Raw genomic sequence first — 121,896 nt, 5'->3', positions numbered from 1 at the left:
GGTTTTCCTGCATCTGAAAAAGCAAATGCGCCACTTGCTACTGCGGCAAGACATCATCAAAGGATTTGTGGCAACGGCCTGAGTAACTTACCTTGCTGCGATGTGCAAACTGAAAATGGTCCCGACCATGCCCCCTCCCGGGTTGAGTACCCAGAAATAGAATCTTCCCTACACGGTTACTGTGTGCAGAACATCCCATCTTGTCCATCCACCCCACTCCTCCGGAGCGGTCCTCAACTTACTGATGGGCACTTCAGCAAGATTGACATCTGACCTACTGCGGTGGAAAGCCAGCCTTTAGGTGCTTTTACTTTCTAATCTAATATTTCATTGAGTCGTGTCTATACTTGAATGTAATTATTGCATGGGGCCCCCAAACACTAACCGGAGACGAGTGTCTTTGAATCGCAAACACGTTTTTCTCACTGAATCTGCAAAAGAAGTGAGTTTGAAATCTGATTAAAAAGTTATTATACTTACCGTAGCCGCCTGATAGCGACTCTCGGGGGTGGTCTCTGATTCTGCTTGGTTGGCCTCTTGTGTTTGTCTCTCTCTGGGAATCTTGGGCTTTCCCTGTTGAGTGCCTCATGTAGATCGCGCAGCACTGGACTGTTGTGTGATCAAACTCTTTCGAACACGTTTTCTGTGTGTTTTCTTATATACGCGTCTACCTAGTTGATGTTTAAGTCCAGGTCCCGGTAGATGTATCTATTTGGTATGTATCTTGGAGCGTTTACGACGGCTCGCACGCAATCGTTCATGAACGTCTGGATACTGTGTCTGTTTGTTGCTCTGTTTGTTGCTACGCACTGGCTTCTGGCAGTGCAGGCATACAGGATGATTGGAAATAGTACGGTCTTGGTTAGCAGCAGTTTTACGGGGGGCCCATGTTGCTTCTGCGACTTATGATCGGATGTAGGTTTTGTCGGGCTGAAAATGGTCCTGGTGCTTTTGCTCTTATAATGGGACTAGGTGTCGGACGTTCGACTGCTATTGTACCTAATTGGTCCGACCCTTCTTCAATTTTTGGGAGAATCTTTGTGTTATGAAGAGACGATACTCATGTCTTGTTGATAATCAAGCTGTCTTCCTCATGGTTGTTTATGTTTTTCTATGGTCGTTCTGAATACCCTCGCACAGTAACTTCTGGTTCCATTAAGAGCTTTTGTGCGTTCGAAAGTGATGTCATGTCTGCCCTCGTATTCTGCGAGTTCGTCAACTGCTGATTTATCTGTTAGGCCATAGCGGCTATTCTCTATCGATTTTGTGGTCTTGTAAATGACCCTAACTCCATGTTTTTCGAAGATCCTTTCAATTCGGTCCTTCACACCACTTATATGGTGCAGGAAACTTTTTCCATTGGCCGTTCGCTCCAATGTCACCGTGCAAGAATTCAAATGTTCCAGAAAACTGGCTAATTCCTATTCCCCGCACGCGCTTAACATAAGGATAATTTCAACCGTGAGGAAAAAAGCTTGAACTTCAACAAGACCGGCACTTCAGAACACCCAATAATTGAAAAAGAGTCGGACCAATCAGGTGCAGAAGCAGTCGGTCGTCCGACACTCAAGTACAAACGCACCAGGGCCGTTTTTAGTTTGCGCATCGGAGCAAGGTAGATAACTTCGACCGTTGTCACATCGCCTTTGATAGTATCTGCGCAGTAGTAGACCTGCGGACCACGGCCAATAATCCCGAAACATAGGACAATTTCCTATTGTTCTGTTCTATTGCTTTTTACTACCACCTCTGATTCTAATCTTCAACTTCACTTTCAAAGGCATCTAAAAACTTATTGTCACGTATCAGTCTCAAATGTTAGCAGGTTAGCAAATGTTTGCGCTCGAATGATGATTCACCGAAACCAAAGGCGAAAATGCCTTGCACGGTTGAATCTTAGGTATCGTCAGGTGTAGCTGACGTGCGAGATTCACAAGATTCTTTACAGAGACCCGATTACTGAAATTGGGTCGCTCAAACGACCTGAGGATGAACTGGAAATACTTTTACCCATTCTCATGAAATTATATAGAGCTAGTCTGGCGTGGAAATATATCTACACCCTAGATCGGTACGACCAATAAGCCTTACTCCTTCCTGTTGAAAAAACTTGAGGGAATACTGGACGAACACAATAGGAAGATGGCTTTATATGCAATCCTCCTGAATAATCACCAGTATGCATATCAAATCGTGGGCAATTTCTCGTATCCTAAATTTCACTAAATAAATTTTTATGTGGTAATATTTGCTTACCCATAACATTTATTTGATTCCTCATACTTCCAGTAACCCTACATTCTCTTGTTTTCATTCTGTCAAATGCACCATAGTCCCTCAAATTTCTTTCTAATCGTCTAAACATTTGGATGTTCGCAATACGACGATTCGGGTATAGCTCAACATACATATTCCTTGCCAAAAGAGGATTTCTATTTGATTTTGCATAACTAAGTAGCATATCCGCCCTTTCATCATTTGAATACAGCTTTGATATGTTCATGAACATCTAACAGTTCTCAACAGATATCAACAACGCATTCATTTTTCCTGTTACAGAAACCAAGCAAAGCCTACGCGTGTAAGACGGTAAATGAATTGAGATGCTATTTGATCATACCAGATTATACAACAACCGAATTTCGACCAAAAACTGATATTTTCATGACTTCCAGGATTGGGAATTATAAAAATAATAAGAATTTTAATTGATTAGGGAGAAATAAGCCTCGAAAGAAGGATTACGGCCATAAAAAAATTCCAAAACGAAAAAGTACGAATTTTCATTGTGTTAGGGTAACTACCTGTCGAATTTTTTGAATTGTCTGAATTATATTTTGAGGAAATCGAAACAAAAGAAGTAACGACAGGATCACAATTCAAAATTGTTGAATTGTTGTTGAATTGTTGAATTGTTGACAGCAATAATTATGCAGTGCTTCGGTTTTGTTGTTATGGAAACGCCGACAATGGGCTACTTGGATATTGCACGCGAATCGTCGTCATAGCGTTGTCAACATGGAGAACATGTCATATCAATCTGACATGTAACAATTTATGACTGACTTGGGTTATCGTGATAACAGTGGGAAATTATTTCTCACTGTAACGGCGGATATTTCTCACTGCGTGAGAAATCTTTCGTTTTTTACGTATGAAAGCGATGAGAGAAGTGGCACATTGTATAGCATCCGCAGAAAAAAAAATTGTGTGAATTTTATTTGAGAAAAACACTTCGTTAACACATTTTTTTTAATTTTACCACCTTCTTCACTGTTCTGGAAGTGGTGGCATATTTCCCAGTAATTAATGTTTTCGCCCAATTGAGCCTCCACCGATCTGTTCAAAGTGTATGATCAACTTCAAATATCCCTCTATGATTCAGTGGAACATTATAGTACATTTTCACGTGTACACATATTAGAGATAGCTTTTCCCACTCGTATTGCATTGCTGTCTTCATTTTCAAAAATTTTCGAAAAATCCTATCTCAACAGACTTGTATCCTTCTGTAAAAAGTATAACCTACTCGCTAAGAGCCAATATGGATTCCAATCTGGTTTATCCACCCAATATGCTACTCTTTCTCTGGTCAATCATGTTTTATCCAAATTCGAAAATAACGAAAAATCGATCAGTATTCTATTTGATTTGTCACGTGATACCATCAACCATCAACTTCTCCTCGATAAACTTTATGATACTGAAATTCGCGGACAAAGTCTAAAATTGATTAAGACTTATCTGACTGACAGATCACAATCTGTTAAGGTTAGGCTCAAATCTGGAATATATCATTCTGAAAATCGTGACATATTAACAGGTGTTCCTCAAGGTAGTGTCGTGGGTCCTACTCTCTTTCTCTTATTTGTCAACGACATCTCCAATATTAATCAACAACATTGTACTGTACAGTTTACTGATGATACGTCATTCCTATTGAGTTCTTCTTCTTGTGAAGGGTTATCTGACCAGGCTGATATTGCAGTTGCTAATATGCTTATTTACTGCGCCAGAAACGGTCTCGTACTAAATAGCAATTAATCTAATGTTTTCTCGCTTAGAGAAATGGACTGCAGTATATTGGTTAGAGTTAATACTAAATCTATTGTGCAGGAAAAATCAGTCAAATTCTTAGGGTTGAACATTGACTCCCGATTATCCTGGAATGATCATATTGACTCTATTTCTATAAAATTATCCAAGCAGTGTTTTGTTATTTGGAATCTCAGAAATTCTGTCCCCATAAATATTTTATTAAGCTACTACTATGCCTATGTTCACTCAAGTCTAAATTATTGCTTAATCTGCTACGGTAACAGCAGCAAATTCAATGATCTGTTGATTGCTCAAAAAAAGATACTAAGAACCATGTGTTTTAAAAAATTTGGTGATTCTTGTAAGCAGTTATTTACTGAGTCACAAATTTTAACTGTGATATCCATGTATATTTTAAATTGTGTCACTTACATTAAGAATCATTACCATGATTTTCAGCAAAGGAATACTATCCGCATAGCTGCTGGTTACACTCTCAGACTGTAACCAGCAGCTATGTGATGGTGGCCATGTTGATCCGAAACGTTTTATCGAATATTTATTATTACATCGTCATAGTATACTTCGACTACAATAATATTTTCCTTTTCCATTTTTTGATATTCTCCTAAATAACAATTGCATTCGAAAAAAACCAAAAATAACATTTTTGGTTTTCCCTGTATGACTCGAGAAGGGCGAGAGTCCTCGTTAATTTTAGTCGACCATTTTATTGCTTTCGATGACAGTTACCTTTTTTCCCATTTAATAGTCTTAGTATCTGTTACGGTTTAGAATATAGCAATGTTACCACATGATAAAAGACGCCCTGTATACTTATCGATAGAGAATTTTGTACTCTATCTATTGATGCTATTTATTTTTTCCATATTTGAATTTTTTGCTTCTTTTCAGGTTATGATGTTAGACGATTTTTGGCCAATTTTTTTCTACGAATTCAAATTGATCGAAAGCGCTACCGAAACTGCCCGAAAAATCAACCAGGCATTTGGCAATGATACTGTTAATGAACGCACTGTTTTACATTGGTTTTTCGAAATTTCGTTCATAAGAAATTTTAGCCTCGAAAATGAGGCCCGAAGTGGCCGGCCCACAGTAATCCAGATCGACGATTTGAGGACTCTGGTGGAGACTGAGCCATCACAAACGATGTGTGGGATGGCGGAAGAACTGGGAGTCAACTCAACAATTAATAACGTTTCGAGGTTTTTTGCGCAACCAAAATGATCGTATTTGGATCGGATCATCACGTGTGATGAAAAGTGAATCCTCTACGACAACAGGAAATGTTCAGCACAGTGGTTGGATACCGATGAGCCACCCAGGCGCTTCCTAAATGACAAAAACTACCAAAAAATTCTTGGTTACTGTATAGTGGTATCAACCTGTCTAGGAACCTATGCGACAATATTTCAAGCGAAAATTTACGCCATTGAATTGTGTGCGGAGAGATTGAAAGAATCCAACCTCATACACAAGTCAATAAAAATATTCTCGGACACTCAAGCGGCGTTGGAAGCTCTTGTCACCTATAGAGCAACGTCGAAATTGGTAGCAAATTGCCAAAAACAACTCTCCTCGATAGGAAGACTCAACAGATTTTCTCTGATCTGGATTCCTGGCAATACTGCAGGGTGCTGCAAGCAGCTTCATTGGACCAGAACGTGTCATTGGCTTCACTTCAGGCTTTTCCAAACAAAAATTGAACACCTGGATGGCAAGAAGATTTATGGACTTCTGGCAGAATCTTCCAGGATTGGCTCACTCCAAAGCGTTTATTCACCTTTCGAAGCTTGATACTAAACAGTTGCTGGACTACAGTAGGGATGAATTAAGATGTCTAACAGGCCTGCCTTCTTGCAGGCCACTGTCATTTCAATCATCATATGCTGTTTGGAAAATGATGAAACAGCAGAGCACATACTTTGTGCCTGCCCCGCTGGGGACCAAATCAGGTTTTTAGAGTTCGGCAGAGCTGTACTCTTACCATCTGACCTGAAAGACCACTCACCAGACAAACTAATCGGCTTCGGTTTATTTGGTCGAGTAGGAATGGGTGTGAGCCACAATAAACCCTCGCGGGTTCCGGTTAAGGATCGAATAGACCCACTCACTTTGGACCTAACCTAACCTACTGTATGGTGGTCAGCGGCTGGTGTGATTCATTTTAACTTTCTGCAAACTATCACAGCAGCGTCCTAGCTTGAGGAAATCGACGAAATGTTCCGAAAATTGCGTCAGCAGCAGTCGGCTCTGGTCAACAGAAGAGGTCGAATCCAGCTCCACGGCAACGCCCGTACGCACGTTTCACAAATCACGTCCGAAAATTAAATGAATTGAGCGTCGAATTTCTACTTCACTCGCCAATTCACGCTCCAATTGTACAGATATCAAACGAAAAAAATTTGTCGTCGTTCGATGGTATTTCTGAATCATCCATTACTTTTTCATTCTTTTCCTCTCTCAATTAATCTTATCCCACACTCTCTCTGTAAGGATTCCATGAAATCCCAGAGATATATAAAAATTTACCGTTCATCAGTTACCAGTCAGTGATGCTTCAAACGGTGGGTTTATTGTGTCTCGCAATTTTATCTCATGGAAATCTTTTCCAAATACAAGACATTATCAAAGTTCGAAACGGAATTGAAAAAAGCTTGATGTATATCAATGAAAAATATAAAGAGGTTAACGTAGATTGTCTATTCGGTGTTGTTCTTACCCAAGGTGAGATTTTTTAATGTTTTTTGTATAGATAAATGAATGGCTACAAGCTTAGTTAGTTGTTTTTCTTTTATTCAATATTCAGAAAGTTTGACGTAATATTTTTTTCAAATTTATGACAGTTGAGTTTTAATTCTTCAATTTATTCATGAAGTTATTTTAGGCTTCAAATTCATATCTTTAGATTTCATCTTTAAATAATTTTGTAAATGATACTGTCATCGTTAAATAACTGGAACAGTGGCTACATATTTACCTCCCTTCTCTAAAGCGAATTGAATTCTTGATTGAGGCAAATTGTGACAGATTTATATTTGGTATTTCTATCTGAAACAGTCTTTTAATAATCTATTTTATAGAATATCCACATATATCAGTTATGATTCAAAAGAAGTCGCAAACATTATTTTAAATATGACGATAGACGATTCCTATATATATTATGCTATAATATTAAAATCACTTTCACTTTACTATTCATTTTCTTACTGATAAAAATAAAATTATCTGAAATAACAATTCGTTCAGGCCAGTCCCAAATTACCTACAATGTGGTTCAATGGACTAACACCTATCAGAAAACGACTACTCGCCTGGCTAATATCACGAAGGGCGTTGGGTTATATCCAACAGGCGTAAGTGCATATTCCTGCATATGCTGTTGGCAATATAACTGCGCAATCGATTTTCAATTATTGGAATACACTTGCAGACCGGTTTCGGGCTGTTCGGTCCCTCGTCAGCGATAATTGAAAATCGAATTTCTTCAGAGTATCATTTCTCGAACTAGGCTGAAGCGAACGACAAACAACGGGTTTGTCATCGTCCCATCTGCCTGTGAATGGGACAACCATTGCATATTCGAAATTTACTCAATTACTCGTATAAGGAAGAAAATTTCACAAATTGAGTGGGCATACTTGGAGACTGGCTTTAAATCAAATTATCTAAAAGAACAATTCATTCAGGCCAGTCTCAAATACCTACACTGTGGGTTAATGGACTGACACATATCAGAAAACAACGTCTCCCCTGGCTGATACCACGAAGGGCGTTGGATTATATCCGGCAGGTGTCAGTGCACGATTCTTCACTGAAATTATTCCTGCATATGCTGTTGTCGCAATCGATTTTCAATTAATATATATATAACACACTTGCAGGCCGGTTTCGAGCTGAATATTACTGGAGTTTTTTCCCAACAACAAAACCGTTATTTAACACCAAGTGATCATCTTCAAGAAGAAAATCAAACTGCTGTTTGGCCACTTGTTAGTGCAAGGTAGTGCCTATCATCACAAGCAGATGGGGCGATGAAAAACATGTTGTTTGTCGTTCGTTCCAGCTTAGTTCGAAGAATGAAACTCTAAAGGAAGTAGATTTTTAATTACCGGAAATCATCGACTTTATGTTGATGATAAGCCAATGCATGGGGTCTTCTTCAATAACATTGGAGACCTTGGCTTATCAAAGCGTCTAATTGGTAGAGTATACGCATGCTATCGGTATGAAATTCGGGATAGACACATGTATAATGGTTCATATCAAAAGAGGACGATGCGGGAACTACGGAGAGAATGTGCAGCTCGTAGATGGAAGCATTCCACACCATTTTGATGTCGGAGAGACGTTCACTTACATGGAAGTAGAACAACGCCACTCACAAGAGGTAACAGCAGTGAAGGACTCTCTTCGCGGCAAGTATCAGCACAAACTTCGAGAAATCTGGTCATCGAAACTGTCGAGGAAGAACAAAGTTGCTGCAACAAATATACTTGCCGTTCCAATCTTACTTTACTCGTTTGGAATAGTGAAGTTGATTCGTGAGTTGCGGTATCAACTCGACGTAAAGACCCAAAAAATGATGCATCTCTATAGGAGTTTGCATCCCAAATCGACCATTCCACAGTTGTACTTCACCCGATAACAGAGAGGCCGTGGAATTTTGAGTTTGGAGTGTCTATATGACAGAATGGTACTGGATATAGCCTGTAAAGTCGTCAGAAGTTCGGATCCCCTGAGAGAGCAGGAATTGGAGCATTTCTCTTTAGGGCAGCTGTCCGAGCAACTGATAAACTCGGTTTAGTTTTCGACACTGAACAAGGTGACCACAACTCCGTCACCGACTTGGAACCCGTTCAGCGAAAAGCTCATATAAAAGCCACAGAGATCACCTCACTTCTGCGGAAACACAAAGATAAGCCAATGCATGGGGCCTTCTTCAATAATATTGGAGACCTAGGCTTATCAAAGCGCCTGATTTTCGCTTTCCTCAGGTCGAGTGGGCTGAAGTCGGAAACTGAGGGGTTTATCATGGCTTGTCAGGATGGTGTCTTCAACACCGTAGTCTACCGCAGTCGCGTGATGGGTAAAGATGTTCCTGACATAAGGTGCAGGGCCTGCCGCGAGGCGCCCAAGATTCTAATGCACTTGCTATCAGCATGTCCAGCATATACGGTCTTGGCCTATATCCATCGACATAACGCGGCCCTAAGAGTGCTATATTACCATCTGCGGCACTCTTACGGTATTGACGAGAAACTGGTGTTGTCCTACGCTCCGGGGGATATTGAATCCTTGTGGGGAACGAGAAGTGCTGAGTTTATTGGAACTATTCGTTCCCCGCCCTCAGGCTCATACAAGCTAATAAGCTTGATGTAGTTTTTCTCGACCACCAGAGCAAGACGATATTTGTCGTGGAGTTTTCAGCTCCTGGCGAGACGAATATCGTTCAAAAAGAGGAGGAAAAACGGATAAAATATCGGACTTTTCTCTTCAAACTCCGCAGACTCTATCCAGTCCACTCTGTCGAAATGGATGTTCTGATTATTGAAGTCCTAGGTGGAATGATGCCTTCTCTACTCTCGAATCTTAAAATCATACCGGCCTGCCGCAGTAAGGTAGAAATCTTAGCCGGATAGATGCAGAAGGCTGTCATTCTTGGTTCACTGCGCTTGCTCGGGGCACATGATTCTCGGATACAATGTCATGTAGGAGAATTTTCAATTCAGCAAAGTTTTTTTGAATACTCCTTATGTTTTCTTGTATAAATTCAAAAAAGAAAATCAAAAAATCGAAATAATTGTTTAATTTAAAATTATAATGTTTCATTCATTTGTAGGATTTCTCTACATTCAATGTTGTTATCTAGTGTGTAAGTTTTGCCTACATTTTTCTCATTTTTGGATATATCGATCCATATCTATCAACTTTTAAAAAACTTGTATTTTTTTTTGTACGTTAAAATATAAACTATGCTAAATTGACTGAATAAAACTATGGATGTATTTGTTAGTATGTAATCCTAAAATGTTTTAGAATATAAGGTATCAAAATTTACTTGGTCAAAATTGAAAGGGATGTCATCTTCTTTTTGTGGAGCCCAGATGGATTTGCTCATGATGTTGGCCGAGGTGTTATATTCTTCTCTAGAGTGTTTTTTATTTCAATTTTATTTCTATTCCTCATGTCAATTGCTCGGTTACTTTTGTTGTCTGAGTCGTTTACTAGATGTTTCTTTTCCATAAATGCTGTTTCGTTATTTTTTATTTTTTCAGCAGATGGTGTATTACCGGATTTTGTTATGCTATCTGAAGAGTTCAAAGTTTCTGATTACCCTACCGAATAAACTCTGTTGCAAACAAAAGGTTTGTTTTCTTTTATATATTTTTTTTGGTTCTAGTTTTTCTGTCGTTAGGAAGAAACTCACCTAGTATTTTACTGCTCTCTGTAGGTCTGTTCGATCGTTGGCATTTCTGATATTGAAACCTTTGAGTTTGAAACAGTTTTGAAGTATAATTTACTTTGTTCGATATGATACGAGTTCCTAATGAATATGAATCGTTTATATCTGTGACATTCACTTCTAAGTTTAATAGTCGATTGATTTCTTTACAGAAAAATCATGATTTTTTTTACTGACTACTTAAACCTATCCAGGTTTTCTATTTGCCCGTCAAGTTGTCGATTTTCAGCTTCTGATTTGATGATTTTGCATTTCAGGTTTTCTACTTTCAGGAAAATACGTACTTCAGTGGTTTCGATTGAACACTTCAGTTTCTTTTTACTTTTTATTATTTCGTCGAAATATTTTTCAAGGTTGGGATTTCTCCGTTACCTATTTTCTTACTATTGGTATATGTATGAATAGAGTAAGCTCATATTCTACATGGGATTTTAATTTCAAATGATTTTTCTCTCGCAAAATAAGTCGTCTTTTTTGAGTTTTCACTTGCCTTTGCTGCGGCAATCCATTCCATTGGTACATTAATACGAGTAGGTATAGGTAGATACATTAATATAACGTCACATATGTTATCTCCTATCTCTGAATCGAATTGAAATCTTGATTAAAATAAATTGTAATAGATTCATAATGGGTATTTCTATATAAATGTTGTTTCAGTTAGATTGAATAAAGAAGAAAGTAATTCAAAACATGATACAACAAAAATTAATTGGCGCTCCTGGGCGACTTCATTGATTCATGCATTTCTTTAATGTACCCCCTCCCCTTTTATTTTTTGAACAGATCAACTGAAAAAATTGAAATTTGAAGTGAAATTGATAGATGAAACTTTTAAGATGGCGACTGGGCGCCATCTGGGAAAAAAATTGAATGGAAAGCGGGATCTTGTGACACATCATTTTGGAGCTCCTGACGAATAATTTACAACCCTAGAATATGAAGTCAATATCTTCACCTACTACAAAATAGCGGAAAATTTAATAATTTCCTGAAGACAAACACATTAATATCGATATTTCTAGAAATATTCCTTTCTATCTGCCATGTGGCAATTCCAACAACCCGATAAGGTTTGTTGAGTTATATTTTTGTTTATAAAAACGACAAAAAATGTCAGTACGAAAATTAACGTCATTGTTCAGTTAAAATATTCTCATTCAGTTTTCGGTTTAACTAGTAGAAAGGTATCACGTCAACAATCTCCAAAATAGTCAACTCTCGTCCATTGGAAGAAAAAATTGAAACGATTTTTATGTACGGTGCGACGCGTAACTTCTCTGTATCTGTAGAGTAGGGAGGGTGAGTGTGAGCCCACGCACTTAGGCCACATGTGACCCATTGTACATCCCGAGGAGTTGTCCTCCTAGATCATCGTCCATCCTGTCCTTTCCAGGAAGGTGGACATGTCGCTGGGAGACATCTCCTTTTTATCGGCAGGTGTAGGCCAAGACTCGCCGAACACACACTCTCTTATTGACGATAACTCCGGGCACTCGCACAGGACATGCCTGACAGTCTCATCTTCCTGTTCACACATCCTGCATAGAGGTGTGTCCACTAGACCCATATTATGTAGGTGTTTCCTTAGCTGGCAGTGGCCAGTCAGAAATCCTACTGTAAGGCGTAGATTCTTCCTGGTCATCGCCAGATATTTCTTTGGCGCCAGCTTCCCAGGGTCGCCCAAGGTGATCCTGGCAAGGTTACATCCTTTGATTTCATCCCATCTCTTTGAAGATTGAGCATGGGTGTAACATTTGACTAGTTCCGCAATTGTCGAAGTCATCAGGCCGTGGGTGCCACTTAGTCCAGCCGCTTCCTTGGCTAAAGAGTCGGCAATGCGATTACCTTTACTCCTGTCGTGCCCTTTAACCCACCTCAGGATAATGTTATTATCTACCGAGGCTTTGGCTAAATCTTGGTGCCACTCTAGTGCTAGCCCTGAAGTAACACGCTGTCTGTTCAAGGCTAATAGTGTTTGTCTGCTATCAGTGCAGATTGTTATGTTTTTGCCAAAAATTAGGGTTTATTAAACACAAACCTGGGTTCAATTGCAGTGTAGATCCAGGCGACTACACGGGGTGAAAGACCCCATGCGCGTCCCACTGTCCTCCGACATTGCTCATAAGCCACGTATGCTCTTTTTGCTCTACTCTGTAGAGCAGGATAGTACCAAGGTATTTCACCTCTTCAGAGAAGTTTAGTTTACTTTTGAAGATTTCGGGAGGTTTTAAGTCCAGAGAAGGGGTGATAAGACCCCTCCCTGTGGACATCCCCTCATGACCAGTCCTTTTACTGTGATGTCTTCTACATTAATACTTATTGCTCTGCTAGAGAGCATCTGGAGTATCTATTCTCCTACTACCAGGGGTACATTCCTGGAGTGTAGTTGCTGGGTAATTGTTGGAAAGGTTGTTTTATCAAACGCTCCCTCGATATCTATGAATATACCCAGGGTGGATTCTTTGTTGTCCAATGATCTCTCGATTCTGCCAACCACATGGTGAAGGGCCGAATCAGTAGACCTTCCCGAAGTATATGCATGCTGATTTGGATGAAGTGAGTTGTTAACAAGTACTTCATCTCTTATATACCGCTCACATAGACTCTCCATGGTCTTTAAGAAAAACGATGTGAGACTAATTGTTCGGAATGCTTTTGGTAGGGTGTAGTCCATCCTACCTGGTTTGGGTATAAATACTACTATTACTTCTCTCCACTTACTGGGAATATACCTCAGAGCTAGAGAGGCTCTGAATATTCCAACCAGGTGTGGCATAAGAGTGTCCAGTCCCTACTGAAGTAGGGTTTGGACGAAGGACCACGAAGTTTTTGGAAGCGCAGCTTCTTCAACCTTCTTGGGGTTCCCTCCGTGGAGGTACTCGCGTGAGGGCGCTTTCCTGCAGTGGCAGCCGGTTCCTTGCCTTTTTCCAAGGCGGAGCTCTTGGCGCCCTCCGCAAGAGGTGCCCTTGTTGTTGAGGATGGAGTGGTAGAAGGGGAGGGTGCACTTATAGTTGCTGCCACTTCTGCCTCTTTCGCTCTCTTTCTCCTCTTGGCCTCGGCGCCGCTGATACGCTTACGGCTTGGCCTTTGCGTTACGTCGTGAGGTGGTCTGCTATGTCCAGCCTCTCTCTGAGAGGTAGCTTGGGGTGAGCATTTCTGTTCATCCCCAGCCCCCACCCTAAATTGAGGTGAGCATTGCTTTCCAGCCTGGGGATTAGTTGGTTTTTTATTTTTTTTTCTTTTGTGTCCATGCATGTTCCCACGAGTAGCAAGGGAAGGGTTGGTCACCTCTGGCAAAGCCCCGCATTCACAACTACCGGTAATGTACATATCAAAAATCCCCCGGGTCATTCGTCCATTCCGGAAGAACAGCAAGTGCAAAAGTGCATCCTACCTATCTCAACAATATTCGTTTTAGTGACGAATATACATTTTTTTCAAACGGAAATGTTCACAAACAAAACTGCCGCTTTTGGAGTGACACCAACCCTTACTTTTTCAGGAAAAAATATACTCAATATCTAGAAAAAATTAACGTTTGGGCAGGAATATTGGGAAACAATATTGTAGGACCTCTATTTATTGATCAAAATTTAACAGAGGAACTGTATTTGAATAGGCTGGAAACTACTGTTGACCCTCTCATCACTGAAATTGTCGAAGCGAATCTTAATGAAGTCATAATGTATTCCAACAAGTTGGAGCTCCACCACATTACTCCAGACAAGTAAGAAACTATTTGGACACTACTTTTCCCGGTCGTTGGATTGGCCGTCGATGTCCTACACAATGGCCAGCCCACTCGGCTGATTCTGCACCTTTGGATTTTTTTATGGGGTTATTTGAAGCAAAATGTACGAAACTGAACCTGATTCAATATTGGATATACGGCAGAGAATAATAAATATTTGTAGAGTTATTGACGTTACTATGTTCGAAAATGTTCGGCGTGAAATATCGGATAGGATGTTCATATGTCAAGAAATTCAAGGAAACCATTTCGAGCATCTTCTGAACTGACCTCAAGCTCCTTACCTCATAGTATGTAGTTGAAGGTCAATGCATTCAGGCAATTATTAAAAGTTCCGCCATTTTGTAGTAGTTGTTGTTTCATTACAAACTCAGATTTGAATACTCTGAATGGCGTAGATGAAAACTATAGACTTTCATTTAGTATTTTGAAGTCAACTCCTATATATTTCAATAACACTAACAATTAATCCACATTTCTTTGACAATAAGATTAAGAGTGTAGTCTTTCTCAGCCGACGTCAATATTTTGATTGGTTTCCGTGTTTTGCAGTAGTTTTCTTTGGTTATAATCTCCGAATGTTTCAACTACAACTGCGGCAGTCATCTTCAGTGGCGTGGTAGAAGTACTCTTCTTGATGTGTCAACTGAAACTGAAGCTTTCATTTCTGCCGTGTTATTTATGATGGTGATCCAAATCGCGCGGGAATTATGCGCGAACGTGCCATTAGTGAAAGTGCGCGGAAAATCAGCACTATAAATGATATGACAGAAATGAGAGTTTCAGTGTCAGTCGACAAATCAAGAAAAGTACTTCGACCACACCACTGAAGGTGACTGGGGAAGTTGCAGTTGAAACATTTGGAGATTATAACCAAAGAAGACCACGGCATAACCCGGAAGCCAATTAAAACAAAATGTTCAAAGCTTTCGCGGCTGAGGATTTTATCTTGAGTTAATATCTTCGATTACTGTATATTACGGCTACGCAAGGCGTATTTATGCTAAATCCTCGGGTAGTTTGGTATGCTAATAACTATACCAAGCTTTGGTAAATTTCGTAAAGCGTGTTTATGTTTATTCAGGTAGTCTGATGTGATGATACCTATACCTGGATTTGGTAAATTGTCAATAATGTCACTAACCCTATTCTACCCGACGTCATGCTGTTTGCTATTCTTGAATTCCAAATTCGATTGAGGTTCACAGCTTCTTCTTTTCTGTTGAAAATGATCTAAAAATGTACGGATAATTTCAACAGAAAATAAGGAGCTGTGAACCTCAATCGAATATGGAATCCAAGAATAGGAGTTCAAGGAATCTCAATAGGAATCCCAAGGAGTTCAAGAATAGCAAGCAGCATGATCCAGTACTAAATTTATGAGACGATAGTTATTTATTTATTTGTAATTCAATACTCTACAGGACATAGCCCAATTACAGGGCAGAAAACAACAGAGTATAATAAATACATCACAAACAGGTGACTATAAAGACTACACATTTTATATTTACAATAGGTGACAAAACAATTATTTTAGGAAGTGGAATTTTATATCTGACAGTTTGCAACTAAATATATCTAAATTATCGCTAACAGAGTTTGTTACTTTACACATGTTATGGATCGGAGAATTCTCCAGAACATTTGTGCGAGATGTTTTTATATAGAAAGTACTCGGGTGTCTGGAACAGATTCTAGGAATGCAAATATTAAACTTTTCCAGTAATGTTGGTCAGTCAACTATGCTTTTGATAACTTTATAGGTTAGTACAACACTATAATATTCACGCCTTTTTTCGAGATTGGAAAAGTTATGCTTTTGTAGCAATTGGGTTGTTCCTATTGGAGGATAAATGCCATCAGTTTTTGGGCTTACCAGTTTTAAAAATTGTCGTTGAATTGCTTCTATTCTATCAATATGATATTGATAAAAGGGGCTCCACACAACTGACACTTATTCTAACTTTGATCTAATGAAAGCATAGAATAGAGTTTTTAAGATCGAAGTTTCTTTGAAATCACTATTGTTACGTGCAATTAGTCCGTACAAACGACAGGAGGAGTTTACAACATTATCGATATACCTATTAAATGATAGTGTAGTGTCAAATGTGACGCCAAGATCAGTAAATGTTTCTGGTCTCACAAGGAAAACGTTTTCTATTGAATAATCAAAGATCCAGATATTCGTTTTTGAACTGTAGGACATGACCTTACATTTATCCGGATTTAGCGACAAGTTATTTCGATAACACCTTTATACAACCCGTCCTAAGTTTGCTGAAAGGTTTACACAATCATCTATGTTCTCAACGAGGCAGTATAGTTTTAGATCATCAGCATACAAAAGGAAATATACATGTATAACATCTGCAATATCGTTAATGAAGATATTGAAGAGCAGCGATCCCAGATTTGACACTTGTGGAACACCGGAAGAAGCACTATATTCGGTAGATTTGAAACCATTGAGCTGAACATATTGTTTTTCATCCCGTAGATATGACTGAAATGGTGCAATTGAGGAAGGAGATAATCCAAAGGCTACTAGTTTGTTTAGTAGAATGCCATGGTCAAGCCTATCGAAGGTCTCAGAAAAATATATGTAAATAACATCAGTTTGGGCCCTATTGTCAATAGATTCAGCAATATGTTGGATTACAGTCAGAAGGTTGGTGACCGTTGAAATATTTTGTCTTCATCCACAATAAACTCTAAATATAGTTTCACATCATGTTTTCATTGTATTGGCCTTGATAACGTTGGTCGAAGCTCATAATGTCCTGGTGAAAACGTTCTCCTTGCACTTCTGAATACGCTCTCATATTGTTTTGGAATTCATCTAAATGCGCATGCACCATATGTACTTCTGAAGACATCCTGCAGCCCATGGCCTCAAAATTTTTTAGCATATTTTCAACTAGCTTTTTGTAGTTTAAGCCTCTGTTATTTCCTAAAACTCCAGAAACGACTGCTTTGAAACTGTTCCAACTCGCTTTTCATGGTCGAAAATCTGTCTGATTTGCGGATCAATAAAAACCCCAGCTTTAACCTTTGCTTCTGATAACTTCAGAAACAAAAATCTCAAGTATTCAAAAGCTTTTGAGGTTTGATCCAGTTTTTTAACAAATTGATTCATCAACCCTAGCTTAATATGCAGAGGTGACATTAACACTTTTTTCGCTTCAACAATTGCCTCAAAATTTACGTTTTCTTTCCCGACACAAAGTTCTGTTCTTACAAGCCATGACCATTGAGTATAATGCTTAGTAACCGCTCTGCTATCCCATAAGCACAAATAACACGGATATTTTGTATATCCGCTTTGAGGTCCCATCAAAAATTCCACCGTTTTAAAATCTCCAATCAGCTGCCAGTTATACTTTACACATTCAAGCAAAATTTTAACACTTTCATAATTTTCTTTAAGATGTACTGAGTGAGCAATTGGAACAGATGGGAATTCATTTCTGTTGTGTAATAAAACAGCTTATAAGCTTTTTGTCATTTCAAAAACAAAGTCCATCTTCTTTTGTGAAAAATGTTGAGAATGTTTCATGCTTTGTCCGTTGATCCGTGATATTAACATCATTGAGCAAATTCCACTGTTTTAAGCGAGAGCCTAAAAGCTCCGCTTTACTTTTTGGCAAATTTAAATCTCTAGTCAAATCATTAAAATCTTCTGCAGTGATGAAATGATGTTTTGGTTGTTCTGGTGTCGGTAAAAACACCTTATCGGAATTACTTTTATGAGAACTAAGGGATGAGCTACTTTTCTGTGATAATTTTTTTGGTGGCTCAGGTACTGGTCGTGTCAGATCGTGTGCGACTGGTGTAGAAGAAGATTCAAGATCTGGATATTCGATAGGTTTTGCATTTTTACCTCTACGCTTTTGCTCGGATCCACAAGGCAAAAGTAGCAGTCGTTAACGTGGTCTTTTGGTTCTCGCCAGATTCTTAGTATTGCAAATTTCAGAGACCTTTTCTCACCCCGATACCAACCTAAAATATGGAAATATGGACAAAATATGTCTATAATATTCAATTCACCATTTAATTAAAATTTTCTTACCTTCCAAACAACTTTTGCAATAACTACAAGCAATATGTGGAGCCTATGTTTTGTATTGGTTCCGTACCGGACAGTCAAAATATGCCTCGTAGGCTTCTCAGAAAACGTAAGATGTATTTAATTCGTATTTAACATCTCGAACTTTAATAAATTGCCACATATATAATAAAATGCATCAGCATCATATTTACACTTTCTCGACGACATTTTAAGTTATTCTAGAGTTGTATAAACTACCTGATCGTTTGTTTGAAGGTGGTTGACAATGTTTCGTGGTGTATTTCATAAGTTCGGACTTCCATTGTCTAATATAATATAAACTGATTTGAAATCCCTGAGAAAAAAATTAGGATTAACCGAAAATAACAATTTTATTGAACAAAAACTGTGATTACAAAGAAATAACATACAAGCAACAAAAAAAAAACATTTTTTGTTAATAATATTTTTTAATTTTTCAGCTTTTATTAATATTTCAATTTTTATTTTTTTTGGTTGTTGCTTGTATGTTATTTCTTTGTAATTTATTTATTTATTTATTTGATCCATACAAACTTGTTAAGTTTTATTACATGGATTCCTATTATTAACAATATATACAATGTAAATTCAACTTAAAAAAGAAATATATTTTTATTACGAACCTACTATAAGAACTGTTAGTGTACAGATTTAGGTAGATTTAATTTTCACGAAGATATATTCAGTATTGTGTTACGGAATTTGGAATATGGTAAAGACCAATCAATATCCGTTATTTCATTGAATTGATTAGCTAATATCAACATGGTTGCGAGAGGTGATCTAGTGCTAGATATTGACACAGAAATATTGAACATAATTGTATGTCGAGTACGGCGTGAAGGGACATGACATGGAATCAAGTGTAGGATTTCGGGGGAATTATTTATATATGAATATCAGGGCTGACAAATTGCGTCTTTGTTCTAATGATAATATTTTGAATTCGCTCCTTAGCCGTGATGTTCGTATTAAATTGTAATCGGGCCATTTATGATATTTTTTAAAATAGAGATATCGAAGAAATTTGTTTTGAACCTTTTCAATTTCTTTTAAAGTAGTTTTGTATTCTCCTGTCCAAATTATTGAAGCAAACTCCAGTTTTGGTCTAACTATAGTATAGTAGAGTAATTTAATTGTATTTATATTATTAAATTCACGCGTTTGTCTCATTAAATATCCCAACATACGATTTGCAGATTTTACTAATACCATTATATGCTTTGTGAAGGAAAAAGTACTATTATAAGTAATGCCTAAGTCTTTCACCTCGGTTTTTTCACCCAGGACCTCTTCATCCATATGATATTCAAATTTGATCACATCTTTCAAACGGGATATTGTTAACGTATAACATTTTTTTATATTGAAAAATAACTTATTAGTATAACTCCAATTCACAATGTTGTTGATGTCTTTTTGCAATGTTTACAGTGTTATTAACAATTACAGTGTTTGTTTAATAACATTGTTATTTTCGGCTAATCCTTTTTTTTCAGGGATTTCAAATGAATTTATGTTATATTAGACAATGGAAGTCCGAACTGATGAAATACCTGATTATTGTTCATCACTCTAGTGCCATATATCAGCACTGTGTGAACGTTAAAACCCCACTCTGATCGCGCGGTATTTTTAAATGTATTAAAAGTTATTAAAATTTATAAAAAATTCAGAAATGACTATTATTATTACAACTATTACATAAACAAACTTTATACCAAAAAATCGCTATTTTCTTTTCGTTTTTGTTCATAATTCAGCAGAAAATCATAAAATAAACTTTAGGATAAGGAACGAAAATTATTTTGTAGAGTCGTGTTATCTATAATCATAGTTCACAGAGGAAAGATGAATAGATATTCAATTGGCCGAATAGAAATCCGTAATATCTGAGAAGATTTGGGGGTATTTGTTCGTTTTCTTCGAAATACTTGATAATCGACACACGTATACGACATTTCATGGGATACAAGTATCAGAACATTAGTTTTCATTATTGGATTTCGCCTTCCTTGAATTCCGAATCAAGCATGCCGTAAAACTGAATGACATTTACGAAATGAATTGTCTCACTATGAATTTCATTTTATAATATGTGACGGAATAGGATCATGAAAATCCATAAGTATTCAACAAACACTTCATTATGAGATTTTCATCAAACAGTGTTACAAAAATGCAACGAGTGTTTTGATAGACAATAGTTTCTTCAGGCGTTCTTCACTGCGTTCTGCATCAATGGTATCTCTACGACCACGTTTGAAGTAAGCAAACCAACGATTATTTGTTGTTTCTGTTGTTTCAAGCCATTGGTTGGAAAATGTAATCGATCCACTCATAACACAGTCCTTAGAACGCCAAGTTGATGAAGAAGACAACCCGCTCTTGCATGAACAAAATTTACATTTTCAACAGTATGGCGCACCGCCACACCACGCATTGCATGTCCGACAGTGGCTCGATCAACGGTATCCTGACAAATGGATTGACAGATGAGGCGCTCTGAAATATTTGGTGAGATCTCCGGATTTATCGCCATTGGATTTTTTTCTCTGAGGTTATTTGAAGACAATGGTATATAAAACTGCCCCGCAGGACATTCAGGATCTAAGACACAGGATTACTGACACATGCAGACAAGTTAATAACGAAACATTTACAAAAGTCCGACAAAAATTCGAGAATAGATTGTACTTTTACTTATCTAACAATGGTGAACATTTTGAACACATAATAAAGTAAGGTTCACTTATTCAGTTGCAATATTTATTATAAATAATTTTCTTTTTGCCCTATTTTACGAGAACGGATCAACCAATTTCAGTTTTCTAAACGAGGTTGAGTGAGGATTTTTGAGATTTTTAAAATGATATGTTACAAGATAGGGAGTGCCATTTGAAATTAATTAGTGGGGGTAGCTAGGGGTAAGGGGGTAAAACCTAAAATACCACTGGCACTGGTTTTAAACTTTCCCCCCGATATCTAAATTGACGTGTTTTTTGCCTACAACAAATTCTCTCTGCTAAACGAAGTACTAGGGGTGAGAAGTTTTGAAATGAAGGCACTGTAAATTATTCAGTTGCTGCACATTATAGGTAATTCTTTTTAAATTCAACTGCAGCGATTTTCAATTAACTCAAATGTAAGTCATTGAATTGAACACAAAAAGCACCTCTCTCTGGCCCTATCTGCTCATATATCTGTTGAAACATTGGCTCACCTGCGGAGAAGATTCGCGCATAAGAAATTCTGCTAGCACGAATTCAAGTATTCTGTCCCGAGCTGGAATCTGCTGCTCCCCATACAGTTTAGCCTCAAAAATACTAGCCAGATGGCGACGGGTACTTGTTGGTTTTTTCTTCAACTATCATCTATTGAGAATATTGCATAACATATTTTACCTTTAATCTCATTTTCAGCCGTCGTTCAAGATGTTTACCAGAATGGAAGTCATTTAATGGATGAAAGTTCTCAAAATATAATCAGAAGGTCGTCAAACATTTTGAACAAGACTATTCCTTTGGTTCGAAATGAAGAGCTTTGGGGTACGTATGCAAAAAATATGTAATTGAAATTTTTCATGCTTCCAAAAGTTTTATTCTTGATGATTTTTCAAATGGTCTAAATTGAACCTATATTATTTTACTTTATAAGAATCGCACGTTGAAAGGTAAGACCTCTTTGATGATCCACAAGTTTCGTAATCTGAGTGTTGTCGTTCGACGGGTTAAGATGATTAACGGAAAAATACATTCCAAATACACACACCCACATTAGCAGGGCTCTTCCATAACATTTTAGAGTTTGCATCAACTGAAATAATTTCTTAAAAACTTCTCCTCATCGGTCTAGCTCAGATCATGCGAATATAACATCAAAACTATTCAATGCTATACCAACCTGAGTTTTCAACGTTTATGTAGTCTCAGCTACATCTTGTTAATAGAATGTGAAGGCAAGAGAACTATCAAACTGATTACGAATCTTTGTTGACATAATCACGATGTTTCAGCTAGATCGCACTTTCCATATTCATGTGCTTTGCTTGGTAGCTGATCTTGAAACTTAATCAAATTATTATTGTATGGCCCTATTTGATTCGACAAGACGCTACTGAGACTGTGTGAAGAAGTACCGTAGGGAATTTCTTTCAAACTTTCTCGACAAAACTTCGCGTTTATTCAGCTCTACCTGTAACAGATAATTTACCCAGCGATGATCGTGTGAAATGTTTCTGGATGGACATTTACGAGTATAAGTGTTAGCATTCAACCTAGAGGACTTCTAGAGCCTCTTCCAGTGAAATAGTAAACATGGTCTGATTTTGTGAAAAACACTAACGAATACCTACCACCAACTAGTCACTTTTCAATTTACAGATCGAGAAATTGGTGTAAAAATGTTTACGTTCTTTTTGTGTGAATGTGTAAATACTTTCGGTAATAGAAGCATACTTTTTTCATGGAGTGAAAAATTACTTCGAGACATTTGATTCATTTCATGAGCACAACATGCTTAAATACCTTGCTGATACAACTTTGGAAATCTTCTCTATAATATCTAGTTCGGGACAGGTCCGTATCTAGTCCAGGAGATGTATTTCATATTGACTACTTCAGTCACTCTCTTTTCAAGAATTTTTGGAGGTTTATTTTTTTCAAATTTTTTATTGTAGGTCATTATTTTTATAGTTTACAAATACAATTTTATTACCCTCAGTGTGAGGATGGATGCACCTAAGTGACTAAAGTACCTACTTGTGTTACGCTCATGGTATTAAATTATATGTCTTTAACTATCTTATATCTCTATCTATATACATACATTTCAATTAATTGATTTACAGAATTGAATATTGGGAATGATGAAGAGCTTGCTGAACATCGTTTATGTTTAGACGAATAAATCGAGAAGTTCCGATTTATGGAGATTGAAATTGTTTCTTATGCTAACTGGCAGAACATTGAATAATTTTGGACCATGATAGAGAATCCATCTCTGTGTGTGACTTTTATTAAATGCTGCTATGAATGAACTAATAAAGAATCTTGTTTGTTTTTCACTGTTTGTGGATTGAAGTGTAAATTTGTTTGTGTACACCCAAGTTAAATATTGGTGAATATAGAGTTCTCTCGTTTTCAGTGATTGCGTTTCCATATACAGATATTCCGTAGAGTACAGCTTAGGTTTTTCGAATAAAGTTTTCAAGATTGTATTTTGAGATATTATGAGAATATTGAGGTAATTGGTAAAATTACCACCCCAGGCAGCAATACAATATCTTATTACAGACTCTGCTAGATACTGGTATATGGTGATCAAATTTTTGTACTCCAGAATATTTCTCAATTTTCAGAATTTTTTAGTTAAAAGTCTGACCCTTTTTACAATGTGGTCATCCCATCTCATATGCCGATCCATAATAACTCCCAGATACTTAATCACTTTTGTTCTTTCTCTAACAGCACAATGGCAGTTAGTTGTATTAGTACAGTTTCTGTCATGTATATGAATTATGTTATTTCCAGGTCGATTGTTCTGCAATAGGGTGAATGTAATGAATATAGATTTTTTCACATTCAGACTAAGAAGGTTGTGATTAAGCCATATCTGGATATCTTTCAGTCCCTTTTCTGATTTTTCGAATGCCTCATTCGAACTACTACCTGTGAATATGAGTACTGTGCCGTTCGAATATTATATGAGATGACCCCCAAAATTGCTGATAGAACAGACACTATTTATGTAAACAAGAAAAATTATGGGACCTAAAACTGTTCCCTGTGGTACAACTGTTTTAACTTCCAGTGCTTTACTCAGGCTATTATCAACTTTGACCTTTTGTGCTCTATGTCATAGGTAGTATAATAATAATAATAATAATAAACGTCTTTATTGTATTAAATGACATATGATATACAAATGAAATGAAAGTGTTGGCGAAGTCTAGCTCAGAGCTATTCTACTCAACCAACAGGGGTTTGAACCCCGATTTGAAAAAGAAAGTTCACAAGTTAGGTAAACGATAATTTTAGTAAATGGCTGTACTTAGTGGATTATAAAAATATTTGAGTGGCACAGTAAACATATATAAGTTATACAGGTAAATCACCATCACATATACATTATTGAAAACTTACTAGCCTGAATAGTTGCAGTCAATTAAAAGGTAGAATGTAAATTATCAGAATTTGCTATATTACATCATCGTGTGAGTAATACATAGTTCTTCAATTTAAATTTGAATTTATTTATGTTATATAACTTGAATTGGTCAGGAAGAAGATTGTACATTCGAATGGCGTTAAAAATAAAAGATCGTTGAAATATCGCAGTTTTGTGCTGGGGCATGGTCAGGGCAGATCTGTTTCTGACATTTTTTGAATGTATTCTAGAACGTGGAATGAATTTATGCAATAGAGCTGGTGAGTTGGACTTGTTTAGGAGTCCATGTGTGAATGAACCCAAGTGGAGTTGCCGTCGATTCTCCATGTTCAGCCAGTTGCACTCTTTGAGTTTATGGGAGATGGAGTCATATTTTCGTATTCCATAAATTAGTCTGCAACAACTATTCTGCATTTTTTGTATCCGATTACTATCATCTTTAGTTGAACAACATATTTTATGTTGAGCCACGTATACCATACCTATGTACTTTTTTTAATAGCATGCCATGATCAACAGTTTTGAATGCCTTAGCTAGGTCTAGAAATATCGCAGAACATTTTTCAGATCTATTCAAGGCTTCAATCATTTTTGTACAAAATCTAGCACTGCTTTTTCGCTATTGGAGTTGCGAATGAAACCTAACTGTATGTCAGTATTTTTTTGCATTGAGGTGATTTATAAGTCTACTTTTTAAGGATTGTTCAAATATTTTAGCAAAATTGTCGATAACTGATATTGCTATATAGTTTCCAATGTGATCAGATATCTGAAATTGGACAAAATTTTAAAAATAATTTTTTTCTCTTTGGTGACCTGTTCAACAAAGTATTGTAATTTGATTGGGATATTGAGTTGGTTTTGACAAATAATAGTTTTCTTTGCAATACTGCCACGGTCTACTCTGTAAAGTTCTTTCAATTAATTTCTATCTTCGAATCTTTTACATATATTTTCATTATCCGAATTCTTTAGTCAACTTACAATGTTGGATCTCATTCGTATAAATTTTAAACCTTCCTCAACAATCATTGAAGATAGTATTTCCTCCAAGAAAAGTATTGAGTCGAATAATGGAGAAGAATATATATCAGTAAATCCTTTGATCACCTGCTAGAATAAGAATAGAGCGGTCTTATGCGACGTTTAGCAATACCGCATATCCCAGAACAGAATGGAATATCATAGAAGAGAACAGATATCTCTGCACGTTGTCTTCTCGTGCAGTATGGCCTATCACCATCATTTAGGTCTCAACCAGTAAATATGGTGAATTAAATACAGGAACTTCGTTCGAAAAGAAACCTTTAAAAAAGTCTTATGAAGTGTAATATTTATCATTTTGTGATGCCTTTTTAAATTTCTTGAACAATTTGCTTTGCTGTAGCATGCTCACTTGAAAAATTGTATACAAGAGCAAACCTCCCAAATCTTTTCGTTTCCCATGATATTGGCTCTTTGGGAAATCTATGAGAATAAATCAAGAGAATATGACCAAAAAACTGAATTGTCGAAAAAACTAATTCGAAATTGAAATGAATGGATCAAATGATAAAACTAAAGAAACATAAAAGATAGGGAATTACGGAATGAGAAATAAAAACAGTGGTTTTATCATTTCTCATGGTTATACTCGGTTATCAGACAAGGATGAAATAGAAGAATTGTTCGTAACACATTTTTCAAATGGAACAGTGATTGCCTTATCAAACCACTTCGGCCAAAACATATCCCTGAAATGAGTTATCCAATTGAATCTCCAAACAACATGGAACACAAGTAACTATGACGTTGAAGGAGATAAAAAATAAAGTATCCACTTGTTTTGATGAAATATCACTTATTACAATTGAAAATATAGTTTCCTCAATCATAAATCTCTAACTTTTCTTGTGAATCATTCAGGGTAGTTTTCCAGGAAAGCTGAAAAATGACTGTTTTTTCACTGCTTACTTGTCAAATTGATCGAAAAGATAGCTGCGAATAGAATCATGACTCAGAAAGAAACAACATAATCTTCAGCCATCAGCATAGTTTTCTAAGGAATAGATCAATTGAATCAGCTTCTTACCGTATATTGTACTCATACACGAATATGTACTTTCACTATTTTTTCACCAATTGATGGCATTCGATATGGTTAATGTTGAGTCACTTTTTGCAGAAAATAACAACTGAGGTATTCCATGTGAAATTATAAATTGAATAAGATCTTATACGACCGAGAGAAATATGATCATTTCATATGATAACTTATTGTCTGTTTCCCAGGCTGTGAAACTTAGTATGCTGCAGGGCTCAGTTATCGGACCCCTATTTTTTCTGATATATGCGATTGATTTACCTCAATAGGTATTGAACGGTCATGTCACAATGTTTTCTGATGATACCACTATAGCCATATCTGACCATATCTGGTGGTAGGTAGGCAGGTAGGTAGGTAGCTCTATAGTGAGTGGGTCTCTTCGACTCTCCACCGCAACCTATAAGGGTTTATTGTAACTCACACCTATTCACACTCGGCCAAATAAACCCAGCTTCTTAACGAAGCCGATTAGTTTGTATGGTGAGTGGTCTTTCAGGTCAAATGGTGAGAGTGCGGATCTGCCGAACTCAAAGAACCTGATTTGGTCCCCAGAGGGGCAGGCACAAAGTATATGCTCTGCTGTTTCATCATTTTTTTGAGCAGAGGCGGACACACACTGTATTCCAACAGTCCAAGTATCTGCATGTGATGATTCAAATGACAGTGACCTGTAAGAAGGCCTGTTAGACATCATAGTTCATTCCTACTGTAGTCCAACAACTGTTTGGAATCAAGCTTCGAAGGGTAAATAAACACCTTGGAGTGAGCCAATCCTGGAAGATTCTGCCAGAAGTCATTGGCGATGCCAATGACAGGTTCTGGTCCAATGAAGTCGCTTGCAGAATCTGTTAAGTTTTCCTATCGAGGAGGGTCGTTTATGGAAGTTTGCTACCAATTTAGACGTTGCTCGGTAGGATCCAAGAGCTTCCAACGCCGCTTGACTGTCCGCTTTTATTGACTTGTGAGTGAGGTTGGATTTATCCAACCTCAGTGGCCGAAGTGTTTTATCAAACCACTTCGGCCAAAACATATCCCTGAAATGGGTTATCCAGTTGAATCTCCAAACAACATGGAACACGAAGTAACTATGACGTTAAAGGGGATAGAAAATAAACTATCTACTTGTTTTGATGAAATATCACTCATTAGGATCAAAAATATATTTCCCTCAATCATAAATCCCTTATCCTTCTTGTGAATCATTCAGGATAGTTTTACAGAGAAGTTGAAAAAAGCCTGTTTTATATATGTTTTATAAGTTGAATAAGATCTTATATGACCGAGAGAAATATGATAATTTCATGTGATAACTTATTATCTGTTTCCCAGGCTATAAAACTTGGTATGCTGCAGGGCTCAGTTATCGGACCCCCACTTTTTCTGATATATGTGAATCATTTACCTCAATAGGTATTGAACGGTCATGTCACCATGTTTTCTGATGATACCACTATATCCATATCTGACCATATCTGGTGGACTTTAATACTTGGTGTCAAAAGAAGACATTATTTATGAATCCTTCAAAATTAGTGATTGTGAAATTTCATAAAAAATACCTACCAGAGGACTTAGTCAAAGTTGATGATATTTGGGTGTTTGCAGAGGCAAACTTTCTAGGCACCTATTCAAATGCCAATTTGAACGGGGAAAGACAAATAAATTATATTTGTGCCAATTTGAATAAATCTAATTTCACCATGCGACGGATGAAATCCAGACTTATTTTCATTTGAGTTGTCGGGACAGTTGTCGAACAATATTTAGTTGGAGAAAAATTTTGACGGTTGTCTCCATTTATATTTTGAAATGTATTTTGTTCGCCAGACAAAACTTGTTAACATTCGCCAGAAATGCAACTGAACACGAACGTAATATATGAAATGGAAACCTGCGAATTCTAGGCAACTCCTCACAGTACAACGCTAACAGTTGGTATAATAAGGTACCAAATGAGTTGGAGCAAATAATAATAATGAAAATAACGAACTTCGATCTTGCAGTATTCTAAAAATTCGTTAGTACCGTGCCTATGTTGAGTGATATGCGCGATAATGAATAAACCTATCAATTCAATTTCATTTTTATATTGTTTTATCTATTGATCTACATTCGTGTTTTGTATACATATGATTTTTATTTTATATTTTGTGAATATTTTCAATAGTACTTCAATGTCTTGAATTTGGTGTCAATAATTTCACCATGCAAGTTATATTGCACCATCGTAACTCACCATGTATCTCTCGAATACTTTTACCATCAACGCTGGCGTTCCTCAGGGATCCATATTGTTTCCAACCCTCTTTTTATTGTATATCAACGAATTATTGAAAACAAACAAGTGTGCTGACGACAGCACACTTGTCTCGTCATTACATTTGGATTCACGGATGCACATCTTCACCGACAGCAGGATGTTGCATATCTCAATGAGGACCTGGAACCAGGTTCAATTCAATGCCTCAAAAACCCATGCATCGGCTTTCTCCAAAAAGATAAATGTCTCCGAACCGGATATAATAATGTCAGGTCAGACAGTCCCGCTTTCTGTTTCGATAAATTTGTTGGGGGTTAAAATGGACCCCAATATGTCTTGGTACAATCATGTCACTGGAATTGCAAAGGCTGCTTCTCAAAAGCTTGGAAAATTTTTCCTAGCTAGAAAACTGTACACACTTCAGCAACTTTTGATGCTTTATGAAGCTCAGATTACACCTCCTTTGGAGTATTGCTCTTATGTAAGGAGCTCCGACCCTAAGCATATTCTGAAGCTGCTGGATTCCATCCAGGAATAAGCCTTTCGCTTGATTGGAGACGCAAACGTCACTTGCAATATTGATAGTCTGGAAATCAAAGGAAGCTATATAGCTACTTCCACGGAAAGTGTTCAAGTGACTTGGCACATTTGATTCCAGCGGTACATATCATATACGCGACGGACTGTGGCTGCTCATCGTTTTGAGGTTCAACTCAGTACACCTCGAACCTCACTGTTTGAGAACTCTTCCATATGGAGAACTGCGTTTATGTGGAATGAACTTCCTGAGAACGTTTTTCCAAATGGATTTGATCTTTAGCGATTCAAATCTAATGTGAATCACTACTTTCGCATAGGCATAGGATTTTCCTGTGGTGCTAGTGTTCTTATTTGATATTCGCGGATTTACGTGTTATCTTTCGTGGTATAATTAGAAAAAGTTAGGAAACTATAAGTTGATCACGAAAAATATTTCGAAAGAAAAAGTGAAATCATTTTCAATTTCTAACGAATTAGTGATTTTGGAGGTATAGATATGTTATATGAATAGCAACCCTCATTATACGCAATACATATTTCATTATTTGTCTGATTTTTTTGTCGACATATCCTCAATAAATCACATTCTCTGGGTCGCTAACTTTGTGTGTCTTATTCACGTTTTCAAAAGACTCATAGCTGACGTAAACAAATGTCATGAGGCCTGTTTCCTCTACAAGTCAGAACTTCTTTGATATAGGTATGGCGGACGTAGGTGATCGTCTTTAACTACGGAGCTAAAAAGCGAGTGTAAATATTGCAAAAGAAGTGTGACAAACTCAGTTAAGTGTCATAAATGTAAAGCAACCATCCATCCAAAGTGCTTGGTACAGGCAGCCTAAGTGAAAAGTTCATCTTGTCGGCATGAAATTGAAAACAACGAATCACATACACCTACTTGTTATCAAGAAGTAAGTCCATATGAGATTGAAAATGAATTTTACATCAATTAGTGAAAGAACTCGAATCCAAATGTAACATTCTGAATGAAAATTGCAGCTTTTTGAAAGATAAAGTAAATTTTCTATCAGAAAAACTTAGTATATTAGAGAATAACGATATCAGCACAAATGTTATCAATGGAAAAAAACATGAAGAGGCAAAAATATAATTCCGGTTCCAAAAACACCAGCTGTACATAGTCCTGAGTCATCATCACAAAAACCAGATTCGAAATCTTATAGTTCAGGGATCAAGGACTCAAATAAAGAAGATAACCAGGCATGTCCTAAAATTATAACAAGAGATGAAGTTAATACAGACATCATGACGACTGAAGCGGCTAATTTGGTGCGCGATGTGCAAAACTTGGAAATTGGAGTTGAAAAATGGCAAAAAAGGTTTCAAGAAAAGTAGAAGAGTCATGATAGGCGGAAATGAGGAAATACTTGACATTAGTACTGTGCCTAAAGTTACCTCTCTCCACGTAACTCAGCTGAAATCCGACACTGAACCTGATGTTCTGAAGAAAACGCTGGAAAACACTTTCCCGAGGTAGTGTGCACGAATCACCCATCTAAGTTCCCTGAACTCTATTCATCAATGAAAATTACGATCAATCAGGAAAACTTTTAAAAAGCATGGAGACCTGAAGTTTGGCCTAGCAAAGCACTGGTGTTGCGTTATGAGGTGAAGAGGACTGCACCATCAACTCAGGGTCAGTTGGTGAGTCCGATGTTAAAAAACTTAACACTATCAACTGACACAAAAGTCTATTTCATATAAATATACAGTGTCTATCCAATGAAGTCGAGAAGTTACGTGTATTTTTAGATGATTCTGAATATGATATTGTTTGTTTGTCAGAACATTGGCTTACAGAAAAAAACATGAAAAATTTGAATTCACCCACTCAATTTTTAGCTGCTTACTTCTGCAGAAAAAATATGAAACATGCTGGAGTTGCCATCTATTGTAAAAATAAATAGAATTCAAAAATATTAGACTTGAATTCTTACAGTGTTGAACTCGACTCTGAATTCTGTGGCATTTTTATTAAAACAATCAATATGAAAACCATTTGTGTCTACAGATCATGTACAGGGGACGTCAATGTCATTTTATCAAACCTAGATGCTCTTCTGTCACAGTTACTGGAAAGCAACATAAAAATATTATTACTGGGTGATTTTAATATTGATTTTTTGTCTAACAGAATTTCACATTTCCAACTTAAATGCTCACTAGATTCTTATGGTCTCAAAATAATTATCAATAGTTTCACACGAGTCACTGCACAATCATCCACATGCATAGATAATATAATTACCATTCTACCTGAAAATTCATATGACACTGGTGTTCTTGACCCCTGTGTATCTGATCACAAAGGGCAATTTGCAATGACCAACGAGTTTCCAGAAATTAATACAGAGAGAATTGACACCTTTTGTGTTAAAAAAAGCACTTACAGATTTCAGAAATCATCTACTAGCGGTAAATTTTAGTTATCTGGATATCGACTAACTTGGTGTGACACGGTTCTCAGAAAACTCTATAAATATTTTTGAAAATTCAATCATACTATCATTCCCCTGAAGAAACATAAAATTTCAAAAAATAACCTGAAACTACCATGGTTCGATGATACACTAAAGGACATGAGAAATAATCTTGAAGCAGCAAAAGTCACAGCAGATATGTCACGAAATTCATACTATACGACTGCATTCAGGGCTATGAAGATTATAAGATCTAGTTGAAAAAACGAAAAAATGAAGTAAATGAAAAATTTATATTGAGTTCCACTAATATTTCCAGAGCTTGCTGGAATATAATAAACAGTGAATGGAACCCTATTAATGCAATTAAACCAGTACAGCTATCAGCACAACGCTGGAATGACTTTTTCTGCAGTATAGCTGATAATACTATTAAAGCTCTTACCGATCTCTCGATCGATGAAATAAATAACTACAAAAACTTTTCCTCGCCATGAGAGTCTTTTTTTCTGGACCCTGTGTGTCTTCAAGAAGTAGTTGATACGATAAAGTCTCTTAAAAACAGCAACTGTCGCGATACACACGACCTAAATAGCCAAATGATTAAATCGGTGGCTGATATAATCGCAGCTCCACTTACATTACTGATAAACGAAATCTTTTCAACTGGAATATTTCCAGACGTTTTAAAATTTCAAGAGTAATAACCTTATTCAAAAAAGGTTCTAGATCTTCAGCGCATAATTATCGCCCAATTAGCATAATATTTATATTTGGGAAAATAATTGAGACAATTTTGAAAAATCGTTTTTATTCCTATTTTGAAAAACGGTTCTACTTCAACAAATCACAGTATGGTTTTCGAAGAAATAGGTCAACTACCCAAGCGGCTTTCAAACTACTGTCGATCACTTGATCAGGAAAGGTCGAAGGTCTTGATCAGGGAAAGCACTCTTCTTTGACATTATATGACCTGACTAAGGCATTTGATTGTGTATCGCATAGTATTTTGATTGACAAATGAGCTACTATGGTGTCCGGGGCATAGCTCTCAAGCTCGTCCAACAAATCGGTGCCAATTTGTTGAAGTGAACAACGTAAAGTCAGACCTCAAAGAAATGAAGCATTGTGTTTCTCAGGGATCCGTTTTAGGTCCACTATTTTTATTGATCTACATCAATGGCCTGTGCCGTCTCATGAAACCAGCAGGATGTATCTTGTTTACAGATGATACAACTTCAATGTGCTCTAGTAAAGACTCAACTAGCTTACAGCTAATGATGGAATATAGCAAAACATTAGCTTACAATTGGTTTGATGCTAACAAACTAACCTCCAATAAAGATTAAACTCAAAATATAATCCTATCTTCCAATCGCAATATTTCCCAATCTTAAAGTTTTTAGGATTCACTATTGATCATAAATTGAGCTGGTCTGATCATATCAAAGCTATGTTCAGCAAACTTTTCACTGGTTTGTTCGTTTTGAGGCGACTGAACGATGTGGCCACCTTAATGACAATTATTTCACTCAGTTATTCCTTATGGTATTCTCATTACCAGAGCTACAGGCAATATTCGTACTGATCGTTTTCACTTAACCAAATCACAGAAAAACTCTCTAAATTATAATCTTCACAACCTGTTACCGCAGGAATACAAAATCCTATCAAACAATAAATTCAAGAAGCGCTTAAAAGAATTTTTACTAACTAATTGTTTTTATTCTGTCAGTGATTTCATGGAGCATTTTCGACATCGCTAGTGTATTTCTATGGAATGCACTCGCCACTGCGACATTTTACAATAGCTAGTAGTAGCTATTGTAAAATACTTCTTATTTTGTTTCTCTATGTGTTGTACTCTTTTTAGATATTATTTGGACTTACTACAAACATTATGTAATGTAAGGTAGTCAATAAACTTTCATTCATTCATTCATTCATTCATTCATTCATTCATTCATTCATTCATTCATTTCATTCATTCATTTGGGGTCATTCAAGTAACTCGATAAATGTGTCAAGGTGCCAGAAAAAATCCACAATAATTTTAGCTGAAGCAGGTTACAAAGATCATTGTCGTCCTCTTTTTATTCAACTCGGCATTATACCACTTCCAACACTGTATGTCTATGAAGTGGCTGGATCGTCAACTCACGAAAGGCCTTATTAAATCAACCTATCTTTTAATTTCAGAGATATATTTCAAATATTTTATATTTATGATTTTATTTATACTTATATTTTTTACTTATACAGCGTGACTCACGGTCGATGGTAGGTTAGACATTTCTGGAAAACGCAAAACATGATTTTTCTGAAAATTTCACCTCTCACATTTCCTTACCTGTTCTATCGATCTAAAATATTTTCAGTATTGCGGCGTTGCCACTTCCATCAAAAAGTCCTAACAACTTTATTTTTTTGAGTGGAACACCCCATATATTAATACATTTTTGGAATCAATTTGGTATTTTGATACTTTTTTGTCAATAATGTCCTATACCTATCTCTATCTGTTTTCGAGATAAAAAATAAATTGTGCTAAATATGGTCCAAAACATAGCCTTAATTGAAATTAAGTACATCAGTACTCTCAATTTATGAAAAGTTGATATTTTGATGATAGTTTGGACAAACTCGAAATATCCAAATAACACCAAGAAATCGACTCCATATCATACAGGGCGTGCCAAAATTACTATTATTTCCATTGTGCATAAAAGTAGTCAAAAGTTCATTTTTTCAAATAAAACCCCCTGTATATTACTCGGTAAATTGAAAGATGGTGAAAAATGCTTCAAGATGATATATCATGTCCCTATACCTAAATCGTCAAGTTTTCTCAATACAGTCCCTTCTTCTAGAAACATTATTTTTTTTAGAATTTGGATTTAGGTAGCGGTGGAATTATCAAGCTTATAGCAGTTCGGTTACTTTTATAAGTAATTTACAAAGAGTTATCGACGGTGTTTCGAATCATCTTCCAAAATGAATGCAAATATCGATTATTCAAACGAAGTTCTTATGAAATTATTTATTATACACATGAATAAAGTGATCAAATCATTGTCAGAACGTGTAAAAAATTCAACCAAATGTATCCTGAATTAACACCAATGAAGGAGAGAAAGTATGTAAGGTTACAAAATAATTTCCTTGACTATGGCTCAAAGTTTCCAGGGAACAACTGTACCAAAAATCAGTCATTTCTAGGTAAAAAGTAAGATTTTGTGGGCTAAAACATGAGAAAGTACAGACAATAACAGAATAGGATGATTCAAAATAACAAAATTGTAAACAAAATATCACATTTTCACAATAAATGCTGAAAATGTTGTCCATTACATTCTAAACACTTCAAAACGTTTTTTTGTACGCGACTTGTGGTTGCTTCTTCAACTTCCTCGGGATCCAGATCTTCAATACTCCGCACCATTCGCCGTCACAATTCTTCTTTGGTAGGCACTGGGGTACTGTAAACCCTTTCTTTCAAAACACCCCATAAAAAAAGTCAAGTGGCATGAGATCGGGTAATCTCGGTGGCCAATCCCACGGCCCTAAACGCCTAAATTAACGATCGTCGAAGAGTTCGTCAAGTTTCCTGGAAACTTCCTGGGTGGAATGAGTCCAGTTGAAACCACGAATTCCTATATTCCTCTAAAGGCAAATTTTCAAGAAAATTGATTACAGTCGTCCTTAATATTTGGAGATATCTCTCTGCAGTCAGTGTGTCTTCATAAATAAAAAAGCTAATTATATTGTTCTTCAGAATACAGAAAACATTCAGGTCAAATTTTTCTTGAAAACCCATTTCTTTTGTAACATGAGGATTATGATCAGCCCAAAAATGTTTATTCCTTCTATTGAAAATACCATCGCTCGTAAATTTTGATTCGTCGCTCCAAATTATTTTTGACAAAAATTCCCGATCTTCCTGTGTATGAATCAAAAGGGATTCACAAATATGCATTCTACGTTCGAACTCTTCTGCTTTTAGAGCTTAAACTTTGGTAAATTTATACGGATGCATTCCGTGATTTTTCGAAATTCGTTGTACTGAAGCATGTGATACAACTAAATCTTTTTCTGCATTGCAAATGGAAGCTTCTGGATATGCATAAAAATATGCCAAAACGTTAACAGTATTGTCCTCATTTGAAGTAACAGGTTTTGGTAATGTTGAAGGCGCTTTTTTCCATGGAGCCATAGTTAAGGAAATTATTTTGTGATCTTTCAAACTTCCTCTAGTTCATTGGTGTTAATTCAGGATACATTTGGTTGAATCCCCATTCACAAAATAAAATGCCACTTTCAACACTTGTAGGTAAAACGTGAATTACTATTTTTCCACAAAAACAGCTTTATTAAGAAAACTTGACGATTCAGGTATAGGGACATGTATATCATCTTGAAGCATTTTTTACCATCTTTCAATTTATCGAGTAATATACAGGGGGTTTCAATTGAAAAGATGAACTTTCGACTACTTTTATGCACAATGGAAATAATAGTGATTTTAGCACGCCCTGTATGATATGGAGTAGATTTCTTGGTGTTATTTGAATATGTCGAGTTTGTCCAAACTATCATCAAAATAGCAACTTTTCATGAATTGAGAGTACTGATGCACTTAATTTCAATTAAGGCTATGTTTTGGACCATATTTGGCACAATTTATTTTTTATCTCGAAAACAGATAGAGATAGGTATAGGACATTATCAACAAAAAAGTATAGAAATACAAGAGCGATTCCAAAAATGTATTAATATACGGGGTGTTCCATTAAAAAAAAATATAATTGCTAGGACTATTTGATAGAAGTGGCAACCTACATCGACCGTGAGTCACGCTGTATTTCATAGTAGATGAATTTTATCTCTGATCAAGGATATCTGTATTTGTGACTTGCCATTAATGTACAACTGTATGTAAAATGGTCAAATAAAGTACTCTAGTCTATGCGGAAAAATACTTATTATCGGCTTAATAATGAAAAATAAAAAAATCGATAACAATTCTGAAATTCCTCTATTTTGTATTACCTACATTGGAGCTTCAAGAGCTGATTTCAATCGTAAACCATTGTTTACATTTTATTCATCAAATCTACAGCAATATATATGTTTCAGTGGTTCCAACACTCCTAAATGTTGATATATGGATGAAAGATTTAGTCTACAAGTATAATGATTTATATTCCTTTTCAAAAATTCCAAATTATGGAATATTGGACAATGTTCATCGATTCGGCGATAGAAACAGTCAGCTCCCAAACTCGAATTTTTGTCTGCAAGACATAGCTAACTGGACTTCAAAAATAATGCCAAGAATGTGTTCGATTAGAGGAGATTGTTGGAAGACATATTATGAGATGGATCGATTTTCTTCTGGTTACATATTGACTCATAAGTAAGTACTTATCTAATGTATTTTATTATAATACCTAATGAAAGTTTAAAAGAGATTAGGGTAGATAATTTGTTAGTACAAGACATATGAGAAAAAATCGATAATATCACTGAAATGAGAAAAATTGGATTTTCCAGTTCCGTGAATCTAAAAAACTAACATGTATGGAAAAATAATATTCCAGAGAGGTGCATTATGACTTGCTCAAGGTTGCCCCTTTCTTCTCATGCAGACCTACGATTTGTAGGTACGTGTGGCAGATACCCAATGGAAAAACAACAACTAACCCAGCTAATGCCGCGCAGATAGTTGAAGTAAAACCATCAGGCACCTATGCAACGTCTTCGACTTGGAAGATTCGTCGCAAGTTATTTTCCATTATGAAAAGCAGAAATTAATTTCGTTTGGTCGATTTGACCAACCGATAGACCGGGTTCGAGGTGTTTGCCCCATCATCAGTACCGGGATGGTCTCTTCAGAACAGTGTGAATGACCAAACAAATATAATTCCAGCTAGTCATGGAATCTCCCTGCAGTTGATTTAGTGGAACCTGGGAATAACAGACTTCGTCGACTTCATATAATCTCGGGTACACAATATTCATGTTGATGTTATCAATCAACTTGTGTTAAGTTGGCAAAAGTGTACTGATTCAAATGGCCTTATTTCGATTGAATTTAATGAATATTTACTGAGATATTACAGTTAAAAGTAGACTCAAAAATGGACAAACATTTTAATATGTATTTTTAGTTTGGAGGTGTTTCCTTAGTTGACAATGGCCAGTCAGAAATCCTACTGTTGAGCGTATATTTTTCCTGGTCATCGCCAGATTTTTCTTTGGCGCCAGCTTCCCACGGTCGCCCAGGGTGATCCTGGCAAGATTGAATCCTTTGATTTCATCCCATCTCTTTAGGGATTGAGCATGGGTGTGACGTTTGGCTAGTTCCGCAATTGTCGAAGTCATCAGGCCGTAGGTGCCACTGGGTCCTAAAATTCTTAGTCCAGCCGCTTCCTTGGCTAAAGAGTCGGCAATGCGATTACTTTTACTCCTGTCGTGCCCTTCAACCCACCTCAGGATAATGTTATTATCTACCGAGGCTTTGGCTAAATCTTGGTGGCACTCTAGTACTAGCCCTGAGGTAACACGTTGTCTATTCAAGACTAATAGGGCTTGTCTGTTATCTGTACAGATTGTTATGTTTTTGCCTGAAATTCCTTTTCTGGTAATTTTTTTTTGTGGCGATTCAGATACCAGCCAGTTCTGGTTGGACCACGCTGGTATTTTTTCCCATTCCCCACTGAATTAGCCTTAGTGATCTGGAGTACACTCCACATCCTGAGCCTTCTTTGGCTTTTGAGCCGTCTGTATATTTGAGTATTGCATTTGTAGCATCTGACTCAGTGTTCTGTTTCATTTGTATTTTGTAGGGTTCATATTGACACACTAGCAAAAAATTTATCATGGAAGGTCTATGCAATCAGGCAGATAAAAGATAAAGTCTGTTATGAAGCTGCCTATACCGCTTATCATGCAATGTTTCATAGTTCCTTAATTTATGGATTGATAAACTGGGGCACAACTGTTCATATCTCGAGAATATTTGAAATTCAAAAAAGAGCAATCAGAGCTTTAGCTGAAATAGGTCAAATGGAGAGCTGCAAGAATTGGTTTATTAAGTTCAATATATCAACTTTGCCATCATGTGTAATTTACTGCAATTTGATACACATTCAAGAAAATTTACAAATGTTTACTACAAACGGTAACAACCATTCGTATAATATTAGGAACAAGGATAATATTAGAGCACCAAACCAAAGACTAGAAATAACAAGGAGATGTAACTCATACATATCATTGTACAACTCACTGCCCCAGTCAATGAAAAATGCAACCCTCGCTGATTTCAAACGGAAACTGAAAAAACATCTCTCAGAGAATGCTTACTATGATGCGTCTGACTTCTGCTTTACAGAGTGACTATCGTCAATGTAGGTACTGTCTCTATGTATCTATATATCTGTATCTTCATTTCCATATTATTATTTTCACATTTATATATTTATTTACTTCATTTTGTTCTTGTATCATATACAATTTTTATGTACTACCTACTTCTTTTCGGTAATTTCAATTAACATTCATTTTATACATTATTGACTTGTCATAGCACTAAAGTATAATAACTTGACCAACATAAAATCTAATGAATTTCACTAGTTCGGACTTCCATTGTCTAATATATAAAATGATTTGAAATCCCTGAGACACCTGAAAGAGGAGAATTAAAAATGATAAGCTGAAAATAAAAATTATATTGAGCAAAAAAAAAGTCACCTCACCACAGTAAGTCCTCTCACTTGTATGTACTACCCAAAATCCACAAGAAAGACGTTCCGCTCAGACCGATCATCAGCTCCAGAGATTCGGCTACTCAAAACTTATCTAGATTTTTACTTCCCATAATACAACCATGACAAGGAAAAACATCGTCCTTTGTGAAGAATTCAAGGCACTTTGTCGACCTATTAGGGTCAATTGAAGTCACACAGAAAGATCAACTAATTAGTTTCGATGTGGAAAGCCTTAACCCCAACGTTCCGGTCGAAGAAGCACTCCAAATCATACAGAGAAAGCTATCCGAAGACGGGAACCTGAAAGAGAGAACGAATCTAACTATAGAAGTAATTATGGAATTATCAGGATGCTGTGTACGAAACTGTTATTTCCAACTTAAGGACTGCCAATGGGATCGGTACTTTCACCAGTCATAGCCAACATATATATGGAGTGGCTTGAACCTCTGGCCATTGAAGAAGCCCACAAGGCACCTCGAGTCTGGTTGAGATAAGTTGACGACACCTTCATAATATGGAACCATGGGAATACTGAACTAGACGCCTTTCTGAAACACATCAACAGCGTGATACCTTCCATCACTTTCACAATGGAGAAGGGAATTCACAACGAATTGCCATTCTTAGAAGTTTTGGTGAAGAGGACCTACACTGAGTTGGAAACATCTGTATAACGAAAACCCACTCACACGGGACAGTATCTGAACCACGAATCCAACCACCATCGATCGACTAAAAGAGGAATCATTAAGACTCTAGTTGACCGTGCTTTCGGGCTCTGTAATACGAAGGAAGGTCTCGAGAAGGAACTAGACATCATCAAAAATGATCTTCAACGGAATGGCTACTCCAAAGCGATGGTAGAAAAGACTTTGGCTAAAAGACAGCAGACCATATTTGGACCCATCAACACAACATCGAGTGGTCCCAAGCTGAGATCATACACAGAGACGAACATTGGTTTAGGAGAGAATTCAAGGAAGCCGCATACATGTTGTCCAACAACGTATTCAGCCAAGCTAGAGTAGAGATACGCAACGTATGGAAACCCATCATCAAGCGAAAAATGGCCAACTTCCGCCAAACGGTCATCTCCCACTGAACCAGTGAAGCGGAAAATGGAAAGCGGGGATAAGTGAAAGTACTCGAACGACCCATACATAGTCATCTCTCGGAGGAATCAGTCCAGTTACCACCCGAAGACGATTGTAGATACTAACAATCGAAACGTCGTGAACTAACGTGGCTTGGAATATTTTACCTTTGTATTTTTATTTTCCTCTTTTCATTTCTTCTTTACTTGTATTTTTTCACTGTTATTTCATTTCAGGTTTTTGCTTGATATAATTTTTATTTTCAGCTATTCATTTTTAATTCTTTTCTTTTAGGTGTCTCTGGGATTTCAAAACATTTTATATATTAGACAATGGAAGTCCGAACTAGTGAAATTCATCATGAAACATTGTCAATCACCTTTCAAACAAAAAATCTAAACTCATCTAATCTAATCATTAAACACAAACCTGGGTTCAATTGCATCACTGGATGCCTGCAGCAGAGGTTGCGCAGTGAGCGTTTATCGCCATAGGATCAGCCTCAATTGACCCATTCCTAGTTCGAGGTTTACACCAGCCGTGCGTAATCGTAATACCCTTGGTACTACCCTGTCCAGGGTAGTACCAAGGTATTTCACCTCTTCAGAAAAGTTTGCTTTTGAAATTTTCGGGAGGCTTTAAGCCCGATAAACTTCTTTTCCTGGTGAAAAGGACCATCTCAGTCTTCTTGGGATTGATCGACAGTGAGTGTTCCTTACACCATGTTTCTATTAATTTGAGCCCACCCTGCGCTCTATCGCACAGTCTGTTCACAAATTTTTGTGAACAGACTGCAAGATAACTATGTCATCTGCATATGCAATTGTGTAGAATCCATTATTGTTGAGATGATTGATCAGGGTATCCAGAACTATGTTCCAGAAAAATGCACAGTTTTCAGGATAATTAATTGGATAAGGATTAATGCTGTATTGCCTGATATCGCTTCGTAAGTAAGCCATTTTTTCTTGAGGACAAAAAAAGATTATTTTGGATTATCCTTGAGAGATAGACATATACCATCGCGGACTTTTTGTAGACTTTTTCAAGGTGTACAATACTGTAGTACATTTTTGATCTATCTCGTAGGGTACAGCCAGCGTTCGCAATGTTAGCGCAAAAAATGTTATTTTTTTACAACATCACATTAGAAACCTCTGAAATTATCAGTGCATGTTATTTACAAATAAATCTTTCTTTTGAATCACTCTGTATATATTGAAAACCCGCATCAAAATTCGTTGGGTAGTTTTAAATATCTAAGCATACATAGGAATCAGACAGCGGAAAGCGATTTGTTTTATACTACGTAGTGATTGTGGGATGATATCAAAATCTGAGCGTGGATAAATTTATTTCAGGTTACTTTTGTTACAACTCGCCAAAGCAAGAAAATGTATAATCAATAAAGAAGTATATGACCAAGAAACAAAACTTCTCTGTTCTTTGATTTATGCAGAGATTTACAATGGTGATTATTTCAAGGAGCTGGATGAAACTTTCGATTTATTTTTAGAGGAAAGTGAGTAACATTTCAATTTAGTTTTCAGATGTAGAAATATATAGATACAGAATATATAGACAGTATTCAACAGGTAAAAAAACGTATGCCGCATAGTTTTTATTTGGTATAGAGTTTTTCATACCAAAAACCGATAGTTTCCATGAACAAAAAATTAATTGATTTTTGGAAGAGTAACACTCTTGTCAATTTATTTTTCGAAATTTTCAGAGCACTGGCATTAATAAAATATACAAATACTAGATGAGTGAGATGTGATAGAATCACATAAGAATCACGTTAACTGTTAAAGTTACGCTAGTTGCACACACACCGATTTTGGACGGTCAGTATAAAACCGGCCGATATTTTATTGGTAACGGGTGCTTGCACACTCAGCGGATTTTTATCGATCAAACAATCAGTTGCTTTGTTGTCGTAATTAGCACGCACTACCAAAACGAAGTTAATGCGTAGTAACTACAATTTCACCGAGCATTCGAGACTGGAATGGTCGGTAAAAAACCGGTGAGTATGCAAGAGTGTATTTAGTCATGTACGCCACTATTTCCTGGTACTGCCAGCGATACAGTGGCAGTGCACGGCTGCTCACCGGTATTTTACCGGCGACGATCACCGGTCGGCGTGTGTGCCAGGTCCCGTTCTCACATGTGGTTCACTATTGGAATTTAACGACCGGTACAAAGTCGGCCGTCCAAAATCGGTGTGTGTGCAACTAGCGTTTGGGAGGATGCTGAATTGGAGCAAAGTTTTGAGATAACAAATTCGGGTTGGTAGGCGGCGGTCGAATGGAACTGGTAGTACAAAACGTTTCGTCTGAGTGCGAGAACGGAAATTATATCCCAAAGACCCAGCAACGACTGACTGACTAGAAAATTTTTTCTTAGGTTTGTTCTGATTCTACAAATTTCAGGTTCTAGGATGTCGAGATCATGCGCAGTTGGTATAGAGCGTTCTGGTTTATTGAGGATAAGTTCGGATTTATGAATCCTCTGTTCTGGTTTCGACTGCGAAATGATCCTAAACTGTCTTGAACCGTCCCGAATCGTTCTTGCTCTTGAGGCTGAACTGTTGAGAACTGTTCCCGTTGCTCATGCGCATTCATGTGGAAATTTGTTTGGACTATTTTCTAGTATGTTTTTTTTATTTGATTGAAATAATTGATGATTGAGGATAACATTTGAAATGACTGCAAGTATACGCTACATAACAAAATGGAAATGTACAACAGTATCTTCTCGTCATCATCTCTTCATATATACGATAGGTGGTACAGTGGTCTCCTCAAAATGCTTCTGGTTCAACCAAGTGTCCGTTTCTATTTCGGACTGTTTGAGATTTTTTTTGTAAGCATCATGTCTTGCGCAGTTTCCAAACAGCTTCGGATGTTAGGTTTGTTATGGTTCTGGTCGAAACCAGAACAGAGGATTCATCAATCCGAACTTATCCTCAATAAACCAATATCAACTTCGCATGATCCTGACGTCCTAGAACCTGAATTTCGTAGAACCAGAACAAACCTGTTAGAACCAGAACAAACCTTAAGACAGCACTTGACACGGTTCACTTTCGAAGCACCCTTCCGATTTAGTACCCAGCTGTGCTGTGGACCTTTAGTCCTGAGACTGATTGCCGCCGTTTCGCCAGAGAGACGGCGAGTGCTAGTTCTCCAGAGGGTCCTAAACCTGCGAGTTCCTCCAGGACCTGGTGGAAACCCAGTTCTCCATGATCCGGGAATTTCTGCATTTCTTGTGTTGAAGCCGCAATGAAAAGCAAGATTCGTATCCAGGAAGAAAAAACCCTATCAGCTAGCTGAGCTGAGTGCACCGCGGGTAGGTCAAATATGCCGGCTAGTGGGTTTCTCGTTGCGACCTGAGCCGACGTAGAAACGAATTCTTCCAAGAGAAGTCATAATAAGGACAATTGAGTGGTCGGCTGCACAATGTTGTCGGATGTAGGAGAGCTGAAAATCTTTTTGGAAATTACTGGGCCTTGAAAGAGACCGTTCAAATATTTTCATTTGCCTTTAAGAATCCATATGGGAAATAATTTTTGGTTTCATTGCTTTTCAGACCTCGAAGACGTAGAAACTATAGCTGAAGACACTTTGTATAACAATATATACGCGAAAGAAAGGTTTTGATACAAAAAAAAATAGTAGTAATTTTCCAAAGAAAGGAAGGAAGCAAACGATTTAAATAAAGCAACTCCACACAAGAATGTATAGATCATGCAAAGGAGTAACTTTTAGTCACGAACTAGAAGAAAAAGCCCTTTCGAAGTAGCTACTTTCATATAAAATTGAATTACACGAAAGAAAAATACTTTCGAAACAAATACTCTCATATGGTTGCTGAATCATACGAAAAACACTTTTCTTTATTCCATTTTCATTCCAAACATTCGTATGGGATCGAATCAGATATCATTCACAGGATGTATACACAATATAATTGATGAAAGATGTGAAATTTCACTTACATGGAAGTCATCCTCACTGCTAGACATCGGATGTTTTGCCGTGAAACACTTCCCTTATCAGCTCTTCAGTATCAAATCTGAATAATATTATGAGAAGTGAGATCAATTTTTGGGAAAGAAAGGTTATGGCTTTCTATTCCCCCATCTTGATGCAAAAAAATGTGTGGATCTTTCAAAGAAAGAAAGGAAGAAATCAATTTCCGAAAAGTTACTCTATACAGTGTGACACGAATAGAATGAAGACACCCCTGTATTTTTGTCATTTATGAAAATGTACATTTGAATTGTAGTACAGGCATAGAATTCCAACCCAAAATTTGAAATTCGAATTTTTTATAATTTTCATATACAAGTCCGATTTTCAATTAACGAATCCAAGTAAGAATCATCATGAAAAATGAGAAAAAAATACTTTCTGTTTTTTCACTACTTTTATTTGTTAATAACGTTACCGCAGTTTCGTACTATGAGGGCATTTGTCAACCAATACAATAGATTAAAAAGAATTGTGAACACCACGGTACTTAACTCGATTGAGTACTTGAATTTTGTTTACTTGTGACAATGTGGATACGTTTATTTGAAAACCGATGAGTAAACTAGATCCATTCGATCATTTAGCAGGATTCCAAATAATTGAGTGTCCAACCCTTGCTAACATAGTGCAAAATGTCCGTATCGTTTAGATTAGGGAACTTGTGGTTACATTCCAAAGATTGGTTTGAAAACGTCGAATCATTTTTACCTAGTATGAAGGACCTTTCATGTTCGCCATACCGTTTTCAGAAATTTCGGCAACAATATCCCACATGAACACTATTACACTCCGGACACTTAAGCTTGAAAACTCTAGATTTTTTCAACTTGTTCACTTCATCTTTGGCATTAAATAGGAAATTATATAACCTGAAATGTGTTCTGAATGCTACTTTCGAATTGTTTTTTTCTGAAAAAAACCGCAATTGTTCCCTTATTAAATGTTACGAGTCACAAATTTCTTAGTTACAAATAAAAGTGGTAAAAAAATATAAAAGTATTATTTCTCATTTTTCAAGATACAGAAATGATGAAATAGTCAGAATCAATTAAATTTATGTATTGAAATACCTAAACATGAAAGGTTCGGAATAAATGGTTGGTTAGGAATTGTGGGAACAAACATCCTTGGCCCTTTCTTTTACGATAATCATTTGAATATTGAAATGTATTTTCATTTTCTATTTAATGAATTCGATGGCTACTCAGATGAATTGCCACTGAATATCCGCCATGAAATACAATATTTCCAACAGGATGGCACTTCTTCCCATAATGCATGATGCAGCAACAGTAAGGAAACATTTAGATGCAATATTCCCAAAAAAAACGGATTGGAAACAATCGACCAATCAACTGGCCAGCTCGATCCCCAGATCTTACTCCTTTATATTTTTTTGCCTGGAGATACATAAAGGATAAAGTTTTTTCCATACCAAGTACAGATATCGACCATCTCAAACAAAAAATAAGAGATGCATGTACTAGTATTACACCTATTATGCTAGAAAATTGCCACAGAAATTGTCTGGACCGATAACTTATGTGCATTCAAAAAAGAGGTCGTCAATTAGAGCATTAAATGTATATTGCCATGTAGCTTTGATTTTCGGTATTGGTTTAATTTTTCCCAAAAGTTCATGATAAAATAAATTGTCTCTCTGTTTGATTGTTTTCACTGATGATGGTGATTATTTCAAATAAAATGCTATAAAAATATCAAATGTGATATACCCTTGAATTGTGATTTAAAAAAATGTTGATGGTGGCCATGTTGACACGAAACGTTTTATCGAATATTTATTATAACATCGTCATGGTACTTCGAATACGATAACATTTTTCCATTTTTTTATATTTTCCGAATTAACAATTTCATTCGAAAAAAAAAATGAAAAACAGCAGAGAGCCTCCGTAAATTTTCTTCAACCATTGTATTGTTCCCGATGACAGTTTTCCATTCAATCGTCTTTGTATCTGTTACGGTTTAGAATATAGCAATGTTACCGCATTATAAAAGAAACGGTCTGTATGGTGGCGAATTTTTCGAAGCCTTCTTCCTACATTATGACGAATTTATTATTTTCGTAGTTTCTTATTTGGAATCATTGATTGAAAATCGGACTTGAATATGAGAATTTCCAAAACTATTTCAAAATTCGAATTTTGCGTTGAAATTGGGTATGTATGGTCAAACTTGGTTTGAAAAGAACTTTTAAATAACTTATTTCGGTTTCATCAACGCGAAGCAAACTATCAAGAATTTGCCCTTTTCGCAGGAACGCAGTAGGCTGGGATTGATACTGTCACTCGGAGTAGGCTCGGCTGGTACCAAAAATCGAATATCAGCTTTCAAAAATGACTAAAATACAGGAGTATCTTCATCTCAAGTGTGTCACACTATATAAATGGAATTGCCATCCCACCGAACTTGATCCCATTCTACGGTTTCATAGAAATAACATTCCTTCCACCATTAGTAAAATGATTGGTTTTGTTTACTCTATTGATGAAACATCAGTGCATTAGAGTCAATCATCCTCATTTCGTTCTTATGTCCTGAAATTATTTGGAGAAATAGTAGTCTTCTTTGTTTTTGTGAACCAAACGCAATATCAGTCAAATGTTTCTGATCATGATCAAAATGAACAAGAAGAGAATGACAGAAACAGTGACGGAGCTGAAGTGTCGGAGATCATTACAATCGTTCAACTCAACATTGACATATCCGAACTAAGACCTATTCGACTGGGCTGTTTTGATTCTGCAAAAAAACGGCCTGTCAAAATTAGTCTCGCAAATGAAAAACCAATTCTAGATTCAAAAATTAAACAGAATATCCTTGGATAAAACCCCACAGCAACATGAATTGCATAAGAAAACTCGTGACAAACTAAATGACCGTATACAGGGTGGCGAATCAAACCTGATTATAAGATATAAAAATATTCCTTTATTTGTTGCAAAAATTAGAACTGCCCAACAGTACCCATGCTAATTTCAAAATATTCGCGGAATTCGTTCAAAATGTGAAGCTTTGTATTCATACTGTGAGTCAGGAGGAATTCGATCTTATTGCTTCAATAGTAAATGTGAGGTGACAAGAGACAGAGCTCCAATGGTTCCTGAAGATATGGATCATCATCCAGCTCTAATTATTGATTTTAATAATTTTTTGATTAACGAAACTAGTTTCAACTCAAATGATAACCAAAACCAAAAAAATTATAATTTTAAACGAGCCGATTATCCTGCATTATATGATGGGCTAGTTTCGACGAACTGGTCTTGTTTTTGGAATTGTGATGATGTAAATTTAGCTGTTAGTGATTTCTATGATGTCTTATATAATATTATTGATTCACATGTTCTTATTTTCAAAGTTTTCAAACATAAATATCCCAAATGGTATACACCCGAGAGTATTTGCAATATCAAAAAGAAAGCTAAACTACGCGAGAAGTACAAGAAAACTGTTAATATGCAGTACAATTATGAATTCAAGAGATAGAGCAATTAATAAATGTGTACTATGCTCTCTCATATTCACATATTTCTTATAATATTGTCCTATGGGAAAGTACGGCCAACGCTCGCAGAGTTTTCATCAGTCAAAAAAGACTAATTCGTCTAATCTTTGGCTTAGATTTCCGAATGACGTCTAGGAATAATTTTAAAAAGTTTAAATTACTGACAGTACCATCGATTTACATTTATAAAACTGTAACATATGTTAAACTCAACATCAAGAGCTTCTCAAAAAATTCTGACTCTCATGACTATGCTACGTACATCACTTTACGAAAGCAGTCCTAAATATAATGGAATACGATTTTTCAATCATCTTCCAAGTTATATCAAAAACGAAAAAAATATTAATAAATTCAAAACAAGTTTGAATAAATATTTAGTGGAGTCCTGCTTTTATGACATTAGTGAATATTTTGCTAATTCCTAGTTTTTTTTTTATTTGTTGTTTGCTTGTTTGTATGGACGATATGCATAAAGTAATATAGTTATATGTTCATTGTATGTATATGTATATATGTGTACTTATATATGTCTGTCTATATACATTTTATGACTTGTCCTATATCATGTGTATGATCTTAAAGGATGAATAAAGATTATTATTATTATTATAAGATTTGTAATAAAAAACCAAATCAAAGCTGCGTATGATATGTATTTAAATTCTATACAAGAATCTGTAGTATCTATTCCTCAATCATTGTGGTTATACGTATATTCCAATAATTGAACCTCCCGTATTCCAGGTAGGATGAAATATGATGACTTCACTATTGATTCTCCAGATGACGTTGTAAATAGTTTTGCACATTTTTTTACAGTACATATTCACACTCTGCAGCTGATGAAAATGCTTTGCATCCATGCCTATCAAATTAAATTTTTTTATAACAATATAAACCGTGAAAGACATACAAATCAAGAATTCAAAAGGTGAAATAATTACAAACGAAATAGATATAATGAAGAGATGGAAAGAATATTTCCAGACACTACTAGGACAAGTAAATGAAGAAGGAGCAATAAAAACAACAGGAAAGAACCAGTTAAACGAAAGCGAACCATTGATAGAAATGGAAGAATTAGATGAAGTAATTAAAACATTGAAGAATGGGAAAGCACCAGGAGAGGACAAAATAACATCAGAAATGATGAAAAACTTAGGAGAAACTGGAAGAAAGAGCTTACTAGAAATAATCAATAAGGCATGGAAAAAAGAAACTATATTAGAGAAATGGGGAACAGCTCTAATAACACCGATACATAAAAAATGAGACTACAAAAATTGCAACAATTATAGAGGGATTACGCTACTGAATACCATAACAAAAATAATAGAAAGAATAATTAACAACAAACTCAGGAATAAAATAGAGTCACAACTTTCAGAACCACAAAGTGGGTTCAGGCCCGGAACCAGCACACAAGACCACATCTTCACAATAAAACAAATAATAGAAAAGAGAAGATCAGAAAACCAAAATATATATTCGGCATTCATAGACCTAGAAAAAGCTTTCGACAAGGTACCAAGAACAGAATTATGGGAGAGTCTGAAAAATAGAATTATCGATGAAAAAACCATAAATATGATTAAAAACATATATAGAAATAATATAAATTATGTTATCAAGAACAACATGAAATCAGAAGGTTTCAAAACAAAAGAGGGTTTGAGACAAGGTGGATCATTGAGCCCAATGCTTTTTAACATTTTCATGGACGACATCATCAAGGAAGGTGATAGAAATAGCAAGGGAGCATTTGCCGATGACATAATACTGATAGCTGAAAATGAAAAACGATTACAACATGATATAAAAATATGGAATGAAACACTGAAGAGAATGAATAAAGATAAAACTAAGGTGATGACCATAGGAGGAAAGAAATAAATATAATGATATATGATAAAAAAATAGAACAAGTAAAAGATTTCAAATATCTAGGCATAACAATAGACGAAAAAGGAAGACAAGAAGCAGAAATTAACAATATAATCGAGAAAACCATAAAATTGTACTATACAATGAATAAGAACTCCATCAATAAAAGAGAAATTTCAAGACAGACAAAACTACAAATATTCAAAACAATATATAGGCCACTATCAACATATGGATGTGAATCTGGGATATTAACAAAAAAAATCAAGAGTAGAATACAAGCAACAGAAATGTAATACCTGAGGAGAATTTTAGGAGTGACAAGGAGAGATAAGATAAGAAACACACGAATGAGAGAAGAACTAGACATAGAAGACATTATCTCATTTATAGAACAAAAACAATTATGAAGGTGGGGACACATACAGAGAATGCCAAACAATAGACCTGTGAAACAAATCTATGAAGCGAAAACACAAAACAAGAGAAGAAGAGGAAGACCTGAAAAAACCTGGAACGACATGATAGGAAAGATTCCACAAGGAAGAAATAAACAATGGAACGAAGTAAAGACACTGACTAGAGATAGAAAGGAATGGAAAAAGTTCATAAAGCAACAATAAAATGATAACCCGACACCCTTAGGGTAAAAGGGTTCAAGATTATATATATATATATATATATATATATATATATATATATATATATATATATATATATATAAACTTTGAAAACATCAGCGAACAGGAAATCTTGATTGCACCATGTAAACTATTGTTCTTATCAGGACCAGTTCACTATAAGAAGTGAACTATAAGTTCACTTCTGGTTCTGATAAGATACTAACCTTTTTGGTAAAAGATTGCATCGGTGTATTGGTCTATCCCTTCCTGACACTTTCCAATCTTGTAGTTGAAAATATTAATTTTCCTGAATTATGCACGAGTTTGTCCCATTTTCATGTCTGGAGATCCATCTGATATTCGGTTGATGTGATATATACTGATTTTCCCAAAGCAATTGATCGACTTGATCACATGATCCTTCTACAAAAACTCCACCAATTTGGTTTACATATTTCAGCAGTACTTTTCATTAAATCCTACTCACTTCAACGCGAACAGTTTATGTCTTTTAACGGCTATGATTCTTTTTATTACAATCCTTCATCTGGAATATCTCAGACGAAGATGATTTGAAAATATATTTACCTGTCGAAACTATCGAAGACTGTAATACATTGCAACGACAGTTAGAAAATATAAAGACTTGATGTGAAGTTGACAAACTATACCTCAATGCATTCAAATGTTAAGTAGTGTCTTATAGTAGGAAAATGTCAGTCATCGAGTACAATTATCGATTAGATAACATTTCACTGTCACGAAGTAACTCAATTAAAGCCAAGAGAATCTAGAGAGAGAGAGAACTCAATTAAAGGTCTTGGTGCATATTGTGATCAAAATTTGTCTTTTTCCAACCACATTAGATCCATAAAGTGAAGCATTGAGAGTTGATGGCTTCATAGTTCGCAATTGTAGATCTGTTTCAAACATATCTGCTTTATTTACTCTTTATGAAGCCTACGCAAGGTCAAAATTAGAATATGGCTCTATTCTATGGTCTCCATTCTACAATTGCATACATTAATTGAAAAAGTTCAACGTCGTTTCCTGAAGTTTATTTATTTCAAATCATATGGTATCTATCCTGATAGAGGTATTCCACATAAATCTCTTACCATAACATTCAATATTGAGTCTTGAATTACGCAGAAAACTTGCTGGAATGATTTTTCTGTATAAATTACTGCACAACAATGTGGATGCTATGGAGGTGTTCTCTTTTATAACTTTCTGTGTGCCTCATTTTAGAACTAGAAGTACAAAAACTTTTTACATCCGACTGGCCAGAACCAATTTGTATCTCAAGTCACCTATCTTTAGCATTTGCAATAATTTCAATTTTATTGACAGATTTCAATAGGCAGATCAGTGTTTTATACGTTTCAATTATTCAGTTTGTTACGGATCATCAGTAAATATTGCAACTCTTTTAGTTGACCAGTGAAGTTTTGAAACTGAGATCTTTAATCGAAACAATTTGTAATTCATTGAATACTCAGAATACAGAATATTCCCAACCATTCGATCAGTTCATAATATATATTTTTTGGGAATAATGAATAATTCCTATTGCTGCTAATTATAGTAGGTAGTGCAGTTTCAAAGTATAATGATTATATTACCCTTAATATTGTTTCAGTTGTCGTATGTGGTTACGAGGGATACACTGAATTTTTCCAAACTAAGTGGCTCTACTACATCTTAGATTCACAAAGAAATTCTGGTTGTTTTGCCGCATTCTTAACGGATAAGAGAAAATCGAAGATTAAAAGAAATATAAATGTTTTCGAGGATGGATGTGCTGATCACACAACAGGATTGGGAATGGCTGCTTTATCGTTGTATTATAATTTTATTGTGAAAGAAATATTCATTCTTTGAAGTGAATATTTTCAAATCATCACCACAAATGAATAATAAAGTCAATGTGTGAATGCATCACAACCTGTTCTTATTATCGATACACTTATTAATTGATGGTAATAACTGTATGTTTTCACTTCAACTGAATTGCTAATCAAGTATAACTGAGGCTCCAGTCAATCTAATAATAACACTGATGATTCTCAAACAAGACTCAACCTCTAACGAAAGCAAGAAACTCTTTGGAAGGTTCGAAATAGATGAACATTTCAACCTAGCAGACCACTGTTATAATATTCATGCAGTCATTGTTCACTGTGGTTCTGGCGTTGAATTTGGTCATTATTACGCTTTGGTCAAAGAAGAAACGGACTGGTTTAAGTTTGACGATAGTCGTGTCACGAAGTGTGCTGGTGATGTATTGAATTTATTGGAGCCTCTAGAGACATCCTAAATTTTGTTTTATAAGAGAGAGGACATTGTTAGATCAAGATCTTCAGATGATGTGGTGCTGCAGGTTTTTCCGGGTTTTTCTGCAGCTGAAAAAGCAAATGCGCTACTGGAATCAATGAAGTCGCCCCGGAGCGCCAATTAATTTTTATTGTTGTTTTTATTTCATTTTTATCTTTGTTTCAGGAAAAAAAAATGGTGTTATAAAGTATGTTATGAAGTGAACATTTTTATAAACTTTTTCCGACAAGTCAAGGTTCAAAATCTGTATCGGCATCATTACCAACTCTGTTATTATTGGTGCTACGAATTCGGGTAAATGGGAAAACTAGTAGCCTTTTTGATGGCCTTCTCGATGCCGAAAACAAAAAAAAATACAGTGGTGTTTCAAAAATATTTCATAAAATGATATTTTTTCAAGCGAAAGACCCTATATATCATTATACAGTTCGATTCGTAATAACATCCTCATCAACAAAGCTCATATCACCCTTCTTCCTGAAGTTGAAAATGAGCGAATTATGTGAAAATATTCATTCATTACACTAGTACAAAAAATTTTTTTTGTTTTGGCGAATAAAGAGCTATAAAATATTCAATAACACCGCCTCTTTGCTAAACACATATTTGGGCCCTTCTCTTGACACTACGTGTTGCTTTCAACACGATTCGGATATCAATTCTGTTAATTATAGTTTCAATTTAATTTTTCATCTACATTATTATGTTTTATCTCCAAAAATAAAAACTAGAGGTGTTATGTCTGGTGAACGAGGAGGCCACTTAACAGGACCATTTGTAGCAATCCATCTATTTCCAAAATAGTCTCGCAACATTATTTTTACGCCACTCAATTTATTCATCTGCTGCTGAAAATAGATCATCTAACGAGCCTCCAGATCAAGATCATCGAAATACTCTTCCAACACCCTGTTTATTAAATTAATGTAACGGGGTTCAATCAAAGTACCATGGTAGAAAAATGGACCGATAATTCTGTCTCTGAATAGACCACACCAAACATTAATATTAAACCGTCTTTGCGGATTGTCGGAATGAACATGGATGTTTACTCCAATAATAAACATTTTTTCTATTATACTTCCCACAATTTGAAAAATTAGTCTCATCGCTCCATATAAAATTTCAAGTATTCAAGCTAAATAGATTTTTAATATTTACTTTGAAATTTATAACCTTTGTTTTTTTCTTAGTTTCACAAAGATTCGGGAACTACCCTTTTATTAATGGATACTAGGTAATTATTTTTATATTTCTATATAATACATGCTATCCCACGTTTGTTTGAAGGTGATTGACAATGTTTCGTATATATAAAATGATTTGAAATCCCTGAAACAAGTAAAAAAGAATAATAAAAAAAGAATAGTTGAAAATAACAATTATATTAAGCAACAATAAACCTGAAATGAAATGATAGTGAAATAACCTACAAGTAAAAATATAATAATTGAATAAATAAAAAATTAAAGAAATGCAAAAAGAAAATAATAAAAAAATAAATAAAAAAGTGTAGAGATTCCAAGTCACGTTAGTTCACGACGTTTCGATTGTTGGTATCTACAATCGTCTTCGGGTGATGACTGGACTGATTCCTCCGAGAGATGACTATTTTATAGGTCGTTGAAATACTTTCACTTTCTCTACTTTCCATTTTCCGCTTCACTGATTCCGTGAGAGATGACCGTGAGAGATGACCGTTTTTATTTATTTTTTTTATTATTTTCTTTTTGCATTCCTTTAATTTTTTATTTATTCAATTATTATATTTTTACTTGTAGGTTATTTCACTATCATTTCATTTCAGGTTTATTGTTGCTTAATATAATTGTTATTTTCAACGAGAGAGATGACGAGAGAGATGACCGTGAGAGATGACCGTTTTTATTTATTTTTTTATTATTTTCTTTTTGCATTCCTTTAATTTTTTATTTATTCAATTATTATATTTTTACTTGTAGGTTATTTCACTATCATTTCATTTCAGGTTTATTGTTGCTTAATATAATTGTTATTTTCAACTATTCTTTTTTAATTATTCTTTTTTACTTGTTTCAGGGATTTCAAATCATTTTATATAGTAGACAATGGAAGTCCGAACTAGTGAAATACATGCTATCCCCTAGGTTGAGTTGTAAAACAGCCTCGGCTGAACATCGGCCTTTCATTGATTTTAAATCTACTTCTTCTTTATAAAGCCCATCTAATCAAGAGAAAAACGACCAAGCCACAAATCGAAACGGCCAAGCGCTCCATGCGCATGTTGACAGGCATGAATATCTGCTGTTGGGACCAGACGAGCCTATGTACTATCGCGGGCAGACTAGGCCTGACGTACTAGACATCGCGCTTCTCAGAAACGTCTCTCTACCTAGCGAAATTTACATTCTGTCGGAACTGGACTCCGATGACAATCCAGTAATCCTGGTATTGGGCGATGATCTCCCTTCTCCTGATTACCGCATGAGATCTAAGACGAATTGGGATTAACCCAGCTCGGAGAGATAAGCGCCCCTCCTGAGGCACTTTGCTCTCCTGACGAACTCGACGCGGCAGTTGAGCATTTCGAGCTTTCTGTGAATGATGCGTTTCGAGCGGCCACCTCCTGGGAGGAGTGTCCGCAGAGGAGCTACAATGGGTTTTCCCCTCGTATCAAAGCCATGATACGAAAAAAAAACCGCCTGAGAAGGCTCTACCATCGAACCCTCTTCTCAGGAGATAAAATTGCGACAAGTAGGATGGCCAACCAAGTCAAGCAGGCCATCATTGATCACTGAAACGAAAGGTGGGAGGAGCTCTTGGAATCCTTTGAACCTGGTAGTGACGAGCTTTGGCGAGTCACACGAAGACTCAAGGGAAGAAGACTGCTCCCTCACCTATTCACGGAGAGCGCGGAGTGTGCTACTCCCCCGCCGACAAAGTGTTGGCCTTTGCTGACATGATGGAACGTCAGTTTCAACTTAACGTTGACGACATCGATCGCAATATTCACCGTATCCTCAGGAAAGATGACGATGATAACATCCGCTTGGCTTCTGTGGAGGAGCTGAAGGGTAACATCAGGGCCGCAAAGGCCAAGAAAGCTCCGGGGTTCGATTCAATAACCAACAAGTTGTTGAAGAGGCTTCCGGAAAACTGCGTTGAAAACCTGCTGTATATCATCAACAGCTCGTTGACCCTCAGATACTTCCCCAAGAAGTGGAAGCATGCGATAGTCGTCATGATCCCAAAACAGGGTCAGAACCTCCTCTTCCCGCAGAACTATCGCCCGATCAGTCTGCTCTCGTCGGCGGCTAAGCTGGCTGAAAGAGTTTGTTTTTCAAAGGCTCAACGAAGACGTTGAGGACTGAAATATTCTGCCTGACGAACAATTTGGCTTCAGGAGGGAACACTCCATTGAGTTACAGGCTCTGAGGTTGGTCGAAAACACCATCCATGAGTTGAATACTAATAAAAGAGTGCATATCGTATTGTTAGACATTTCGAAGGCCTTCGATTGTGTATGGTACGAAGATCTTCTGCACAAATTAATCACGTTCGACCTGCCTCGGGGCCTGATCCGGTGGATTGGGTCTTTCCTGAAAGACAGAACATTTCAGGTTAGAGTAGAAAGCTCTCTGTCTGACAACAGAGAGATCCTCTCTGGAGTGCCTAGACTCAGGCGATAACCATAGGAAGATTGAAATCTTCTTCGGCCAGAAAAGTGAGAATCTCTGGAAGGAAGATTGACTGGCACGCGCGGGTAAAGTACCTCGGTCTTCTAATAGACCGTAAGCTCACTTGGAACCCGCACGTCATGCGCGTCAAAACAAAGATCGAGGGTCGGATAGTTAGTCTGTACCCTCTGATCAACAGGAAATCCAAAATGAGCCTCAAAAACAAAATTACCATCTACAACACGATGTTCAAGCCTGTCATCATGTATGCTTCAGGCGTCTGGGGACAAGCCGCTACGTATAATATCTCCACTCTGGAGATATTGCAAAATAAGTTGATGAGGATGATTGTGAATGCTCCTTGGTTCGTGCGGAATGAAGCCATCCGCAGAGATTTGCAGCTACCTTCCATTTGGCAGTCCATTCAGTCGAGAAATCAGCGAGTTTTTGATTGAAAATCCTTCAGTCAGGGAAGCTATGGATTATACTGTAGACGACCACTCCCGATATAGAAGGTCCCGACACTCTGTCGAATGAGGCCCCTATGTCTTCCGTTAAAAGATGAATAATTTTTTCATCCATCCCACCCCATCCAGGTAGTGGTACACCGTATGTCTGATGACACTAATGCCGCCATACCATCAACACTCACCATCAGTCATGACCCGTTTGTTCTTCTGACAAACAACAGTCCAACGTGTAAGGGAGCCAGGCTCCAACCTGTCCGAAACCAAGATGGCTGTCGACTGTCGTCGAATAAGTCCAGTTATCACCCGAAGACGATTGTGGATACTAACAATCGAAACGTCGTGACGCAACTTGGTTTGAAATCTTTTAATTCCTATTTTTCATTGTTTGTTAATATTTTTTAATTTTCAGCTTTTATTATTATACCATTTTTTTATTTTTTTTGTTGTTACTTGTCTGTTATTTCTTTGTAATTTCATTTTTTTTGTTCAATAAAATTGTTATCTTCGGTTGAACTTTTTATTTATTTTTTTATAGATTTCAAATCAATTTATATTATATTAGACAATGGAAGTCCGAACTGATGAAATATATATATATCGTTCATTCTCATATGCTTGAAAGTTACAATTGCCAGAAAAATCAACTTCACTTCTTATTCTGTTCATTGAAATATTTTAATAATCTGTAATTGAAGTTAAAAAGTCCTTCGGATGTTTCCAAACAAAGCATAGCATTGTTTCAATACTTCCTGCATTTCAGCGTGGTTGCGATTAGGTTTTGGAACCTCCAATTCAGATATTCTTGGCAAAATATTCTGCACAATTCTCTTGGCACATTCTAGATCCCCTTTTTGTAACAACAGAAAGTCTTGATCTTCTATTCCGATGTCAGTTTCAATGACAGGTAATTCCCGAAGTGATGGCCAGTCATGCAAACAAACTTCGCAGTTACAATCGAAATAATACTGATCCTTAAGTTTCATCTTACGATCTTGTTTATTCATAAGTGCATAATGATATCTGAAACAAAAGATCAAAATTAGTGAAAAGATCACTAGAACATGGATTTTGTCCTGAAAAATTGAAAATAGTTAATGTTTTACCTATTCATGAAAATTCAGATGAAAACTATAGGGCAATAAGTTGACTTTCTGGTTTATCAAAATCATTTCAAGCAAAAACCACTCACTGTATTTTTTCTTTGTGAATGACATTCTTTCACGAAATCGAAAGATTCATAAGAATCTACGATTGAAATGTGATTGGGGAAGATACTGAGTTACCATATTTCACAAATTGTAGTCTGCAGGCTAGATAATTTTCAATCCATTTCAGAATGTTTTCTTGAATACCCAAAGCGTTTAGTTAATGCAGTAAATAGAATCCACCTGGTGTCTATTTTCGAAGGCATTTATTAAACAGTGTTGATAAATGATCAGATTTGTGCTGGTAGATCTACCACTACTGAATCCATGTTGTTGATAAATGATTATATGTCTACAATCCCATGTTAGCTTTTTTTAATTAGGCTGTCTAACCATTTGGGTAGTTCTGATTGATTACAGACTGCTCGATAATATTTTATATCATTATGTGATCCACTTTTATAAATAGGTTTCAAAAAACCAGGGTGAAAATACATTTTTTGAGTAGGAATAGTGGATTATTTCTTTAATATCAACGTTATAACTATATATATCAACCGTCTAACTAAATTTATATTCTGGAATTTGGTTAACTGTTTCATCACTATAGACTGATGAGAAATATTTTGCAAAAAGATTTACAATATCATTACTACTTTCGCTGGCAGATTCATCATAATACATTTTAGATGGTAAGGACTGTGATTTTTTTTATTATTAATATAATTCTCTATTTTATTTATGTATGCTTGATGGCAAGTGTTTCTCAAAGCTTTGCACTTACCTTTCAAATAACAAAATTCTCCATATTTCTAAAAATTTTCATTTTTGTATTCTCTGTGAACCGATTTCTTCTTGAAAACTAATTTTTTCAGAATTGAACCATACTGGAAAAGTAGAAGCTTTATATTTTTTTAGTGAAACATAGTACTCCAGAGCTTGTGTACTCCAGAGCAACCCTTGCGGGTTGCGGTGGAGGGTCGAATAGACCCACTCACTTTGGACCTAACCTAACCTAACTCCAGAGCTGTATAGAGAATATTGTAAAAATTTGTAACTACAATATTTAGGCGAAAGAGAAGGCGGAAGCATTCGCGGACAACTTCGAAATGCAGTGCAGAGAGAACGACGTCCCGTTCACGGACAAGGTAGACAATATAGAGAGACAGTTGGAAAGAACGGTACGAAGAATAAGACAAAGACATCCTGAGACGTCTATCCACTCTGAAAGCACCAGGCCCGGACCGCATAACAAACCGGAAAGTCCTACCGCGCAAAGGTATAGCAGCCATAACCAACATCATATATGCTATACTCAGATTGCAGCACTTTCCGTACCCGTTCAAAGAGGCAACGGTTATCCACATCCCAAAGCCCAAGAAGAACCACCTTCCCATATAATCATAGGCCAATTAGCTTACTGCCTTTCATAAGCAAAGTGGCGGAGCGTTTCATCTTGAAGAGACTCGAAGACCAAACCACAGAGCTATAGAAATCCTCCCGGATGAACAATTCGATTTTAGATCAGAACACCCAACAGAGCTACAAGTCCTGAGGGTGGTAGGCTTCGCAACCGAAGGCTTCAACCTCGGCAAAGGATACAACACCGGAGCCATCGTCTTAGACGTCTCCAAGGCGTTCAAAAGAGTTTGGCATGGCGGACTACTAGCCAAGATGAGCGAGCTTGGATACACAAAACCAATGGTGAGATTATTTCAGTATTTTCTAGCTGACAGGCGATGCCGTTGCAGAGTAGGAGACGAATTATCAACAATTCGACAACTGGAAGCGGGGGTCCCGCAAGGAGCACTCCTTTTGCCACACCTCTTCTCCGTATATACAGCGGACGTGTCCAAGCCAGAGAACAACTTTACCAAGTTAGCACTCTACGCGGACGATACGGCTCTGCTGGCGAGATCTACGAGCCAAGCGCATGTCATGAGATATTTGCAGCCACAGGCAGACAGATTAGAAGAGTGGGCCAACCTGTGGAAGATCAGTATAAACCCTGACAAGAGTCAGGCGATACTGTTCACTCGCAGGCTTGCACAACCGGAAGGCAACGTCATCTTCAACGGGCAAGAGATTCCGTGGACCAACAAAGCGACAGACCTGGGGGTCATCTCAGACAGGAAATTGACATTTCAGTCTCACGTTCGGCAGAGAATCGGAATGGCTAGACACGCCAGACAACGCCTGGCACCTATTTTAGGATGCAGAAGCAACATGGGGTTGAAAGTAAAGTTGCTGATGATCAAAACCGTTATCATGCCCATAATACTGTAAGCCTACACTGCCTGGGGCCACTGCCACTGCCTGGCACCATACTACATATCAAACAGATATATATATATATATATATATATATATATATATATATATATATATATATATATATATATATATATACAGAGACCTACACCTGGACACGCAATATGTGGACGTGTATATGAGAGAACACGCAGAAAGCGTGTTCGATAGAATCAGATCGCACAACAACCCAGCACTACGCGATCTACACGATGCGTTAAATATGGATGACCTCAGATTTCGAGAAAGAGACAAACACCCAAGGCCAACAAAACAGAACCAACGAGCATCCCCACGAGTCGCCGTCAGGCGACTCAGGTAAGCATAAACTAATCATATAAACTCTCTTTCAGGTAGGTTCAACGCAGAACAATTCGACCGCGACCGCGATTCACTTTTCCTTAGATTCACTGAGGAATGCTCGACGATAGCAACAATAGCCGTCGCGCCGGTTAGTTTTTGGGGGTTCTCATGCAAAAAGAATAGTCACGATAAAACAATCAACCGATCAGAAAGAATAGCACCTAAAGGCTGACTTTCGACCAAAAGAGGTCAGTAAGTAAGTTGAGGACCGCTCGGAGTGCGAGGGTGGATGGAGTGGAGTATTCCTCGCAACATTTATTTTGTGGGGCGAAGTTTTTACTTCAGGGCACTCAATCCGGGAGGGGGCAACGCTCAGACATCGCTCAGGAGCCGCACCGCACCGTATGACCTAGCCCAATAAGGCGGTCAAGCCGTAATTTCTGGATTTCCGCCATAGCAATCACTGAGGTGTGAAACGTGCGTTGTCTTGGTGGAACAGAATTTTCTCTTTCTGCAAATGCGGCTGTATTTCCGCAATTTCTGCCGTCAACCTAATGAAAAATGATGCGTAGTATGGTCCCGTAATGGTTTTTCCTTTTTGAAAATAAAATCGATTAAAATAACTCCAGGATCATCCCAAAAATCTGTCGGCATCACTTTCCCAGTAGAAAAAAAGTTTTTGCATTTTTGGAGCCATTTCCCCCTCTACATGCCACTATTTGGACTGTATTATTGTTTCGGGCGTATAATGATGTATCCAAATTTCATCTACAGCAATGAAACGGCGGATTTATCGCGCCCTAACTGCACCAGCAGGGCATTGGAAATGTTCATTCGAACACGTTTTCGGTCTGACGTGAGCAAACGCGGCACCCAAAGCGCAGACAGCTTTCTCATGTCTAAGTGTTGATTTAATATAAAACAAACACTTTTGACATATTCATATCCTTTACTATTTCTATTACTTGAATTATGCGGTCGTTTAGCACCGTTTGGTGAACATTTAAATTCAGCTGCTCAAAATTTCACTGTGATAAATGATGGTGCAGACTCGCCATACACAGAATCTATCTCATCTTTGATTTGCGAAAGCCTATTGGCTTTCAAAAATAAATATTTGTCCTTTTTCATAAAAACACTCACATCAACTCATGGAAACGACTGTTACATAACAACTGCGCGTCAAAAACCTCTGAAACTTTGCCCTTGGCTAAGAATAAAGTGTAGGAGTAACTGTCAACAGATGAACGACGAAATTCATTAGCTTTTACTTAAGAGTGCTGCTATCTTCATGTTGAGGTCGATAACTTTTCAGTCAGTCGCATTATGAAGATATATTCAGTACATAACAGTATTCCTGTTACAGTTATACACAGTTTCAAAACGTGACATTTTTTCTCTTTCCAACTTTGGACAATAAAAAAAGGTTTGAAATTTCTTTCTTTCCAATCTTCTCTTGGCTGATCGATCTCTTCCTTCGGATGATGTCATCTCTTGTTAGATATTTTTGACGAATTTTATATATAAAGTTGTGTGAATATTCATTCATTTATTTTACAAGTTTGGGTCGACGAAAACAAAGTTCTGTACGAAAGAATGAAAATTTGACAGCTCACCTCGCTTGAAAATACTGACAAATCATAAGATTTGGTTGTCTCAGTAAAGTCAAAATTCAATGTTCCGCGGTCCAATTGATATAAAAAAGTGTAATCATAAACGAAATGAATACGTAACTTATTGGATTATATTTATTTGAGTAATGAGCAAAGTTGATTGAAAGTTGTCGAAAAACTGAGGTAAACACAGTATCAGGAAGATTTTAGAATGAGTACAACTTCATAAAGATGAACGTGAGAGTTGTTTATTGATGATATACATTTTGAATGAAAATGGAAGGATGACACTTTTTCGGAGATGAATAAAATTACTTCTCAGTTATTTTTAAATGTAAAAGTCAAGTGAACAAGTTCTTCATACAAATTAACATTGATATGCGATGAATTTGATTAAATGTAACAAATCTTCAAATAATATATGATTTGTATTTATATGTTATCAAATAGTACTTTTGAGAAAATAAGTATTTCGAAATGGAATTTCAAAACAATAATTTCTCCCAACTACCTTTACAGTAGGTTCTGGTAAATGCCTGCCAGAACACAACTACTTCTTCGGCTAATACCATGCTGGATATTGAGTTATATGCAACAGACACTCATGCACAGCTGAGGATTAGTCTCCCAGATATTTCCCGTTCGTCCAGCATCAGAACAATGCTGAAACTATTCGGGTAGATTATCTACAGATCTCATCAGTGCAGATCCAACTCAAACAGACAATTTTTGATCTCTGTTCGAGTATTGGTACAGCAAGTGCCAAACGTAATGGCGAGCCCGCCTACATGCACACAAACTCATTTTTAATATACACCCACCCCTACAGCTCTTGTAAGACATACACTCAAAAATACACTCAACACTTATTGCAATATACTCAAAACTTATTTCATGTTGAGGAATTGATAATAAGAAAGTAAGCCAAATCCATAATTATGTTCTTTTTAGAAGGTATCCTTCAAAAAAGTGTAAATAATTTTCGTGGCAACGTTAGTTTAAAACAACTTGTCAACTTGTTTTGTATGTTACAACATAAGTTGTCAGTATTTTCATTTGAGTTTAAAGTTCGTTAAATTCAAGTCTGACAAATGGTTAGATTAACGGAAATGCATAAAATAACAGGTTTACAAATGATTGGTTTCGGAGATAAAACCCGAACCCAACAGGTAGTAGCTCGCCTATTTCATGAGAAATTTCTTAATTTACCGTCCATATCTCAAAAAACAATAAGCCAAATAGAGAAGCAGTTTTGTGAACCTGGTCATGTTGGGCAGATTAAAAAAGCAGCTGTCAATGTAATAAGTAATGAACTCAAATTAGATGTGATGCTTGAATTTGAGGAAAATCCACATACATCGACTTGATAGGCGTCCACAACATTTAATGTTAGCCATACATCGATAGTAAATATATTAAAAGCAAATAAAATGCATTCCTATAAAATAGTACCTACTCAGGAGCTCATGGAAGACGAAATTGATAGCACTTATGTGAGCAAATGATGGACATGTTGGATAACAATATCATTCAATTAGAAGACGTTATGTTTTCTGATGATGAGTGTACTTTGTCTCTCAACAGTCATGTCATGTCATGATCGGCAAAATTGCCGCTACTAGTCAACGGAAAATCCTTACTGGATGAGGGAAGAACACACGCAATACCCTCGAAAGGTTAATGTTTGGCAAGGGATCGTAAGAAACCATATCATTGGTACCTTTTCCATTGAGGCAATTTGAATGGCGATAATTATTTGGTACTACTTCAAAATCATGTCATTGTAAGTTTAGCAAATTTATATCCTGATCCAGGAAACCCTCATGTTCCAGTGAATACGATATGGTTTCAGCAGGATGGAGCACCACCTCATTACCAACTTATGTCCGGCAATACCTCGATACAACATTTCCCAATAGGTGGAAAGGGAGGCGAGAAACGATTGATTGGCTAGCGCGATCACCAGATCTTTCATCATTAGATTTCTTTTTATGAGGATATGTAAAGACCAATGTGTACAGAACTAAACCTTCGGAAATCGAATAACACTTGCGATTAGGTCGGTCACGCCTGATATGTTAAATAATATTAGAAGACAGTTTTATTCGAGAGAATAATGTTGCCAAGACGTTCGCGATGAACATTTTGAACATCTACTTTGTTAACATCTATAGTTCATTTTTCCGTATTCTACATTTCATTACGATTTGCATTACATTTCAGTTTTTGAGTGTATTTTATCGAATTTCGGTAACCACATAATTTTAGTTCATGTTGTCTTCATTGTTGCGATAAACTTGAACGCGATAACATTTTCAAATAGGAAATTCGGTAGTAATTCGGTAGTAATATGGGCTAGATCTAGTTATTTTGTATATTCTATCTATGCTCACTCAAGAAAAAACTTTTACAAAATCATTTGCACTTTTTATAATAAAAATTTCATTGTTATAATTAATGAAGATGTTCCCAGGTTCCGTCCACACTTGCTTCATTGATGTTTTTTCGATGGATTTCATTAGCAATTCAACCCGTAGTCTGGTTAAATCTTCTCTGACTATAACTCCTGTTCCTTTCAATAACTTTTTATTGTGGTATATCTTTTGCCTCAAATCCTAACTTTTCAGTTTCAAGAAAATACCACGTATTTTATTATTTGCTTCTGATGTACCGACTCGGTAACAAACTTCTATATTATCTTCTGTTATTCCTAGTGGTAAGTAGGAAGTGAGAAGTTTGATGACTTCTTCTCTTGTATTTTCTTTATGTTTCTCGGATAAGTTAAAAATTCTCAGCGAGTTCTTTTTTGTTTCTTGTTCCATGAAATCTATAGTTTCTTGTTCCATGAAATCTATAGTTTCTTGAAGGTTTTTTTTTCACGTTCCAATCTATGCAATGTATCATCCTGTATTTGGAATTTTGCTTGGTATTCATTTTTAATTTGGGAATGTTCATTTCTTATCTGTTCGAGTTATTAGTTCATTTCATCCAGATTCTTATTGACGGTTTTTGTCACTGCTGCAGACACACTGGCTGCTATTGTTTTTATGAATACCTGATCGTTTAGGTATTGTTTAAAAGCCATATTGACTGCACTTTGGATTTCGTCTCGAATATCTGTTGTTAAAACCATGATTTTTAGTTTCACACAAAACAATATTATTAGTCAACAAATTAGGTTGTTTCTTGCGAATGTTGAAAATTTTTGAAGCACTTTGTTAATATATATTCGACTTTCAACTAGGAGCACCCTTTCATGCACTACTCACTGTCGGCCATACTTGTTTCCAAAATGAAGATACATTTCAAATAATATATTACAAACCTATACTTCCCATTTAAAAAATTGGGAGTTGTACCTGTCATTCGAAGGGGATTGAAGGTAGAGAAGGCATTTTTACGTTGAGGAATGTCAAATTATAATTTACACTTGACGTATTTCGGGATTATTTAAAAATATGTACAGTAACCAAAATGATGAATTTATTTCATTTGGCTTCTGTGCACTGTATAGTATTTCAATGAACTGTACAGCTATCTATAATACTGAATAAATATGAAAAGAAATTACAAAGAAGTCATGTTCCATTTGCTACCCTAATTGAAACAAATTATAGGTACATGCACTTGGGCCGCGTTGAAATTATTCGAGTCCCAGGCTCTTTGCTGTTTGAGTCGGATCTGCACTGATGAGAGGTAATACCTTGAAACCAGTTTGTAGGTATGTTGCAAAAACGTCTGTCGGATATAATTCAATATTCAGCGAGATATCAACCGGAGGAATATTTGATTTCCGGTAGGCATTTACCACAACCTACAGTTTAGTTAGTTGGGAGAGATGAATGTTACGAAATGTATCTGTCCTCGATACGGTATTCAGACACATAGTATTTTATCAGAGGCAGAGAACATTTTACGATGTCTCTATTGAAGAAAAGCGACATACAAAGAGAGAAGCTCGTGAGTAATAATAGCTAGGAGAGTTCTTAGCTATTTCTTATGGAGAAACACGTGAAAATTTAAGCAGGTTCATTCTGGACCTTTTTGCACCTTAGGCCCAGTTCACACGGAAGGGACAAAGGTCCGCGCCTCGTCTCTGCCAGACGTCCATTCTGTGTGAATTGGGCCTTAGATTCGAAGAGCCACTCCTTCACTTTTGCCGTCATTCAGTCAACCAATCAGCTACCTTGCGTACAGCAGGAAATTCAAACCACCAGTAGATGAATAAAGAGGCTTCTGACTCACTTCAATGTCGCGCGTCGTTGGTAAATGTTTCAGAGAGATACTTCAGTGAGTGGAAGAGAGAAACAAACATGTGATGCAGAGAAGGATGGAATGAGTATCGTAAAGATTAAAAGAGCGTAGGTCCCCTTGGGACTCCGCCACATCCCCTCAGACACCCTTGTTACTCCGCCTCACCCCTCGGACTCACTTGGGACTCCGCCTCACCTCTTGGGCCCCATGTTACGTACTAGTCACGTGGTACTTATTGAACGCGCGGTAGCTGATTGGTTGACTGAATGACGGCAGAAGTGAAGGAGTGGGCTCTGAAAGTAAGGCCCAATTCAAACAGAATAGACGTCTGACAAAGACGAGGCGCGGTCCTCAGGTCCGTGTGAACTGGACCTAAGGTTCAAAAAAGTCCAGATAACCCGCTCAAATTTGCACGTGTTTTTCCAAAAGGAATGGCTTACAACTTTCCTAGCGATATTACTCTCGTGAGAATAGAAACATGCTCACCCATAATTGTCATTGCATTGTTCTCCTTCCTTAATAGTCTGAATAGCTCGTAGAACGATTACATTTCCATGGCAATGCCTAACCACATTGGGAGAACAGCTATGATTGAATAAACTCAAAAAAGAGTAAGCACCCGCTCCAATTTCATCCAATTCGTAAATTTGGTCCGTGTTTGCAGAAATTTCCGATATTTCGTGGAAATTGCTGGGTGCAGTTTGCAGATGATGCAGTAATATATCTTTAAATATAATTTCCTCTTCCTCCTTCTGAAAAAAGTGTGTATATGTCTTGACAAGATGGTACATTACCGCTGTTGATGCCGATCTTTCGAATAAATCGGACACTGATCTTTTTTCAGTATTGCTCATTAGATTATGGATTTCTTTATATCTGCTAGAATAATATTTTTCCCCAATATCCATCCTATTCAGGTCTTGTATTAGATGATACATATCTTTAACAACCAAACATATTTTTAATGGTAACATTTTCAGTTTATTCAATTGCAGATTTCTTAGAGTCTTGAGGATACTGCATTCGTATTTATGATAATATTGTGCTTTGTCCCGACATTCCTCACTGCAGTAGAGCACTTGCGTACAGTTCCCACAAGAAACTGAGTGATAACTCACCTGGAGACACTCATGACAATGATCATAAAAGTGATTTATCAAAATGTGGCAAAATGGTTTCTCTACGGCTAAAATTTCACCAACTTGAATATTTCTCTTTGCAACTACGTGTCTGCCAAGTTCGTTGCTATTTCTTATTTCTACCAAATTTGATGCGCTCTCTATTAGATCACTCTGTAACTCTCGTGGAATTCTAGGTAAAGGTTCAGCATTTGAATGGGTATTTTTAAATTTGAGTTTTTCTGCCTTTTCACGGCGGGCTTCAAGCTTCCATCTCAGTTTTTCGGGATAATCATGTTCTAAAGCATATTTGATGTCCTAAAAAAGAAAATAGTTTTGAAATTAATATTGAGAGTGTTTGAAGTTGGAATTGAACAACTGATGAAGACTCTGCATGAACAAAATTCCACTTCTACTCATGACTCAAATATTCGTTTATTGAGTAGGAACATTATATTTCAAAAAAAGTTTGCTTTTTGACTTGTGATAGTTTCAAATTTCATGAAAGAAATTTGAAAGCATGTATTTTTATTGATATGAATGTTGTGTATATGTCATACCAAAGATACTGAAATTGGTGGAATATAATTAGTGAACCTAGTTTTTGCTTCCTTCAACATAATTATCGTATGGCGGCAATGAATCCGTGAAAATGGATCCTAATATACTTTCTACAATATTCTTGCACATTTTTTGAATTCTTATGAATCTTTCCAAAATTGTCTCCTTTCTCTGACTAAGATGAATGAAAACCGATGTTTTCCATAAAATATGACTTTCTTACATGTCTTTTTTTCGTAATTGGGGAAAAGGTGGTAAATGAAAAATCAAGCTTGATTGAGAGAGTAATTATGAGTTTTGAGATTGTTTACGACAATAATAAAAACAATGAGAACCGATTAATAATTATTTGATTAAATATAAGTGAGAAATCAAAATCATCTTTGGTTTCACTACCAGATCTAATGAATGGTTTGTAGTTGTAAAAATGCTGTTAGATTTGATTGAAATATTTTCTTGTTGACTCTCCAATTCCAGAAGTTCTTCAACAGAGTATAACGATTCCCTAGTTACTAGTTTGTGTTTTTAATGAAACACTTTTATTTTATTAATTTCTTTTCCCGAAGGTGTCTTTTCAAAATCTTCAATTTTTTTTGTTGTTTTGCAGTCAAATCGTGTGCGATGGTGATACCGAAGACTTCAAGCCAAAGTTTTTGTTTCGTTAAGTTTGACGTGAATTTCAATTTGACAAGACAATCCTTAGCTTTTCCCAAGCAATATGAATTGTTCAAGTGGTGTTTCTGCAGGTCGACTTTCAATAATCTTTTTTGAACTCTGCAATAATGAAATCTGTAGTTATTTCGTGCTGTCCTTTCTCCAGACTATAAAGCCCCAAGCCAAGTGTCTTACGGTGAAACATCGATGTCTACCAGTGACCATGACAGTGTTCCATGTAAGTGAATTTTTTTATATTAATTTAGTATATAGTGTAGAAACCCTGTGAATATCTGATTTAATTTCATAACGAATGTTTGGAATACAAACTGAGTAGAAAAAAGTGTTTTCTGTATAATTCAGTGTTCATATAAAAGTCTTTGTTTCGAAAGAATTTTTCTTTCGTGTAATTCAGTGTTTATATGATAGTAGCTGTTTCAGAAAGGCTTTTTCTTCCAGATTTGTGTCTGAAAGTTACTTCTTTGCATGACCTACATATCTATGTATACAGTTACTCTTTTTAAAATAGATTACTTCCTTCCTTTCTTTGGAAGATTCCCACTTTTTTCTGTATTAAGATGGAGTTGTAGAAAACCAAAAACTTTCTTTTTCACAAAAAGAACTATATTGTTAGATTTATTATATATCTCTAATTGAATTGTGGCAAAGTTGCGTATTTTCGAGACCTATTCAATGATGTGAAAAAATCGAATATAGCTCTATTGATTCTGGAGATACACAAGAAACACCCAAAAATCCCAAATTATTTTTTTGCCTATAGGGTGAAGTGGGGTGAATGTGATAATGGGGTAATTGTGATAACACGCAATAATTTATATTCAAATTCATAATTGATGCTGCCATCTATCTTACAACTCTTCAAGCTTGTATACGAATAAGTATGACACTAGACGAAACGATATTACGTGCTGGTGTAGTTGCGAACGGCGTTACAATTTCTGATTATCGTATTACCGAACTGTCAGATCGACAAGTGTTTTGAAATTTCCCCGAGAAACTATTGCTGATAAGGTAAGTCCACACCGGTGTATCTGGCATTATGTTCTTGAGTTATATTTTGTGTTTATGAATCATTTTGATGCAATAATCACGCCGCTGTATTATTTCGGCATATATCACATTTGCCCCTTGGAAAGTACTTAGGTGGGGAAAATGTGATAGACGAATTTGGAGTAATTGTGAGATATATAATACATTTACCCCGTTGTTCCAGATTCATCATGGTTCGGACATACATCAGGAAAAAAAGTACAGATGACATGAAATATTCCAAGGAAGCGTTGAATTCAGCAATAGAAGAAGTGATTGCAAGACGCAAAACCATATACGGGGCTTCAAAAGAATACAAAATACCATATGTAACACTATACAGTCGTGTTAAATGTATCCGAGGGCAGAAAAAAGATAGTAAAGGACGTCCTACAGATATTCCAATAACAGAAGAACTGAAATTGGCAAATGGCCTGAAAACTTTAGAGAAGTGGGGATTTGGGTTGTCGAGGAAAGAAGTATTTGAAGTGGTTGGGAAATTTGTAACGGAAAACGAAATCAATCAAGACAAGTTTCAAAAATGGAATCCCTGGTGAGGACTGGTTTTAAACTTCAAAAAACGTCATAATATGCGCTTGAGAATTCCACAAAATGTGGAATATGCTCGTAAAAGAGCATTAGACCCATTCATAATCTATGAATATTTGGACTTGTTGAAGAGAAATTTGATAGAGCTTCAACTTCTCGACAAGCCACATAGAATATGGAATTTAGACGAGAGCAGCCTAAGTATAGACCCTAGAAAGTCTAAAGTGGTCGGTGCAATCAACAAACCATCGTCAAGAACTATAAATTCCCCGGGTAAGGAGAACACTAAAATCTTGCTAATGTGTAATGCAAGTGGCGATAAAGCGCCACCATTAATAATATATAAAGGCAAACACCTATGGGACCAGTGGCTTGCTCCTCCGAAAACAGATTTTCCAGGCACTGTATATACTGCAAGCAAGAAAGGCTGGATGGAGAGTGATATTTTCACAGGATATTTCGTGAAGACTTTGATTCCAGCCCTTGAACCAGAACGTCCTGTTTTGATAATTTACGATGGTTATTCAATCCAATGCAGGTTTGAAAATACTTGAAACAGCAATTCAGAATGATATTACATTATTGTAATCCCCTGCACACCAGCCATTTGCTACAACCCTTGGATCTTTCTGTTTTTCAGCCATTCAAATCGAAATGGGATGAAAAACTAATTTCTTGGCAACGACAACATGTGGGCCAGAAATTACCGAAGAGAAATTTCTCACAGTTTCTCTGTTCCACCTGGAAAGATATTTCAACTGAAGTTATAAAAGGTGGATTTCGAAAAGCTGGAATTTCACCATAAAATAAAAATATCATTCCAGAACAAGTTTTCCCACCAGAAGCTCTCAAGAGATGGAATGATCATAATGTTGTTGAATACAATGCAGAAGCTGTTGTGATGACAAAAAGTCTTACTGATGATGGAAGTTCGAAACCAGATGATACTGAAGTGGTTAGTACATCAGGAGAAATATCAACAAATATAAATGTGATAAGAAACACAACTACGAATGGGCATTCGATTCTAGATGACAATGTATTGGCTTCTACATCGTCAGAAATATATGTAAAAGAACCTAGTGGTAACAACTCGTTCGAAAACCTATTATTATCTTCAGTTCGCCAAGTACCTAAACCAGTTCAACAAAAAAAAATGTGTCACGGTTCGGAATTATTAACTTCAGAAGAGGCAATGAATCGACTAAGAGAACAAATTAAAAAACCGCAAGGAAATAAAGAAAAAAACGAGCAGAATCAACAAAGAAAAATAAGAAAAAGCGTAAACTTTCATCCAGCAGTGAAGACAATGAGCCAGAGTCCCCACCTTGTATGGATTCTGACAACTCAGAAGAGTTTTGGCAGGAAATAGAGAATAATACAAACGATGAAAATGAAGATATTGACCAAATTATAACTCTTACTTCTTTGGTATTAGTGGAATACCATACCAAGAAAACGACTAAGCATTTCGTTGGAAAGGTGACCGAGGCTTGTGACGATGGTTGGATGGTCAAATTCACAAGATTTTCAAAAAACACATTTTCGTGGGCAGAATCGGTGGATAACGACATTGTTAAGCAAAGTGATGTAGTTATGGTTTTGACAGAGCCAACTGTCAATAGACGCAGTTCTTTTATATTCGCGGTGTCATTCGAAGGCTATAACTTAGCCTATTAGTGTGTTATCAATGCGAATGTCAGATCTATTATTCATATTTATATTTTTCCTTATATTTCACGTAACACTTTTAAGGATCAGAAAGGAAGTTCATTTTACAGTTTGACGAAGGAATAGAAAAAAAATCACAACTTTTTTCTTTATTAAAATATTTTAAGTTTGTGAAAATTGAAATAATCAATAAGCTATAAATGTTATACATTCGCCCCATTCAATTCCAAGTGAGTTATGCAGAATATTTCCTATGATACCTATATTTCCCTCTCCGAGTTTCTATTCCTCTATTCTCTATTCACTTTTTCTCTATCTTTTACTCTCTCACTCCGTCCCCACTCTGAATTCTGTTGCCATGACGCCATCACAGCTGATCACAGAGACTCGTTCGTGATGAAGATGATGATTACTTAATCAATTGATTGATGGATGTAGCCGTTACTACGTGGTAGGAAGTCATAATGAAGAAAAGAGAAATTAAACTTTCTATGTTTTTACCACTTTTATTTGTAACTAACGTTACTGCAGTTTCGTCCTATAAGAACATTTTCAAACTTATATACTGTATTGTATATTATATACTTATATATATTGTATTGTATATTATATACTTATATATTGTATAAGTTTGGAAATGTCCTTATAAGACGAAACTGCAGTAACGTTAGTTACAAATAAAAGTGATGAAAAACTTATAAAGTTTTATTTCTCCTTTCTTCATTAATTAATCAATTGATTATAAAAAACTTAATTTTTTGAGCATTTAAAAAAAAAATTCTTATAAATACAAGTATTCTACTCAAAAAACATACACTTATTAATTTGCATGCTATTTCCTGAGCTTTTCAATCAATTAAGTTCAATAAATAAAAAAAAAATTAAAAGAATATTGTTTTTGTCAGATTAAGCGAATCTCTCTAGATAATCATCAGATTATGAGACAGCACGTCTAAAACATAAAGATGGAAGGAATAGAAAAAAATCATAACTTTTTCTTTATCAAGATATTTTAAGTTTGTGAAAATTAAAATATTCAATGAACTATAAATGTTATACATTCGCCCCGTTCAATTCCAAGTGAGTTATGCATAGAAAGGTATACACCCCAAATGTTGGGGTAAATGTGTTACATCTACATTGTTTTAAAAAATACCACCTCAGATTTTTCAACAAGACACTGAAAATATGTTTGTCCAATTATCAGTTTTGAAATATATTTTTATCATCGTTGTTTTTTTTATTGAGAACATAGTCGCATCCACCTGAAAGGTGATTAGCGACGGATCAGTACAATATTATCAAATAATTCAAATAATAAATACTGAAACAGTAAATGTGTACACATATTTAAATTATGTTCAATAAGTCTATGTCATTAAGATAACCAATCAAATTTTTTGAGGGGAATTCTGTTCCGAGGAGAACTCTAATGTCATTCGCGAACTGATGATTAGATCGTTGAACATTGTATTTAGGGCATTCAATTAAAATGTGGTTTACACTCTGAACTGCATCACAATCGTCGTATCTAGATGGATCACTATTCGTCAGAAGGTAGCCGTGTGTAAATCTTGTGTGACTAAGAGGGAGGCGCGTAAGAGTCACTTGTGCTTTTCTGCTCTTACAGGTTGGTTGCCATCTATATTCCACTGGATGAGAGAAGTAAATTTCAGGAGAAGAAAGAAGTGTGGCAGTCAACAAAATATTACTGGCTTATCTGTGAGGAATCTGTGTCATATTCTGATATATCGTTTCCATGATGAGCAAAAACCTTCTTTTTCAGAATAGTAATTCTTCTCTCCATTGCTTTGTCTTTTAAGTGAGGGTGAATTTCCGTAAGCATTTGTGTGACTCCCAGGAGATCAGTAGTGAAATCGTTTGCCACAGCGATAGGATCTGCTGAATTATTAATGTTACTTAAAAGGAGACTGAGTTGTTCATAGTTGAGAGCAAAAGGAGGGGAGTGAGTTTCTATAAACTCTTTCGAGGGTTCGAGAGGATGTGGGTTATCAGTTGTTAAAATGGGAGATGCGTTATTAGATTTGTACTTTTTCTTTTTCTTCAAATTCAACGTAGGCGTCACAAATTTGGCGGCATTTCCACTGCCTGGTTCTATTTCTGGCGAAAGGATTTCCGCAATACTGCGCTTCGACTTGTTAGTGGTTTCCAGGACGGTGTTTTCAGCTGCGGGTTCCATGGAGTTAGCAGAGGCCGTTTCTGATAACAAAAGTGGTGACGGTTCGTCATTTGGAGATGATGTATCCTGAGAGGTGCTGGCTTGAGTGGTTTTGGCTTGAGTTATTGTGGCTTGGGTAATTGTAGCTGGAGTGATTGTGGTTTGGGTATTTTTCATTGGATCAGGGCATTGAGAGGCAATATGGTCAGATTTTTTGCAGTTATAGCAAGCGATACTATCTTGTGATAAAAAAATTCTGTAACTGGTTTCTTCAAAATCAACAGTGAACGATTCTGGTAGCGAAAATGAATGTGGGCTAATATATACCTGTCTTCTAAAACTTAAGATATGGCTATATTCGGGAAGAGTGGAGCTGATTCTGAGAAAGGTCACTGGTGAGACAGGATTTAAACCCAATTTCGTTAATTCTGTCAGAAGGAGTGCGTGTGGTATTGTTGGACACACATTTGAAAGTACAAGTCTCTCAGCGGGCGTTATAACGTGCTTTAACTATTTCATTTTGCACTAGTATATCTCTCCGAAATTATTCATGAAGTATCGACGACTCGCCTGCTCGATAAGTAGAAGCATATTCGATTATTAGACAATCGAGATGCGAAAATAATGTTTTTCGGATGAATTAAACTTCCCAGTGGTGTAATGTAATCTTGAAGACGTTCTCTGAAGCGCTGAAGACGATGGCTTGATCTTTAGATGGAAATTGGGGTTTAGTGACCACTGAGGAGTAACTTTGAGCATTATTTAAGGTGTGTGTGTCGATGGCCATATCCGATCAAATCCCTTTCTTCGCGAACTATTGAAAAATTATATCACATTTACCCTACTTCACCTTATCTTCTTTATTCGCAGACATATTGAAAATCTGTTCACATTTTGCTATTGGCACTTGATGTGGGTTATCAAAATATGTCCATGAATTTTTTATACAGGGTGTCATCTGACTTGGGTCACCCCCATCTTTGAATTTTCAAATACGGACCTGTATTTTTTGTTGTAGTTTTTGTAAAGTCGACGTTCACTTCATACTGAAAAATTGAATTCAATTTTATATTTCGGTATACTTCGGGATGTTTTGGTAATATTTGATTATATTTGTGTAAATTATTCTCTTTTGAATTACGGACCTGAAAATTGGTTGACTGAGTTAAATAAAAACACAATAACGTTCACGTCTCCCTATGTACCCTAGAGTTTTTCGAGAGATTTTTTTCATTTTTAGGTAACTATTGATATTTTTTCCATTGCTGTGAGCATTATCTACAATGAACTTCCAATAAGAAAACATTTTATGATTATCTGAAACATATCTTCATCAAAAATATATTATAATAGGCGAGCCCAAGCGGGGATTTCGGGATTTACTGAAGCGCAGCAAATTAATATACAGGGGCATACCTTGTACCCGGTTAAGTACCTCCACCAAATATGAGCCCTATATACAGGGTGTTTCAGAATTCGACGGACAAACTTATACCACGTCATTCCTCTTGCAAAATGATGAAAAATGAGATAGGACATGTGTGTCCGGAAATGAGCCGTTTCAGAAATACAGGGCGTTGAAGTTGCAAAATAAAAAGACCCTTTTCGTCGTAGCTCCCGGACTAAAAGGAATAAATTAATGAAACTCAGCAAATCGATTACGAGCTAGAATGTGCTTCCTCCAGTGGTATGTTTGCTTCAGTATCAGTAGCCAGTGGCGTTCCAGCGGGGTAATAGCTTATATTTCCCCCCTTATTTTTTACGCCACTGACTTTATATCCACAACCGTCTTTTTTTTGAATTCCTTGATCAATTTTACGTAAAAACCAAATAAACATTCACTATGAAAAAACCAGTAGTTTTCGAGAAAATTGAGTTGAACTGATAGGTGCATTCTCATATGGGAATATTAATAATCGAGTAAAATAATCGAAATTCCAAAACCGAAATTATTTGAACTCTTTCATCATTCTACCATTCATTGTGTGCTTAAAAAATTATTCACTTCGGCAACATATTGCGGATTTTCTACCATTTTACCAACTTTTTTTGCAGATATGTTGTGAGCCCGCAGACCTACTGAATGGCTTTACCTCGAGATTTATTTTTCAATAAAATGTTCCATCCAAACGATTTTCAAAGACAATTACGAATAGTTGGCAAAACTGAACTCAGAATGTTTTATCGAATTATCTTCTCTCACTGGGTAAAAATCCAAGTTTTATCGATTAACCAAAATACCATTACTTGTTTCAACCTTAGCCATCTACAATGTTTCTTGGGCATATCTATTATAGTTTTGTTAGATAACTGTACCGATATTCTCGAGTTCTTCAGCCACTGGTTGAATAGTTTCAGAATACATTCACGTGACTTATAACAATCTTTGATCCACCTAAGCAATGAGGATTACTTTATTCATTGACAACAATAAATTTGTTAGGGGGCTGTGGAAATGAAATGAGATTCGTATGACACTTACAAGTTAACGTAGCTGTCAGAAAGTGTTTGATTGTGTATTTCGTATAATAAAAATGAATTTTACATTCGAAGAGTTAGCGGACATGCACCTTATTTATGGAAAATCGGGACGAAATGGAAGGTTGGCACAAAGAATGTATCGTGAAAATTTTCCTGGAAGAAATAGAATTCCTAATTGGAAAACGTTCGAAAACGTGGACAGAAGACTCAGGGAAACAGGAAGTTTTTTAATTACCAGAAGGAATGCAGGTATACAGAGAACTGTAAGAAATTATATCACAGAAGAGAAGATATTGAACTATGCTGCTGAACATCCGTCTGAAAGTAGTAGATCTATAGCTAGAGTGCTGCATGTGTCTTCATCATCTGTTTGGAGGACTTTGCATGAACAGCAGTTATACCCATATCGACTGAGAAAAGTTCAGGCACTGAAACCAGAGGACTATCCAGATCGAATTGAATTTTCTCGATGGTTTTTAAGTATGTGGAGAAATAATCCGGAATTTATCAAGCAAGTGTTATACACTGATGAGGCAAAATTCACAAGGGTAGGTATTTTCAATTCTCGCAATAGCCATATTTGGGCCGAGGAAAATCCTTTTGCTATTCATCCTCATGGCCATCAAACAAAATTTTCATTGAATGTTTGGGCAGGAATAGTAGAAAACCGTTTAGTTGGTCCTTATCTTTCACCAGATAATTTGAATGAGGACAATTATAGCACTTTCTTGGGAGAAGTATTGCCTGAATTGTTAGAAGATGTTCCTCTGAATATCCGGAATGGAATGTGGTTTCAGCACGACGGTGCTTCTGTTCATTTTTCGTTAGCTGCTAGAGAGTACCTAAATCGGAAATTCGGTGACAATTGGATTGGTCGAGGTGGACCCCACGAATGGCCTGCCAGATCACCAGATTTGAATCCTGTTGACTATTTTCTTTGGGGTCATATGAAGTCACTGGTTTATGAAACAGAACCAAAAAGCCAAGAAGAATTAGTCGCCCGCATTCAAGCTGCATCGATAACGATTGCCGAAAATTTAGAATCATTTGAAAAAGTGCGATTTTCTATGTTGCGCCGTTGCAGATCGTGTATAAGTGTTGACGGAAAAAATTTCGAACAATTACCCTATTGATTATTCATCAGATGTTCTCATTATTATTCAAAAGCACATTTGAATTTTCAATGTAAATTTCAAAAAGAAATTCGTGTTTATGACTCACTGTTCTAGAATTTCAACAGTATTGTTTCTTATCACATTATCTAAAATATGTGTAGAGAAGGTATATTTTGAACATGATATTTCTACTCAAAGATGAATTATGAGTACCGACATCCAACTAAGAGTTATGTAATTAGCTGTAAATAGACAACTTCCATTTCTTCATTTATTTAAAAAACTTCATTTACTGACTAGAGTTAGCGAAGATCTTATCAGATGGTTATTCAAATAAATTGACTTCTTTCAAATACATTTCTTTTTTCAGGCGTATAATTAGAGTCTACTGGTAAAATTTTGTTTTTCGGCTTCATCTGTGAAAATTTGAAAACACTGTATACTTTGAGAATGTTTTTCATTTTCTTATTAATGAATATTCTTCAAGATATTTACGATTCTACAAAGAGAAGTGTGATTTCACGAATGGGAAAGACAGGATAATTGTGAACAAAAAATAATTTTCCCAAAATCCAGAATAATGGTGTTATTTTAGGATTATTGGAGCCTAACTCAGTCGAGATTCCGAATGATCGCAAATTTTATTTGGGGTCACTTTTTTTCAGATCACAAAGTCACTCGAAGATCTGAGAACAATGAAAACATTTCAACAATGAAATCTATTGACAAGCACGAAAATAAGCCTCAAGAGTTATGATTTGTCATTACAATATGCTAAACATAACAAAAATTGGTACGATGATAGAAAACCCACAATAATTACCATCACTTGCAAGCGCTAAATTAATGGTAAAATCATAAAAGAGTTCAAATAATTTTGGTTTTGGAATTTCGATTATTTTAATCGATTATTCCCATATAAGAATGCACGTATCAGTTCAACTCAATTTTTCTCGAAAACTACTGGTTTTTTCATAGTGAATGTTCATTTGGTTTTTACGTAAAATTGATCAAGGAATTCAAAAAAAGACGGTTGTGGATATAAAGTCAGTGGCGTAAAAAATAAGGGGGGAAATATAAGCTATTACCCCGCTGGAACGCCACTGGCTACTGATACTGAAGCAAACATACCACTGGAGGAAGCACATTCTAGCTAGTAATCGATTTGCTGAGTTTCATTAATTTATTCCTTTTAGTCCGGGAGCTACGACGAAAAGGGTCTTTTTATTTTGCAACTTCAACGCCCTGTATTTCTGAAACGGCTCATTTCCGGACACACATGTCCTACCTCATTTTTCATCATTTTGCAAGAGGAATGACGTGGTATAAGTTTGTCCGTCGAATTCTGAAACACCCTGTATAAGGCCCCCTGTGAGGGATGAAGGATCAGATTAAAGTAGGGTGAGTTAATTACCTGCTAAAAAGTGTATATTCCAGTAATCTGACAATTTGAGATTGACGTAAAGAGAGGGGAGGGCAGCAAAGTTGTAAAAAAATAACGTCATTTTGACATTCTCAAGCGTAGCTAATTTTTTTGTCAATTTTGAAGGAAATAATTCATGGATAACGAAAAATATATAATCTGACGATTACCGCAAGCTGAAATAACAAAAATTCGTCGATGAAGTTTAATGCGTGCAGCTATGTGATACGCATATTTCCCTCTCCGAGTTTCTATTCCTCTATTCTCTATTCACTTTTTCTCTATCTATTACTCTCTCACTCCGTCCCCACTCTGAATTATGTTGCCATGAGGCCATCACAGCTGATCACAGAGACACGTTCGTTATGAAGGTGATGATTAATTAATCAATTAATTGATGGATGTAGCCGTTACTACGTGGTAGGAAATCATAATGAAGAAAAGAGAAATTAAACTTTATATGTTTTTTACCACTTTTATTTGTAACTAACGTTACTGCAGTTTCGTCCTATAAGGACATTTTCAAACTTAAACAATATATGAGGACATTTTCAAACTTATACAATATATAAGTTTGAAAATGTTCTTATAGGACGAAACTGCAGTAGCGTTAGTTACAAATAAAAGTGATAAAGAACATAGAAAGTTTCATTTCTCTTTTCTTCATGAATTAATCAATTGATTATAAAAAATTAAATCTTTTTGAGCATTTTTTGAAAATTATTTTCTTATAAATACAAGTATTCTACTTGAAAAACATACACTTATTTATTTACATGCTATTTTCTGAGCTTTTCAATTAACTAAGTTCAATAAATTGAAAAAAAAATGAAAAAATATTGTTTTTGTCTGATTAAGCGAATCCCTCTAAATAATCATCAGATTATGAGACAGCACGTCTAAAACATGAAGATGAACCATATATATCTTAATCTGACGCGCTTGAGTATTTCAAAATGACGAATTTTTTTGCACATTATAATAATGGCCGCGAAATTGTCAGATTATTGAATGAGAGTTTTTTTTGTTGCACTTAACACCTCCTTAGAAAATCTGACGCGCACGATTGAATTTTTCTTCATTTCACTTTCAACCCTTACGTACAACCACCAACATCATTCAAACGATCAGATTAACATACCAACATTATTAAAAATACGTAGGACATTGATGCTATCAATATCTGACGCGCTCGAGTATGTCCATGCAACAGTATTTTTTTTACATATTTAAAAATCTATAGCCGCTTCCCCCACCGATGAAAAGGTATTATATTAAATAACATTTTTTTCTTCTTATCATCTAAGCTTTGCAACCTGATATGTCTCAATGACGCTCGAGTAAATCCTCATTTTGCATCGTGGGCTCCCCTGCTATTACTAGCTTTCACACGCGGCTTCGCTCGCATTTATGTCATTAAATAAGTGTCAGTACAATAGAAATGAATCAATATGAGAATTATATTTTAATGCTTGGCTGGGATTATCAATTCTCAAAAATTATCACATACGATGAAGTTTCGAAAATTTAAAATATGCTTTATTGAATTGAATTGCAACAACAAATGTTAAAATATATTTGACTGTAACAAAAACAAATATTTTCAATTTTTTTCATTTTACATAATTTTTTAATAAAAAGTATCCTATGTTACTTCTAATACCTCCAAGAACATGTGTACAAAATTTCATGATGATCGGTTGAGTAGTTTTCGCGTGAAACCGTAACAAAAAATGATAGCAATAATAACAACCAAAACGAACACTATAATTGTAATGAAAATTGATGTGAAGTAATTCATATACACAAAAAAATTAATGGCGCAATAAATGTTCGAATTGGAGTCCTTCCATGTCGAGACATTTTTGAACTAGGTTTATTTATTTATTATTTATTGCCCTTAATACACTTAATTGTTGCATTGTTGCGAAGTCATTCAAAATCCTCAATCTCGAGTCTTCCACATTTTCCATATCTCTGCCAGCGTAAATTCTATTTTTCAATGGCCCCCATAGAAAATAGTCCAAAATAGTAAGATCTGGTGATTTTGCAGGCCATCTCATTGGCCCATTATTTGTCTCAAAATGGAAGGACTCCAATTCGAACAATTATTGGGACATTAATTTTTTTGTGTATACAAATTACTTCATTTCAATTTTCATTATAATTATCGTGTTCGTTTCGGATGTTATCATTGCTATCATTTCTTTTTCTGCTCATCAAAACACATATAATATATTTTTGATGTAGATATGTTTCAGATAATCATAAAAGGTTTTCTTATTCGAAGTTCATTGTAGAAAACGTTCAGAGCAATGGAAATATGAATAGGTACCCAAAAAAAAAACTCTCTGAAAACTCTACGGTACATAGGGAGACGTGAAATTTTGCTATTGTGTTTTTACTTAACTCAGTCAACCAATTTCCAGGGCCGTAATTTAAAAGGGCATAATTCACCCAATTTTAATCAAATATTACCGAAACATCCCGAAATATAAAATAAAATTTCTCAGTATGAAGTGAACGTCAACGATCCCAAAACTACAGGTCCGTATTCAAAAATTCAAAGATGGGGGTTGCCCAAGTCAGATGAAACCCTATATAAAAGATTCATGGATATATTCTGATAGCCCACATCAAGTGCCAATAGCAAAATGTGGACAGATTTTAAATATGTCTGCGAATAAAGAAGGTATAGGCAAAAAAATTATTTGTGATTTTTTGGTTTTTTCTGTATATCTCCAAAACCAAAATAGCTATATAAGTACTCCTTTCTAGATTATATATATATACAGGGTGTTCCTTAAACACATGCTAATATTTAAGGAGGTAATTCTTAGACCCATTTTAAGGAAAAAACGTCCTATGGACGTATGTCCTAAACGCCTTAACTTTTGAGATACAAGGTGGCAAAGTTTTCAAAAATAATCAGTTTTTAATAATAACTGAGATAATTTTGTAGACATCTTTGGCATATTTGGTACATATGTTCCATGCCTCAAGGCGCATTTTCTGATGTACAATTTTCTTAATTTTCTCTGCCAGTGGCGTACGTACGAGTTTTGAAATGTATATTTTTCGCGAAAAAATACTACGCCACTGCTTTACCTTGAATTAAAAATTATTTTTAAAATCTCCATACATTTTTGAGCACATTTGATATGCTGGGTTTTCTTTGTCGCTCAAAAAATTAAAAATCGCTTTACTTAAAGATAAATTCCTTAAAAATCTGATGCGGTATCGTGCATCGACTGAAAGCAAACTAAGAGATCAGATTTGTTGCAAAATAATTGAGGATCTAAAAGGTATTTGTTTGTTGTCAGATGCACTGTTCTCAATTAAAATTACGTCATAACGCAGCACCGCTTAATAATTTTTGAAAACATAAATTTAGTTATCCTGGAATAAATGACGTGTAGCAGAATTTATTTACTGCACCTCTTGGAAATATGGAGTTTGTCGATATGTGATTTCTTTTAAAGATTTAAAGCAGAAAAAACAGCGTACCCACCATAGCAATAAAAAACGAATTCTCTGTATGTACAAACGTCAGTAGCTAATATTGATGTTGGTTTAAAGTAAGGTGTTGGCGTTAAAAACTGTCACAGCGCGTTTTGATTGATTTTGAAGTGTTATTGGAGTTATTTTGGTAGTCCGCTGTTTTTCTGAATATCAGTAAATATGGTAAATTATACGAATGCGGAAATGGCGCAAATGCATTACGTATATGGCCTAGATGCCGATGGTAATGCAACAGAAGCCAGGCGCATTTATCAGGAAAGATATCCTAATCGTGCCTTACCAGATAGCCGAACCTTTTCAAATATTCATCGTCGACTTGGGGAAACTGGTAGTTTCAAGAAAGGGACTCCGGAAGGTAGACCTCGTGTAGTAAGAACTCCTGAAATTGAGGAAGCGGTGCTGCAAGAAATTGAGGAACATCCTGAGACGAGTACGAGGAAGATCGCTAGAACTCTGGATATTTGTCATCAAATTGTTTGGCGTATTTTGGTTGATTTTTTGTTATACCCATACCATATTTCAAGAGTGCAGGCATTACTCCCCAGAGATTTTCCACAGCGTGTGAACTTCAGTCAGTGGTATCTACAAAGTATTGCACTAAATCCGCAGTTTGAGACACAAATTTTGTTCACAGACGAAGCAAATTTTTCTCGGAATGCCATTCAAAATTTCCATAACAATCATATGTGGGCTGAAGAAAATCCCCATGCAATAACCGAAACCCATTTCCAACACCAATTTTCGGTTAATGTATGGGCAGGAATTATAGGTGATCATTTAATAGGCCCATTTTTTCTACCAGGACGCCTTCATGGTCGTTCTCATTTACACTTTTTCGAAGAAGACTTACCTGGGTTATTGGAAGATGTGCCACTTGCGTTAAGGAATCGAATATGGTACATGCACGATGGCGCCCCTGCTCATTTCAGTGTAATTGTCCGAAACCATTTAAATACAGTTTATCCTAATCGTTGGATAGGTCGCGGAGGACCTCAGCAATGGCCAGCAAGATCCCCCGATCTCAACAGTTTAGATTTTTTTTTATGGGGTCACCTTGAAACTCTTGTTTATAAAACTCCCGTTAATACTTTAGAAGATTTAAGAGAGCGAATAGTTGCTTCGTGTGAAACTATACGAAATACGCCGGGAATATTTGAACGGGTGCGTAATTCCATGCGTAGAAGGGCGGAAGCATGCATACTAAGTGCAGGTGGCCACTTCCAACAATTTTTATAATCAGTTTTGGTATTATTACTGATTAACAAATTTGTGCTATTCGTTTAGACTTACTGTCACAAAATAAAATGAAACTCGTTTTTGTGAAAACTTTATTTTTTTGCAGATTATGTTTTCAAATATTATTAGGGAATTGGTAATGCGTTATGAAGCAATTTTCAGATTCTTATTCATTTTAGAATTGATCTAATTTCTTAATTTGGTTTCTGTCGATTTTTATTTTTTTGAGTGAAAATCATGCATCGGACAAAGAAATACCAGGAGATCAAATTTTCTCAAAAATAAATGAGGATTTCAAAAATGATTTTATTTTGAAAAGAAAGCATTGGCGTAGTACTTTTTCCCCAAAAATATTCAATGCGAAACCCGTAGGGATGCCACTGTTTGAAAAAATACAAATTTGTGTACATCAGAAAATGCGCCTTGAGGCATGGAACATATATGTACCAAATATGCCAAAGATGTCTACAAAATTATCTCAGTTATTATTAAAAAACTGATTATTTTTGAAAACTTTGCCACCCTATATCTCAAAAGTTAAGGCGTTTAGGACATACGTCCATAGGAAGTTTTTTTCTTAAAATGGGTCTAAGAATTACCTCCTTAAATATTAGCATGTGTTTGAGGAACACCCTATATATATATATATATATATATATATATATATATATATATATATATATATATATATATTTCTTATTCTATATTACCTCTACGCCAAAGGCTACAATTCTAAAACTTACTGCTTACCTTCAAGCACTCTTCATAAAGACCATATTCGAAGAGAACTGCAGATCTATTGGCCAACGCCAAAGAAATATTTCCTGAATTTTTCTCACAATAGACTAAGCTCTTTGTGTACAATTCTCGTGCTTCCTTATTTTTCTTCACTTTGTACATTTCATTTCCAAGCTGTCTAAAATCCACAGCTTTTCCATTGTCTTTTCTATCGGGTAAGAGCATTGGCAACAAGTCATATTCTGCCAGAAGTTCATAAACAAAATTCACTCGCACAAAGTTATTTTTGAGTCTAGAAAACTGTTCTGAAATAGTTGCAACTCTGTTTGTTCTTGCTAGATGGCGCAGCAAGTTTCGATAAATAATTTCATTAGTTATTTCAGTACCAAACACCTCCTTACATATACCTCTTCCATTCATTTTCTCACAATTACTGAAATTATGTCACTGTACCGTTCAACACATTCAAGTTTGTATATTATTGCCGATTTGTAGAAGAGCGATCACCATAAGCGTAGGTAACTTGTTTGATTTGTTTCACGGAACTGCACGACTAGGTGAATTCACGTGTCTATCTATAAATACTTTTTGTTTCTCGCTCTTTCCGCCACAACAAAGCAATATTTTAAAGAAAGTGAGTTTAAAAACTGACGAAGGTGTGTGAGATGAGAGAAATAGTATTTCCTTTCGAAAAAAAGTCTTAAGAATTTTCATAATATATAAATGAAGAAAGTTGACTTAGTTTCGAAAGCAGCGCCGATCTTAATAGGTGTGTAGCGCGTGCACCAGCCAAAAAAGTGGCGGACTCAAGCAAAATGTTTTACGAATTTCTCAACGACTTACTTTTTGTGAAAAAAAAAAAGGTTTTTTCTTTCTACTTCTTCATCTTTATACAAAAAAATATGGATATTTCTGAAGGACGAAAAAATTCATTAGGTTTGAAATCAACTGATTACAAAAGAGTTTAGATAATGCATAGAAGTCACTTTCTGATGCAAACTGAAACACCTACTTTCACGTAAACAGTGAATTACACGGAAAAAAAGTGCTTTCGAAACAACAACTCTCATATGAACATTGAATTATATAGTCTATCCATTCCCAATTGGAATGGCAATAAAAAGATGAGTACAGTCATAAACATTTCCTGCCTGTGGTCCCTAGTCACCCAGATAATTAGTAAACGTGCTATCAAATGTAGTTGAGGAGTAAAGGCTCGGCTAGCTGGACTGACTGAATACTAATTTTTTGTCGTTTCACAATATTTCTTTATCAGTGCCGTGTGTTCGCGGGGTTAGGTGAGGTAGTGAGTGGTTTTGCAAACCGATTTTTGAATACTTTTTCTAGAGATCAATTACCGTAACACCAAACTGATATTTTTGTACTCGACGCGCGTTTTCTAACAAGGTTAGCATCTTTAGGAGAAGCAAATTGACACTTAATCTAAAGACAAGGGTTAGCTGTTTATATACCTAAATATACAAATCAATTTGTCAACAATAGATATGGCTTTCTGGAGACCTTTTGAAACAAATGATAACATTACGTGTGAGGAATCTGTGTCAATCGACAGGGATCCGGAATTTGAAAATAAGGACTTACATGTTCAAGTTCAGCGAGTTATTTTAAATATTCATGAATGCTTGAAGAAGGAAAACTGTCACACTTCACAGAATGCTATTGTGATTAGAATAAGCGAGTTAACGAAACTATCTCGTTCGACAGTTCTTCGAGTCATTAAAATAGGGGATGTTGTTGACCATGCAATGAAACGAAACCAAAGGAATGAAAAATTCGCAAACGTTGATGGTGCTACAAAAGATGTAATTCGGCGAACAATTTATGTTATATACCAAAAAAATGAAGTACCAACCTTGGAAATGATTTGGTATAAATTACTCGACTATCCCGATTACAATTACAAATCTGTAGAAACTCTTCGAGGTGTCTTATTGTCTTGTGGTTTCAAATATAAAAATTGAACAAACGGATGGTCATAATGGAATGGACATTATTTTAATATTAAATTTCACAAAAAGGATTTGAAGTTTTATATCTTCTATTAATTATCTGCGAGCGCTTTCGACAGCTGGTCGTACTGTCATCTTTTAGGCACTCCTCAAACTGAACTTGTCATCCTGTCGTCTGCCTCTTTATACGGTCAGAACGTCTCAACTCAGGTATTTCAGGTACTTTAGGTAAATTTGCCTGTATTTGTACTGCATCAGGTACTCTTCTTTGTGTTAGATCTTCTCTAGGAATGTGTATGGTTTTGTTTAATATATTAAATGTGAGGTCTTGTTGTGTTTTGATTTGTACTTGTTCCTCGATAAGTGATTTATGACTGTTATATACCAAATAGCGACCGAAAACGGATACACCCAAAAGACAATAGATAAACTAGAAAACAGAATCAAACAAAAAATACAGAACAAGGATCAAGCCACCCCAACAGACAAAACAACACAACAATGGACATCATTTACGTACGTAGGACACCAAACCACAAAACTAACAAACGTCTTCAAACCACTGAACATCAACATCACATACAAGCCAAACACGAAGGTAACACAAAAAATTAACAACTATGAAAAAGAAGAAGACAAAGACTAAAACGGGATATACAGTATACAATGCTTGGACTGCAACAAATTCTATATCGGCCAAACCCAGAAAAAACTGATCCAAAGGTACAATGACCACAAAAAGGCATACATAAATCCGATAGTATATGAATCAAACCTCGCAATACACGCCATACAAAACAAACATAATTTCCCCCCACCAGAGAACATAAAACACATTAAACAAATCAACAAGGGAATCCGCATGGACATTTGGGAAAACTTGAACATCCATAAATTTAACAGTCATAAATCACTTATCAAGGAACAAGTACAAATCAAAACACAACAAGACCTCACATTCAATATATCAAACAAAACCATATACATTCCTAGAGAAGATTCCCATATTGATTTCAATTTAAGAGCCACCGGTAGACAGCTGTTTCAGCCTATTGGGCATCGTCAGTACCGGGCAGGCGGTCCTCGATTGAAGACAAAATGAGAAAAACCAAGAAAGTGCTTGATAAATATAGCTGCGTAAACGCAAGCGAAACATAAGTGGAACCACTTATTGGTGTGACACACAAGTCCACTTGCCAAGTTTTTATGTCAGTGTTGGTGGTTTGACCAATCAACCGACAACTGTGGTAGCAGAAATTTGGGAAGCTAACCTGAAATGCCATCGGAAAACGAATCTAGAAACATGTGGATCCGAAACATTCATTTTCGGAAAACGAATCTAGAAACATGTGGATTCGTTTTCCGATGGCATTTCAGGTTAGCTTCCCAAATTTCTGCTACCACAGTTGTCGGTTGATTGGTCAAACCACCAACACTGACATAAAAACTTGGCAAGTGGACTTGTGTGTCACACCAATAGGTGGTTCCACTTATGTTTCGCTTGCGTTCACGCAGCTATATTTATCAAGTACTTTCTTGGTTTTTTTCATTGTGTCTTTAATCGAGGACCGCCTGCCCGGTACTGACGATGCCCAATAGGCTGAAACAGCTGTCTACCGGTGGCTCTTAAATTGAAATCAATATGGGAATGATCAAAGAGTACTTATCTATATATATATATATATATATATATATATATATATATATATATATATATATATATATATATATATATATATATATATATATATATATATATATATCCCACCAGGATACCGTCCCAGGCTGCCTGGCTAATTCACGCACTGTTATTTGAGACTCCAGTGTAAATGACATACCTTTCTCAACTGAAATTGTCACTCTCTGCTCCCTCGCTTTCTAGCATTATTTCCCAGTTCTCAACCTATCATCTGGCTGTGGAACGGAATCTAATCCCTGGAGTATGCATTTATCCTCTGGAAGGATAGGTGTATGAAAATAAGCATTTCTTGTTTTTGTATATATTATTGTTGATCTCCATGTGTATTTCACCAAGAAATCATTCTGCAATTACTTTTTCATTTCTTCTGAAAAATTTTTGTCTACTGGCAGAGGCGGTTTACTACTATCGGGAAAAGATTTCTAGTTTTCCATTCATTTGGCTGTCTTATGACTGAGCCTGAAGTCAAAACGAATTGTAAATATTTTCTGGAATTGTGTTGACCCACGATTGTTTTATCGTGAGTATAAAATGCTCAATGCACACAAGAATTACAATAACTCTTGTGAAAAGATAGGATGAGAAAAATAACTGGCTAGATGTGCTGTAGACAAGACAAGATTTAATTCTAACTGTACTGTAACAATTATTATTATTATAATACAAGGAATAATTAAGGAATTACAAATGTACGGGTTGCTTGAGAAAAGATATTTGGGAATATTGAATTTTATGAGCATAAGTGAATTAGAAAGACCCGTAAATTTAAGACCAACTGGGAAACCCAGATTATGAATAATGAAAAATTAAATAACTTAAACAAGATCAGTTAACAATACATGAAATAAAAATAATGCCATAAAACAGTCTGTTTTGTTGTACAAATTTTAGAGCTGGCAAATCTAGGCTAAATATCAAAAAATTAAGATTCACTTGAAAAACAATAATTTCTATAGTGAAATTTTGAGACTGAACAGGAATTATATTGGGCTCCTGGACCTTCTTACCTTATCTCCAAAATTCAGTCTATTTCCTATCTCTTACCATTTACGAGATTCCCATGCATAAAAATTGAAAGTAATATTATGCATACAGTAGTTTGTTTGTCTTTATTACATTTGCTGTCTAAATGACAGAAAGAATAATTCAGGAGAGATTTGTATTTTAAAAATGAGCTAAATAGCTATATCTACTTCTCGATCATCAAACAAAAAATTATAAAAATTTTCGAAGAAAGGAAGAAAAACTTGCAATGAAGACACTTCTTAAAAATAAGTAGATCAATCACAGATCATATACACACATCGGAAATACACACATCGGATATTTTTATAACATACTAAATATCATAAAAATAAATGCATAATGTCGTTTAATTTCGATTAAATTGGTACACTCGACCACCCTGTAGATTTTTATGGGTTGAACAAAGCCTGCAAAATCGGTAACTAATCTTTTATCAAGTTTTTTACAAACTGTAGGTTTTCGGCTAAAATGAATAATCTGAAAGTGTCGAGTTTGTACATTCTATGCAGTTCTTGCTCAGCAATTAAACTGGAAATATTGTGCTTTAACATGGAACGCCATCACTTACCATTGGCTGAGATGAATAGAGCTGTAGGGCTTCTTCAAGGTGGCATGTGACAAAATGATGTAGCTCTTCGTTTGGGGGTCTCCCAAAGTGTTATCAGTAGATTGTGGCGGCGTTTCCGTGAAACTGGCAGTCCAGCCGAAAAATATCCAGGGCGAGGACGCGCTACAACTGCAGTTCAAGACCGATTTTTGGTCTTAACCGCAAGAAGACAACCGATAACCACAGCACCTGAGTTGGTTAACGTGTTGCAGCAGACGCACCAGGTAACCATTGGTCGTGATACTGTCAGAAATCGACTGCATGAAGCAGATCTCCACAACAGAAGGCCACTTAGATGTCCACCTTTGTCGAGAGGCAATCGCGGTAGAAGATTAGAGTGGTGTCAAGAACATCAAAACTGGGATGCAAATGATTGGGCCACAGTTTTGTTTACAGACGAATCCAGATTTGGATTTCATTCAGATTCTCGTCGAGTAAGACTGTGGAGACGACCTGGAAATAATGAACGTTTGAGACACGTCCAGGAAGTCCACACATACAGAGGTGGTACAGTAATGCTATGGGGCGGAATCATGATCGGCGGCAGAACCGATCTCGTTTTCCAAATCGCTTCCTCACAGCTCGGCAGTACCTCGACACCATTCTTCTACCTATCGTCCGTCCGTTTGCTGGTGCTGTTGGTGAAAACTTCCACCTAATGCACGATAAGGCTCGTCCACATATCGCGCGTCTGGTGACTGACTGGCTGAATAACGAAGGAGTTGATGTATTGCCATGGCCAGCACAATCACCGGACCTGAATCCCATCGAGCATGTGTGGGACATGCTTCAACGAAGAATTACTCCGCATATGGGGAACATTCACACAACGTTTCAATTGAGAGAGCTTTTAATCGCTGAAAGGGCAAATGTACCTCAACAAGACATTGACAATCTCATTTTGTCGATGCACGATAGATGTAGGGCCGTAATAAACCAGCGTGGAGGCCATACTTTGTACTGATTCCAATTTTATTTGTATTATGATTTTTTTTCGGGGTGCCAAAGAAGAGCCATATTTTTTTTTAGTTTCGCTTATATGCACACTCAGTATTTTTGACCATTTAATAAATTTTGTTGTAAGTTACATTCTTTTAATAATCACCCGTCAACTTTTTTTCCCTAAAGCGATCTAAAAAAAAATAATTGCCATTTTTAAAAATATCCCTAGACTATTCCGATGTGTGTACATGGCTTTCTCACACATACTGGAAGAAAAAAACCCATTCGAAACAATTACTCTCATATGAACATTGAATCACACGAAAATCATTGAGTTTGTACTACAAACATTCATTAAGTATATGATTGAGATAAATATCATTTCTTGTATGTAACACCACGTAATAAATGAAAGGGTATTGATATACGAGAAAAGTTTTCGACCTAAAAAAGACACAAGACAGTTTTTTTTTAACTTTTCAACAAAGTCTCCTTTTCATTTTACACACTTCTCTCAACGATGCTTCCACATCTATAACCCGTCCAAATAGTACTCGGCGTTTTTTTCTGCAAAATAATTGTTCACGAAGGTGATTGCCTCTTTATTTGACGAAAATCTCTGTACCCCGTACGCAGTTTTTAGATGACTGAACAAAAATAAGTCGCTCGGGGCTAGATCTGGTGTGTGAGGCGGATGGTCAAGTAGTTCAAACTGTAATTTGTGGATTTTGGCATGGCAACCTCTGAAGTGTGAGACGGTGCATTATCTTGGTGGAACAGTATTTTCTTTTTCAGCGAATATGGCCGTTTTTCCGCAACTTCTGCCTTCAGCTTGTCAAGTAACGATGCGTAATATGCTCCTGTAATGTTCTTCTTATTGAGAATAATCGATAGAAATAACTCAATGACTATTCCAAAAAACAGTCGTCATCCCCAGCCGAAAAAACAGCTTTTGCTATTTTTGGAGCCGGGTCCCCCTTTGTAGTCCATTGTTTGGACATTGGTTCAATCAAGAACTACGTAACATGCGCAACACTTTAGCTACGATAAAAAATATATACGATTGTACAAAACACTCTATTGATAAGGCCGCATACAACTACTATAAGCAAAAGTACTCGCAATATATGATTAAAAAAATGTATTTAGCAATTTCATACAAAACTCAACCAATAAACCTAGAGATAGCTGAAAACTCATTAATTATGAGAGGAATTCAGGTAAAAATAACTTCAACACCACTTGTGTAAAACCAGACACATTTATAGATTTTTTACCACTGAAGCTGACAATGTAATAAATTCTCTACAGCCCTCGAATATGGAAGCTACTGACTTTCTTATACATGTTCCACATGTATTAACAGGCTTTTATTCAGAACCAGTGACCTCGTTTGAGGTTAGAAATGCAATCAGTTTTTTGAAGAAAACCGAAAGTTTCGAAATTTATGACCTGAACAGTATAATAATTAAAGAGTCAATAGAATTTTTAATTCCCCCTATGACAATTTTGATAAATGCATGTTTCAGTGAAGGAGTGTTTCCTGATGCACTGAAAATCTCAAAAATTATTCCTATACTAAAAAAAGGCAACGAAAAATTACCTGATAACTATTTTGTCAGTTCCAGTGTTTTCCAAAATCATAGAGATAATTTTGAAACAAAGAATTATTAAATAATTAGAGAATTGTTCTCTCCTACACGAAAATCAGTTCGGATTCAGGAGGAGCTGTTCAACAATTGATGCTATCTGTAGGATTGTACAGAACATTGTAGAAGGCCTTGAGCTTGGTAAACATGCGGGAATCACAATGTGTGATCTTAGCAAGGCCTTCGACTGTGTCTCACACAATAGTCTAGTCTAGAGGTCCACCACTCCAGCTGCTGAGATCGTATTTAGCTGGCAGAGAACAGTGCGTTAATATGGATGATGAGCTATCAGAATTTAGAACAGTGAAGCATGGTGTACCACATGGTTCAATTTTAGGTCCATTACTGTTCATTATATACATAAACGACCTGTTCTTCTATCTTTATCCAAAAACTATAATTATGTTTATTTTGACAAGGATACTTTGAGCCTAAATACTGCTATGGAAGAGGCAGAAAGCAAAGCCGAAACGTGGAACAATTCCAACAACCTCAAACTGAATAGAGAGAGAACCCAACATCTCACGTTTTCGACAAACAACCAGGTGGCAAATAGAAACCACGTGAAATTACTGGGTATAATTATAGATGATAAACTCAACTGGTCGAAACACGTATATCAGTTAAGCTCAAAAATATCCAGTTATATTTTCCTGTTACGACAACTTAAAAAGGTGTTCAACATTGACACAATGCTCTCTAGTTACTATTCACTGGTGCACTACCACCTAACGTATGGTGTGATCCTCTGGAGGAACAAGTGTTTGATATCTTCATCGGTGTAGGTGAGGAAACCTCTAACAGTACTAACAATTCCAACTTCACGAATTGCTTCCAATTCTTTACCATTCTGCTCATAGGTAGCAGATTGGTGCTCATAGCACCAGCATTGTTTACAAAGGTCACCCAACCATCTCCCTTGGTCCTCTCAACTTTTCCGCTGATGAATAGCAGGCTATCGTACAAAGCATCACAGGCATCGGATTGATTAATGTTGATTTCAATGACGTCATTATTGCGTTTTGCGGTTTTCGGAAAATATTGAACACTTGATTGGACAACATGATAACCCAGAGATTTCAGGAATAATTTATTCTCCGTTGACAGTTGTCGTTGATGATGTTTGAAGGTCTTGATGAGGACTGGCGTGGCGGTTTTGGTGATTAGTTATTCTTATAGATAGCCAGTACCATACTTTCGCTTCAATTCCAAGCGAATTATTATTTCTTCGTTTCGATGAGTCTGAAATGTTGGTCGAGCACTCGCAGCGTAAAATTGTTTATTTCGTTTGTATGAGGAATCGGTAGATAAATGAGATGGTCGATTGCGTAACTAGGATCAACGGTGTGTCGTTGTAGAAGGCTCCAAATGTAATGTTGCTATCAATGTGTATGGTACGTACTTTAATGATATCCATGGGTAGATCGGATGTGTAATGCAAGTTGGGCTTGAAAAGGGTGGACGAAAACCCAAAATGTGAGCCAAGCTATTTGCAGGTCGGAAATATATAAAATATAAATAGAGTGTTTCAGACAAGATATTTCGCTCTTTAGCGTATTATTGTTCGGTTTTAGACAGAAAAATTCTTGGGGATTTTACTTGTACGTTTTAGTTGTACGAATGGAAACTTTGCAAAGTTAAACTGTATTCGGAATCGTAATCCAGTGGAATGGGCGGATTGAAATCGATGGAAAGTGTCGAAGAACGACTCGTTAGAGTTAACATCATAGACATGACTGAAACATTTCCCACATGTACACATCTTAAATTATGATTGAAACAACAATATTTTAAATCATTTATTTCTACAATAATAACATTCTCTTTGTGAGCTAACAGGACCCTAAAACATTGCAATTTGTAGCGATGATGACGCAGCTTTATGTCGATAATGGATGAAACATGGTAAACAAATCTGCAAAGCGATGTTGGTAGTCCTTTGGTAATTTATGCTAGATATCCAATAATTCCCAAGGTTCAGCAATCTCGATCAAAAAGTCAATCGATAGAGTGATCATTTCAGCATCGGTTAAATCCCGCAAAGATTTATCTCTGGGCATTATGAAGTAGAAATTGTAGGCACAGATGTCAGCAATTACTCTGATCAAAGTGTTGATGTCGATCATTGTTATATGTAATCGTTGTACCCCCTCCAAAATATATTATCAATTCTATTAGAGGTTTGAGATTACCGAAACTATCATAATATTGTACAGTATTACCGTTTTTAATGTAAGCTACATAATGCGTGCCTGCATTCAATTGAGAATCCAAGTTTACAATAGCGCATTCTCGTTGCCAAGGACCACAAGTTGGCAACGTATCACGCATAAACACTCCACGAAAATGTGGTATTTTCAATTGATGGGCACATTTTTCAATTTCCGAATCATATAATGCTCTATAGGGTAGCTTCAACAGGATTTTTTTTGCTTTTTCAAGTTAAGACCTCGTCCTTTGCGTTGATGCTGTGTTTTTAGAAACAAACCAAATCCTCGTGGTGTATTGCGTAGGTACAAACCGGAACCCAAATGTTCTATAGTTTTATTGTGACGCTGATCTTCTTCGAGTTTCTTTTTGGTATTTTTGCATCTATCACGGTTTTTGCGATGGCGCTCCCTCCCTCTGCCAACGAACCCAAAGCTGAAAGGGCAGCGAATATAGGTATGAGTGGTAGAATTCCTCCAGATTTTGCTTCGAATGGAATTATCCTGGGTATCCGTATGTTTTTTCGTTCTCCAGCTTTGTGGACGGCCATTTTTGCTGCCTTTAGAGCCGATGCCGCGGATTCATTCGTCGTAGGCTTCCAGTTTTTGATTATATTTTGCAAAATGCTGCGTTGAAATGATTTTACACTTTCCATACCAAGCTTACGTTTGGACTCCATCACTCCGGTGACGAAAAGAGCGCTCGCCCTCTCTCCAAGTGTCGCGTCTTTGGATTTCACTCGCTGCCACGCCTTCTCTTCGAGAGTTTTATCAGCTCGATGTCTAGCTTCGAGAAACGTATCTTGCGAATATGCCAAGTCGTGCTGTTTACAAGCCGGGTCGAGTGTAGTTTCGTACCAGGGCCGCAATACTGACAGCCTGGTAAGTGTAATTCGAATGGCAGCTTATTGATTAGAGTATTGACGACACCTTCTCCGCGATAAGTCAACATGAGGAATGATGGATGACGTCAATGTACACGCTACATATTGAAGTGAATCCCTCAACCAGCAATCAGAACATGAAGGACGTTCCACAAGACAATACGTTACCCATAGACAACTTGAACTATTTGAATGATGGGGTCAAGTATCGGAAAAAACATGGCAAGTTGTTGCACAATTCGTTTCGCGTCATCATATGTGGTCCATCGGGCTGTGGAAAAACCAACACAGCATTATCGATATTATTTCATCCAAATGGAGCCAAATTTGAAAATGTCTACGTGTACTCAAAATCGCTCTATCAACCCAAGTATCAGTTGCTTCGAGAGATATTGGAAAAAATCAAAGTAGTCGGTTATTTTCCATTTCAAGACAAGGAAGAAATTTAGAGTTCAGAGGCGGCTAAACGAAATTCCATATTCATATTCGATGATGTAGCCTGCGATGGCTAGCAGAAAATTCGTGAATATTATTCGATGGGTCTCCATAAGGGCATTGATGCCATGTACTTGTGTCAGACGTATTCCAAAATACATAAACAACTGATACGCGACAATTGCAACATGATTGTATTGTTCAAGCAAGACGAAATGAATTTGAAACAAGTATTCTATGAACACATCTCTCTCGACATGTCTTTCGATGAATTCATGAGAATGTGTGCCGAATGTTGTCGCGATAAGTATTGAACTTTTATCATTGTCAAGGAATGCGATTTAAATGGGGAACGATATCGAAAAGGTTTCGACATGTACATAAAAGTGCGTGAATAGAGATCTAAACGTTATTCGTCGATATGAAACCGCTCAGTAAAGAAGTCGATGTTGTGCGCAAGAAAAAAATCAACGAAATTTCAAAAAGCATAAAAAAGTATCTAGCTTTGAAATTGGGAAAGTCTGAAGAGGATGAGTCGTTGCAAAAGTTTTTTCAACCTATATCGAAGCCGCTGAAGGATATAGCTGAAATCTCCAGAAAATCACTAGGCCATTTGAGACAACGTATTGGTGTCACCAAGAAGAAGGAGAAGAAAGATGAAATAAAGACGGAACCATTCGATCAATCTCGAGCATTTGAAGAAACACAATGAGGTTTTTCACGAGTCACCACCACCATCAATGGAAAATATTTCAGAGGAGAATATGATGGAATATCTGGAGCAATATCCGCCCATATCACACGAATACGTCATAAAACACTGGGCTAAAGACAATTCAATCGATAAATATACGGACCAGTTTATGACGGGTCCTCTTCAAAATGGATTTTCGGTAGGAACTACATTGATTTTGATAAACGTGGTAATATTACAACTGAAGGACTCGCATTCAAAGGAACTCCAGGACTATATCTTTTAATCTTTTTCGATGAACCTGAAGACTATAATAAAGAGGATCAAGCCTTTTATAAACGTTCGTTGAAAGTAACACAAGCCCACCTGAATGCCAGAGGATCCATGGAGGGAACACAAAAATGGAAATGGTCAGATATAATAAGGCCCATGTTCGGACTCAAACACTTGGTAAGGGTTATGATAATGTAGTGAGCAATGATGTAGTTGGTTCCAGCATTCTACAAACGAATGACATCAACATTCATTGTTGCATATATAATGACAAGCCCTTCAAGTATGTGTATTGGGATGATCCGAACGAGTTATGCGATAGATTAAAGCTGCTTACAGCTTCGAAAGATGCTGAAAATACGTCACATGACAATGAAATTACAGCTATATTCAATTAACTCAGAGAAGCCAACATTATTCAGTAATAAATCATTCAAAATGACATGCATTTTATTCTAAAAATTCGATGCGATAATGCAAAACTGACATGAGAATCGCAACGAAAAAATGTCAAAAATTCGATGCGATAAAACGACCATTTCTTCCACTTTAATCGCAACGAAAAAAACGTATTTTTCAAACCATCATTTCATGCAAAAACCCATATGATTTACATTGTAACATGCTACGAAAAAAAAAACAAAATTGATACGAAAATCGCGTCAAGAAATTGTAAAAAATTTGATGCGATAAAACGTACATTTTCGTCACAAAAAACGTATCGAAAATTTAACAAAATTTCAATGCATTGAAACGACCATATCTCGGTCGCTTCGAAAAAATGCATATTATTACAATCTTATCGGAGTCTGTCACATTTCCATCATAACTATCGACAAGTTTGGACGCAGCTCCAAAAGAAAGCGAAAGCAATCTGCAACATCAGCAGTAGGCAGTGGTGGAGGTTTGCTACACACACCCGATGGCAATATTGATTTCGATAATTTGAAATTATGTAGTGTGAAAAGACCTACGAACGCATCAGATGCAGTCAACATAGAGTACATGGATGAAGTTGAGAAAAAAATTGATGCAACTATACAGAATCAAAACGGTCGACATCAAAAACAAATAGCCCAAGTGAATGAAAATCTAGCAAAAATGCGAGAACGAGTCAATCAATGTCAACATCAAATAACTCAAGTTAATGATAAAGTAACAAAAATGAGTAATAACATTCAAGAACAGGAGAATGTGAACAAACGATTCAACACTAAATTTCAAACACTTGATACCAATTTTGTTCCAATGGTACAAACAAATATGATACGCAATAACGAGGCGGTGGCGCGTTACAAAAAATTCAACCGACAGTATATAAGTGATATTAAAAAAAAATCGAGCAAATTTGCTTGAGAAAATAACAGAAATCACCGATTTGGTTCATTCGTATAACAAAACTTTGAAAATTGAACAAAACTACATGATGGAGCATTTTCAAGGTGATATTTCTAAACAAATCTCCAAAATAAATTCGGATTCAGCAAAGGTACAGTCTGATATCAAGAAAATCAACAAAATGTAGTTTTTCCATCATCATAATAAAAAAAAACAAGTTCAACATTGTCGGTCATCAGTCGTCACATGGCTTCCGAAGATAACATTCAACTTGTCCGTGAACTAAACCAGTTAGAAAAAATTTTCCTCGACGTCGTACCATCATCAAGGGGTTGGATGATTTATGGCAGATGGACTTGCTGAGATGAGATCCTACGCTCACCAAAATTGAAATTTCAAACTCATTCTTGTCGTCATAGATTGTTTTTCGAAATTCGTGTGGACACGACCGTTGAAATCGAAAACGAGAGAAGAAATCACCAAAATATTTTCAGATATTTTGGAACGGAACGTCGCCCAAAAAAATCTACAAACCGATCAAGGGACAGACTTTTACAACAATACGTTTCACAATTTGATGAAAAAACACGGAATAAATCACTACAATACGTACAGTATCACGAAGGCTTCTATGGCTGAACTTACCATTAAGTCGTTGAAAAAAAGACTTCTCAGACACTTTAGTTTGAATGGCACCTACAAATGCTTGAATGTCTTGCCTGAAATAACGGAATCCTACAATGATACGCGACACTCAAAGACGGGCATAAAACCATTGAAAATCAACATAGCCAACTAAAAGCAAATTCTTAAATCAACATACACCCACCTGAAAATAGCTGGACTGAGAAAATTCAAGTTCGTCGATGTTGTGCGGATCAGTAAGACAAAACAAGTTTTTTAAAAAGGTTACACGCCCAATAGGACTACGGAATTATTCAAAATTATGAAAATCAACATTACCAATCCCGTCACCTTCAAGCTAGAAGATATGCAGGGTGCACTTATCAAGGGTGCTTTCTATGGAGAAAGTGTTGAAGAAAAAAGGTAAAAAAAATGTACGTTAAATGGCTGGGTTTGGATAACAAACAAAACAGTTGGATCGAAAATATCGGTTTTGTATATAATCTTATGGAAAATAAGCACACTGACATTGTATTGGGAGGGCCTTTTGTAAAGAAATAGTGTTCAACATGTGAAATAGACCACGTGATCTGAAGATATGAGAGCGCATGCAAACACAGATGGATATTTAGTTTGAAAAATGTCTCTCGATAGTGGTTACGGTTGTGAAGTCGAAGTAATGTGTGATAGTGATGGTGAAGATTATAACGAAACTCTGGGTTCAATAGACAGAGCGTTGAGGCAGTACGAAATGGCTGCTCGAAACGAACACCAATTGCTATTGATGACTTTAGCACATGCATCATATTGAAGCAACAATTCTCCTTTCATTCTATCAATTTAGCAACTTATGAATGGGCAAGCCTCATTGACATTCTGCACAAATCGGTGGGTATGTAGATGAATATAATTCAATCACAACACGTTGCGGGGACTACATATACGTCACACAGTACATCGAAAGTGATACAAAACAAGTTTCCATTTCCAAGGATAAAACAAACGTGGAGCTGTTTCAACAAGATGTAAACGATATCCTGAACACTCATATGGGGGTGCTGTCTGATCGTATTACTTTGCTGGATGTCATAAACTTTTTTGATTATTATCGAGGTGTTTTCCATATTATTCAATCATGGTTGCGTGAAAATAAAACTAATTCAACTTTGGAAGAAATAATAGAAGGTTTTTGTCAGGCCTCATCTTTAGATAGTCTGTATAGATGTAACAGATGAAAAAATTGGATATTTCTCGCCGCCGCAATCCTCAATTGTAAGCATAATCACATACTTCATATTGTAATAAAACACACAGAAATTATATTTGTTTTTTTTCCTTCATTCAAAATCTCCCTGCTTCCAAAATACAACAATAAGAAAAGGAATATTTGAATTATAAAAAACGTGATATTATATTTAAAAAATGATTTATTGAAATATAGTAAAAATGATGTTTTCTGGTTGTAGATTATCGCAAGTTGATAAAGCTTTCTCCCCAAAAATCAATGTGTATATTTTAAATTTTCTTGTCAATTGTAGAGCTAATGGGGAAAATGCACTGATGATGGAAAAAAAGTCATGTTAAACTATAATTACCCCAAGGTAATGTATCTAATGATTGGGGGATAAGATGACGTTCATCGTCATACGGACTAAGAGCCACTTCTGTTATACTGAAAACGTTATGAGCAAATGATCGTATTGTGCATTACGTACTATTCTTTTGCTTGAAATTATTTGAGCAATCCACGTAATCATTAAAGCTCAGTTCATTTCTCACGATACCATATTCCACCCCTTTGCCTTTTTAACGACTTTACCCCCCTGCACTTTGTATGTGTACATTTTGGAACGTAGTCCTGCAAAGGGTGTAATGAGTTTGCCGTTTGCTTCATCTTTCGTAATTTTTCAAGGTGTTTTCCGATAATTTGTTTGTACGCATTGTCACATGACAATTCATAAATGAAAGAATCAGTATCGGTGTACATTAACTTGCATTTTCCCACACCCAAAGTGGGCAACATAAAGTCATAATGAAATTGAAACATGCAAGTTTTTGATAAGTACAAAATTGCTATTCCCACATACATCAGTTTATTGAATACAATTTCGGCTTTTTTCAATTCAATAGCCATCAAGTCTGCATCGAAAACTGTACGATTATGAAATCGGAGGCTTGCTATTGAATTTTTAGCGCCGTAACGGCCCTCGTAAGAAGACACTGATTCAACTATTAGATGTAGTCGGATATTTTCCATCGTTTTTCCAAAGATCACATTATTGGCCAACTTGAACTGATTTTTTTCTGAAGACGTAGTGACTGCAGTCCTCAAATGAGTATTCAATTCGATGTAGGGTCGCAGCCATGCAGACTGCTTGAATTTCAACACTTTATGGATTTTCGTCAATTTCAAACTATGGTCGAGAGTCTGTTTTAAATTTCTATAGTGAAAAGTATATTCGGTTTTGTCATGAAGGGTTGGCATCAATTTTTTCAATTTTGAGTTTGGTGGTGCTCGATGTTCGGGACAAAATGGAAAATCTTTGTGTAAATCGTGAAGCTCATCGGGGTACTCCAAATCAACTTGTAAAATATAACCTTCAGGATTGGCATCGGGAGTTTGAGAGACATCAATGTTTGTATCTACCCATTCAAAACCTCCATATGGTAGGCATGCTGACATTGCTCATCCATATAAATTATTTACATCGAAATACATTATGAATCTGGATGGATTCGTTAGATCATATGTTGGCAGATACTGGTTGTTTCCTTCTGAATATCTATTGCAACAAACTGAAATCCCACCCCTTATACCCTTCTCCACAAACATAACCATGTCGACATCTTTTAAAATTTGCAATTTATACCCCGTATATTTCATCATACAATTCCACGTGTACCCCGGCATTGTGTAATACCACGCAGGATCCATACCACATGTTTTCAAGTCAATTTCACGAAAGTTTTCAAAAACGTCTGCCAAAAGCAATATATCGGTTCGCATGTATAAATCGCTATATTCACCCAAAGTTCTGATATTTAATTGATGCCAAACACGTTGAGCATGAGCATACTTTTCATCATCAATTTCACAATCGTTAAGTTAATTATAAAAATATTTTTTGGATGGTAATTCATTGTCGAGGAGTTTTTTACATTGTCGACATAAACATATGGTAATAAGCCTTTCTTAGTGAGAAGCTCAAACTTCTCATCATCGAATTCTGCAAATTCCTTTTTCAATATTTTCAAATTCTCAACATCCAGTGTGGAAATTAATCGATCGAGACTGGCTCCCATGAAACGATAAGAATCTATAAATCTGAATTTAATGCTAGTTTCGCAATCGTATTGGGTGAAAGAAATATATTTTTCTTTGTTGATGGAAAGTATGCTCACACTTCCTCTATTTGCTACATCCTTTATAATGAAATGACTATCATATTTACTCAAATTGTGGAATGTAATGGGTACGATAAAAAGCTTTTCGAACGATAAGTTTAAAGCCTGATGACTTCATCCCCAAAACAACCCTGAAAAGTGATCATGATCGCGCACGATAACATCTTTGGGGATGAACGGTTTTTTGCAAATATGACAAGTCGTTGCAGCACTGATACTATTACCATCGGGACAATATTTTTTATTTTTGACCCAACTAATTTTGAAATGCTAGATATTTCATCGGTGAACCATTGTATGCAATCGTCACCTCGATGGCTATTAAATTTGGACGAAGTGTGGTCAAAAGAACATTTTGAGTAGTAGCCTACACTGAACGCTTTATGTTTTTGAAATTTTCTACATTTGACCGAAATCTTTTCCTCGCCATTTTCGAGGGCTGATTCAAAATCACCGTATAAAACGAAGGGACATTTTTGTTAATATACATAATTTCGAAATTCAAAACGATCAAATTTTGGAAATGAAATTTTACACTCGTTTATATTCTCACACAAAACAATATGTTCATTCAATTTTCGTCGACTTGGAAAATAATTGATACATCGATCACAGAAAAACGTTTTCTTCTCAAGTTTGCTAGCCTGTGATGAAAGGAGTCTGGACATGTTTTTTATCCAGCAAAAGTGGTATTGATATCACTATCGTCTGTATCTTCAGGTGGAGCGTGATACTTATTCAATTTGGGAAAATATACATTTTGAACCAAAAGTAAGTTTAATTTATTTCTGGTCAACCTTGCAGGAACTACTTCGTGAAATGATCTTTCCTTCACTTGATTCATTTCTGAAGTATAAACATTAATAGAAATATCATGTTTCTCAAATTTTGTAATGCCTTGAATTGATATGGGAATTTCCAAACCCTTCATATTCAAACCGTATCATAATTTGGATATGAAGATGCACGTGATGAGGATATTTCCTTTGGGCGGTTACAAAGCACTAACGATTGCTCTTAAGAAACATGCAGCATCTTGATTGACAGTATTCACACATGCATGCTTGTTTGCAATCTCTTTGAACAAACTTATGAGTGATGAACCGTTGCCCATTTCATATTTGTTGATTTCTACCTCAAGCAAAAGAATGTTACTCAATGCCCAACCAGAATCTCGTTCCTGAAATTCATCGAGTTCATTCAGAATAACATCCACACCAGGCTCATTGTACCAATCAGTCAAATCCATCCCCAAATCAATGATTTCATTACGAGTATTGAAACATTTTCTATCAATAATTTCCCCGTCATCAGAAGTTCTGATGAAATCCCGCAACAGTGTCATGTTCACTTTGAGACATTGCATCTCCTTCAAAATTTTGGAAATTTTACAATTGGAAAGAAAATATGCATCACTAAAAAATTTTTTTACTTCTTTGTGTGCTAAATTTATAATTACACCCGTCTTCACTCCACTATTGAAAATGGCATTTACATTTTTCCATTTAACTCTACTGTTTCATTATAAACCTGATCCAATATATCTATCATTTCTCATTACTTTTATTATGCATCTCATGCGTTTCAATGCTCTGGATCAAATTCCACCGTTTTTTATCTACTTCCCGAAGATCTTGGAATATCAGCCTCAGGTTATATTTGAAGGGGGTATTCTTACAAAAACTGCCAACTGGTTGTCATTGACAAAGCTTGAACTCATCAATTTCCATTGTGTTCTATTGCATCTATTGCCGAAATTATTGGGCTTCACACATATTGCTATGTATTTCACGCCCTTTGGTATGTTCACATACAAAACGTTATTATTGCAGTTAAAAGCACAAAATCATTTTTCAGCATTTGCGGCGACATTATCTATGTTGCGGGGTTGAATTCTTCGCAATGTATATTTCGTTTGAGGTACTTTTCGATTGAACACTCTGTCTTGAAAATCTAAATCATTCAGTTGCTTCGAAACAATCTTCTTTTCTCCGACTTTCCATTTGTATTCTTCAAATGACATGGTATCACTGATTATTTCGACTGTTCAACAATATTAACATACTTTCAAACAATGATATTACCCCCCTTTCACAATGCTGCGTGTTTTCGTCCCCCCACTCGCCCCCCTTTACCACCTAACATTTGGCAACGTTGCACAACCGAGTCAAATATAATTACAACATCCGAAATGCAGATATTCGATTTAAAAGACTTTATAATTAACTACCTGAATGATGCCAAATCCTCGCTATATACTTTTAATTTTCATTTTCGTGTTCTCCAGTAAAAATTGTGACGTTAGAGAACCCGCAACCTCCTGCCATCTCCAATAGTAACAAAGTTAGCCACCTATGCTTTCAACACTTTTGCAAATGCTCGATTATGTTTCTTGAGATCGAGACGAATCCATTGATGTCGAAATTATCAAAATCGGACGATCGGAAGTGAAAACCGGAAGTAACCATTTTATTGTAGATTTGCACTCTACACGATATGGCCATTTCGAATCCACCATTACCTTGCTTCTATCTCAATTTTTACAAACCGGAAGTGTTTATTCATCAATGACAAATAATGCCTGGCATGTTGAATCCCACGAAAAAATATTAGATTCTCCTAACCTTTCATGTTGCGCCCGCGCCATCTATGTTTTTCTCCGTCATCTCCTGATGATACCAACTTGGATGTTTTTTCTTGTATGTTGGCAGCCATGTTTTTTTAACGCTGTATATTCCGCTCAATGTCCTACGCCATGTTTTTTTCTTTGAACGCTGCACATCCTGTATATCACGATGGTAGCCATGTTTTTTTCTTTAATGATGGACGCTATGTTTTTTTTAACGCTGCAAATTCCTTGTATACTTTGACGTCGGCCATGTTTTTTTTTTCTTAAACGCTGCACACCCTGTATATCACGATGGTAACCATGTTTTCTCTTTAACGCTGCACACCCCGTATATCTTGCTTCTGTTAGTTGAATTTTCTGTGTCACAGAACCGGTGTTGTTAATCTACTTTGCACCCGTGCGGAGCCAAGGCGAGTCGCTAGTACAACGATAATATGTATAAAATATTCATAAAAACTGAAAAAAAAACCTTTTCGAAACAACAACTTTCAAATGCACATTAATTTACACATTTATTGTTTGATGATGCTCAAGTGAAAAGCAAAAAAGTACAGAAAACTAATCTACCAACAAAAAAGATACTATTTTTTCAGTTTCAATCAACCAACAGTCTATTGACTACTTCCTTGAAACCTTCCGTATGACTTTTCGCAGATGATTTTTTTAGTAAAAACAAAATTGAGTTCGACAAAACTTTATTGAAAGTCAACAAATTTTCATTTTCTATCTGTAACACACATATACATTCGAAGTGATGTTTGCTATCAATGTGAAATGAGAAATATTGTGTCTCATAGCGTAACGATTGGTGACATCAAATTCTTCTATGAGAAAATCTAAGCTAGTGTTAACGGTGTGGAATAATTTATAGATACCTGAGGAGGAACAGTGGCCTTTCCCAGTTTCCTCCGAAATCTAAAAGTTAAACAGCAAATCGAGTTGAATAAGTGCTATAGTATAGTTTACTGTAAATGAGAGTACTGTGCTGAGTAAGCCCTGATTGATAACAAAAAAACCCGCAGCAGAAAAAACTGGTCTCCTTTGCTGAGAAGATTTGGCCAGATATAATAATTTTGTTCTGGTGCTTCCGTTGGATGATCTCAAATGTAATTCATAACAAGTTTTAGTTACTTGTTTTCCTTTCTTTTCCAGGGCATCACAAGATATTACCGTCAAAATCAGGTTAACCTAAAATGAAACACAAACTTTAGCAGTTAATTTGTCCATTATCCAAAATTGTGAATAACCTGAGAAACTTTTATCAAATAATTGTCGCACAAACTCGATGAAAATTATGTTGGTTTGGTAGTAGTATATGGTAGTATGTTGTCATTGAGTTCGGATTGAACCGCGTCTGGAGTTTTGTTTCCGCGGTCAGTAGTATGTTCAACCCGAACTCAACGACAGCATATATCCATTGCTATGTGGGTGGTGGTCTGCTGGGTTGATAGATCTATGGATGAGAGAATTTAAGACGGAGTTAGTTTGTGCTGAATGATGTTTGGAGTTTGCGTTGAGGTTTGCGCTTTCGACAGCTACTCAAACTGAACGTGTCATCCTGTTGTATCTATCAGATGTAACGAGTTCTTTGCTCAAGTTGAAAGCCTTCTGACATTCTGCCGCCCAGTTTGACTCAAAAATGGCTCCATCTTTACATAAATCACATAACGTCTTAACCTGTGTGGATAACATGGGTATAAATTTTCAATAGTAATCAAGTAGACCTAAATACGATTCGAGTTCTGTTACGTTGGTTGGTGTTGGCGTATTTTTTAAACACAAAATATTTTCATCAGTAGGGTGGATTCCATGTTGATCTATAATATGCCCTAGAAACTCTACATGATCTGCAAAATATTTACATTTATTTTTATTAACCTTAACGTTATATTCTTGAAAACGCTTAAATACTTTAAATACATTTTTGTAACAATGTTCTAAAGTTTCTCCAAAAACCAGGACATCATCAACATAAGCTTTACAGTTTGGTGATCCTGCCAAGATGGTATCCATGACATTCTGAAAAATTCCTGGGGCCGCACTAATACCATATGCCAACCTGTTATAAGAATAGAGACCTACATGAGTGTTTATAGTTAACAATTCTTTAGATTTTTCACTGACTCGGAGCTGTTGATGAGCTCCTTTGAGATATATCACTCAAAAACATTTTTGCCCACTCAAACAAGCAAAAATGTCCTCAGGGATGAGTAATGTACAATGATCTGATTCCAAAATGGTATTTAGTGTCTTTTTAAAGTCTCCACAAATTCTTACATCTTCTGAATTCTTTTTAGGAACAATGACTATTGGACTTGACCAGTTACTTTTGAAATGACACCTTGTTTTTCCATTTTCAATAACTCAGCTTCCACTTTTGCACGCAAGGCAAATGGCATGTTATAAGCTCGATGAAAGATAGGTTAGGTACCTTCCTTAACTTTTAACTCGACTAAAAACTTTTGTATATATGGATTAGGTTGCTCTTCAAACGCTTCTAAAAATTTATTTATGATGTCAGCAACTAACTCATAGAATTTTTTACTCAATCGACTGGCACTGACCTGACTAATTTGTTTTTCAACTTTTATTGACTCATTTTTGTTTTGGACTATTACTTCATCACTCTCAATTTTTTATTTGACGTGTGACTGGTGGACAAAACCTAGACTTACAAATTTGGTCATCTTGACTGATATGCCTTAGATTAAACATATTTTTCCAATTAGGACTGATAATATCAAGCCAATTTCTACCTAATAATGGTGTGAACATTGTATCACCTTCCAATACTACAATAGGTAAGAAAACGTGTTGCTTGTTATATAAAACTTTGACAACAAATTCACCTACAACATTTATATTTTGGCAAGTTACAACCTTTAGTTTATATTTAACAGGATATAATACATAAGAACTGAATAACTTTTTATATGTAGATACATGTATGACTGTTTTACACGCACCTGAGTCCACTTCAAAATTCAGGAGCTTGCCTTCGACATTCATGATTACCTTCAAACTGTTTCCTGCTCCATTCTCCATTTTTGCAATAAATCCCAGTTCTAAGGAGTTTTCTTCGTTTTGAGACTCCTCACCTAACTCGACATCTTCATTTAATGATTTAACAATTGCACTGTGACAAACTCTACTTGTGTGACCTTTTTTGTGGCATTTGAAGCACTCCCATACTTTCGCTGGACAATTTTCAGGGTCATGTTTCCTCCCACATCTGAAGCAAGGTTTTACTTCTTTGTACGACTGACCAGGTATTGCTTGTGACAGTGATTTCTTTTCAAATTTGACAGGACCGTTGCTTTGTAGCTTCCAGTAACTCATTTTATTGATGTGTACTGTTTCATTGCCCATAGCTTTCATTTGTCCTTCAGCTAGCTCCATAGCTACCGCTGTTTCAAAAGCATTTGTTCAGGTCAATCCATCTTCTGACAACAATTTACGCTTTATGGCCTCTGAACGCAAACCACATACAAATTTATCTCTCAATGCCTCATTTAAAAAAGTGTTAAACTCACAATATTGTGATAAGTTCCTCAATTTTGTGGCGTAAGACTTGATATCCTCTTCTTGCTCCTGCTGAGTACTATAAAACTTATATCTTTCTGCAATGACTAACCTTCTTGGGTTGAAATGACTAACTAATGTTGTTTTCAATTCATCGAACGATTTAGAGCTGGGTAAATCCAGGGACAATATATCTTCTAAAGTACCATATGCTTCTGCACCAATTAAGGTTAGGTTTGCTCCTTTTTTTTTCATCAGTAACACTATTACATACAAAAAGTTGCTCCATCCTTTTCATATACGACGAAATATCTGACTCGCTAGGGTTTAAAGGCTCAATACTCCCAATAAAAGACATCTTCAACTAGAATTTGATTTGACTGAACTTACTGTTACTGACACGAAATTTCCGACTAGCGGAATTAACTTTTCAAATCTAGGAAAAGACTTGGGAAATCCTTCTTTCTCTCTTCTCTCTCTCTCACTCTTACTGTCTTCTAACCAACGCAGATCTAGTGGAATCTAGATTCGACTTTGATGATTTTCTACAGTATGTTTCTTGAACTTCAAAAACATCTGAATATTCTTTATTTGAAGTTGTATTCAAATATTTTTTTCATTGTAAATAAATACTTGATTATGAAACAGTTTTATGATATGAATCATATATTACTAGAAACAGAAATGAACAAAACTTTCACTTCAATCCCGATCCTCCTGTATCTTTTTAGTTTGAAGTCCCATTCAATTTCGTTTATGGTGTTTAGTTTTCAAAGACGTATAAATAAATTATTGCTCTTCAGAAATAACATTAGTAGTAGTATTAGGAAAAACATTTTTGACAATCGTTTTTCGAATACTATTCTACATTCATGAATGAATTCTGATTTGTTCAGTTCATTTTTGATCTATGTTATGTTATGCTATGCTATGCTAAGCTATGGCTCAGTAGAATTAAAAATGCTTTCTGAGAAAACAGACATATCCTTTTGAAAAACATTATGTGGAAAAAATTATTTGAAATCTTCTCAAATGAGTTCCAAATCAGAACAATTATGCAGGGTGTATCACTTCAACCACCACTACATCTTTTTTTATTGAAAAAGTATTCAAAAATTGTATTTGTTTATGTATACTTTTCAAAGCAGTACTTGCCTATGATAAGTTGCGTCCTTTTCGAACATATCACAACTAACTGAATGAAATATAGAAAATATACCTAGTTTATAGAAAAAAAGCACTTCTACCGAATATGAAGAAATGTAGTTTGATAAAGAGTGTATGTCTGGCATTCCAATTCATCAAATTATATAAAAAAACAACAAAATACAGAGGGAAGAAGACAGATTCAGAATTGTTGTTTCAGAAAACAAATTGAAATATTGAAGGAAAATTACGCTTTGGAGAAGCAAAGTGCAATACATCAACTGTCGCCAATTTTAATAAATGATTTGATTCGACTTGGTGGTAGAACTAAACTTCGAATTTCCAGAATTTTCCAAAATTAACGAAGAATCCAATCATTTGAAATGACAACCATTTTATAACAAAACTGTTGATTCATTTCTATCGCATGAAAACATATCATAGTAGCACAGGAATAGGTAGTACTAAATGAAATGTGTTTGGATAATCCCAGCGAAAAAAGCAATAAAGCAACTTCAAAATACTGTTCTATCTGCAGTAATACAAATGGGTCCGTTACCAGATTTTAGATTTGCAATCCAACTACACAAAGAGCCTTCATTCATGTTGATTTGGAATATTTTGGTTCATACAATGTAATCATTGGACGTAGTCAACACCCAAGCAAGTTAATTTTTCAAAAACGACAATCAAAATTGATCATCGGTGATGATGGGACAGATTTCCACTCTGCAGACAAAGAGGTAAGAAAATCAATTTGAAAACATTGACCACAAGACGATAGATAAACATTTATTTGCACAATAAATCGAATGGCAGTTCATCCCTGCACCGATTCAGTGAGAACAGCTCCAGAAATCTCGAGTACTGTTGTTGTTGAATACTGTTGAGTATCTGAAATATCGCAGTTCGAGAGGGAAATCCTAGATCAAAGATTGAATTCCAAATTTTTATATAAAACAATATTTTTATGATTCGTTTGGAGTGTCCTATATGAATTATTGTTATACTCAACTGTTGTCAGTCATCTTCAACAGTTTCCTTAATCGCCCCTATGTTACTTCTGTCACTCAATTTCAATATAGAATATAATATCGCTGTACTTGAATAGCATCATCTGAATAAATTATAGGCAAGTGAGTTCATTCAGCAATACAGTTTCGTCCAAATCTTGTGGAAACTTCAGTTGAAGAACCAAATTTTGAGATGAATCATTCATTCTTGAAGCAACCGAGTTTCTTGACAGCGAAATATTTTGAATTGTTGACTTTTGAAATGGAAATGAAACATTGGCAACTTTCAACATACAGTCTTTAATTAAATCACCATCTGTGAAAGGTTTTGATCTCTTTGCGGTTTCTAATGCAATAATAAAACTTGATTTCAGGGCATCTTTGCTCTCAGTATTAGCTTCAGTAAGCATCGATTTTTGACCCTGAAATTTAGATGACATTGTGTCCATTCTTATTTTTTCAGTGCAACAATCAAATTTTGATTTATGATTCTTATCATAGTGTCTCTTCAAATTAAACTCCTTACAAACAGCAACTGTTTGCAAATCAAATATAGTGGTTTACCTTTCCATTCTATGAAATATACAATTTCCCATTCAGACTGAAAAACTCTGCACTCACTATCAACTTTACGTTTTTGTGACATTATGCCAAAATCATAACTAACATAATTATGTAACTCGACACAACAATTATGGATATCGCACGCGCACGACACAAACAAATGCACAATACTAGACCATCACTAGACTTCACAATCACTACTTCGTAGTACAACTAGAATCCTTCTCCTATATCGATAAGACAGACTTCAGTCTAGACTCGAAGAGCGATCATTATATTGTTTTCAACAAAAATACTAAGGGATTTTCGCTTGTTGCTGAGAGATGGCGTTACGGTCTATGATTGATTTGTTTACTAGAACTGAATAGGTACCTAACCAACACTCTCCTGCTCGTCTAGGCACGACTGGTCTAGTTTTAGTAATCTGCAGATAATGTTACCGTGGTTAGCGAAACGCCGGACGAGAGATAGTGCTTTAATGGGGAATGTTCCTCAATTTGGGTTATCACAGCAAATGCAAGTTTGAACACAATAATGTGGAGTTTAATTCATGAGTTTTTCAAATTCACTTCGAAAAGTATTCAAATTGATGTTTCAAATGTTGGGTTTTAATTTTTAAAGGGATTTGTTTCTAATTCATATATTGGCAATAGCGCCTATATCATTCCTCTTTTTCAAGTATTTAAATATTTTTTTAAAGAAAAAGGGTGAAATGATAAGTTCAAAATGCGTTGTTTTAAAGCTCTTTTATGAAAACTACTTGATTTTCGTCAGGAGGAACATTCCCCATTCTGATGTAGAAATACTTTCTATTGAATTAATTTTCCACCAGAGGTTCTCATCACGTAATTGGATTCAGACTCGTATTGTAAGACAGAGCTATGCGGATAAAGTAAACAGTGTGGCACTTTGAGGAGGTTTCAAAAGAAGCATATTGTAACATTCATATACAAATCGGATTTTCAAAAGACATAATCAATTAAATAGTGATAGTTGTAAGTACTCACTATATATGCTGTCAGAGTGAAATAATTCCTGACAATGGTATTCCAATCAATATGGCCAAACAGAGAAAAGACGATGTCAATGAAACAGAAGTCTACTATTGTAATGAGATATAGAAAAATCTGCCAACCGAATATAATGTTTGCTTCTGTTACTACTTTTTCTGCTTTTTTGAGAAAGGTGTCGACCATTATAAACAATTCTTCTTTATTGTCATCGGTCTTCAATATATCCCTCAATTCAACACAGACAAAGCTATATCTAGCTTCCAGTATTTTGGCTACTAATGTGATATGTATAATTAATACTACACCATAAAAGTTGAAGGTGATAAGACCGGAATAAACAAACCAATCATATATTCCAATCTTCTGTTGAAATACTACATACAAATTAAGTATGGTCCATGAGAGGAATATTGAAAAAATAATAGATATCTCCATCCATAATCTTATTTTTTTTTGACGAGTCTGAAATCCCACTGATCCTAAAAGTTGTTCAATTTCATTCAGGCCTTCAAAAAACGATATCCAGTTGTCTATGATGGTAAATTTGGTGCGGAAAAGGTAACAGAATATGAAAAATGATACCAATATAAACCAAATGTCCAACAATAATTTGAAGATAACAGATCCAGTCCATCTAACGGACCAAACACTTCCAGAAATGAACAGAAGAAAAAAAATTACGAGCGAAACTCCACCCAAGATGGATCGTCTTCTTTTATATTTTTCCATTCCTGCAGTCGCAGCAAAATATTTGCCCAATTCAAACATGAGCTTCATCACCTCAAAATCATATTGCCTGAACTGGGATGAATAAACTTTTCCTGAACGTTTCAAATCATCACATTTTCTGGGAAACATATTTCTTTAGGAATAGTGGCGAGGCAGTGAATTGAAATATAACTTTTGTATTGATTTCACTTCGTGTCATTAAGGATGCCAGGTCTTTATGGGGTAATTACTTTCATATTTTGTGATATTGGTTTTGATATTTCCATGTTCAATTTCTCATGATGGTAACGACTATGAAGTTTAATCATTTTCATCATAAGAGGCGATTCAATTCATCAAAACGAGTATTTTTCATATCGAGAATTTTATTGAGAAGCGACAGTTTATTCTGACAATCAGAATGGGAAATCTCAGAACTAATTGATAAAATTAGCTTTTGGCCGCAAATCAACTCTGGATGGGCGCCACCCGACTTTGTGAAAATTCAAGCAACAACCATTTATAAAGCTGGGAAATTGAATCTTGTAAATTGATGGAAACGTATTCTATGGAGTATATCAAAGTTATATCAAACAAAGGTTCCTGTGACATGAAAGTCCAAGATATTTTGGGAAAGACTGAGAACTCAAATTTACAAGATAGTATCACATCTTCAATAAAATCGGTGTACCTCCCTTCAGATGCAGCCACCCTACCACCGACCAGAGAAATGGAGGTACTAGTGGACCACTGCCTCAACCAGAGAGTGGAGCTCATATTGGGTTGCGACTCAAACTCTCACCACGTGAGCTGGGGCAGCAAGAATATCAACGCCCGAGGTAAGTCACTATATGTTGGCACGGAGCCAACATTTATTAATGCCCGTAGCCAAACGTTAATAGATATCACGCTCACGACAGCCGAAATATCAAACAAAATCCAAGACTGGCAAGTCTCGGACCATATCTCTATGTCAGACCACCGCTGGCTGACCTATACGGTAAGCCAGGATCTCAGGACTACTGTAAAATCCCGTGACCCGAAGAGGACGGATGTAGCTCTCTACAATCGACTCTTAAGAGGAGCTCTGCGGGAAACAGAGGTCCTGACTCCTGGCAACAATGAAGAACTGGAAAGGTACACAGTATCTATCCACAACAAAATAGACACTGCCTATAAGGAATCCTGTCCAATGAGGATGGTTCAAACGCATGGCACAACCAACATATGGTGGTGCCCTGAATTGGAACACCTCAGGAAGACAGCGAGAACGACCTTTAACGAGGTAAAACGTACAAGACTCGAAGAGGACTGGGTTATATATCAAGCCAACCTCAGAGAGTTCAAAAAAGTCTGCAGACGAAAACAAAGAGAAGCCTGGAGAGCCTATTGTGAGGCAGTCGAAGACTTTCCACTAGCTTCTAGGCTACAGAAGGCACTCTCAAATGACCACCATAAGATTATCGGCATCCTGACGAGGGAAAATGGCGACAAAGCCGCCAACCTCCAGGAGAGTGCTGAGATTCTTATGGAAACTCACTTCCCAGGTTCTGTCTTTCCTGGAACGGCGAACTGGACGGATGTACCAATAACACCCTCACAATATGACTGGCAATATGCTAGTACAGTAATTGATGAGGACAAAATAAGATGGGCTTTATCGGGCTTTTCCCCCTTCAAGTCACCAGGGCCTGACGGTATAAGACCAGCCCTACTTCAGTGGGGACTGGACACTTTTATGCCACACCTGGTTGGAATATTCAGAGCCTCTCTAGCTCTGAGCTATATTCCCAGTAAGTGGAGAGAAGTAAGAGTAGTATTTATACCCAAACCAGGTAGGTTGGACTACACCCTACCAAAAGCATTCCGACCAATTAGTCTCACATCGTTTTTCTTAAAAACCATGGAGAGGCTATGTGAGCGGTATATAAGAGATGAAGTACTTGTTAACAACCCACTTCATCCAAATCAGCATGCATATACCCCGGGAAGGTCTACTGATTCGGCCTTTCACCATGTGGTTGGCAGAATCGAGAGATCATTGGATGACAAAGAATCCACCCTAGGTATATTCATAGATATTGAGGGAGCGTTTGATAAAACAACCTTTCCAACAATTACCCAGCAACTACACTCCAGGAATGTACCCCTGGTAGTAGGAGAATGGATACTCCAGATGATCTCTAGCAGAGCAATAAGTATTAATGTAGAAGACATCACAGTAAAAGGATTGGTCATGAGGGGATGTCCACAGGAAGGGGTCTTATCACCCCTTCTCTGGAACATAGTTCTGGATACCCTAATTAATCACCTTAACAAAAATGGATTCTACACAATTACATACGCAGATAACATAGTTATCTTGCAGACCGGCAAATTTGTAAACACACTGTGCGATAGAGCGCAGGATGGGCTCAAATTGATAGAAACATGGTATAAGGAACACTCACTGTCGATCAATCCCAAGAAGACTGAGATGGTCCTTTTCACCAGGAAAAGAAGTTTAACGGGCTTAAAACCTCCCGAAATCTTCAAAAGCCAACTAAACTTCTCTGAAGAGGTGAAATTCATGTCGTTACTTGATGAATTAGATGAATATGAACTAAAAGTTCGAATATCTCCTTGATCAGACCACATCTCGACGGTCAATATCCATCCGTTGGGGCACCTATAGCGTCAAGTGTATCGTTCTCACCATGTTTCTGTTTCACTCCATAGTTTTTGTTTCTCATTTTCGAACATGTTGATACATGATCTACATTACACGGTCTTCGGAATAAATCATATTCGGAGTTGATATTTTGGCTTTCATCATGACACCCATCATTTGCAGTAGATGAAGAGGTTTTTCGATTTCGAATTTCATATCGATCTCCGTTCGGATAATTTTCTTTTTTTAATTCTTCGGGGGTGAAATGAAAACGAATCTGTTTTGGTGGTGAAATAATTACAGACTCTCCGCTACTGATGCTCTTGATTATTATTAACTATAGTCCGTTCATAATTTGTCGATAGCACAAAATGAGGGCCCAAGTCATAAAACGGTCGTAAAACTCGTAAAATCATAGGCGGAGGTTCCTGAGGTGTTTATTCATTAAATATAAAGCTTCAGTTTATATTCGAAACTTGCCTTGAAAGGGTGAAGTTGTTACGAACGAAAATAATTTTTGGTTTAGTACATTTTTTAATCGCATTTAATTTACGGCTCGTTGGTGTTTCGGCGTCTACGGCAGTAATTAACGTCTCTAATATTTATTTTGCGAATTTTGTGCAGTGCGTGAGTAACTTTTTTTCATATTCCTACAAACATATACGTACCTTTCGTTCCTGCTTGTTTTGTTTGATTGCTTGCGATGGCTTCGTCATCATCATCAACATCATCAAGTTTTACACCGGTACTGTTGCGTACAGTCAGTAAGTCTGTCTATTCACCAAGAGAGAAGACTATTGTTTTGAACGTTCACGATGCTCTGGTTTCTCAGAAATCCACAAACACTGTTCAGAACATAATCAAGAGTTGTGCCAACATGACGGGCGTAGGGGAGTCAACAATATATAGGTTTCTATCAGAAAGAAAAAAAAAAAAAAGGTATAGCTAACCCAAATACAAACGAATACTTAAAGAGGGGGAGAAAACCTATTGAAATTGATGAATTTGCCAAAAATGGTATTCGAAGGAAAATTCACGAATTTTTTTACAAAAAAGAAATACCCAACTTAAACAAAATTTTACAAGAAGTTAGAGACGACCCGGATTTGCCTCATGTCGGACGAACCAAATTGTGGCAAGTTTTAAAAGAATTAAATTTCCGGTGGGAGAAATCAGACCGAAAATCACTTTTGATTGACCGGGAAGAGATAATATGTTGGAGAAGTCCTATCGTCCTATCAGGACGAAACGTGGGTAAACGCAGGTCATAATCTCACAAAAATTTGGACAGATAAAAATATATCAAGCTCCAGGCAAGCCTTTATGGAAGGTTGGTCTACTGGTATTTCCCCACCCTCTGGTAAAGGGAGTAGATTAATAGTTTCTCACATTGGCAGTGAAAAAGGATTTGCTAAGCATGGTTTGTTGGAATTTGAATCCAAAAGCACAAAAGACTATCACGAGGAGATGACAGCTGATGTTTTCGAAGAGTATTTTGAGCAGATGATTGAACATATACCACCAAACTCAATTATAGTATTAGATAATGCACCTTATCATTCACGACTAGTTGAAAGACTTCCAACGACTGCGTGGAAGAAACAGGATATCATTGACTGGCTGCGGAATAAGTCCCTGCCTTACGAAGATGGAATGGTTAAAGCAGAACTTTTAAAAATTGCCCGGCAACACAAATCTAAGTTGAAGAAATACGTAGTTGACAAAATGGCGGAAAGACGAAACATCACAGTCCTTAGACTTCCACCCTACCACTGCGAATTAAATCCAATTGAACTCATTTGGGCACAAATGAAAAGCTATGTGGCTAGAAAAAATACGTCATATAAAATACAAGCTGTACGTGAATTGTTATATGAGTCTTTACAACATATTACAGAACAAAATTGGCGAGATGCAGTAAGACATGCAATAGAAGAAGAACAAAAAATGTGGGATCTTGACAATATAATTGATGCGACTGTAGAGACACAACCGCTAATTATTAACCTGCAAGACGACTCGGAATTCGAAGATGATCCTGTTTATTTTGAATTTGAATAGTTTTGTAAGTAATCGTAGTTTATATCATTTTAAAATAGGTATTAATTAAATAAATGTATCTTTTACAAATTGCAAGTAACTTATTATTTTTGAATAAAATAAAGAAATTTTTTTAAAATAAAAATACAGTTTACAGTACCTACAGTTTAAGAATATTAATATATTTATTTATTTAAAGTAACTAATGTTTTAATCATATACTCTACGACACTGGTCACTCATTTCCACTCAAAATACCTACATAATCGGATTAAAAGTTTTATAGCTGTATTGTATTTCTTCAGATACAAGGTGGGTTAGTCGAAAACATCTTAAACTGCCAGTTTTAGTTTGGTTTTTGTTATTATATCATATTAGCTGTCCTCTCTGTATTTCAGTTCTCTAATGAGGGTCAAACTTGCAGTGAGCTATCAACAAATGATGAACGGACTATAAATTGGAAATATCTGTGAATGCTATCCCAGATGAACTGGAAAACTTGTCAGATTTCATTTTATTCTTGTTGGATGAAATGAACCTGATCTTCGGAGACTATGTTAGAAGTGCTTCTCGGAATTATTGTGTCCAGAGTGAAACTGATGGTCCACATGACAATTCCTTCTTTAATTGATCTAAAATTCTCCATAGTATTTTTTTGGAACAATTCCTCATTTGAAACAGACAACTGAACATCATTTGATCCTTCGAGTTCACGTTCAGCAGCAGAAACAAGATTTCTTCAAATTATTAAGTTTACCCGTGGGTTTGTTGATTTCCAGATGAAACGTAGTTATCTTTTCTTTGGTTTAAGTACGGTCGGTTTAGTTACCAACTCGAAACATTCAACAGGGCCGTGGATCAAAGATGTTATCACCAGTAAAATAAAAGATTTCTAATCAAAATGGGCGCCAAGTGATTTGGCCGGCTTTTATTACAAAAATCACTAAAATATACAAGAGATAACTACAAAATTCAATCCTAAACTAATACCCAGGGTGTGAGCTAATATATGAATATGATAAATCATGACAAAGAAAAACTTATAGGTCACTGTTCAACGATGTAATGAGCCGATTCTTGCAAGAACTTCGGGTGGAAGAATTGAATGTGAACAGGCAACACATCAATCATTCAATTCTTCTCAACTATGAATAAGGTTCCTAGTATAACATAAACTATAGGCATCGGTTTGTCCTTAATTGATTCACTTCACAAGAAAATGATCTTTCAATTCTTGTGTTTATTGCTTCCATAACGATTTTTTTTATTATCCAAGTCCGTTGCATATAATCACCAGGTAAAAAGGTGTAGCAATACCAAACTCTTAAGTAGTCGCAATACTTCGAGAAGTAAAACAGGCTGAAACTTCCTTCTGGATACACAACGAGTGTAGGAAATTCGTGAATATGGAAAGTGGTCCGTGAAAAATGAAACGTCTAAAATTATGAACAATTCAATTAAGGTATTTTCAAAGTTTATGTTTCTAAAAGAAAAAGTCGAACGCTTACCTCCTTGTGTCGAGATCCCTAGCACAGCAGGAGACGTTTCGAAATCAATTTATTATCTTAATCCAAACTGAATTGAATCAAAGGTTGAATTCGGTTTCAAATAACCCAAAAATGCACCAAACATTCAACCCCTAACAGCCTTTGAAATGTAAATCCGCACTTTTGCGAAAATCAATCAATGATAGTTAAAAAAACATTTACTAGGCAGATATCTTCATGAGTTTCCCCAGGAATCGCTATCTAATTTACGTCGTTTCAAATCAGTACCGAGCCCAAGAGATTTTGTCGCATAGAAAATAAATTTATGAAGAAGTGACTACTTTTATAGGGTGTACGTGATACAGGAAATATATTCAATTGAAGTTGAATCGATGTAACGAATTAATTAAACAACAGAAAAAAATATCGTAACAAAATATTGTTTTCTTCGCGGGGGAAATATTTAGGATCGATGTCTGTGATAACTTTCCTTTTATATTATTTTTCTTTCTCCAAAATCCGGGGAAATATACGTCTGAAACAACCATGTCAAAGTTGTTTTCACAGGATGTGGAAGTTGTGTCTGAAGAATTTGTATTTTCATTCATTTGTGTCTGAAATCTTCTTCGGCATGCACTTCAAACATCTTTGTAGATTCGTTATGGTTGGTTGAATGAAATTGGTATATCGAGTCTCAGCATCTGTTTCTGAACTGCCCATTCAGTCCTCGGACTTTCAAAAACTAAGCTAACTATCCATCAATATTGTTTTATGATTTGCATCTACCCTACTACACCTCTTTTGAACTAGATTTTCGTCATCTATCGCGTCTTATTAGTATAATTTTCATTTGGAATTGTTTTTATGTGAGCTTTCTACTAAAAGAGTACTAGCTCGTCGACAATGTTCGGATCACAAGCCGTTCAGTAAAGAAAATTATTTTTATTATTATTATTATTATTAATTTCATCATTTTTATTGCCTATATATTGCCTATATTGAAACAACATCTTATATATATCTATATTTATATTCATAAACAAAAGTTCCTATATTTTATTATTATATAATAGTTTACTGTAAATTTACATGCTTTATATTACAACCACTCAATTTTAGTATCTATATTTACCTGAATCTACCCTAAACAATCATGGACTATTACATAAAAAATTTTGAAATCAAAAACATCGAAACTCACCTTATTTCACTTAAAAAGCAATCTTTTGAAACACTAGAATCTAATAATGAAAATCTCAAATTATTTCATGTTAATATTAGAAGTATAAGAAAAAATATCGATCAGCTTAAAATATTATTAGCTCAGGTCAAACATGAATTCGATGTAATAATACTCACAGAAACGTGGAAAATCGAAGACGAAAGTATCTTTAACATCAATGGATACGATATATTTTATAATTCAAGCACTATAAACCAGAATGATGGTATCATACTTTATATTAAAGAAGGTTTAAACTATCACATATCATGTTCTCAAATAAATGAAAACAAAATTATTGAACTTGATATTGTATTTGCAAAAAGAAGTATCAGAATAACCTCTATATATAGATCTCCATCCACATGCGTCAATGTAGTAGTCTTATAAAATACTTACAATCACCAAAAAATACTAAATCAGATATTATCTGATAGTTGGCGATATAAACATCAATATATTGGACAACCAAAGCGAAGTAACCCACAATTATTTAAACATCATGAACTCATTTGGATTCCTTTCCTATATTAATAATTACACACGTATACCAGGTGAAACGAAAACGTGCATAGACCATTTTTTTGTGAAGGATAGGGAGGAAACCTTCACATACATACCTTATATAGATAGATAGATAGATAATATATTACCTTTTTTTGCCATTTGTACAATGTATAGGTTCGTCACATAGAATAAGAAATATTGTACAGTAAATAAAAATTTTATCACGCAAATATCACAAGAAACAAAATACATTGTAACATCAAATTAAAAGATTAGACTCATCAATTTTCATGTATGGTTCATATACTCATTCAGATCATAAAAACATCTATTCGAAAGAAATTTCTTCAATTCCACCTTGAACTTTTTTGGTGAAAGTTGCATTAGGTGATTTGGCAATAAATTATAGAGGTGAACACCCGCCCATTCTGGG

The 121,896-nt window shown here is 36.0% G+C and overlaps 2 protein-coding genes and 1 pseudogene across 2 annotated transcripts; 1 reads left to right on the top strand and 2 right to left on the bottom strand.

Moving 5' to 3' along the window:
* The first annotated feature begins 5,569 nt into the window (after positions 1-5,569).
* LOC111511700 (UPF0764 protein C16orf89 homolog) lies at positions 5,570-52,777 on the top strand. The gene is made up of 5 exons (XM_023167736.2): positions 5,570-6,786; positions 21,801-21,926; positions 37,010-37,289; positions 42,107-42,267; positions 52,467-52,777. The coding sequence occupies exons 1-5, from the start codon at positions 6,615-6,617 to the stop codon at positions 52,706-52,708; spliced, it is 981 nt and encodes a 326-aa protein (XP_023023504.2). The 5' UTR covers positions 5,570-6,614; the 3' UTR covers positions 52,709-52,777.
* Positions 17,750-19,680, bottom strand: LOC141486522 (uncharacterized; annotated as a pseudogene).
* A 5,096-nt stretch (positions 52,778-57,873) lies between the features above and the next one.
* Positions 57,874-85,818, bottom strand: LOC111516284 (SET and MYND domain-containing protein 4-like). Its single transcript, XM_074184676.1, has 3 exons — positions 85,222-85,818; positions 67,399-68,348; positions 57,874-58,307 (listed from the first exon to the last, which is right to left on the bottom strand). Exons 1-3 carry the CDS (start codon positions 85,627-85,629, stop codon positions 57,983-57,985), a joined length of 1,683 nt encoding a protein of 560 aa, XP_074040777.1. The 5' UTR covers positions 85,630-85,818; the 3' UTR covers positions 57,874-57,982.
* Between the last annotated feature and the right edge of the window lie 36,078 nt (positions 85,819-121,896).

This window comes from Leptinotarsa decemlineata, unplaced genomic scaffold (genome assembly GCF_025532065.1).
Source record: "Leptinotarsa decemlineata unplaced genomic scaffold, Ldec_3_MD MMD2_tig00026358_RagTag_RagTag, whole genome shotgun sequence".
In the NCBI taxonomy this organism is placed as follows: domain Eukaryota; kingdom Metazoa; phylum Arthropoda; class Insecta; order Coleoptera; family Chrysomelidae; genus Leptinotarsa; species Leptinotarsa decemlineata.
This window is presented reverse-complemented; position numbering and strand designations above follow the sequence as displayed.

Excerpts from the sequence above, each read along its gene's own strand:
- LOC111511700 (XM_023167736.2), top strand. The coding sequence starts at position 6,615 with ATGCTTCAAACGGTGGGTTTATTGTGTCTCGCAATTTTATCTCATGGA. Across the intron at positions 21,927-37,009 it reads TCGAAATGAAGAGCTTTGGG|TGGTTCCAACACTCCTAAAT; the intron begins GTACGTATGCAA and ends TATATGTTTCAG. Across the intron at positions 37,290-42,106 it reads GGTTACATATTGACTCATAA|GTTACTTTTGTTACAACTCG; the intron begins GTAAGTACTTAT and ends AATTTATTTCAG.
- LOC111516284 (XM_074184676.1), bottom strand. The coding sequence starts at position 85,629 with ATGAATGGAAGAGGTATATGTAAGGAGGTGTTTGGTACTGAAATAACT. Across the intron at positions 68,349-85,221 it reads TTTATGAAGAGTGCTTGAAG|GACATCAAATATGCTTTAGA; the intron begins GTAAGCAGTAAG and ends TTTCTTTTTTAG. Across the intron at positions 58,308-67,398 it reads CAATGCAATGACAATTATGG|ATATCATTATGCACTTATGA; the intron begins GTGAGCATGTTT and ends CTTTTGTTTCAG.